At 40.4% G+C, this 122626-nt stretch overlaps 4 protein-coding genes and 1 long non-coding RNA gene across 16 annotated transcripts in view; 2 read left to right on the top strand and 3 right to left on the bottom strand.

The window, feature by feature from the left end:
• Positions 1 to 2935, bottom strand: part of LOC121397017 — a 5653-nt gene extending 2718 nt beyond the window's left edge. Inside the window, exon 1 of one of the 4 annotated variants that reach the window (XR_005963345.1) lies at positions 2800 to 2935. This is a non-coding gene — a long non-coding RNA (uncharacterized LOC121397017). Of the gene's footprint in view, positions 1 to 2236; positions 2343 to 2541; positions 2650 to 2799 lie in introns of those variants that run through there. The other 3 variants (XR_005963347.1, XR_005963344.1, XR_005963346.1) reach the window with 3 other exon arrangements.
• On the top strand, positions 2663 to 8820 carry zbtb33.L (zinc finger and BTB domain containing 33 L homeolog). Of its 4 annotated transcripts, XM_041572701.1 has the most exons (3): positions 2978 to 3089; positions 3185 to 3268; positions 6643 to 8820. In XM_041572701.1, exon 3 carries the CDS (start codon positions 6645 to 6647, stop codon positions 8703 to 8705), a length of 2061 nt encoding a protein of 686 aa, XP_041428635.1. In that variant the 5' UTR covers positions 2978 to 3089; positions 3185 to 3268; positions 6643 to 6644; the 3' UTR covers positions 8706 to 8820. The 4 variants fall into 4 exon arrangements, with proteins under 4 accessions (XP_018085270.1, XP_018085271.1, XP_018085269.1 ...); XM_018229781.2 differs by lacking the exons at positions 2978 to 3089; positions 3185 to 3268 and adding an exon at positions 2663 to 2763; XM_018229782.2 differs by lacking the exons at positions 2978 to 3089; positions 3185 to 3268 and adding an exon at positions 2803 to 2940.
• An 8590-nt stretch (positions 8821 to 17410) lies between these two features.
• On the bottom strand, positions 17411 to 45690 carry tmem255a.L (transmembrane protein 255A L homeolog). 2 transcript variants are annotated; one of them, NM_001094337.1, is given in 10 exon segments: positions 17411 to 17860; positions 17893 to 18861; positions 22900 to 23043; positions 24225 to 24384; positions 25530 to 25618; positions 27224 to 27292; positions 28856 to 28945; positions 31611 to 31673; positions 34144 to 34286; positions 45399 to 45631. In NM_001094337.1, coding segments are annotated over 9 exon segments (966 nt in total). In that variant the 5' UTR covers positions 45454 to 45631; the 3' UTR covers positions 17411 to 17860; positions 17893 to 18708.
• A 9250-nt stretch (positions 45691 to 54940) lies between these two features.
• Positions 54941 to 71501, top strand: atp1b4.L (ATPase, Na+/K+ transporting, beta 4 polypeptide L homeolog). Its single transcript, NM_001096501.1, has 9 exons — positions 54941 to 55147; positions 56378 to 56423; positions 61046 to 61205; positions 62614 to 62742; positions 65577 to 65681; positions 66519 to 66715; positions 67936 to 67992; positions 69642 to 69734; positions 70924 to 71501. Exons 2-9 carry the CDS (start codon positions 56379 to 56381, stop codon positions 71080 to 71082), a joined length of 945 nt encoding a protein of 314 aa, NP_001089970.1. The 5' UTR covers positions 54941 to 55147; position 56378; the 3' UTR covers positions 71083 to 71501.
• A 6929-nt stretch (positions 71502 to 78430) lies between these two features.
• lamp2.L (lysosomal-associated membrane protein 2 L homeolog) lies at positions 78431 to 119745 on the bottom strand. 5 transcript variants are annotated; one of them, XM_041572703.1, is made up of 9 exons: positions 119145 to 119745; positions 110577 to 110695; positions 107386 to 107599; positions 107050 to 107205; positions 103640 to 103845; positions 103360 to 103482; positions 101853 to 101910; positions 99325 to 99492; positions 78431 to 78714 (listed from the first exon to the last, which is right to left on the bottom strand). In XM_041572703.1, exons 1-9 carry the CDS (start codon positions 119206 to 119208, stop codon positions 78572 to 78574), a joined length of 1251 nt encoding a protein of 416 aa, XP_041428637.1. In that variant the 5' UTR covers positions 119209 to 119745; the 3' UTR covers positions 78431 to 78571. The 5 variants fall into 5 exon arrangements, with proteins under 5 accessions (XP_041428637.1, XP_041428636.1, XP_018085276.1 ...); XM_041572702.1 differs by having other exon boundaries at positions 110577 to 110698; positions 119145 to 119744; XM_018229787.2 differs by lacking the exon at positions 78431 to 78714 and adding an exon at positions 80315 to 80728.
• Positions 119746 to 122626: the final 2881 nt, after the last annotated feature.

A 122626-nucleotide genomic window follows, 5' to 3' on the forward strand; every position in this document is an offset into this window, starting at 1 on the left:
TCATATGGACCCAGGAGATGGCAGTGTTACAGTAGCTTACTGCAAGCTAAAGGGACACTAATGCCTAGAAGCACATGACAATACAGCAGCTACTAACCTTACTATGTCAGGCCTGCCAGTGTGGTAGAAGTAGGTGTGTCCCCTTGTATACCTTCATGTGGTAATGGATTAGTCGCTGTCATGTTCTCCAGCCACTTCTTCATACACATCCCCACCCAATTCTAAATCCAATAATCTCAAACCACAGTCACCCTGCCGTCCTCCTCTGTATTAGCATGCTTTTCATATTTATGTGATATGACAACAAATGTAAACTTTCCAGATGTGTTTTATCTTTAGGGTCAGTCATGTAGGGCATCTGATCTGGAACCTGCACAATGTGGAGCAACAGTTGTATAGTATAGTAGGGAAAGATGGTGCCTATAGTAGCAGTGGATAATAGTCTTTGGGAAAGGAATGTGGGATAGCAGGTATAGTAGGGAGAGATGGTGCCTATAGTAGCAGTGGATAATAGTCTCTGGGAAGGGACTGTGACTGTGGGATGGCAGGTATAGTAGGGAGAGATGGTGCCTATAGTAACAGTGGGATAATAGTCTCTGGGAAGGGAGTGTGATTGTGGGATAGCAGGTATAGTAGGGAGAGATGGTGCCTATACGAACAGTGGGATAATAATCCCTCGAAAGGGGCTCTGGGATAACATGTATAGTAGGGAGTGATGGTGCCTATAGAAGCAGTGGGATAATAGTCTCTAGACTCTATGGGAAGGGAGTGTGACTGTGGAATAACAGGTATAGCAGAGAAATTGTGCCTATAGTAGCAGTGGGATAATAGTCTCTGGGAAAGGGCTGTGGGATAGCAGGTATAGTAGGGAGAGATGGTCTCTATAGTAACAGTGGGATAATAGTCTCCGGGAAGAGACTGTGACTGTGGGATAGCAGGTATAGTAGGGAGAGATGTTTCCTATAGTAACAGTGGGATAATAGTCTCCGGGAAGGGAGTGTGACTGTGGGATAGCAGGTATAGTAGGGAGAGATGGTCTCTATAGTAACAGTGGGATAATAGTCTCTGGGAAGAGACTGTGACTGTGGGATAGCAGTATCAAAACAGGGGGGTTGTGGGAGCACTCTATAGGCTTTAAAGTATATATATAAGTATAATAAATGCTATTGCATATGTACAAAAAACAGGGGTTGTTTTGTTACAAAGTTATGATCATAAAATTGATAAGCCACCATACCACGTCAAGGTAAACCCCGAATGGCGGTCCCTAACTTGTTTTATTTTTTATGTGCATTCTAGCATTACCTGTAATCAATGTCCGTTGAACGCTGTTTTTTCACTGAGGGCTAAATCCTCCCCAGCCAGCAATCAGGCTTTTAAAGGAGAGATATTTCCCCAGGCTTTTAAAGGAGAGATATTCCCCAGGCTTTTAAAGGAGAGATATTGTTTTAGGAATATCTCTCCTTTAAAAGCCTGATTGCTGGCTGGGGAGTATTTAGCCCTCAGTGAAAAAACAGCGTTCAATGGACATTGATTACAGGTAATGCTAAAATGCACATAAAATATAAAACAAGTTAGGGACCGCCATTCTGGGTTTACCTTGACGTGGTATGGTGGCTTATCAATATTATGATCATAACTTTGTAACAAAATAACCCCTATTTGGGTACATATGCAATAGCATTTATTATACTTATATATGCAGTCATGATGGGGGCGCACTTTTAAGGGGATTTTGTTTTCTTTTTTTTAACCCTAGTTTGCTTGGCCTTTAATAGTTTAACAATTTTATAAACCACCTATTCCATCCCCCTCTTGCCCATGATTTGTACTGCGGGCACTCCCCACCTCCCTCTTGGCAGCTGCTGGCACAGATACATATTTGGGGGCAATATGATAGATTTCTGGCTCCTGCTGGCACAGGTACAAATTAGGGGCAATATGATGGATTTTTTTGGCTGCTGCTGGCATAATTACAGACTGGGTTAACACTATGATGGATGTTTTGTCTTATGCTGGCACAGGTACAGATTGGGGGCAATCTGAGGGATTGACTGCCCTACAGGTACAGGCACAAATGGGGGTAATATTATAGGTGTTGGCACAGGTACATGAGGCAACACAATGGCTACTGGCACAGGCACAGGGGGCAATATGAATGGTAATGTGGCAAATGGTAATGTAGGAGCAGGTGGGGGGGCACTGATTGAAGCCCTTGCCTAGGGTGCCAAAATACCTTGGCCCGGCCCTGGTCTGAGTGAATAATGCTGCCGCTGAGTGGATGAGACCAAGACATCATGGATTGAGAGGCTGGAAGGAAGCACCCCTCTTACTGATCAGTAGTACAGGCCGAACTGCGCACTGCCCAGCAGCAACCTGATCCAGTCTGAGCAATGAACACAGTGACGGGGGGGGTATAGTAATCATCCTTCTCCTAATGTGTAATGACGCAGAACTAAAGAGTTTTGAACGCTATTCTGCTTCCTAAACTTGCCACTATAACGGAGCTGCAGAGAGAGGGTTTCACCTCAGAGATCAAACCTTGCGCTTCCGGAAATCAACGAGCTATTCCGAAGTCGCTCTCCTGCCAAGCCGAGAGTTCGGCGTGTTTGTATTTCCTTTGGCTGCCACCTGTCGGCAGAATAGTGGGATTGCAGCCCTACAGTCGGTGGCTGCGGGAGGAGCTTGTGCGTTCGCCGCTTTACTCGTTGTCTGCGGAAGCCGAGGCACCGGGGAGGAGGGGGGCCCGGGGGGACAACAAAGGTAAATAAAGCTCTGCCCAGACCTGTCCCCACTAACCTTATCCAGACCGACCGTCACCCGCCTCTCTAGTGCCCGTGCGTGAGACACTGCTGCTCTTCTATAGATAATGAGGAAGGTCGGCTCTGTCTTCCTTTGTGGTGCCGCCGCCATCTTTACATCTATCCTCGCTTTACGCCGGTGTGTGTGTCCCGCTACAGCTGAGCTGCTCACATTGCTCTTACTGCTGCTGCTGCTTGGTTGTCCCTCACGCAAACCTCAGGCTCGGCTGTAGCTCACAGGCCTCTGTGTTTACTTCATTGAAGGAATGAATGGGCTGTACCACTAGTGTAAGAGGAAGAGGGGATGAGTGTAACGTGTGGCTTAATCCATGGCATCCAGGGCTCTGGGAAACAATGTGTTAACTTGGCCTCTCATCCCACAGCAAATAATAGAAGAACGGGGAGCTGCCAGAGTGTACAGCTCAATTGTATTCATTATAAATAACATTTGTACTGTCTGCTTGAAGGTAAGCTTATGTGGCGCCCTGTGTGTACATTTCATAAAGCCAACGCGTTTCCACACTGTATCCCTGCATTCCATGCATCCCTGTAACAACGCGTTGGCTTTATGAGCCGCTGCCTTCAGAGAAGCATCAAGTCACAAGACACGTTTGGCTTTACAAACTTCCAATATTGACCCTTGTGCCATTCCCATTTGTACTAAATCTAATTCAGTTTGGGAGCACCCGCCCCTCTTACTTTATTTGCCATTAGATGATTTGGATCAGACCAGACAATCCATCATCCGTTTCATCTAACTCTTCTTTTATACAGCTTCAATTGTTTCATACGTTGAACGTGGGGAAACCTTTCTGTTAGTAGCTTCTTTTCTCTTCATGTGGATGATGTTGTGCCCTTTAACTCTTTATTACTATTAACTTGCCATTTGCTTGGGGCAAATAATCCTCTATTTAACAAAAAGTAGCCAGTGTTAAAATTAAATTTAATCCAGTGTTGCCACAAAGTCTCTCTTATCTTTTGGGAAGCTGTCCCACGTAATCTTCTAGGGGAATATCTGCACAGAATATAAGTGAGAAGTTGTTTAGATTGGCGCTGCTTTATTGCACACATTCTTAACCTCTGGGTTCGGACCCAAAAATTCTGTTAAGGATAAGCCACCAATCCCTGCGCTTCTCTAGCGGCTGTTGAACTAGAGCTCCCAAGATACTGACAGCTAAAGGGGGGGCAGGAGCTGTAGATCAGCATATACATCCGGCCTCAGGTTGGGTAAGTTTGGTACGAGACAATTATATTTCCATCCATTTACCGGGCCACATGATAAGAATTGGTGGGACCGACGTGAATGGTTCAAAGCAGAATTCACTGTCAAACACAGTGAGCGTTAGAAAGAGGAGCTAATACCATGCGATACGCTTGGCCAAGCCTAATGATTGCAGAAAGAAAACCCCTGCATTGCTGCTCCCCAGGCGGTTGAGGTGGGGGGAGGTTAAATGGTGATAGAAAAAGGCATGTGGCAAGGAAAACGTTGCACAAAGAAATCGCACTCCTATAATAACTGCGAGATGATTGGCCTGCTACTGATTCTGCCTTGGGACGAGCTTGTCTGCTCACACCTTCCATAACACCTTATCCTAATTTATTTCTCTCTAGCTCTCAACCTAACCAGATCCCAGGCGTTTTTACTTCTGGGCTGATGCGTTGATGTAGGTCCCCAGACCTTATTTTATATATGCCGATGAGTAGTAACATAAAATAGCGCAAAAAAGCATGAAAGGGCAGGGCCTTCTCTAACTCTTGTATGAGTTATTAGTTGTTTTTTGTATGTAATCTGTATGTTACGTCTGTACACCCATTTATTGTACGGCACTACGGAATATGTTGGGGCATTTTTAATACATGTTACTATTAATAAGAGGTTTTATTATATACTGTAAGTTTCAAAATCATCATGAAATATGTGTGTTAGCCCATGTTATTTATTACATCCCCTCTGCTTATTTGGAAATATTATGAAGAAATGTGCCGGAGCTAATTGGCTAACGTCACACAGTTAGGCGACATCTCTACTGCTCAACTTTTTCCCAGAAGATGAATCACAATGTAGGGTTTGTGATTGTTTTATCCCAGTTATGTGGTTTGTTTGCTTTGCACTACAAATAGGGCAGGTACTGTTACTTGTAACATAGCCGCGACTGAAATGGAGAGATGAAAGTGAATTTGGTATAAATCAGACTTTTCATATCAGTCTTGTAAATTGGCTTCTAATGTTAAGTTGTGTGTGCTAATAATATGAATTCAGCAAAATCAAAGCTAATTTAGTGAGAACAAGGCTACTTAACTAATGGCCTTGTTTTGATTTGCTTTTTCACGATCATTTAATAAAAATAAAACCTAGGTTGTGTTTCATTGGATCACGTTGTCAAGTGTCTGTTTTCATGTTAAAATCTGTCCACAGTGACAGGCAGATATCATTGATGTTGCTGCCCACAGACACAGGGCAGTATCAGCGCCCAATATGTGACATTAGCCTCAAGCTGGTTGGGCACTAAAATTCTACTCATTTGACACATTCACCAAATGAGCAGAACTTTACTCAATTAGGCCATCATCAGACTGGGCAGAATTAGGTGGATCCAGTTGTTTGGCCGTCCGGAAAGGAACACATCAATGCGCCAATATGGTTTTGTAACTTTTCCAACAGTTTTCTGGCAAATTTCCACACACGAGCCAATAAACTGGCAGCTTGGTATATAGAGGCAGAGCCATCAGCTTTTATCTGCCTTTGTATGGCCAACTTTAGTGTATCGGAAGTGAATTACGATTTTTCCACCGACAAACTCTTATCAAAGCGCTGAATGCTTTGATAGAAGCACTTTTCTATATTTTTGTTGAAATGCTTTTTATGCTATATCCAAAGTTCATTTACATAGATTTTTTTTACTACCCTGGAGGGTTTTTAGTTGGCTTGCTAAACTGTGCTCACTGCTTTTGGGTGTGGGTGTTCTGTGTGCGACACAAATTTCCAAGTTTCTTTTCAGAGCTTGCTGGATAATTCCCCTCTGTCACACACTGAATGCTGGCAAATGCCTGTGGGTAGAGCAGGAGGCACTGCCTACCCAGTAACTTCACAGAAGGGGACTTTATTGCTCATTAATATTTTTTATTTGCTAAGTTAAGGTTTATTTTATATATATATTTTTTAACTTTAGTGTTTTTTCCCCTAGTAAGTAACTTTGCATCAACCTAACTCTTGCTTCTGTGATAGTTTTCCTACACCGGGTTCATATATCAAGAAATCTATTATCCAGAAAGATCTTTGTTTGTCACTGAATATTTTTCTCTGCTGCAATAAGACCGTAAAATCCTCTACTAATATTGGTGAATAATTGGCTGATAAGCACATTTTTATGTAATCAAATAATACTTCTAGAGCCCCACTATGGGCAGTTTTATGAGACACACCACATATTTTACTGTACTAAATATATAAGGCAAACATGAGAATTGCCTGTGCAAGCACAGATTTTTGTCAGACAATTCTTAGACGAGAAACCATGGTTGTTTGAAGCTTCAATGCATTCTCCAAGGGTGCCAAGAAAGGTCGACTTTGGCATTTTGACACAGCACATTAAAGCAAGTAAAATTTTGGTTGATTTCAGACATTGTTCTCCAAAACCTTCTTCGAACTTAAAATAAATCTTTTGGAATTGTAAAGTGTTCAGAGGGAATATCTAATAAATAATTGTAGACACAATATTCTTGTATTACTTTTCCATTAAGGCATAGACACTAGCAAATATTGTATTTTAGCATGTGAAGAGACTGCTGGAAACCCGTTTGCTATTACGTACACTGACCCAGGTGTTTTGTTATCTTGCAGACATGGAGACAAAAAAACTGATCACTGCAACGGATACCCAATATTCTGGAATTCTGCTCAATGCTTTAAATGACCAGCGTATGCAAGGGCTGTACTGCGATGTGACAGTCATTGTTGAAGATCGCAAATTTCGAGCGCACAGAAATATTCTTTCAGCTTGTAGCACTTACTTCCATCAGCTGTTTTCTGTCGCAGGACAAGTTGTGGAGCTAAATTTTATCAAAGCTGACATATTTGCAGAAATTTTAAACTACATTTACAGCTCCAGAATTGTCCGTGTGAGATGTGACATGCTGGAAGAGCTGATAAAGTCAGGAAAGTTACTAGGTGTCCCATTTATAGCAGAACTCGGGATTCCTCTTTCTCAAGTAAAGAGCATATCAGGAGCTGGAGGTAAAGATGGGAGTACTGATGCTCCACCTAACCCTGATCAAAAAGCACCTGAACCACAAAAAAGCACAGATAATCCCTCACCAAGCACAACCAAAATCAAAGCTGACGTGGAAACTGAGATGCCTGTAATCACAGAATCCTTTTCATTGTCCAGTGATGATCAGAAGGACAAAAAGGCTCCTGGTTCCAAAGATCAAGCTTCAGAGAAGGAAGAGGATGATGATGATGATGTAATATTTTGCTCAGAGATTGTGGCATCTAAACAGACACCCGCAGAGAGAAAGGTGCCTGCTCAAAGCCAAACACCGCCTGATAATGAACCTGAAGTAAAAAAAGTTACCCCTGCAGGTCAAGTTCAAGTTAGCCAGAATTATTTACCTTCCAACCAACAAACATCAAAGAACACCTCATCAGCACCACAGAAATTTATTCCGCCTGTTAACACAAATATAAGTCAGAATCCGACTCCACCTGCAAATGGTTTTCTTAGTCCCACTACTCAGAAGCAAGGGACTCCTAATGCAGTTCAGAATCAACATTCCCAAAACATTACCCCTGGTAACACTTTACCACAACAAAAACCTGTGGTCAATTATAACTCGCCAAAGGCTCATCAAATCGGCATTGTACAACCCAAAACAGAAGTAATCTTCCATGGTAATGGCCTCTGTCCTCCAAATTCCTCTGTCGTCACACCAAAACACATTTCTTTTGATGGGGTACAGAAAAAGCAAGTTGTGACTTTTACTCAAGGATCTCCATCGAAACCTGGCGAATTTAAAATCAAGATAGCTGACGTTGTTTCAGGAAGCAAGGATTCAATCAAAGACGCCGAGCCACGGCGCATTATTGATGGGAAAAAAATCATAACATTAGACACTGCCTCTGAAATTGAAGGTCTGTCAACCGGTTGCAAAGTTTATGCAAACATTGGCGAAGATACGTATGATATTGTCATTCCTATCAAGGAAGATCCTGAGGAAGGGGAGGCTAAACTGGATTTAGATGAATTCCCAAACAGAAAGCGCATGAAGCTGAAACACGATGATCACTACGAGCTCATAGTGGACGGTAGAGTATATTATATTTGTATTGTATGCAAACGATCTTACGTATGTCTGACCAGCTTACGAAGACATTTTAACGTCCATTCCTGGGAAAAAAAGTACCCGTGTCGCTACTGTGAGAGAGTTTTCCCTCTTGCAGAATATCGTACAAAGCACGAGATTCACCATACCGGCGAACGAAGATACCAGTGCTTGACTTGTGGAAGTTCTTTTATCAATTATCAGGTTATGGCTTCACATATAAGGTCGGTTCACAGTCTGGATCCATCTGGAGATTCAAAGCTTTACCGACTAAACCCCTGCAAAACGCTGCAAATCAGACAATATGCATATGTTAATAATTCAGTTGATGGCGCAATTAATGTTCCTGTTATTATGGATGGTGGAATTAATGTTCCTGTTATTAACGATGGTGGGATTGTGTATGATATTGACCAGGATAAACCACAGCAGCCTGCGTCTGAAGGAAACCACGCTAACTCTGCTCAAAAGCCAGTCAACTGGGACGATATTTTCCTCCAGCAGAGTAATCAGAATATGTTTAAACCCAATACATCTGAGGGTGGTACAGAGTTTGAGTTTGTAATACCAGAATCGTACTAGATCTGCAGTTTGGGATCGCGTAAAAATAGAAACATAGATGACATAAAGGCAACTCGCCATCAGGATTTTTAAAGCTAATCTTATGGTATTCTAATAAATAATAGTCCTTTTTGTAGTTGCTTTATCTGTAGTTTTGACTGTCATGGGTGGGGGTGGAGGAGCCATTTTATAAACATTTACTTGAAGAACCAGCGGAGCTGGATATCCAGGAGTCTTGGGTTGCATCTGATCTTTGTTCCATTTGTACTTGTCATTTCAGAGTCTCTATCTTTTGTGACATTGGAGACTTCCCGCTGTGTTTAAATTGGAGACCCTTGCTTACTATTTAGTTATTAAGCTTGCACTTTAATGCTAGCTCTGGTTTCTGATTGGACGTCTGTTCACTGCCAATGATATGTCAGATTTTGTGCTAATATCACATACAAGCTGCAAAGGTTGTACTGCTAGAAGGGTCCACAATCAGCAGTCCTTTAGTATTTGATGGTTTGTGTGCAGCAACATACTTGTAATCCCAAGGTAAAGTTAAATTAATTTATACAATTAGGTGAAGTATGGGTATATGGCTGCAATTATGGGAAGTGTACCAGATTCTTTTAAATATTAGGGACATTCAACTAAATGCTAGTTGCTGGTCTGCCTTGGTTGCAAAGCTGGCACAATGACCCTGATGTTTCATAAGACATGCCCAGCTGTAGCTACCCTTTTTATTACATAAGATGCCTCTCCTGGTGTAAGCCCCAAATCCCCACCTGGTTAGGGGAAATGGGATATACATTGTGGATATCAAAACATGTGGCTAATGAATTGTAATATTTTAAGACTTTTTCCTTAACCTTGTAAGTTTCCTTTTAATCTGCTGCCTGATTATTTTTAACTTATTAGTACAGGTGTGGGGCCTGCTATCCAGAATGCTTGGGACCTGGGGTTTCCGCATAATGGATCTTTCTGTAATTTGGGTCTTCATACCTTAAGTCTACTAGAAAACTTGAAATAAACCCAATAGGCTGGTGTTGCTTCCAATAAGGATTAATTATATACTAGTTTGGATCAAGTACAAGATACTGTTTATTACTACTTTTTTCAAAATTTGGATAAAACTGAGTCTATGGGAGATGGGCTTTCCATAATGCGGAGCTTTCTTGATAACAGGTTTCCGGATAACAGATACCTGTTCTTGAAAGTTGGCCATAGTAGTTTGTCAGCCTGTGCACAGGACATCACTAATGCCTTTGTGGAAGTCCATTTTAAGGGTGTATTGATTGGGACCAGAAAGTCCCAAGTGCTGGAATAGATGCTTGTATTTCAATTCCAACGCTTCAGTGTGTTTGGTTCCAATGAACTGCAGCACATGGGAATATCACCCCGAAATATGGTCTTCTGCTTTTTTGTTTCCTTTATTTTCTTAAGTCTTGTGAGTTCTTCTTTAGAAATAGCTCAAGCCCAGTCAGAAAGCACTGCTACTAGGAAATGCACTTCTCCTAGCAAGTTAGAAAAGTGACTACTATTCCCTTAAATATTCTAGTACAGATATAGGATCCGTTATACAGAAACCTGATAACCATAAAGCTCCGAATTATGAGAAGGCCATTTCCCACAGACTCCATTTTAAGCAGATAATTCTAATTTTTGAAAAATGATTTCCTTTTTCTTTGTAATAATACGGAGGGTTGATCCCAACTAAGATACAATTAATCCTTATTGGAGGCAAAGCAATTCTATTGGGTTTATTTAATATAAGGTCCTGAGCATTCTGGGTAACAGGTCCCATACCTGTATCCGTAAACAGCTTCGGACTGGGTCGGCGGGATAAAGAGAAAAACCCCGGTGGGCTCGGGCCCAGACCCTCTCTCCTGATCTCCGGGACCTCCAAATAAAGTTAATTGCGGCGCTGATAGCCGGTACTCGCATATGCACGCCGGCACTCACGTTCGCTCGCTGGCGTCCATGCTGACGTTTGCGCATGTCCAGTCCGTCACTGGAGCTAAATGTTACTGATCTGAGCACTACCACCCAATGAATTAGAAAGATAAATCAGCCCCTAAATGGATTTTTTTTCGTTTTTCAATTACGATTAGGCAGATTCTTTTGGCTCCATTCTGATAGGAGTTAAACAGTGCAGTATTTTGTGTGGCAGTCACCCAAGTCTTTATAACTATAAAATATTTAATGTTTAGTTATTTTAACAAAAATTAAGTGTAAACTCAAATTATATCGCTCTGTATTGCAGTGTTTTCAGTATCCCATGGAAAAAGGTTTTTAGTTTATTGGAAAAAGTATTTTTTTAAAACAATTCCAAAAAAGTTTCGATTTCCGAAGTCGCCCGAAGTTTCTTCGTGAGGCAACTTCGGGTGACTTTGGAAATCGAAACTTTTTTGGAATTGTTTTAAAAAAATACTTTTTCCAATAAACTAAAAACCTTGGTGCTGGTGTTTGGGCAGTTTGGGGAGATTGTCGCCCCGCAGAAGAGGTGATTAGTCGCCAGGCAACTAAAACTCCCCGAATCTGCCCGTGTGCTAGCTCCCTTAAATTCATTGATTACAATGGTTTTGCAGTAGTTTATCTTTTTCAATAACTCGCTGCCACACTGCATTTATCAGTTGCTGCTTTGCCACTGCGATAAAGTCGTAAATAATTGGATATTTAGAAATAAACTTCAGCAGTAACAAAGTCCATGTTTAAGGGACACACAAATGACAAAATGTATTGCTGCTTCAGTCAGTAATGACTCTGTTTCGGACCGTGTGTGGAGTGTCCTGACATTTTGTACCATGGCGATTGGTCAGATGATATCAATGGGAGACGGTCACTACTATTCGTCGGACATTGTCAGGCCATTAATTGACATGTCTGTCAATTAATGGCCTGAGCATCGTGTGATTTGTTCTCTCTACTTTATATTAATCCAAATGGTTAGTTTCAGGTCGGAAGATTGCTACGGGTGATCGTTAGTCCGACGCAGTCTATAATCTGCGCGTCTATGGCATTGCTAGTTCTTATTAACGTAAATGATTGGAAAGGTAAACTGTTTCAATAGATAACAGGGATCGTTGTGCTTAGTCTAGTAGTGTAGGTTTATTGAGGAACCAGTTTCTTGCGTTATGAGAGACTTGTTATTAAGGTATTTTTCTGTGTGCGGGTTATACCATTCGGTATACTGGTCATTGTACAGAGGCAAAGCATTCTAATCAATAGAAATAACCCCGGGCTCAACCAAACTCATACCTTTACACATGTCCCTTACTGTATATAACACAACCAGGGCCGCCATCAGGGGGGAGAGTTGTAGGGGGCCCCAAGGGTAAGGGGGCCGGGCCACTCCACACTTACTTATTTAGCCGGGCCCCTCATCTTTCTGAGAGCTGCTGACTTCAGGAAGGCATGGACGTTTAAGGGGCCCTGGCCACCAATTTAGGCCATCAATTTTTTTCTCTCATGTGGGGTCCTAGCCACCAATATTTTTTAATGGGGGGGGGGGCCCTGGCCACAAATGTTTTTTATGGGGGGCCCTGACCATCAATATCTTTTTATTTTTTAACATGTGGGAACCATAGCCACCAATATTTTTTTTGTTTTTTTACTGTGGGGTGGGGAGGGCGGACCTGTAGGTGGGGCTTGCGGTGGGCGCAGCCCAGGGGGCCCAGGAAATTTTGTCGTATGGGGCCCTGCGATTTCTGATGGCGGTCCTGAACACCACAAAGTATTTTGGCAAATTCATCATTCCCTTTTGGTCGGAATTCTGCCAACATTCAATTCAGTATGCACCCAAACCAAATCTTTTGTGCGTCCCGATTCAGGGTAAGAGAATCCATGGCCCAAGGTAGAGGACAAGAAAATGCAGTAGAAGAGTAAAAGTAAAGCAGTATGGGAATATGTGTATGTCCAATGGGTCACGTGTGATTGGAGTATAAGGCAAGTTGGCTGAAGCTCTCTTATTTGTGTAGTTACTGGCTGGTTATTCTTGGTCATCTTTAAACAATGTCCAAATGAAATCCATTACAGTAACATACAGATACATTCCTTAATCCATAAGACTTTTAGGAAATATATGAAAGTTAAAATAGTGGCATGCAATATACTGTATGTCCTAGGTACCATGTCTTAATGGTATCTTTAAATATACTGTATGAGCCGGACAGTAGTGTTAGCTGGGGGGAAATCTGGAAAACAGAACGGTCTTTTTTTATTATTCTCACTGGGGATTTGATGGCGAGACAAAAACTGTTCTAGTGGCATTGAATCAGTTAAAGGTCTAAGCAGCTTGCACTTGACTTGTGTGTTGGTGGGGGGACCAGAAAGGGACAGCTGCTTTGCCACAACTGAGCTTTTCATTTATACATCCCTCCCCTGCAGTATCTCCATTCAGAGTGGTTGCACTTAAAGGAGAAGAAAAGCTACCAAAGCAGTTTATTGCCAATAGATTAGCCACAATAGTACAAGCTATAAAAATGTATTTATTCTGTAGAATGCTTTACCATACCTGAGTAAACCGCTCTAGAAGCTCTCTGTTTGTTTAGGATAGCAGCTGCCATATTAGCTTGGCATGACATCACTTCCTGCCTCAGTTTCTCCCTGCTCTGGGCTCAGATTACAGGAGGGAGGGGCAAAAGGGAAGGGAGAGGAGCAAACTGAGCATGCCCAAACCCAAGTCCTAGAGGTTTAAGCTGAAAACAGGAAGTCTGATACAGAAGCCCATGTGTACACAATAGAAAGAAAGAATTGCTGTGTTTCTTTTGACAGAGGACTCAGAGCAGCATTACTTTGAGGGTTTACTGGTGTATTTATATAGACCTTTCTGATAAAGCTTACTTAGTTTTTACCTTTTCTTCTCCTTTAATGAGTTGTATGTAACATGGTGACCGACTATACAAGAAAAGGGATGGAGATGCAGCTGTGACTCCGTTATCTATTGCTCGACTGCCAGATATCCCCTTGCTGGCAGAGGGGGCAACTGGAATCCAGCAGTAATTAGAATCATTTGCCCGTTAGAAATGGTGTTCGATCACTATAGTGTTTCATTGTGCTAGACATAATACATGTTTTGTGTTCTTTATTGCAGTTTTTGTTTTTAACGAGGAAGTGTACACATACGTTATACATAAGCGCAATTATTGGCAATTTGGATGGCAACGTGGGCTCTGCACATGTTTAATTCTGTATATTAGTGCACGTCATGGGGCAGGACCCCTTTGTACAACAGCAAATGGTGCAGTCCATGTCCCTTTATCTGCACCTCTGACTGAAGCACAAGCAAAGAGGAGGTACAGTTGCGATGGCAGACCCAGAGGCTTCTTATGCAGATACCCACTGCTGTATATAATCTTTCCCAGGGCTTAAGGGGCAACAGCAAATTAGTTCCATCACTACACTACACTTTATATTGCTTGCAGATTCCAAGAGACAGGGGGTGTCCATCCCCTACATTTTACTTACAGCAACTAGCAGAGCTATTTTTTCCGTGCATTGAGCTTATTTACAGTACAGCTGTATACTGCCCCTTTACTTATTTGTCTTAGCTTGTATGACAACTGCAGTATATGTAAAGTAAATTGGGCTGCACAAATATAAATGTCTAATGCTCTGTAGGCACCAGTGATACTGGGTGTGTTTGCCATGCTGTGCTCTCTTCGATATCTCACTGACTGGCACTGCAACAGTTAACTGAGTTCATTTCGGTGGAATTGTACCCCCGCTGAGCCCTATGAAAAGTGACCAAGACCTGTTTTGTTTCTCCATTCAGTGTTGGTTCCCCTCCTGCAGGTACAGAGCTGCCTGGAAGAATCACATCAGTTAACACTCGCATTGCGGTGTGGCAATAAAACTGCGGTGTGTGGCAAATGCACTTTGAAATATCCCTGGCTATGGAGCTGCAATGGTCCTCTTCTGGTTTTTGTATGAATAATGTTCTGTATATATTCCTGTACAGCTCTTCTTTAACTCTTTTTTTTGTTTTTTCTTACATTTCTTTATATTTGTTTCTTTTCTACATGGTGTGCTACTTTTCATTAAGCCTTTAGACTTTGGAGCTTTCTATGATAATCCAATAAACAGTTTTTAAAAAAACTCTGGACAAAAACGTGTGAAATGACATTCCTCCATGCATCAGCTCTCTAACTTTGAGTTAGTCAGCGACTTGAAGGGGGGCCACATGGGACATATCTGTTCAGTGAGTTTGTGAGATCCTAAGTGTGCATTTATAAACTTTTAAAACAGTTGTATGCACATGGAACTTAAAGGGGCAGTTCACCTTCACTGATAAGACTTATTGTGGCTCCTGCAGGCCTGAGTGTGATCACACTGCACCCTCCGTAGTTACGCCACTGCAACCTTGCTTTGAGGCAGTAAAACCACTGCAGATGATGGCGTTATCAGGTGGGTATTGCCCAGGAGCCTCACTTCACCTGCATCCCCTGACATGACCCCAGACATTTGCCTTACTATACACACTTTCTGCAGTGACCCCACAGTGGCCTTACCTTCCCAGAAAATCTGATGTGTAGTCTATATGGAGTTTTTATTAGGGATGCACCGTATCCACTATTTTGGATTCGGCCGAACCTCCGAATCCTTTCGCGAAAGATTCGGCCGAATACCGAACCGAATCCTAATTTGCATATGCAAATTAGTGGTGGACGGGGGAAAACATTTTTCACATGTGATTTCCCTCCCTGCCCCTAATTTGCATATGCAAATTAGGATTTGGTTCGACCGGACAGAAGGATTCGGCCGAATCTGATTCCTGCTGGAAAAGGCCGAAGCCTGGCCAAATCCTGGATTCGGTTCATCCCTAGTTTTTATAGATTGCCATCACATCTCAGTGCTGCTCGGTGGGACCCCAAAAACAATCCTGTATATGACTGGACATTTCACATGGGAAATCTTAAAAGGTGAGCAATAATCTTATCACACTATATTTTCTGTGCTCACCAGATACTGATTTCTTTGTTGTTGTCTCTGTTTTATTTGAAATAAAATACAAGCCTTCGTCTGTTTATGACTGTGTATGGCTGAGGAGAATTAAAATATTGAAAGTTGTTTTTTCACATCAATAAGCTGTCAAGTCACCAAAAATCTATACTTTTTTTTCTGTAGCTACCACGTGTACAACTCTCTGCTATTTGCACTTTATTTTCTAATTACAGGTTATCCGGAAAGCCTGCCATATAATACCATATAGACTCCATTTTATTGAAATAATCAACATTTTTGGGACAAGTAGCTTGTACTTGACCCAAACTAAGATATAATTAATCCTTATTGGAAGCAAAACCCGCCTATTGGGTTTGTTTAATGTTCACCTGATTTTCTAGTAGATCTATTGATTTTGGAGCTACCTATATTGTTATCCAGAATGCTCGGGACCTGGGGCTTTCCGGATAACGTATCTTTCTGTAATTTGGATCTTAAGCCTACTAGAAAATCAGGAATGCATTATATAAGCCCGATGGGCTGGTCCTGTTATTAATAAGGATTAATTATATCTTAGTTGGAATCAAATACAAGGTACTGTTTTATTATTACAGAGAAAAAGCAAATTGGTTTTAAAAATTTGGATAAAAGGAGTCTATGGGAGATGGCCTTTCCTTAATTCGGAACTTTCTGGATAGCGGGTATCCGGATAACGGATCCCATGCCTGTACTTATATATGCCGCCAGTGGCATATATAAGCCCCAGAGTGTTCTTAAGAAATGTTTGACACCCCTATCCCCGACGCACGCACTTTCTCATTAATCAAGTCCAAACAGCACGTTTACTGTTGGCTTCTTCTTACAGTAGAGTTCCAGTAGAGTTGCACCATTTTTGAGTCCTGAAGCCAGACATATGCCATGAGTTGGGGCTTGGTCCCATTGCTATGGAGCATCCTACATATTTGGCAACTGTAGTAAGGTAAATATAGCTGCTGTCAGAGGAGCCGAAAAGGTGATTTTGAATTGAAATGTCTTAATCAGCTTGGCAGGGCCACATATAATTCATGATCCATCACCCAGATCCTTGGCAATTTGTTCATTTCTTGCTCTCCATCGTGCTTTGAAACTTTACTGTACCTTTCTTGTATATAGAGGCGCATTTATTAAAGGTCTAATTTCGCATTCATGTGGGTTTTTTTAAATTCCCATAAATTCGAAATTCGACTAGTCGATATTTATTAATAAATCAAATTCGGACGAATTGAAACGACCCGAAAACTTGAATCGAATTTGATCGAACTCTATTCGAGTTTATTCTCCGAAAAAAACTCGAAAGTCAGGAAGGCTGCAAACATCTCCAAATTGATGCCTGGATCTCTCTCATTGGGGCTCATTTATCAACACTGGGCAATTTTGCCCATGGGCAGTTACCTATAGCAACCAATCATTGATTAGCTTTTTAAAGATGGCTGCAAGTAGAACAATGAATACAGCAATCTGATTGGTTGCCATGGGTTACTGCCCATGGGCAAATTTGCCCAGTGTTGATAAATGACCCCCATTGTCTTTAACAGCAATTTGGCAGGTTTTAGGCGTCGAATAGTCAAATTTGAATTCTTAAAGGGCCAGAAAATGATCTCAAAAATCGAATTTGATTTAAAAAAAAAAACAAAACAACTCAAATCGAGTTTGGATAACTCCCTAGTTGAATGACATACAAAAAAATTGAGAATTCGAATTTTCAATTTGACCCTTGATAAATCTGCCACATAATGTATAACGACCTTGTGAAACCAATATAAGAAAAAGTCATTTTTAATTTTTGTTCACAGTTTGGTAAATCTATTCCTATATACGGTTGCAGAATGCACTGTGTTGTTCTTTTATTTAATTTTTTTCTACACCCCCCCCACCCCGTTGCAGTACAATAAATATTATTTTAAATAAATAACATTCAGTACAATATACCACGATGGATGTAGATGTTGAGTCACAGTGCTAATGTACAGAAGCCATATCGTTTTTTTACGACGAGTCAAAGTCGTAGCACAGTTGGGAAGCACCAATGTTTCATAAAGGGATTGGAAACCTGAAATTTGCTTGTTATTAAAGCAGATTCGTCTGAAAGTCTCCTCAATTCCATCCCCAAAAAGACACCCACAAATGTTTTTACTCTTTACACTAATTGGTGACTGGCATTGCTAAAGCCTGTGTGACGTGTTTATATATATATATATATATATATATATATATATATATATATATATATATATATATATATGTTTGTGTGTGTGTGTGTGGGTACATCATATAGTACATGTATGTTTATAGGTTCTCCTCGCAAGCTCTTCCTTCACTACTATTTCACTTCCTACTGTGCTGGTGTCAAAGGGAAGAATAGGCACAGCTGACTGGGCGCCATTTTGGAAGCGGACAAGGAACCACGGCCTGAAAACAGGTGAGTCACAAAACACACAACTAATAAAATGTGTAGCCTACAGTGGCTGGTAACTATACTAACAGTGCATGTTTATTCACATATAAAGGAAGAGTTTCTTACACTTTCAAGGCAAAGCTGCACGGGTGATTCCGTAGTTGCAAGTACCTGCCACGAGACGCGGTATTTATTTGAACGGGGTTTGTCGTTGCAGCTTTCATTTCTACCGCTCTGTCGTTTCTAATTCCAAATTAAAAGGCGCAACCACAAAGAAACATTTGAATATTTTACAAAGAAGCATTTCCATTGGAAATAATTAGAACTTTTTTTTTTCTTTTTGTCTCCGTCTCGGCCACAAACGACAAAGATGCATCTGTGCAGGTAATCTTGCCGGAACGGATGGTACTAAAATGCTGCAAAACAAAGTCACCCATGTGGCTTTAGCCCTCGCCATTGAATACGTCAGAATAAAATGACAATATGACCTAACTTAGGTTTGGCAAAGGTGATCATTTTAGTGTTGGTACCTGCCTATATATACTGTATATATTTTAGTACGGATGAGAGATTTCCAAATATGTATCATACAAAAATGTACACTATTTGGCGGGTGTACGCCTAAACCTCTGCTGAGATGAGAAGGGTCTTTATCCGTAAGGGTCATGGAGTGTATGGTGGTGGCTTTTCATCCGGTGGGAAGTACGGTGGAGAATAGCGAGGGGGGGCGTTGGATGGCCACATGAAGCTTGAAGCCTGTCCATTGGGATCATCTGACAAGCCAGAAGGTGTTGAGGCTGGAAACACACTGGAATGCTACAAGGAAGAGAAAGAGACCATTTGTGAGCTTCTTATTTGTAACTTAAAGGAACAGATCAGTGTAAAAATAAAAACTGGGTAAATAGACTGTGCAAAATAAAACATTTTTCTAATATAGTTAATTAGGCAAAAATTTAATTTATAAAGGCTGGAGTGACTGGATGTCTAACATAATAGCCAGAACACTACTTCCTGCTTTGCAGCTCTTTAACTCTGCTCACTAACTTTGCTCTTTAGCTCTCTAAGTCAGGACTCCTATCAGCAGAAACTGCACTGGCCTGGGGTTCTTCCATCGAGCACCACGGATTGCTCCTCTTCCTGCTTCTTCCTTCAGCCCGTGACTGCGCCCCGGGAAATTTGTAAATCGAAGAAGATTGCTCGCTGGAATAACCCTGGGCCGGTGCAGTTTTCTCCTGATAGGAACACCAGCCTGGGGTGTCAGGTAAGTAAATACAATCACTTGGGGGTGCCTAACTTTTGGCACCCCAAGCATAAAAGCTTTCCCTCTCCTTTAAACTGTAGTTTTTCTTCTTTAATTCAGTTTTCCCCTGTGCCAATTGCAATATATTAGTGAATAAAGTACCCCCTCTTGTAAAATATAAGGATATTATAAGTTACTAAGGAGTTCCATGACCAAATAAAAACATGAGACTGAAGGTTTTTCTTATGGATGCACCAAATCCACTATTTGGGATTCATCTGAATCCTTCGTGAAAGATATGGCCGAATACCGAACCAAATCTCAATCCTAATTTGCAAATTAGAGGTGTGAAAGGAAAAAGAATGCTTTACTTTCTTGTTTTGAGACGAAAAGTCACATGATGTCCTTTCCCACACCTAATATACATATGCAAATTGGGATTCAGTTAGGCCACACACAAGGATTTGGCCGAATCCTACTGGAAAAGGCCGAATCCTGGATTCGGTGCATCCCTAGTTTTTATACAGGTCATGGAACTCCGAGGTGACTTATAAAATTCTCATATTTTGTAACAGGGGTACTTTATTTATTATAATACACAAGTTTCAGTGAGTCACGTGACAGAAATGATTTAATTAAGCTCTGTTAAGTATGATTAGGTTCTGCAGTCCATTATTATTCTCCAAGATAAGTGAAGAATTATAGTCTAATTAGTAATTGCAAAACTGTAGGACTGGTTGGCACATGATCTGTGGTCTCCACGCCCAAGCAGCCTGGCATTTTAGAGCGTTGTTTTCACTCTTCATCTCAATCACTCACTGAACTAATGTGGTTTTGTAACAATCCTGATTTCCTGTGTTTATTTTATAGAGGAAGGATACTAAATGCCTAAATGAAGCATTGCAAGGATCGGCACTTTGTTGTTAGGGTTGGTTAATTATCTTAAAGAAGAAGCAAAGGTAAATTCACTTTGCGGTGCCAAAATGTTAGGTATCCCCTCCCTCCCTCCGCGATTTACATTGCTTACCTGATACCCCTGGGTGATCACTTACTGCACTGCCCATGGGTGTTTCTGTAGAAGCGATTTGTCACCATATTCTTTGGCTTCTTCCATCTTTTCTTCATTCCAGCCAGGCAAATGCACAGTAGAGTGACAGCCAAATTTATTCACTCTCCTGAGCATGTTCCTGCCTGGGAATGGAGCAGAGAAGACAGAAGACTGTGGCAAATGAGCTTTTACACAAATACCCAGGCCGGTGTAGTTTTTTGGGGTATCCGGTAATATTTTGGCACCCCCAGCAATTATACCTTTCGTTTCTCTGATAATTAGAATTCAGATACATTTAGCACATAACTAGTAATGAACTCGCTGTGTTGGTTTATTATTTTGGGTTCACTTTTTTTTAGTTCTTTTTCAGAATTAACATTATTATTACAAGGTACTGGAGTCTCAAACTGGTGTGCTCGGTAGTTTTCTGTTTTTGTGATGGGAAACGCACCATTACAAACTGCTACAAATAGAAAACATGGTCCTGCCTTAAAGGGTTATAACCTGTAATTATTCCTGAAGACTGTGAATGTCACTCTTGGTAGATGAAGATGAAAGAGTACAATTCACGCTGATAAGTGTTAAAGAGCTCACCACAAACAGCTTACACACCCAGCCAAGCCAGGGACTCTATGGTATAGTTATAATGCATCATTTACTGTGTACACTGAGAAAACCACACCACTCAGAGGAAATACATATGTGAAAAGATGCAAGTCAAAAGCAGTGTTTGAGGCTTTGTATCAGTATATAAGAGCCGTGTGTGTGTAGCAATTCTGTATATATACATATATGTCGCTGCGGTACGTGCAGAGAACGTGGTGGCCCTGTGGTTGGTTAACAGTGGGGTTATGTGGATACAGGATGAAAATGACCCAGGAAGGGTTAATGGTTGGTGCTGCGGTATGTGGTAAAGACGTGTCGGCCCTAAGGTTAGCGCAGAATCTTGGAAGCGCCAGGATGGCACACAGGGACACGATGTGCCAGCAGACGCGAGGAGCAGCGATCGGTGACAGGTCTGCTCGCTAATATACATCATACCGTACCTGCTTGTGGGGCGACATAGAAGTAAGTAAATGTGAGCCGGATTAACTGAACAGTAGGAGTAATGTCCGTGACGGCTTTACTTACCCGCTACAGGAGTGAGTGGCATACACAGGGTTTTAGTGATTGAGGCTTACACACTGTTTTTTCACACAGTATTTTTGGGGCGCTACTCTATGTCACATGAATGCACTAATATGTTCATTTTTATTCTTGATGATGGTTATATTCACTAATTATGTGATAAGGGAAGTAGAATGACGTCACCACAGGGGGTCACGCAGCTTCCACCCTATTGTTGCACGTCACAGATTGTTTGGCGGGTGTTTAGGGTATTTAAATGTTGTATGTTTGTATGCACAGTTTATCCTGAAGATGGCTCAAGAAGCAGAGCCGAAACGTTTGACAATAAAACTTATATATATATATTTCGGTCGAAACTTTGGATGTACAAGTGATGTACGAATAAAAACCTTTTTTCACATGAATTTGGAGTGTGGGTCCATCTATAAGAATTATACATTTGAATTTGACCCAGCACCCACAAACAGAAGTTGGAGTTCGAGTGCAGGTACCATCTGAACATTTATTTATATATAGATAGATAGATAGAGATATATATATATATATATATATAGTGAATAAAGTACCCCCTATTGTAAAATATAAGGATATTATAAGTCACAGAGGAGTTACAGGACCATATCAAATTTATACAGGTCATGGAACCAGGCTTGGATTTGTTGCGAGGCCACAAAGGCCCGGGCCTAGGGCAGCAGATTATCAGGCAGATGGTTAATATAAAGGCAGTCATCAGAGCTTTAACATCCCCGGGGCATCTTCATTTTGGGGGACTAGCACATCTGAATCCTACAGTATTTACAGCCTGTCTTGTCATGTGTGCAATTTCATTAATACAGGTATGGGTTTTGTTATGTGCAACTTCAATATCCAAACTCTAAAGCACTGCAATGCAGTCTGGTTGCTAGGGACCACATAACACTAGCAACCATGCACTGATATGAATAAGAGACTGGAATATGAATAGGAGTGGTCTGAATAGAAAGATGAGTAACAAAAAGTAGCAATAACAGCAGTAACCTTACAGAACATTCGTTTTTAGTTGAGGTCAGTGACCCCCATTTGAAAGCTGGAAAGAGTTGGAAGAAGGCGGCAAATAATTTAACAACTATAAAAAAGAAAAAGTGAAGGCCAATTGAAAAGTTGCTTAGAATTAACCATTCTGTAACATACTAAAGATGAATCACCCCTTTAAAACCTACTAATATCTTGAAAGCTAGAAAAAACATGAGCGTCATTCAGAGAAAAGCCGCACAAGCACAGGGAAACCAGTGCACCGCCATAAACTCCTATTAGTACAGACTAGAGTCAGTTAACTACTGTGTTTCCATAGGGTAGAATGCAGTTACAAATTTCCTTATGCACAATAAAAGAGAGTTAGCCAGTGAGTATGTGGAAAGTAAGTCTGATTTGAAAGCAATGAGGCTGCAGATTCACTTACCTGTAAGTCATAGGCAGTGTAAGGTGGCAGGTGAGGAGTGCTGTGATAGTAAGTATTGTACGAGGGCACGGCTGGTCTTGTGTTGTACTGTACTGTAGGGCGCGGGGTCTCTGCAATACAACTTATAGCAGGAAGTGCAGGATTCTGTGAAAGCACAATTATAGCAGCATTACAGTGTAAAAGAGTAATCACGTTTAATATACATATACATACTGTCCTAATATTTCAGCATCTCCTTTCATTCTATAAATATTCATGCATGGCTCGTCTGTTAAACAACGGCACTGACCAATTATTTGCATTGACTCATCCTCCACTTACTTAATTAGTTACATAGTTAAATTGGATTGAAAAAAGACAAAGTCCATCAAGTTCAACCCCTCCAAATGAAAACCCAGCATCCATACACACACCCCTCCCTACTTTTAATTAAATTCTATATACCCATACCTATACTAACTATAGAGTTTAGTATCACAATAGCCTTTGATATTATGTCTGTCCAAGAAATCCTCCAAGCCATTCTTAAAGGAGAATTCAACCCCTAGGCGTAAAAATCCCTCCCCTACATAGGCCCTCCCTGGCCTACCTCCCCCCCCCCCGGTCAAATGCCCCTAACTTAATACTTACCCCTCCTACTAGGTCCTCTCCAGCGAAGTTCACAGCAGCCATCTTCTCCCGAGTGTTCATCTTCCTGTATTCAGCGGCGTTTGGTGGCGCATGCGCAGTAGGAGGCATTTACCAGTAAGGATCTACTGCACATGCCCCGAAAGTCACAAAGAAATCTGAAACTTTGTGACTTTCGAGCGCATGCGCAGTAGCTCCGTACCGGCAAATGCCTCCTACTGCGCATGTGCCCGAAAGTCACAAAGTTTCCGATTTGTTTTTTTGGAATCTTTGTAACTTTCGGCGCATGCGCAGTGCCTCCTACTGCGCATGCACCACCAAACGCTGCTGAATACAGGAAGAAGAGCGCTCGGGAGAAGATGGCTGCAGTGAACTCCGCTGGAGAGGACCTAGAAGAAGAAGTAAGTACCAAGTGAGGGGCATTTGCCCGGGGGGGGAGTTAGGGGGGCCTACGCAGGGGAGAGGGATTTTTGCGCCTAGGGGTTGTATTCTCCTTTAAAGGGATTAACTGAATCAGACATCACAACATCACTTGCCTCTCTTCAATGCTATCAAACCACACCTTTCGCTTTATTTCATATATATATAAATATATATAAATAAATACATTGCTTCAGCCTACCAATCAGTAATTTAGGGGGGGAATCATGATATTTGTATCTATAATGAATGACATATGTGTACAGATTCTGGCTCACCATATCCTTGAATCCTCCGAGTACTGCGGCGGTGATGATCCCGAGGAACAGGCCCACTATATTCAGAATGGTTACTGACCACAGCAAGTGATAGAGATGCACAACATCTTGGCAGCTTTTTACATCAGTGTATTCATAGTAGAGGCCAGAGTTTCCAATTCTAACATTAGAAAAGCACAAAGAAAAAATTAGTATTATTTTAATGGAACCATGATTTGCTGCAGCGCTTTAAAGAGTACCAGTGCTGGATTTTAACCTGGTGCACCCCTGAGCCAGTAACACAACCCACACACACACACACACACATACTAACCCCCCTTCGTGCCCTAGGCCTGGGCCTTTGTGACCTGCCCACAAATCCGGACCTGCAGAGTACATCTTATTTTTAGATATGTTTTTATAGATAATGTCACAAAGGTATTGGAAGGTGCCCAGTATAAGGCCATGTAATAAAGCCTACCCTAAAAGAATGAGTTGATGTTAAAAACAAGAGACTATAGTATCCTCTATACATATTAATAAAGACGACAAGAAATTGCCCTGAAATCTGTAAGGGGCACAGATTCGTGTAGGAAATGCTCAATGGTGGGAACGTAACAAGAAATTGAAAGTTTGCTCCAATAGTGTTACACTCTATGGTGATTATTTATGCCAAAACCCGAAAAACGTGTTTGTTTTTTTTACTATAAAATTATATCAATTGCTTTTTACTATAAAATTATATAAATTACTTTTTCGGGATTTATTATACCCCGAGGATTGAAAAAGTCAGAATCTGAATGCAAAAATCTGAGTTTTGTGGTGGCAAATCTGAAAAATTCGTACAATAGGTTTTTTTGGGGGGGGGGGGGGTTTCCCAGCACACAAAATTTTTGGGAAAATGTATTGATAAATAAGGGGAAGAAACCCGTGCGGATTTGGTCAGAGTAATTTTCAGAAAATAATGAGATAAATTCAGACTTTGATAAATGGGTCTCCCTGTGTCAACTTGTATTTAATCTTGACTCTATGTAATGCATATGGGTTGTTTTGTAGTGTTTTGTTTAGTTTTACATGTTGAAAACAATAAAACTTACCTTCAAAAAAAAAAAAAAAAAGTTTGCTCCAGGCCTAGTAACCCATAGCAACAAGAAGAACAGTATGCCGTTTGGAAGGAATCATTTGATTGGATGTTGTTGCTTCCTGCTGTAAACTCAGCACAGGCATTGCCCATGTAGGTATATTCCATGGAGGTATATATTCTAGTCTGCCTCTAGAACAAGTTTGTCTTTCATTGTGTAAGTGGTGCAGCCAATGAACACTTACCTCCCACAATTATACAAATCACAGCAGTAACATGTATTGCTTCTTATTTTAAGGACACAAGGATTGCGCATAGGCTGCTGGCATGTCACCTGCAGAAAGCCAATAAAAGAACAGCGTAAAGCAAGGGCTCGATGCAGTGGAAACAATTCCAGAGCAAACCTATGAGCAGACTTGACATTTGAGTCTGTCGTGAGTTTTTTTACTCAAACTGAGAGATAAAATGACCATCTGAAGCCAAGAAGGCCAGATTAGCTTCATAGGTTTCAACTTAAAGGGATACTGTCATGGGAAAAAAAAAATTTTTCAAAATGAATCAGTTAATAGTGCTGCGCCAGCAGAATTCTGCACTGAATCCATTTCTCAAAAGAGCAAACAGATTTTTTTATATTCAATCTTGAAATCTGACATGGGGCTAGACATATTGTCAATTTCCCAGCTGCCCCAAGTCATGTGACTTGTGCTCTGATAAACATCAATCACTCTTTACTGCTGTACTGCAAGTTGGAGTGATATCACCCCCTCCCTTTCCCCCCCCCAGCAGCCAAACAAAAGAACAATGGGAAGGTAACCAGATAACAGCTCCCTAACACAAGATAACAGCTGCCTGGTAGGTCTAAGAACAATACTCAATACTAAAAACCCATGTCCCACTGAGACACATTCAGTTACATTGAGAAGGAAAAACAGCAGCCTGCCAGAAATTTCTCTCCTAAATTGCAGGCACAAGTCACATGACCAGGGGCAGCTGGGAAATTGACAATATGTCTAGCCCCATGTCAGATTTCAAAATTGAATATAAAAAAATCTGTTTGCTCTTTTGAAAAATGGATTTCAGTGCAGAATTCTGCTGGAGTAGAACTATTAACTGATGCGTTTTGAAAAAAAAACATGTTTTCCGATGACAGGATCCCTTTAAAGAGGCAGTTTAGCTTAATAGAGAATGAAAATGCAAAATCACCCAGGGGTACCAATATGTAAGCCCCCCCGGGGACTAAGATCACATTGCTACCCTGGTCTGGAACTCCTTTTTTTTTAAAAAAAATATGGTATTTTCGAACAACACCGTCTTAATCCATTCAGATGTTCATGTGCAGTACAGTAAAGTAATAAAAGTTACTACAATTCACATGCCCGTCTAGGGTGCCAGAAAGGCTGCTATGGAGGGAGAATTTCTTCTCCTTTAAAAAAACAACTTTTATTGCAATGTACACCTGTCTGTTTATTTTTAATGTTCTAAAATGTTATATTTTGTTGTTCTGCCACTCTCTGGTTTGAAACTGCTATTTGGTTTCTATGGTTGGATTACCCTAGCAACCAGGCAGCAGATTGGAAATCAATACGTAAGATCGTTAGCAGGGGGCCTGAAAAGAAAGATAAGAAGTGAAAAATAGAAATTCACAAAAGAGGAGGAAATGGACATTGTGGTAAGAATATTATCAAAGAAATCATAAGAGCCTAGCTCTATGTCATGAATATGGCAGTTGTATAAGCTTTGGCATTAGTCTGATGTTTCAGGTACAGAAATTGACAGGTTTGGCAGCTGTTATTCGCACATGTTTGGGGCCCGACCAAAAAATCAGATCAGCCCGATATAACCCACCTCGACAAAATTTCAACCATAATACTTTCCTGTATTCTATAGCTCTATATTCCAAGGTACATATGAACTATACATACTATCATGCTATTCTCACCTCTGTAGTATGATCATTATGTGTAGTGGAGTGATAACGACATTTCCCAGCATACAGTGGTCTGAGATCCTTAGGGAAAAAAAAACATGAATCCATGGTTAGAATTGCATTTGTTTTTGTAATTACGGATTTCAGTTTTAATCAATCACAATTGAATTATGCCCTTGGGAAATTAGCAGATAATACCAATTATTTGCTCACAGTCAGTGGGAATAAAGTCCAGAGATCATTTGGCGGGTAGCAACAGTATATCATATTAAGTGGCATATTAAAGAATCTTACCAAACTGGAATATATATTTAAGTAAATATTGCCCTTTTATATCTCTTGCCTTGAACCCCCATTGCATGATGGTCTGTGTGCTGCCTCAGAGATCACCTGACCAGAAATACTACAACTTTAAGGGGCAGATTTATCAAGGGTCGAAGTGAATTCGAGGGAATTTTCGAAGTAAACAAATTCGAAGTAATTTATTTGGATACTTTGACCATCAAATAGGATACTACGACTTTGAATTTACTTCGACTTTGATTCGACGTAAAATTAGTTCGACCATTCAATAATCGAAGTACTGTCTCTTTAAAAAAACTTTGACTTCAATACATCGGCAACTTAAACCTGCCGAATTTCTGTTTAGCCTATGGGGGACCTCCTGTGTGTTTTTTATAAGTTGAAGGATTTTTTGGGAAAATTCGTACGATAAAATCGTTCGATCGTCCGATTCGAAGTAGGATCGTACGATGTATAAAATCATTCGAATTTGAATGTCGGAGGATTCTATTCGATGGTCGAATCTCGAAGTTTTTTCTACTAAAAAAAGTATATTATTTTGAAAATGGTTTATTTACATGAAGCAGGGTTTTACATATGAGCTATTTTATGCCATATCTTTTTATAGAGACCTACTGTACAGTGTTTAAGCAGATATATATTTTTGGGATTGGCTTTCCATGGGAAAATAGCAATGCACGGCTTCAATTTGGCTCTTTTTTGAAAACGTGCATAAACATAATTGACCCATTAGCCCCCCCCGTGGGCATTTCAGCTTCATAGTTTTCCTGCAATTCCCCTTCACTATTATGGAGAGCGGTTCCATGCAATTTGCGCCATTGTTACCCGGTTATCCCACGGAAAACATGCTGCACGTGGAACGCATGCTGAGCCACATGTTATACCTCAGTGCAAATGCTCTCTGCTGACGAGCCAGAGAATTCTCCCGGGGAACTGTGCAGACCAGTTGCATGGGATATACACATACATGTGTGTCACTGCTGTGAGTAGCTACAGGTATGTGATGCTTTATCCAGAAACCCCTCTTTTTTGTTATCTCCACATACCCAGACTATACTGCATATGGGCTGATTGGAGAGGGAAAGGTCAGGTGAAGCTTTGGTGTCTAGGGCATAAATCCAGCTCTGATTGAATGACTGGTAATTATTTTCCATTCTGTATATGAGTGTAGGTACAGTATATCTGCTTCACTGTAACATCAGGTGAGAGTTCATACTAATGACATCCCGTGTGTGACTATGTATGCCATATCTCAGTGCCATGGTCCCAGGTTGGGATGCTGTTGGCATATGAATGCAGCACCTCTGTGGGTCGTTGAGCAGTTTTGCTTTCCATACTTACTAGATGCCTGGCAGCAAAAACACCATCCACAATCGCACAACAAAAGGCCGCAATCACCCCAAAACTGATAAAAACTATGGACGCAACAAGCTGTGGAAAGAAGGGGGGAAAAAAAGAATAACTGGTTTACAAACAAACCATGCAAATGTAACTAAAATAAGCATTCATTTCATTCTGTTGGAATAAAACAATAGAAGTAGGACTGAGATAAACAAGAGGATCCCTACAAGTATGCAATGATGGCATTGCTGCACCTACTAATAAAGTAGCCAAAATGACTCCATAACTGCTTACCAGATTACTTATAAAGTGATTAACACTTAAGGGCTGAATTATCACCTAGGAATAACCTGATACAAATAATAGCAAAGCATAAAGAGCTAAGCTGTACAGTGCACTCTCCTTACCAACCAATCAGTTCTGATCAGCCAAAAGAAGCTAGACAATCTCATTGGTTGGTTTGCTCTGCACTGGTGTCATTTGGGACCTATGGCAGTAAACTAGCCCTGGAGTGCTAAGAAAGGTGAAGAATAATGGAAAAAACAGGTTCATTAAATGGGGAAAGATGGATAAAATGGTTGGTGAATAACACTAATCGGCCACCCATGGCCTTACAGATGGATACCTAACTCATAGTCCAGCAGGATGATTATCTGGATATTAAAGGGGTGGTTCACCTTCAGGTTAACTCTTAGTATGTTATAGAATGGCTAATTCTAAGCAACTTTTCAATTGGCCTTAATTTTTTCTTTTTTTATAGTTTTTCAATTATTTGCCTTCTTCTTCTGACTCTTTCCAGCTTTCAAATGGGGGTCACTGACCCCATCGAAAAAAAACGAATGCTCTATAATGCTACAAATGTATTGTTTATTGCTACTTTTCATTACTTGTCTTTCTATTCTGACCCTTTACTATTCAAATGTCAGTCTCTTATTTAAATCAATGCATGGTTGCTAGGGTAATTTGGACCCTAGCAACCAGATTGCCGAAATTGCAAACTGGGGAGCTGCTGAATAAAAAGCTAAATAACTCAAAAACCACAAATAATAAAAAATGAAAACCAATTGCAAATTGCCTCAGAATGTCGCTCTCTACATCATACTAAAAGTTAATGCAATGTGGCCAGTCACTTGGATGGCCAGGTCCATCAGATAGTCAGTGAGGTATGAGCACAATATGACTTTGGGTATATTTGGGTGATCAACCATTATAGTTGTTGGCTAACTTCTATGAGGGTGTTAATGGCTCATCTTACAGTTTAGCATTGCCTTAGCTGCCACCGGCCACAATGTTCCTTATCATACTGCATAGCCCTCCTATTGTGTTATCACTCCCTCCTAAGCAGTGTGAGGGGGGTAGCAGTGCAGTAACATGACAAGGAAAGCAGAGGGGAGGCATCAAGGTCTGGGGGCTAAGAATAATGACCAATGAAAGCCCATTGGTATCGGGGGCAGCATATGGCTAAAGAGAACCACGTGTTATGAGAGAGATGCAGATGATACCATGAAAATAATGAAATAATAATTAAGCTGCAGTAGGTTTCTAGTGTTATAGGTGATGCACTACTGCTGCCAGTCTGATTGCCCTGAAACCCCACTCCTATTTCCCCTTGCAATGTTACCATCAAGAATATTATCATGTAGTATTTGCTGCAACTAAAGGATAGGTGTTATTAATAGGAAACAGCATAGTATGCAGTTATACAGCTGGGAGGCACCACTGTGCAACTGTCAAATACAAAATGTGGGGTGACTGGCACAAAGGATATACAGTACATCGCTGTATTTAGGCCTAGCACCCTGCCTCTATCCCAGCACAACTGACACAGACATTCAGGCTCTTTTTATTACTTTACCAGTAGCCTTTCTATGGGTAGAACTTATTTAAAATTAAACCTTTGCCAAAGGAGTATGATCCCCTTTAAATGATAAGAAAGGTACACATTGAGGTTTCTGTAAACCTGCGTGACCTAGAAGACGTCATAAACAGCAAATTCTCAGAATTCTGTAATTCTATATGCTTTATGGCAATGGTCAGTTTCCCAGGCACTTCACAAACCACAAAGGGATAAGCGGGATCAATCTGGATTTCAGTAAATGAACAACATTCTTTAGCTGGAAATAACAATAGTGGGGGCACTGATAATCACAGAAGCCAATGGCACCCAGGGACATGTTTTTCTTAAATCCAGCATCAAATCTGCCTCTTCCATTGGATGAAATGGAAAAGCTCGACCACACACCAGCTGGTGCTTTTACACAATTCCAATTAAACAGATAAGGAGGCAGCAGGGGTCAGTTTGGAGCATTTTGATGCCACGTTTTTAAATTGTGGAATTAGTGATCTCACTGGTCTATAGGTATATAATGGTATATAGTGATATCACTGGTCTATAGGTATATACTGGTATATAGTCCCTACCCTCATGTAAAAACACTCAGCCTGTGGCCATTTCTCCTATATCCTTAGCTTTGACAGTAGGGGGACATTGAGCTGTATATACATGGCACTGAAAGCAGGCAGTCTCAAGGCAGTAACATTGCGCAGGCAGGGTTAAATACGTAACATGAGCACGGTAGTAAAAGGAAACGATAGCTAAAATCAAAGTTGCTATTTTAAGGCACGTATCTGGTGCGTCTCTAAAGAATAAGGCCATGTGAATGAACACAGGCACAAATATATCAGCATGAAATGCTGACATGACCTTTCATTAGTACTTAATTATCAGGAGGTGCAATTAACGTTTCGGGCTTACCATTTGTCTCTTGTTTTCTATCAGATTGGATCCAATAATCCCAAGTATGGACCCAAACCCGAGCTGAAGGAAACACAGAATGTCTTTGAGAATACATGCACAGATAAAGGTTAGCACCTCATCCATATTTTAGTGGGTTTCACTAAGGACAATGACTGTATGCTATTTTATACAATCTCAATGACTGAGTTCCATACATCTAGTAGAGGTGATTACATGCATTATACAGTATCTGCTCCATACAGGCATACAAACTAGAGGCTTGCTGTCCTTTAGAGCATGGACACAATTCCTAGTGATGTCAGCCCTATATCACATACATGATTTTGCATGGTTCTATGTCAGTAGGTCAGTCAGGCCAGATTTGTGGAAAGGCAACAAAAGCATTGTCCTAGGGCAGCAGAATTTTAGGGGAGACGTATCACCCAGACACATCGCAATGGATTCAAAAGTACTGGGGACATGTGGACATCGATTTTCCTGTGCACCAATCCCTATGCTCTGGACCCAACAAAATAAGACTTTTCTCGTGCATATGATGGGGGAGGTGGAAGGGGGAAAGGGCGACGACAAATGGTCCTGGCCTAGCGGTGCCCTATGTATAAATCCAGCCCTGAGGTCAGTAGGCCTTGAATTTACAACACTTCAAGAGCCTTACTACGAAATGACTCCAAGATTCTAGGCCGCATTCATTGACCATATTCCTTGCTGGAGTGTAGGGGTAAGCCAGTTGGGAAAGAGCTTGTTACTGTTCAGCCACCTTCCCCAGCTTAGGGCCAATAAATAGCACAGTTGGGTTTAGTTTTTCTAACTGGAATAGGGTTTGAATCCTGGGCACAGATGCAACTGAGTCTTGTAGAACCAGGGCCAGAATATCACTGTTACAGAGTGTTATACTACCACTGGCCAATGCCAAGTATGTCTGGGCGACTGAAGAGACATTTGCATCACTGGCAGTCACTATATTCAATCACAGACATCCCAGTATGTTTTTTAAAGGGATACTGTCATGGGAAAAAAAAAGTTTTCAAAATTAATCAGTTAATAGTGCTGCTCCAGCAGAATTCTGCACTGAAATCCATTTCTCAAAAGAGCAAACAGATTTTTTTTATATTCAATTTTGAAATCTGACATGGGGCTAGACATATTGTCAATTTCCCAGCTGCCCCAAGTCATGTGACTTGTGCTCTGATAAACTTCAATCACTCTTTACTGCTGTACTGCAAGTTGGAGTGATATCACCCCCCTCCCTTTCCCCTCCCCCAACAGCCAAACAAAAGAACAATGGGAAGGTAACCAGATAGCAGCTCCCTAACACAAGATAACAGCTGCCTGGTAGATCTAAGAACAGCACTCAATAGTAAAAACCCATGTCCCACTGAGACTCCTTCAGTTACATTGAGAAGGAAAAACAGCAGCCTGCCAGAAAGCATTTCTCTCCTAAAGTGTAGGCATAAGTCACATGACCTGGGGCAGCTGGGAAATTGACAAAATGTCTAGCCCCATGTCAAATTTCAAAATTGAATATTAAAAAATCTGTTTGCTCTTTTGAGAAATGGATTTCAGTGCAGAATTCTGCTGGAGCAGCACTATTAACTGATTCATTTTGAAAAAAAACATGTTTTCCCATGACAGCATCCCTTTAAGTAGGGTGCACACATCAGGGATGCCCACACTTCCCAGTTCAGCATACAGTATATTTTTTTTAAATGACAGCGCTCCAAAAGCTCTTTTTAAACACCTTTCTTTATGGTATACTAAGGCAGTCTCACGCAATGTTTTAAAGGACGTTCCCTGTTTGAGTGCTGCTGCCCTTGCATGTGATAAATAACTGCTTTTTTCAAGGGAGTGCTGTAGTTTACAGGAAATATAGACCCTAAGAACACCACAGAAGGCCAGGTAAACGGCCCTTCCCAAGCATAGCTACATAGAAAGAAGGGATTTATTCCCCAACCTCCAGAAACTGCTGCTCAGGCAAAGTATTCAGAATACCTAAAGAAATGACAACTTGTTCTAAATATTGAGTGAAAGAAGAGCTGTCAGCCCAGAGGTAGGCTGTGCCAGGGGGGAGAACTGAAAATTTCAGTGCTGATGATGTCACTGAAAGTTGCGTCACTGCGGGGCACTTACGCCTGGAAATGACATCACTGCGCATTTGTTTGCTTGAAGCTGTTGGTTGTTCGCCTCACATACACAGACTCTAATTTGCAGCGTAACACCAAAATCTCAGGAGAATGCCACAAAATGACTGTAAACTGGGGGGGGGGAGGCAGTCAAAAAGACTAGAGTGCTAGCCTAAACGTTAGCCGGATTTTGCTCAATAAACACATTGATTTTTTTTCATAAGACCTGTGAGATCGAGCCTTTTTTTCAGTCTTTTTTTTGTGCCAAAATCTGGAAACAACTGCTTTAAAGTGAGAGGAAGGAAACATGAAACAATATGTGCCCTTGATCTGGATGACATTATTCATGCACAACTCTGTTTAAAGAAGCTTCAGAATGGATTAAAGGGTATGAGAAGAGTCCAACTTACAATAACCCCTGGATAGTAGCCTCCCACGGTCACATTTTCTGTTCTCGTTGTTGCAGCCATGCCAAGCGTAAAAATTAATGAGGATACAATGAGGAGCGTCACAGTTACAAAAACTGAATTTCGTCTTCTTTTATTAAATGAACCTGAAAATAAGGCATAAGTATAAAAAGGAGAAAACTGTATTTGCTTGAAACATAGTCATGCAGTGTGTGGTCTGGTCATTTCAAAATGCAAGAAACATTGAGACAAGACATCTGTGACCTCCCCAACGGAGTCCAAAAAATAACTTTCTCCCCCTGCTGGTTGAAACATGCATTGGCATATGCTGTATCAAGACCACCACTTGTTTGGCTCTGTACAAATTTAAAAAAACAAATAAAACTTGTGAAAATCCAACAGACTCAGTACAAGGGCAGCGAAGTAGAAATACAATAAAAAGTTCCAAGAAATACAATATTTTGCTTTGAACTGTATGTAGATTAATTATGCACCCAGACCACAGCCTGCTCGCTCCCATTAACTACATAATCACCGAGTAATTAAATGCAGCAAAGTAAATGCACCACTTGCACAGAACTGCATTAGAGAGTACAGCAGAAGTTTAGACTAAATGACGATCTTTTAATATATATCCAGCATGAAAGTAACTATAAATATTCCATCTCTGGAGGCTTCCCCCTGCACTGGCAGCTCTATAAAATAGGGCTTTTCTTTATTAGAAAATTAGAAAATACAAATGATGTCATGTTCTGAACGCACAAGCAAACAGCATCGCTCTTTAAAGGCAAAGCATACAGTAAATTGGCAGAGGCAGAATTATCTGCATTTCCTTAATTATTGAGTCATCACATATTTCTGCTCAGCACACAGTTTTTTTTTTGGTTTATTGGGCTTATATTAAAGATGTGCATAAAACCTCTCCAAAACTATTGGTCTGTATTTTTATATATATTGATATCAATAAATGGGAGGGGGTAGTTCAGTTCTTAATTGGCCAAACCATTTCCCCACCCCAAAGAAGGCTGCTAAAACTATTAGGTCCCTTCCAAACCTTCTGCCACTATAAAGGAATGGCTTATGGCATTTGCCTTGACCCCCCCCCCCTTGTGTGCCCCCCACAGGAAAGTCTGCCTGCTGTGACTGGCCCCTGCACCTAAAATTCAGACTGTAAAATCCTGCATTGTTCACACCTGTAACCCCCCCCCCCTGCATTGTTCATACATGTAACACTTCTATTATTCACATTCCTTAAGCCCTGTACTGTGCACACCTCAGACCCAGACTGAAACTGCCCACACTGTTCACTGTTCAAACCTCATACAAACTGCTGAAGGGGCATCGTCACTGTATGTAGCAAAGTATGAACATCTTAGAGTGGTCCTGATAGGTTTCCCTATCTCCTGCTCTATTCTCCCTGTGTGTGCCATACTCTACCTGTCCTATGTTCCCTGTGTGCCATACCCTGCCTTCCCTATGCTCCCTGTGTGTGTCATATTCTGCCTGTCCTATGCTCCCTCTGTGTGCCATACTCTGCTTGCCCTATGCTCCCTGTGTGTGAGCCTTCCATATGCTCCCTGTGTGTGCCATACTCTGCCTGTCATATGCTCCTGTGTGCCATATTCTGCCTTCCCTATGCTCCCTGTCTGTCCTATGCTCCCTGTGTGTGCCATACTCTGCCTGCCCTATGCTCCCTCTGTGTGCCATACTCTGCCTGCCCTATGTCTTTTGCTTTATTGTATTCAGCTTTGGATGGAAGCAGGGGCTTAAGATACCTTCAAGAAAAAACAACAAGGGTGATTTATACCAGTTTATTACTTGACTGCCTGCCCTATGCTCCCTCTGTGTGCCATACTCTGCCTGCCCTATGCTCCCTCTGTGTGCCATACTCTGCCTGATCTATGCTCCCTGTGTGTGCCATACTCTGCCTGCCCTATGCTCCCTCTGTGTGCCATACCCTGCCTTCCCTATGCTCCCTGTGTGTGTCATACTCTGTCTGCCCTATGCTCCCTGTGTGTGCCATACTCTGCTTGCCCTATGCTCCCTGTGTGTGCCATTTGCCCTATGCTCCCTGTGTGTGCCATACTCTGCCTGCCCTATGTTTCCTGTGTATGTGTCATGCTCTGTCTGCCCTATGCTCCCTGTGTGTGCCATACTCTGCCTGCCCCATGCTCCATGTGTGCCATACTCTGCCTTCCCTATGCTTCCTGAGTGTGCCATACTCTGCCTGCCCTATGCTCCTTGTGTGAGTGTGATACTCTGCCTTCCCTATACGTCCTGCCATACTCTGCCTGCCCTATGCTCCCTGTGTGTGCTATACTCTGCCTTCCCTATGCTCCTTCTGTGTTCCATACTCTGCTTGCCCTATGCTCCCTGTGTGTGCCATACTCTGCCTGTCCTATGCTCCTGTGTGCCATTCTCTGCCTGCTCTATGCTCCCTGTGTGTGCCATACTCTGCCTGCCCTATGCTCCATGTGTGTATGACATACTCTGCCTACCCTATCTTCCCTGTGTGTGTCATACTCTGCCTGCCCTATGCTCCCTGTGTGTGCCATACTCTGCATTCCATATGCTTCTTGTGTGTGCCATACTCTGCCTGCCCTATGCTCCCTGTGTGTGCCATACTCTGCCTGCCCTATGCTCCTTGTGTGTGTCATACTCTGCCTGCCCTATGCTCCCTGAGTGTGCCATACACTGCCTTCCCCATGCTCCCTGTGTTTGCCATACCCTGTCTGCCCTATTCTACTTGTGTGTGCCATACTCTGCCTGCCCTATGCTCCCTGTGAGTGTGCCATACTCTGTCTGTGTGAACCATACTGTGCCTGTAGAAGGTGAACATGGTGGGGGGTTGTTAACATTTGGAAATACTTGTTAGAGGGGTCCCCAAGGTGTTTAATCATGTGAAGGGGATTGTTGTGGGAGGAGGAGGCATATGCATGTTAAAGAATATCTTAATATGACTTAATAAACATGTTTATCAGTGATATCTCTGCAGTGAGCAGGTTTTTTTGGTGTGCTACCACCATTAATGGACATGGTCTTAAAAGTTCTTGTAGTAACGGGTATAGTTAAAAGTGGGTGTGGTTTAAAAACAGGAAATAGGTCAACACAGGCTTCCATTATTGGCCTTCCACTACGTAGACCAGAAAATTTCGTCCCTCGGTACCACAGAAGGACAGCAATGGCTTATGGGACTGGCAGTTTCTCAACTCACTGGACATGTACCTACAGCAGTGGTTTCAAATCACCTGCACTGGATGCCTGACTTAAAATTACCTTTTGTATGAGAGGTTTCTCGGTTGCCCAGAGTGTCAGGGGGTCGGGCTCAGTCTTCCACTTGGTCATGCAGTGATAATATGTCACAAGCCACCTGTACTATCTGTTCTTGTCCCCATGAGCTCACACACTACACTGGTAATATAGCCAAACTACAACATACATCAGAAACGGCCATACTGAATGACTTGTGTGGCCCTGGCTCTGAGATGCCACTGAGAGAAGATGCTCTTATTTAGGACATTTCAGCATACCTTCCCCCTTGTAAGTGGATTCCCATTACATACATGCAAAGCAGTAAGAAGGGCAACATAGAATGTTGGAAATTAGGGGTTATGTAATAAAAGGCCCTAAGTTTTCCCAGGAGCAGTAAACCATAGCAACCAATCAACAGGAAGCATTTACTGGTCACCTGTTTAAAAGCAAGCATCTTATTGGTTGCTATGTGTTACTGCTCCTGGGCAAACATAGTGCTTTTTATTACATATGGGGGGTCAGAGTTCTAACAGTGTTTGCATATATCTGTCCCACAATGCAGTGTGCAACAGACACATCCAGTATTAATCACTAAATTCCCTTGAATGTACACAAAACCTATATTAAATGAAAGGTAATATACACAAGGAAAAAACTATTTGCACTATGGAACTTTCTATATTAAAATTTGTGATACATTTATTGTTAGGACAGGTCACCTTTAAAGCAATGTTTGTATCTGTGCAGAGATGGTAATCTCAGTGAATGGCACCCTAGCTAGTTCCAGAATCCATAAACTGCTTTTACCTGAATTTGGAAAGTGTCATGGAAACCCCAGTGGCAACGTGGGGGTGCCAGTGATTTGATGATGTGTACAATTAGTGCACAAACATATCATTTTGACATTTCCAGCTGCCTTGAAAGCCTCACGGTGCTGCAGCCAGTAAGACATATTAAATTGCAGCAGGTGCCGGATACATCAGGCACCCCTCAGACACATCACTAATGAGTCCCCTAGCACGCACACCCTCTGCTGCACATACACACTGGCTCTACAACAAGGGAACTGTGTCATTATGCAGAACAGAAGTGTTTTTTTTTTAATTCATTTATATGAAGAAATAAGAATTTCCTGATGTCCAGCCTAAGCATGTCCAGTTCAGAGAAAGCACACCCAACATTTACCTAACTGCTCACACCTGCAGCCTACCCAGTGTCGGACTAGAATACCAGGGACCCTCCAGAAAGCCTTAGGCCCTCATCCTGCTGTCCTCACTCAACCACTTTACTCTTCTAGTTTCTTCTTTTTACATACTAGAATCTATTCTGCCATCTATTTCTTGCCACAAGTTACATTTCGATTCAACTTGTAGGCTGGCACAAAAACTGGACTTCACTCCAAAATATGATGCAAATAAAAAATGTTTTAATAAGCAAAAAGGAGGGTGGCCTTATGCGTTTCGTGCCTTGTGGGCACTTAGTCATAGGCTAGAAATAACCATGAAGTTGGCCAAACGGTTTGGACCGCTGGACCCACTAGGAGTTTGCCTGGTATTAAAATTGTGGTGTATAGCCCAATTTCTAAAGTAAAGTGAAAAATCATAATCTTAAAGGACATGTAAAGTCTAAAATAGAATAAGGCTAGAAATGCTGTATTTTGTATACTAAATATAAACCTGAACTTACTGCACCACAAGCCTAATCAAACAAAAAATGTATGCTTTCAAAGTTGGCTACAGGGGGTCACCATATTGTAACTTTGTTAAACATCTTTGCAAGACTAAGACTGTGCACATGCTCAGTGTGGTCTGGGCTGCTTAGGGATCGTCATAAACAAAGCTGCTTGAGTTCTGCATGGCTGAGAAGTAAGACGTGGACTCCCCCTGCTGTTCATAAGTATGATTGTTTCCCTGCCCAGCAGTTAGGGATAGGGATGCACCGAATACACTATTTTGGATTCGGCCAACCCCCGAATCCTTCGTAAAAGATTGGCCGAATACCGAACCAAACCCTAATTTGCATATGCAAATTAGGGGTGGAAAGGGGAAAACATTTTTATCATCCTTGTTTTCTGACACAAAAGTCACGCAATTTCCCTCCCCGCCCCTTATTTGCATATGCAAATCAGGATTTGGATTCGGTTCAGCTGGGCAGATGGATTCGGCCGAATCTGAATCCTGCTGAAAAAGGCCAAATCCCGAACCGAATCCTGGATTCGGTGCATCTCTAGTTAGGGACTCTGACAATTCCTATCCACAGCAGTAAATGAAGGGAGAATTTCACTGCAAACAGTCAGGTTTCTTATAAAAAACAGTACACATTTTTTAATTAAAGTATATTGGAGATAGGTTTCTTTTTCATTAAAGAAATTAAAAATGGGATTGTATTTTTTTGCCTTTACATGCCCTTTTAAGGAATGAAAATAGTAATAATACTGTGGTCTCCTCAAAAAACCCCAAGTCCAAGTGCAGGCAAGTTCAAATATTAGATGAGAGAAGACCCAATAACAGTAATGCAGGCGCAAAAATGGTTACAAAAATAAAAAAAAATCTTTAATAGGACATGTACAGCCTAGCGCGTTTCGTACCAAATACGCACTTACTCATAGGCTCCTATGTGTATGAGCCCATGAGAAGTTCTCCTCTCATTTATATTGTAATTTTTGAGTTTGCCTGGTATCCTGGTGAGCCAGTCTGACACTGAGCCCAACCCACTTTCCAGCAGGAACCATGTCTGAGACGGCTTTTGAAATTTGAAAGAGACGTCTGGAGATCACAAATGGAAACAGGGAGTATGGAACTACATGTTCTGAATAAAAACAGAACATTTATATCCTGATAAGAAACAATCTTAGCCAATTGACATTTATATTAGCGATGATTGTGTGATGTCATTCACTGATCACATGACAGGGAATAATGCAGTAATAGAAGGAAGTGCGGGAATAAAATATGTCCATTCATTGGCTGAGGTAACCTAACATGTATGTGTGTGCCTCATAGGAGCCCAGGGGAAGGTATCCCTGTAACAGGGGGAAACTGTAAACCAAATGGATTACAATGTAGCTATTTACAATTCTGTTGGGGAGGGCTGCCTCTCACCACAGACACATGTAGTAAACTGTGCTATGGAAGGTGGTCTCCCGTATACCATTTGCCACACGTTATTGTACCACCCTGTACGAGATAGGAGCCCTGTTTCCCCAAATTTGTAGCAACCAAAAATGTGCAATGCTTTTGTACCTCAGAGATGCAAATCAGAAGGGCACTACATGATGCAGAAAAGAGTCACGGGCAATTACAGGCCTACTATAGTCATGCTCTATGAAGGCGCCTCAGTACATGTACTTGAAGATTGACCTTGAGCTCCAAAGTAAATGGAATGGAAGCATCTCATTTACATGTGCAGCAGGGACAATTCCCTTGTTTCAGTAACCTGTGTATTACAGCCTTTAATGAAAGCGGTGTCGTTTTCTGTTACGTTTGTGCTTACTATTCTTATATCTGTCCCCACTGAGCAAAGAGTCTACAGAATCTATTTCACTTTGCTGCTATAAATACTAGTCCCACGTCAGTGCCAAGTCCCCAAGTGAGCAATGTGGGGCTAATGGTGATCCTACAGTATCACTACACTCCATCAGCAACAGTGGTGAGGGCTCATTTACAAACATCATTTGCATCAAAGTGCAAAGCTGTAAAACACAGGAAAATAAGTGAGCACCTACTCTACAGCTTAAGCTTACCAGAGGGGACAAATTGGCAAATGGTGCAAAAAGATTTGCAGCACGTTGCGCAGTGATTTTTTTTACCACGCCCATTTTATGGCCACACCCTCTAAATACCACATCCATTTTCCAAAATTTGGCAGGCTATGGAAAGTTTTCTTATCTTAAATTGTTACAAAAGTGAAGCTTCCAGGTGTTCTGGGCTCTCTGCCAATAGCCTCTTATTTAATTAAGTTTTAACTTTTTTCTGGCTGTTCAGTGCAGGTGATCAAAGAGAAATTTGGGAGATTTCAGTAAAAATCCTGGACTGCGGGTTGAGCTGTCAAAATCGGGACTGTCCTGCGAAAAACGGGACAATTGGGAGGTATGACATTGGTGTGCCAATCTCACGAAGGCCTGAATCTCTGCCTGTTATGATCCCATTTTTGGCCCCATGCCAAACGACTGGATCAGCCCAATCTGGCCCAGAATGTGGGTGGCCAGATCAAAGATTCACTCATTTGGTGACCATACCAAATGAGAGGACCTTTATGTTTATGGTGAGCTTTAAATAATTTAAAAGAATTGTCACCATTAACAATTAAACATTTTAAAACAATATAATATGCCCTTTGCTAATTTTTCCCCTTCAAGTGGCCCTTGTGATGCTTGGAGCCAAGAACAAAGGCCTCTCTGCAGAGGCAGGAAGGTGTTTATCTGCAGGAATGTGAAAGGTATATGTAGGGCACGGAGAAGCAGCTCACACATTCTACAGAGAACTAAGTAGGCTGAGCATGCACACAGAAAGCATAATGAGCTTGTGCCTGCCTGGAAATGCCTTTAATCACATCAGACAGGCACCCCACAGCCACAGCTGCAAAAGCATCCATACAAGCAAGCAAACCTGTAACCAGCTCTTTATCTGTCTCTATCTAGAGCCTCTATGTATTATTATACTGCTTGCACATAATAGAAATGCTCACAATATGAGCAGTCATTTGTAGCAATGAACATACCTTTATTATACAGGATGCTAAATATCTGAGTGGCCAATGAGCCCCCTTACTACGTATCAGTGAGCAAGCTTACTGCTCTAGTGAATAAAACAGGCATCATATTCCCGAGTGTAATGGACTGGTGATATAATAACCACTGACTGAATTAGGCCTCTTCCATCCAAAAGTCTTACATTCTGGTTAAACTGTTTGTAAGCATGGTGTATTTACCATAGTATTCTGCATCTGAGACCTTTATAGCATCAACAAACATATAGAAATTTCATCATAAGGATTATGACTAGGAGTCAAACCTATAAGGCCATCGGCCAAAAATCCAATTTTTACGGTATTTATTCACTGACCGAGATCTAGTTTGCATGGCACTATATAATGTAAATAGGCTGGCTATACCTGCTCACATAACTAATTTTGGATGAGTCTCCATTCTGGGCACTAATTTAACCCCTAGGGGGGTTGCCAGGAAGTGGCAGGAGATTAAATCTTGGATTAATACGATTTGGAGGGGCCCCTAGTTTGCAGAAGCAATGCCTTTTAGCTGCTTATTTATAGAATACAGTAGGCTCACTCTCCAATTCTAAAAACGGCCTGTGTCCAGTTGGAATTTGCATTTATTTACACAGGAATTCCACTTCATAAATCACTGGAGGAATGTTGAGCAAATAGCTACAATGTGCTGTAAATAAGAACGTCCCATACAGCATGCACAAGCCAGTAAGTCAAACATTCAGTACAAACAAGTCAGGCATGTGCATAGGAGGCAGAACTCCCTATAGATATTTAACCATCACCATGGAATTGTTTGCTTCAGAAGCATGACTGGCTACAGGGTTGTACACAGTAGTTGCATGGCAAATGACACTATTTCTAGTATTCCCAATCCAACCTATAGCTAAAGAATTCAGCTTGGGCACCGATGTATAAATAAATTCTAACACTTTACTATATATACCGAGCCTGATTTATGAACAAGTAGACTGAAATCCCTGCAATATAATGGGGATGATTTTACGACACAGGTGTAAAATGCACCAGTGCAGTTACCTATAGCAACCAATGAGATGTTGCTTTCATTTTCTAACATGTAGCAGCCTCTTCAAATGTACCTTCTGACTGAGTGCTATTGCCAACTGCACTTGTGCAATTTAGCATCTGTTTTTCTAAATCAGCCCTACAGTCCCTGGATATATTATTATATATAAATATATTATATTATAATACACTTCATCTCACAATTACTGATACCATCCTGCCTTATAATACACATCATCTCACAGTTACTGATACCATCCTGCCTTATAATACACTTCATCTCACAATTACTGATACCATCCTGCCTTATAATACACTTCATCTCACAATTACTGATACCATCCTGCCTTATAATACACTTCATCTCACAATTACTGATACCATCCTGCCTTATAATACACTTCATCTCACAATTACTGATACCATCCTGCCTTATAATACACTTCATCCCACAATTACAGACAGTGAAACTGCCTTATTATAGACTCTGTCCCACAGTAACTGAGATAAACTTGCCTTGCTACAAAAAAAAATGATACCATCATAGACATATTTATTTTGGTAGACACTATTTTCCTAGGATGTCATTGCCTCATCATTGCATAAACAATTGAACAGGCTGTAATCCCAAAAATAACATTTTTGCGTAATGAAAGATAATGTGATTCCAAGCAATATTCCAATACACATCCATTACACATTTTAAACAGTTTTAGTTGTCTCCAGAAACAATGTAGCAGAAGCAAGATCGAACCGAATCCGAACTTGCATATGCAAATTAGGGGTTGGAAGGGGAAAACATTTTTACTTCCTTGTTTTGTGACAAAAAGTCACGCGTTTTCCGTCCCCACCCCTAATTTGCATATGCAAATCAGGATTCGGATTCCGTTCGACCGGGCAGAAGGATTCGGCCGAATCCGAATCCTGCTGAAAAAGCCTGAATCCTGGCCGAATCCCGAACCGAATCCTGGATTCGGTGCATCCCTAGTTTGCCCTCTGGTTCTGATGGCTTTATCCTGTTCTCTTTTGGCTTTTAACCAGCCACCTTTACTCCTGACTAATAGAATTTTTTTAGCCTATTTCTGTCCTGTCCTAATTCTCACCTTCAATATAAATTAAGATTTGTTATTTTGTGCAAACTAAAGTGCAAATGACTGAAAACAACAGTGAGGACTATAGCACTGGGCCTGTTTGTAAGTGCAATCAAGAACAAGAGATCTAGTCAGTAACGTAACTAGCGGGCCCGGGGGCAGGACATGCAGCCAGGCCCCACCCCCCTCCGTATGTGATTTTCTGTCCGGCTTCAGCGGTGCTCGAGCTGCCGGGGGGCCCTGTGGGGGTGCAGTCCCTGGTCCAACCGCACCCTTTGCTCCCCCGGTAGTTCGTCCACTGGATCTAGTACTGATAACAGCAAGTGGAGGAGTGGATGCAGAGAACTAGTGACCAGCGGAGATGGTCAGACAAAGAAAATAACTCATTAATGTATCAAAGCAGAGGCATACAATGATCATGATCATGAAATCCAAACAGATTCATTACTATTATTATTATTATTATGACTGATCCTCAAACCATTACACAAGCCCGAAATGCCGTCTCAAGACAAATAAAGAGTATCACTGTACAACAGAGGCAGAAATGTGATTGTAAGTGCCACAATAGGGTGTGGAGAGCATATTTATATCCCACACACTGCAGAGTGCTTACATGTATTTGGGATTGGCACGGAAGGAGAACTCCCAACATCCTCCCTGGGAGTTGTATGTTAAAAAAACAACAACTGATTTACTAACAAGGATGCAAAATGCAGTAACCCCTAGCAACCAGCCAGTAAGCGGCTTTTAGTCTGGGAGCTGTCATTAGCAGGAGGCTATTTGCCCCAAATATCAGTGCGTGTTTGTATGTAGTCTTCATGTTTGTCTTTTTCTTGCTCTTCATAAATCCATGATGGGTAACAAGACGTGCACCTCTCCTAGTGATATATATATACCTCCGCATCTTTCCACATATCTTATCCTAAATGTCCCCTGAGCGCAGTCAAATGAATCCCCCCTTCATAAAGCAGCGCAGGTAGCGCAGATACGTCACACGCCGATAGTAGGGGAAGCCGATGACGTCACCAGGCACCTAATTACAACAGTGCAAGCAAAACACAACCCGTGACCTATTAACCCTTGCGCCTGTCACGCAGCATTGCAAAGGTCTCCCCCGCACTGTGACCCCCCCCCTCCCTCCCCACGCAAAGCCGCACTCACCCGTGGAGTCTGCAGCCTGGATGTCAGTGCGCTGAGATGGCTGCTGAGTCAGCATACTGCAAGGGGGGTCAGTGTCCAGCTACTTGGCAGCAAAATATAAAAGCAAAAATCTAAAGGAACCTCTCGAGAAGGCGACGGTGCAGTGGGGATTCCTGGAGCGTGGAGCATCCATACGGACTGCCTTACTGCCACCACCTTCTCCTCATGCCTAGTCCAACGTTAGAGCTGGCCATCATGACAGCAGCAGCATTGTGTCCCAAGCAGGACGCCTGGCGCATGCGCACTGCCCAATCTCTGACTGAGGTGCAGTGAGGGGCATCTATGTGCGAGTCACCTTGTTTATTTACACCTCATGCTGCATGTCTGGGATGCCTACTAACATTTGTTTTCCCACAAACAAGCTGATGTGGCGTCTAGTTATTTCCCCACAATGTTTTTCAACTGCGTAGAAATCACCTCACGGTTTGCGTCCGAGGATGCAACATGTATAATCAGAACAGCGTGACAGTGCTTATTTATTAGCCGGCTAATGTTTTCTACACAGGCTCTTCCATAAAATACAAATACTGCTTCTTTAACCTCTATGTCTCTTCACTGCAGCTAAACAAAAGGAATAAATGTATAGGTTATGGAACTTGCTACACAGAATGCTCGGTCCTGGGGTTTTCCGAATAATGGATCTTTCCCTAAATTGGAACTGCATACCTTTAGGGTCAGGGCACGCGCTTAGATTTGGGGAGATTAGTCGCCCCATTGACAAACTTCAGTCGCTTCAGTAATCTTCAGAATGAGACCGCGCTTGGACGTTTTTCTTGAGTTTTGGCGCAAGCGCAGTTGTTGCAAAGCAGAAAATTGCTCCAACTGCGCATGTGCCGCTTCGCCGGCCTCATTCCGAAGCTTACCGAAGAGAAGAAGATGGCGTCCGTGAACTCAGCTGGACAGAATCTGCACAGAGGGGTAAATAAGGAGTTGCCGGGGGGGTGCTCAGCTGGGAGAGGGGTCTATGTAGGGTAGGGGGGGTAGGGTTTTTTTTATTAAGGGTTTGTTTCTGCTTTAAGGGCAAGGTCACACGTGGCATGTTTACATTGCGTTTTTTTTATAACACACAGCCAAGCGTAAATACACACAAAATGAAGCCCTATTGAAAATAATGGAATACGCACTGTAGCAATGCCCATGGGGCTGCTTGTGAGCCAACATCCACCAAAAGACGCCAGTATTTGTGTTTTTTAGCAGAAATGCCAATATACCAAGGAAATGCCATAATATTGAACTCTATGGGATCTGCAGGTTTAGAAATACACTTTGCTGAAATACGCTGCATATTTTCAACATGGCGGCCAATCTCTGGCGAGATGGATTTCACTTATACATATGTACAGCATTGTATGCTGGTAACGTAATTACGTTGCGTCTTGACGAGCAGTATCACTACTACATTCTGCATGTCAATTGTTTTCCACTTGCCTTTTTTTTTCACAAAAGTTTACTAAATTTCTTGTGAGTGGAATTGTTGGGAACGAGACGCAGATGTCAAAGCCCTGCCCACCTCAATTTCATGGGGAGTTACCCAATTTGATCCCCTCCCAGTTGGAGATTGTGTGCCTGCACAGTGATAATACATGTATACTCAGTGACGTCACTTACAGGTGACGTCACAAGACACAGCACATATTATTCGACCAGCACAGAGTGCACATTACATTGAAGGTTCTGATTCGGTTTGCCTGAACACTTTGGATTCCATCAAATCCAAATCTATACAATGCAATGGGCCAATCAATCTGATTCAATCATTAAAGTGGTAGAATACCACCTTGTACAACAAGAGTTCAATTAACTGAGCATGTGCTGAACATACTTTTTGATTATTGGCTTGATTATGAAAAATCTATGTTTTTTTGCTATTTCTTGAGCTAAATGGGCAAAAAAGGAAATTGAACTACTCCCATGTTTGGTTGTTGCAAGATAATTCGATTATATAAACAACGTTCCCCTCTCTTCCCCCTTTTGATGTGACTGTTTTGTTAGCAAGAGCCTATTATCCAGGGGGGTTAGTTGTGTAAGTTAATTACTTAGCCCAAAAACAAGGATAAGTTTCCCAGTCTGACCATAAAGAAATCACGTGTCTTATGTTTTTCATGACACAAAACAGTCCACATCTCACCAGGTGTTCATTAAATAGGACTTGCCAGGAGTCAGACCGAATAGTAATATTTGTTGTACAAACTGCAAAGCTCTCAGGATGAATTAATAAAAAAAAGTTTAAAAGTTTAAAATCAAGTGCCCTAGTCATTGCACTCAAAGTATAACAAGGGGGTATACTATTATACTGCCCCTTTAAACCACCAATTCTATAAATAAAAATGCCTATAGCATTTCAGACCCCAAGTCTGAGATAGAGAGTTCCTAGACATTGTCTATGGAAATGAAATATTGGTACAGACTGAATCCAACTTAATCTTAGTGTGAACCCACGGTAGTTCTGATTTGATAGTTTGTATGATAAATTGCATTCAGAGCCAATTATTTTATAACAATCATTGATCAATCTGCTCTTAATAAGGGTGGCCATACACTGGGAGATCTGCTCATTTGGTGATGTTGCCAAACTAGCAAATCTCTCCCCGATATGCCCACATTGAGGTGGGCGATATCGGGCTGATCCGATTGTGGGCCCCAGGGCCCAACATCGGATCAGAATGAAGCTATTACGGGACCGTTGGATTGCAGGAACACATCAACAAACAGATGTGGCTTTGGTCCAACGGGATTTTTTACCCTGCCCGATCGACATCTGGCTGACTTTTGCCAGATATCGATCGGGGAAGCCCGTCGGAAGGCCACACACACGGGCCAATAAGCTGCTTTTATTGGCCCGTGTATGGGGACCTTTAAGCAAAATAAGTTATAAGTTAAATATATCACAAAAACAGGTACAGGTATAGAATCCATTATCCAGAAACCCATTACGCAGAATGCTCCTTAATTACAGAAAGGCCATCTCCTCTAGACTCCATTATAATGAAATAATTCACATTTTTAGAAATTATTTTTCTCTATAATAATAAAACAGTACGTTGTACTTGATCCAAATAAGATAAAGTTTATCCTTATTGGAAGCAAAACAATCCTATAGGGTTTAATTAATGTTTACAATTTTAGTAGACTTAAAGTATGGAAATCCAAATTACAGAAAGACCCCTTAAAACCCAGGTCCTGAGCATTCTGGAGAACAGGTCACATACCTGTACAATGTTAAAATAACAGCTGTGTTAATATAGAGAGGCACATGTGAAAATGGCAACCGATCACATTTTTTAGATTGGCTGCCATTCCTGTCTGAAAACAAGCTAAGCTACTGCCCAAGTGCAAATTTGCACAGAGATGGCAAATGAGTCCTACTGGTGTGTAATAAATACATATGTCCAAATAAATATATAAATACGGATAGGAGCAATGATAAATAATAAATACAGATGGGTGCAGTGATAACATAAATAGGTATATAAATATTAAGATAATAACATTATTAGTAAATACAGTTATGTGTCCATCATGGATTTCAGTGGATGGCGGCTAGGAGCAAGTGCCCTCTTTAGGTATTATAACTGGGAATACAACAGGCATGCACCTCTCAGCACATAACTGGCTGTTTCTTTTCTGTGGCTCTCTGCAGGGGAACAACGGAAATTTATATAAAACTCACTAACTTTCATGGCTGGCTGAGTGAGAAGGCCATTGTAAGCCGATAAGGCTTGTTTAATTTACCAAGTGAAACGGTCTAATTGACTTGTTTTTTCTTTAATTTCATGAGATAGGGTGAACTTTCTACAGTCTACTGCAAGTACCGTCTATCTAGAGTCTACTGCAATTATAATGTCAAATAGGCTGGGTGAGACTGTGCCAACACAACCCTAGGAAACAGGTCCCCAACTAATGTTGCAGTGGCCTAATATTCATCATCAACATGTTTGGGACCAAATACACTAGGCATATTGTAAAATATGTACACACACATATATATATATATATATATATATATATATATATATATATATATATATATATATATATATATATATACTGTATATATATATAGATAGATAGATAGATAGATATTTGTGTGTGTGTGTGTGTGTGTGTATATATATATATATATATATATATATATATATATGTTCATGGAACTCTTCGGTAACATATAATATTCTTATATTTTACAAGAGGGGGTACTTTTTATGTACTATATATATTTATTCATATAGTGCCTCTGTATACGCAGCACTGTATATGTTATCAAGGCTGGATTTATAAATAGGGCGCCTCCCCCATTTTTATGTGTGCACATGCATGTGCAAGTCTTATCCCGTTGGGTTCGGAACACAGGGCTTGATGTGTTGGAGATTTAAAGACCTAACAAATCTTCTACATGTCCCCAGTGTTTCCATTGTAATACGGCTAGGTGACAGAGTATAACATGAGTTTACTTTTGAAGAGGAATTTTGTCATTGAATACTAGAGGTAAGAAGCAGGAAGATAGAAAGGGTTAAGGTGGTGTGGGGAAAGGGTGGCAGTGGATGTGTGTAATGTGAAAAAATGGCTCAGAGAGACTGTAGGGAGTTTGTGTATATGTTATGTAATATAGGGAATCTTGCTCACATCCAGAAGGAAGGTGACAATAGAAAGGATGAAAGAAGTATAGTAATGCAGATATAGAACTGTACAAGCCTCAGTCCACCCCCCCCCTGGGCTGCCTGGGGGGCTGAAAACTTTTTTTTTGGAATACAAGTCGTGCTGACATCAAAACCACCAAAGATCATTGTTACTGATCTGTACAGCGTGCTTTTCCCAAGATACTGCTGATATAAGAGACTTAATTTCGTAACCCATGTAAAAGTGGCCACACAAGGGCCGATAAAATACCAAGTTGACAGTTTATTGGCTAGTGTATGGGGCCCTCCGACAGGCTTCCCTGACCAATATCTGGCCAAAAACTGGCCAGATGTCGATCGGGAGCAGAGCCACACCAGGCTGGCCAGGCGCCCTAGACAACTCTCTGGTCACAATGCCAGCTAAGCGTACACATGCGTGAATTGCAGCTACTCCATAGCGCATTTCGGCTCCAGCGTGCATTCACGTATTGCCGCTCTAGCGCACACGCGCGGAAGCGCAAATAGATGGGAAAATTCTACAACCAGTTGGGGAGAGAGGGAACCGGACATGGGGTAGGCGACAGAGAAGGTACGCGTGGAGCCCCCCCCCCAGCCTTAGGCACATGCCTACTCTGCCTACTCCTAATTCCAGCCCTGATCGGTAGAGTTTCAAATTATTATATGATTGAGGGCCACATTAGTTTGTGGATGCGGTCTTTGCGCTGACCACCTAAATTCCCGGCGATGTGATTAGGGTTGCCGCCTTTTCTGGAAAAAAATACCGACCTTCCTATATTCTTGCTGTTTTTCCTATTAATAACATTCGCATCAAGTATAATTTTTACCGGCCAGGTGGAAACCCTACTTGCGATACGATCAGCCGAACACGCCCACGTCAAATGAGTGGGTCTTTGTATGTATGACTTTGCCTTAAGACTAATGCCAGTTTTTCTCGATCAATTTTGTTTAACGTCATCATTTGATTTTTATTTTGGATTGATATGTAATAATCCTTTTCTTTTATTTTGTAAACTGACAGGCTTTTAATATGTCAATATTTTGTTGGTTTTGCTCATGCTGTTTATTTTGAAAATACTAATTAACATAATTGAAAAGTAAAGACTAATGCCAGATGTGGTGAATTTTTGGCCTGAGGATAAATGCAGGCCAAAAATCAGCTCCTAGGTCGAGAATCATCCCCTCAATTGCCATGCACAGGGAACCACTTGATTGGCCCAGGACCAGGTGCAGGCATAAGCGTTGGATTTTGGCCCCAAAATGCATACTGCAGCTCCTCTTCACTTCCCGCTGTCCAATCAGATTTGCTTTTTGCTCAGTCAAAACAAATGAAAAGTGACCATACTCCATGTGTAGCCCCATACGTTCTCTGTCCATTCAGTTTACAGGCCAATCAGCTGAAGAAAATAGATTGGCCCGTGTATGGTCCCATGGATGAGCCCATTGCCCATCACTTATAGACGCAAGTTTGCTCTGTACTTCATGCCTGCCTGTTAAGTACAGGTAGGGTTGCCACCTGGCCGGTATAAATTATGGTTGATCCCAATATTATTGATACGGGAAAAAAAGATAAATATATAGGAAGGCCAGTATTTTTTTCCAGAAAAGGTGGCAGGACTTCAGAGCACATTGCATCCCCAGCCATTCCTGCTTATGTGCCTTACTCTCCCCCATGATAACAACAGCCCTTTTGTGACCCAGATGTTAACCCCCCTCCTGCAGACAGGGTGCCGCTTATCTATTACTGTGCTTGTCCAGCAGGCAAGGTGGGGTTATCACTGGGTCTGTCCACATGTTTCAACAAGAAAGCCTATGCAACATGATCTGCAAGAAAAATTCTAATCCATTGCTTCAGTGTCTTGGCAGAGTTTCATTGTCTCCTATCCAAGGGGACCTGGTGAGTACCACTTCTATAAAAACAGTTTCTTCTCCTCACTTGGCATGGTGGCTACTTCTTGAGAATCCTGCCCTAGAAAATGAGATAGTTCCTACTTTTTCTTTACCTACCAGCACATTACATATTTTATACCCTAAGTCTTATGTAGGTACAGGGTAGTAAGTATGCATTTGGCAGGGCTAAGAGAAATTGAGTGTATCTATATCAATATTGAGATACAACATTTTGTTCATTACAAGTGTCAATGTAACTGGTTTGCTTAGTATATATAGAGAAAATGATGGCAGACTGAATGATGGGTGGCTTCAGTACTGTGGTCTCTTGTTCCAGCATTTCTGCAAACAACTATATGCGTATCAAACCTCTCACAATGACATTTGCTAAGTTACAGTTGGCCAGTTATCAAGCATTGAATCAATATTCTTGCCAAGTGGCAAGTCCTAAATCATTAATAATAGCGGACAAATAAAAATATTTATGGGTGTGTCAGAAGCTGACAAAGTAAGTACAGAGCCAGGAGTTCTTTTTAGCACCAGTGGCTCTGTAAATGGCATGCAGCTGTCATCTCCTTTTACCACAAGCTAAGAGGAGTAGTAAGGCAAGTATATTTTGCCCCAGTCAGGAAACCAAAGCATCCAATAAGATAATTGCTTTCAACATTATAACTGAACTACACCAGTCACAACCTATTGGTGACTGGCAGATATTGTTTACTGGTTTATAGTTAACATGTTAGTACATAATGTGTTGAAACATGGACACAGCTATTCTCCCAGAACAGAAACAGTTCCCAATGAGTTGATCTTTATCTTTCTAGGCTCCACCACTTTCTCTCACAATAATAGGGACCAAACATCTTCTGGAAATATCTCTTAAAATGTTTCTAAATGTAAGAACTACATTTAATCATGTTTTCTATTGCTTTCTGGTTTTTAATTTGCCTGTTTGTTTTAAAATCCAAGTTTTAAATATGAATTACTTTTGTCTTCCCACCTCTCACGTTTACAGTTAGATGCATAAGAAGCCAACATATTGCCTTTCTAAACTGTTTTGATACAGTAGTTGATACATTTCTCAGCAGCTGCAGCCCCTCAGTCAGAATGCTCCCTGAGTTTTTCTAAAGTGAGAGCATGGATCGCTTAGTGTAGGACATTGCATTAAGGCTGTATTGCTAGGGGCAACCTATGGCGACATCACAATACTCTCTTAACTTTGTAAAGGGTTCAGGCTTGGCTTATAGTAGCCATTCTCACTGCTGACATTAGAACATTGTGCCCTTCCACAATATTAATACTAAAATTTCTTGTTAAAACTTATCAAAATACCATATTCACACAGTCCCTTCCCAGAAGCTACTTTCATTGTTGCATTCCTACTCCATCTATTCCATCTATAAGCATCAACTCTCTCTACTATCCCAGAGCCGCAATCTTTTCCCAGAGACTATTATCCAACTGTTTCTATAGGCACCATCTCTCTCTACTATACCTGCTATCCCACAGTCACAGTCCCTTGCCAGAGACTATTATCCCACTGTTACTATAGGCACCATCTTTCCCTACTATACCTGCTATCCCACAGTCACAGTCCCTTCCCAGAGACTATTATCCCACTGTTACTATAGGCTCCATCTCTCCCTACTATAACTGTTATCCCACAGCCACAGTCCCTTCCCAGAAACTATTATCCCCACTGCATCATATCTCCCTACAATGGGGCAGATTTACTCGAAGGCGAAGTGGCTAATGCTAGCATCAATTTGCTGGCTTTACCACCCGAGGGGACATCTCCAATGTACTAACAGGCGCAGGCATCACTTCACTAGCGAAAAAGATAAACGCTAGCAGTCTTTCGCACTCTATCACCAGGCCACAATTCGCTCTGGCGAATGGACAGTACTCCGCAAATTCAATGAAATGTGGATTTTACTGAACGTTACCTCTTTTGCCAGACTTGGCTTCACCAGCTCAGACCAGGCGATGTGCACTGGAGTGCATAGGACCTCAATCTTCTGTTACATCATATTTTTTAGTGGAAAAAGCTCCAAATAACGCTGGCGTCTTTTCCTTTATTGATAGCCTGCAAAAGTCCTTAAATTTTTTTTTTTGGTAAACGAGTTCCCCCATACATTTTCTAACATATGGAACATAAACAATACAGTGGGCTCATGTGTAGGACATTATAACAACTTTATTTTCTTTATTAAGTTTCCCTGGACTTGTGTAATGTAATGTATTTGCTGCAACATATAGTCCATTCAACTTTAAATATCCCACCGTATGCAAATTAACCTGTGCAAGACTTCTAGCGAATTTGCACAAGACAGAAATGACCGCTAACGAATCTTCGCTTTCAATTGCTCACATTGCTGAAGTAACGCAAGCAAAATGTCGCCAGTGTTTGGCGCCAAGGATGAAACTCCCTCATTCCAGTGAATTAGCATTGTCTGAGCGAATTTTCAGCCTGGCGAAGTGTAGCGATGGCTGCAAAGCGGTCATTGGCGAATTTTCTCCCTAGAGTAAATCTGCCCCTGAACCCGCTATCTAACAGAAAGCTATTATATGTACTGCTTCTTTAGGCCTATTTGTATTTGGCCTATTATTATTATTATCCTTTACTTACATTGCACCAACATATTCTACAGTGCTTTACATAGATTGTACATCATTGATATTATTCTTCCTGCCATGGGAAGAGCCCAGGGCTATTCCCATGATAGTGTGACATATTCATTACGTCATTACAGTTGCCTGCAACTAGTGTTGTGTTTGTTTAAAATTTAAACCAATCTAGCCTTTAAACAACAATATCCAAGCAGATCAAGTCTCACCAGAGAAGAACTGATACTTCAGCAAAGTAGATTTTTTTTTTTTCAAATGGCCGGAACCAAAGAGATAAAAATAGTGTCAGTCTTGCAAGTGGCTGCCAGCTTGGGACTGAGTGACTGACAGCCACATCTTGCCTGTTTTTCAGATTAGAAGTCTGTTAGGTGAGCTGATCTCTATTCAAGAGAACGCTGGATGAGATTCCTTCTTTCAAGAAACCCTATATTAACTTTTCATAAGTGACTTCTACGTTGAAGCACAGAAGAGCTATGAGATAACCTGTCATACTGGCAATCTTTTTGATTCGGAAATTAGAAATATCAGCTCTTACAGAGTTTCCCAGATACACAGAAGGTAAGCAGCTGTCTCTCCGCGTTTCAGTTCAAATTTCTCTTGGAGCATTATTTTCTATTTTGTACATTCTGCCTGAAGACCATGGGGAGGTCTAAAAGTTTATTATTACAGCTATAGGTTTCTTGTGATAAAAGCAACATGTTGGCTAAATGTATATAGGATTACATTTTTGTAAATGTAGGGCATACTCTAAACCAGAGTGAGATTCTATCTAGTTCCTCATTAATATATAACAGCAATCGAAGAGTCACTGTATTAGACTTTTAAAAGTGAATTCATTTTGACTTTTAATTAAATCTGGATCTTTTTAGGGTGATGATAGTCCAGTTAGAATTAACATATTTATATGGTATTTATATTTATATAGTACAGTAGATTTTAGGTCTGTAGCTTATTGTGCTCACATTTTGTTCCTTCCTTACATAAGGGCACCTATGCAAAAAGAAACTACCATATTACTATCACCAGAACAATAATAATTATTCATATTTCTAGTGGGTATAAATAGATTGTACAGTGCAGTAGATGGTGTAAACCCAAGCAATATGGCAACCTCTATGAATATCTATGAATGGCTTGTTTTGGATGAAAGAAGCATCTAAGAACAGATATGTGTGGGTAAAAAAATATGCCTACAGTTGGCATATAAGTATAAAAGATTTCATGATACGTGGCAAAACAAGCTCAGTGTACAGAGTGTCTCTCAACAGAAGGGTGCCCATATTGCCCACCTGATGTCAGACTCGTAGTTTCATTGGCCATGCCTGTCCTGTAACTAGGGATGCACCGAATCCACTATTTTGGATTCCGAATACCGAAATGAATCTGAATCCTAATTTGCATATGCAAATTAGGGATGGGAAGGGGACAACATTTTTTGTTTCCTTGTTTTGTGACAAAAAGTCATGCGATTTCCCTCCCCGCCCCTAATTTGCTTATGCAAATTAGGATTCTGATTCGGTTTGGCCAGGCAGAAGGATGCGAATCCGAATCCTGATGAAAAAGGCTGAATCCTGGCCGAATCCCGAGCCGAATTGTGGATTCAGTGCATCCCTACCTGTAACCATTACTTCATCTTGCAAACATGCAGAAAACAATGGCTGCCATCCTGTGTACAGTTTGTTTTTCAATATCCACCAAAACGCACTGAACTAGAATTCGATTAGAATTCGATTTTAATAATACATGACTTTGTAATTATTTTGTTTTTTTTACTTTTTCACCCCAAAGCATGGCGACAACTGCTGGTGAACAAGCGAATTATCTTCAGTCAGCTGTAAGTACAAATTTTTTGCTATTGTTTTTATAGTTATAGGTTGATATAGGAGTTAACTTTCTCATTAGCCAAACAATATCTTTAGCACAAATCCTACATGTCTACTACTAGTCACTACTTAATGGCACTGTATTTAGTGATTCCTGAAAGAGGAAGGACAGGGCAAATGCCAGAGGGGCTGCTGTAAGATGCCATCGCAATGACTATTTAGTGGGCTGGCTGAGGACTAGTTGGACCTCTGTGTACTTAAAGGATAAGGAAAGTCTAAAAAAGAATAAGGCTAGAAATGCTGTATTTTGTATACTAAACATAAGCATGAACTTACTGCACCACAAAGCCATTAAATGAGTTATGCTTTCAAAGTTAGCCACAGGGGGCTGTCATCTTGTAACTTTGTTTAACATCTTTGCCTGACCCTGACCCTGCACATGCTCAGTGTGGTCTGGGCTGCTTAGGAATCGTCATAAACAAAGCTGCTTGAATTCTGCATGGCTGGGAAGTAAGGCTCCCCCTGCTGTTCATAAGTATGATTGTTTCCCTGCTCAGCAGTTAGGGACCATCTGACAATTCCTATCCACAGCAGTAAATGAAGGGTGAATTTCACTGCATACAATCAGGTTTCTTATAAAAACGGTACATTAAAGTAATTAAAGTATATTGGAGATAGGTTTCTTTTTCATTTAAGAAAGTAAAAATGGGATTTTATTTTTTTGCCTTTCCTTGTCCTTTAAAATGCTAATGCCTATTTTGAGTCCCAGTCCAGACCTGGCTGAATATCTTTATAGCCCCATCCTCCACAACCTTGGGCCATTTGAAGTAATGCACACATGTACAAATACACTGACAGTGCTCTTTTGACACTATGCCCCTGGGGAAGAATTTGGAAGTTACTGTAGATAATAAGTGTATACAAAACCCAAGTTGCAGTGCATGCTACAGCATGGAATGCTAGGGAGAGTTGCATTGTGGGTAAAACAAATTATGGTCATTTGCAATTGGCAGGATTGGCAAGGGTGAGTTTAACCAGTAAGAGATACTGGTGTTTTTGTGTTTTTTTTGTGCTGAATGCCAGCATCTGAATTGGTGGCATGCAACTTTGGGGTCCCATTAATTACTTTTAATATGAACTACAATGTAAAGTATTTCATAGAAGGTATTCATTATAAATTAGTTGAGATTTCAGCACACAGAATCCCTTGGATTCTTTTCTAGAGATATAAAGGTTCTAGAGATATGGAACCCCCCATGTTGTACCAAAATTCTCTGCATCCATTGCAAGCTGGATACTGAATTCTTTTTCCCAGTCTTTTGAGGCAAATATTTGTATAGTTCATTGTTTGTTTTAGAACTGGCCGTGACATGATTTATGGATTCTATAACATAATATTTTTTCATATTAATGTATATTTCACCCTCCTTGGGGTATCATATCTGGAAAAGAATTAAAGAGTCTTTTATGAAAAACTGTGCTCAGTACAGGGCCATAGCTATTTTAATAGTAGGAACAAACTGCCAGGCTTATTCCTTCTAAAGCTATGGCTAAGAAAAACCATTTCTGGTCACTCTGTAGTTGGACACATCCCATTCTAGTTTATTGTAAGGACAAGTTTCCCAAACTCTGGGGTAGAACATCTGAGGCCCTCATGCTTGCCTTTGTCAGGCGAGCATTTGGTCATGGATTATTATTTGCTGTCTTGGTTACTCACCTTGTGGGTGAAATTTACATTTTTGTCTAAATGCCATTGATACATTATTGCTTCATACCTCCTTATTGTGTTATAATCAATTACAACAGAGTTTTTTTAAGGCTTCTTGGGGTCAGTATCCCCTTGGTTATCACAATATCACAGATATATATTTGTTACCAGGGGCATCTTTTTCCATCCCTGGTAAAGCCCTGTCTAAATCAAAGTTCTCCCCAAGACATAAAACATTGTTTTATGTTCAATTTTCCTTAACAATGATTCCTTATTAATTTACGTGCATGCAACATACCTTATCCATTGAGTGTCATGCAGTAATGCGTTTAAACTCCTGGTCACTTGAGTGTTGTCTCTTCCCTAGTACTGGCAAATTGTATAGGGTGTTTATAGTAAGCCGACAGGCAAGGCATGAGTAGCAATAGTGAGTTCTGGCAGGATATCATCGCTTTCTTGGACACACTCCATCTTTTATCACCTGTGTGGCATTTTGTGATACCAAAATATGTTTATTTGCCTCATTGTTAACTAAGAAAGGTACCTTATCCCACTAGGAGAAAGGGTTGGTTAGTTAGTTAGTTAGTTAGTTAGTAAGTTAGTTAGTTAGTTAGTTGGTTAGTTATTAGGGCTTTCATGAAATGTCTACTATGTATCACAAAGAAAAGTTGTTTGTAAAATGTTACAAGGAATCTTGAAATTGTCCGTAGCCCCTTTTCTAAAACTAGAACACATCTACATTGTAGCTGAGGTCACATTGCTGTTTGTTGAGAAGAGCTGAGAGGGCAGTTGGCACGTTGCCCTATGCTCCAAATATGATAATATTCCAAATGTGTGGAAAACCTGGAAGTATTATGTAGGCCTTGTATGCTATTATTTATCATACATCTGGATGGGTCTCCAGTCTAGAACCATTGTTTAATTTTTTCACTTTGGAGAGATTTCCCACTGTAATATCACCAGTTGTATACATTAGTCAGTCGTACGCTATTTGCAAATATCCACTAAATAGTCTGGGCAATATGTAGTAGTAGGCACAGAGAGCAATAACTGTATCTTGTAGGTCCCACCTGATGAATCTCAGATAGATAGAGGTAGGTAGGCACAAGTTCCAATAATATACAAAAGGGCGGTTGTGGGAGCACTCAAAAGGCTAGGTTAAAGTATATTTAAGTATAATGCAAGTGCAACTTTTCAATGCACGTTCCCTGGTCCCCGGTCTCATAATTAATTCAGAATATATATGCAAGTGCATGTGTTTACAAAACAGGGGTTTTTAGTTACAAAGTTATGATCATAAAGTTGATAAGCCACCATACCATGTCAAGGTAAACCCCATACGGTGGTCCCTAACTTGTTTACCTCTGGTCATAGTATAAAAAGTCTTCTCTGCATAGTAGCATTACTTGTAATCAGTGTCTCTTGAACCTTGGTATCAGTCTGAGAGCTAAATCCACCCCACCAGTATGCGGCTTTTAAGAGGGAGCGATTGCCCGAATCAACGCCCATTTTTAAAAGCATAGGACCACCATTAGTTCAATGGGTTGGGTATGGGGTGCTACAAACCACATGAAGCTAAGCCACAGCTTCTGGCTACAATACAATATACAAAAAGGGGGGTTGTGGGAGCAATCAAAAGGCTAAGTTAAAGTATATTTAAGTATAACGGAAGTGCTACTTTTCATGCACATTCCCTGGACCCCTGTCTCATAAATAATTCAGTACCGTATATGCAAGTGCATGTGTTTACAAAACAGGGGTTTTTAGTTACAAAGTTATGATCATAACGTTTATAAGCCACCATACCACATCAAGGTAAAGCCCACACTGTGGTTCCAATAACCAGCTGGGCCATATGAACAGACAGTAATAACTGTAATCTATCTGCTATGTACAGTAAATATGGTTGAAAGAACAAGCAATTCTGAAAAAAGGCACATAAATAGGAAAGAAAGGGAACATACAGTAATACAAGTAATTTGAAGTAATTTGAGCCACAACATTTTTGCACCTTTCAATGTATTTTACTCACAATTCAACATTTCCCCTAGAATATTGAACATATAGGACCTTGTAAATGACAGGTGCTTGTCACTGAACTGCAATAATAAGGACAGTGGGTGCATTGGAATTAGGTGCAAAAAATACAGGTTTTATGTGTAGTATTTTCACACATGCCAATTTATGCACCATGTTGTGCCTAAAACTGTCCCAACTAATAGTAAATGTTGCCCTATCCTGTAACAGTGAGGATTTCATCCAGCAAAGCTGTGGCACGTGGGCCTGTCTCTTCAGTCTTGGCTTTCACCTGCTTTGCTTTTAATTGCCATGAGAACACTAACTCACTGAGTATGCACAGGTCCTGATTTGTGCAAAAGATGCATGAAGTGATGTTACCCACATAAAATGACCAATGGCTTGACCAATAGTATTGGTAAGAGCTCCATCCACTGTGCCGACTTTACCAGCTATTTCAGCATTTCTATACAAGTAGGTAAGTGCAATGATACATATAGTAATTTCAGGGAGTTTTGGCACAGTGTTTTTGGGCTACTAAAAATATGGTTCTCATACATCATTGCCATAAGAGCCGATTAGTGAACAAGACAACATCACCTGCAAGAGTCTTGTCTGATGTGCACCCACCTGGATGTACATACTGTAGCTGCAGCCATAGATGAACACTGCAAGGAACTTCTAGAGGCTTTCAAGTGATGCCTTCTGGCCATGGCCTGAGATGATTGCAGCAAATGCCCTTAACCAATAAGCCTTAGGATGACAAACATATGCAGTTCATCAATTAAAGAAGTACAAAAGCCAGTAGGCAAACAACACTAGAAACAACAGCTGGTGCCAATAGAGATTATCTAACTCAATAATCAGTCCTACCAGAGATGAAGGCATGGTTTGTGGTTGCTGTTTCAGGACAGTATGAGTGACGGGAGGCAACATCATCCAGAGGAAGCTGGGGAAAAAAAGCAAGAAGAACAGAAGAAGTCTTGGGGGGAATGGCTTCAGGACTTGAAGATCTTCATCTGGAATCCAGAGAAAAAAGAAGTACTAGGAAGAGACAAAAAAAGCTGGGGTAAGTTGTCACGGTAGAGTTCTTTTATAAAGAGAGACTTGTGTCATGTTTCATGTATTGAATCTAATGTGACTGCACTCGATAGCATGTGCACCTAAGTTACAAAAATGGCTTTACTGGGAAAAACTGGACCATTATTAAAATTAGATCATGGTTATTTTGGTTTCATGTCAGCTGATGTTCAGATTTCCACAGCTTTGACAAGCAGGTGAGCTTGCAGCACATTCATATTTATAGGAAATGCTTTATAGATAGTGATATACAATGGGGGTGTTTTGTCTATATATTTAGAGCCGAACACTGTATTTGTCACTTCCCCAACAGTTTTCTGCCATTTGTCTGTAGGAAAGAACTTCCAACATTCCCAGCTCAAATTCTGCCCATGTTTAGCTACAACACTAGTCTGCACAGATCATGTCATGTTTAGTTTAACCCTAATGCTTTCTGGTAAGCCTGCCACTGGTTTTGTGATTGTATGGCTGGAAAGTAACTAATGATTATGGGCGAGTCTAGAAATTGACTCCCAAATTTTGGGGCTGCCCCCCCTTGGGTTGCCTGGAGCAGTGGCAGGAGGGGCTCGGACTGAAGGTTAATTTGGGTCAGAAATGTGGTCTAAAGGAACCTTGCTCTGCTAGATAAACCTGAAAGCCCACTATGAAGGTCAGTAAGGGTGAAATTCATGATGAACATTAATTTTAGGGCAGAGACACACTCGAAAATTCAGGGAGATTAGTCGCCCAGCGACAAATCGCCTCTTAGTTTGACTAATCTCCCCAAAATACCTTCCCGCCAGCTAGAATGTAAATTGCCGGCGGGATGGCACTCTGAGTGCTTCGTTTTCGAAGTTGCCTGAAGTTGCCTCATGAGGAACCTTCGGGCAACTTCAGAAAGCTTAAGCGATCCGAGTGCCATCCCACCGACGATTTACATTGTTGCCAGCAGGAAGGCATTTAGAGGAGATTAGTCACCCGAAGAAGAGCTGATTTGTCCCTGGGCGACTAATCTCCCCAAATCTTCGCATGTGTCTCTGCCCTTACTGTGCAGTGTGCAGGAACTATGGTTGAATGATGGCTACATTAAGGTTTAATTGTATAATTAATGTTTTTATGGACTAAGTGGTCTTAAAATAAAAAAGTTCAGTAACCACTGGTGTAGACAGATGGCATCATGATGGCCGAATGCAGCTTATTACTCAATAGATATCCATAGTATGAGTTCTCATATCTGGGGCATCTACCAACCCAGGTGTGAGTGCAAGAGACAAGAGTTGGGTGGGGAAACAGGACCTGAAACGGCCCGGGAAATTTCAACCTTGTGAATATAAAATACAAGAGACACAAGCTGGATGAACAGCTGTAAGTTTAATAACATTGTATTCTAACCATGTTGTTTCTCTTCTATTTTCCAGCCCTGATTTTACTCTTTTACTTCATTCTGTACTGCTTTCTTGCTGGGCTGTTTGCTCTCTGTATATATGGCTTGCTAGCCACAATTAGCCCATATGTTCCTACTTATAGAGACAGAGTTTTCCCTCCAGGTGAGTATTCCACTGGATTTTAAAATATTGTTATACTAATAATATTCATGTGAAAAATATAATCAAGGCTGGTTTTACATAGTGGGCGCCCCTTGGCCTGCTGCTGCGTGTTGTCCCTGTCCCCTCCCCTTCATTCCTGCACATGAGCAAATATTCATAATTGGGTCCAGAGCACTGGGCATTGGCATGGGAAATGTAAAAAACCATTGTATTCTCCTTCAAGTCCCCAGTGCTTCGCAATCAATGCGGATGTGGCTGGATGGCCTCCCTTAAAATCCTGCTGCTCTAGGCCCGGCCTTTCCACAAATCCGGGCCAGAATATAAGTATATCTTATAAGAGAATCTATCATGTGCTTATTGTGTGTTTTACCACATCCAGTTAGTAAAAATGTTTTTTTTTGTAGCATCAGTGCTGCCTCGTTAAACCTGAATAGTTCCAAATTGTATATATTATAAATATATTTTACGAGTGATCGCATAAGAATATCTCTTCAGCAGAACCATTGATAGTGGTTCACCTTTACCTTAACTTTTTGAATGTTATAAAAAGGCAAATTCCTGGAAACTTTTCAAATGGTCTTATTTAATTTATTTTTTTTATAGTTTTTCAATTATTTGCCTTCTTCTTCAGACTCTTCTCAACCTTCAAATGGGGGTCACTGACCCCATTTAAAAAACAAATGCTCTGCAAGGCTACAAATTGTTATTGCTACTTTCAATAAATAATCGTTCTATTCAGACCCTCTCCTAGTCATATTCCAGACTCTTATTCAAATCAATGCATGGTTGCTAGGGTAATTTGGACCCTAGCAGCCAGATTGCTGAAACTGGAGAGCTGCTGAACAAAAAGATAATTATCCAAAAAAACAAATATTAAAAAATGAAAACCAATTGTGAATTGTCTCAGAATATCACTCTCTACATCATACTAAAAGTTAACTCAAAGGTGAACAACCCCCTTTAACCCTGTGCACACTCCTGATTCAAGATTAGCTTGCCTACGCCATTTGGCTCCTTGCATTTCAGAATTTAAAGCACATTTACAGTGTCTTAAATTAGTGGTTGTTCTCCTAATGTGTTTTACTGAATATATAGTCTATGTTGGCCAGCGGGGCCTTCATTAAAATCTATGCAGAAAGGAGGCAGAACAATCTAAAGTCCACGTTAAAAATATGCTTGTAAAAAGCTTGCTGATCATCACTTTCTATTCACATCCCATAGCCCTTCTATGTTCTATTGTGTTGTAACACACAATTACAAGACGCCTGAAAGGGGACAACCCAAAAAGGGCAGTACATGGAACTTACCATAACAGTTACAACTTACTTTGTACAGAGAGATTTCATAGATCTGTATTAGCACAGGCATTAAGTACTTCTGCAAGAAAATATTAGGATATAGCACCCTTTCAGTAAATGAATTCTGCCTACCACTGATCTGTTATTGAAAGGTTTGGATGATCCGATGTTGTTGGAACTTGCACCTTGTTTTCCACCAGAGAGGCTATTTGATTTGGGAATCAGGATGGTATGTCTGGCACTGGCTTCCTTGGCACGGCACAAGACATTTTGCATTCCCATGGATCAAAATAAATAAGGCATCCCTGAAGCTGGCAGAAGTAACTACTGAACCCAGAGCTCTTAGTCAGTCTTGCAAAGAATCTCCATGCTCTAATTTCTGTATGACCTTCATAGGTCACTCTATATATTTGCAAATTATTCACACCCTTCAGTATTCTACTTCTTTTTCTGAATAAATTAAATTCTGCACTGAGATAATATTTATTGATACTGATTTTAGATTATACAAGAAACCTGTCTGTTGCATAATCTCGCCATTAAAGGGAAAATATACCCCCCTTTTTGGCATGAGCTAATTCAATTGGGTTTTTGTAGTGCCTAAACAGTATTTGACATACCTGGGGGCCAATTCACCAAGCTCGAGTGAAGGATTCGAAGTAAAAAAAAAGTGTTTTTTGGGCTACTTCGACTATCGAATGGGCTACTTCGACCTTCGACTACGACTTCTAATCGAAGGATTCAAACTAAAAATCGGTCGACTATTCGACCATTCGATAGTCGAAGTACTGTCTCTTTAAGAAAAAACTTCGACCCCCTAGTTCGCCATCTAAAACCTACCGAACCCAATGTTAGCCTATGGGGAAGGTCCCCATAGGCTTGCCTAAGTTTTTTTGGTCGAAGGATAATCCTTCGATCGTTGGATTAAAATCCTTCGAATCACAGTTTTTGCGCTAAAAACCTTCGACTTCGATGTCGAAGGATTTTAATTCCCAGTCGAATATCGAGGGTTAATTAACCCTCGATATTCGACCCTTGGTGAATTTGCCCCCTGATGTCACAGATTAAAAGAAATAATAATCTGTCTGTCCACACATTTTACAACCCCCTCTGTGAAGTGATGGATTCTGGGACTTGAATTCCCTCTAATTCCCATAGCAGGTAAAGCAGAGATTATCTGGAAAGCAGAGGGACTTCAAGTCCCAGAATTCATCACTTTACAATGGAACAAGTTGAGGATGGGGTTGTATTATTCTGTAAGTCTAAGGGGGCTGGGACATGTTTTTGGGTAAAAATACATTTATATTTATTTCTAGAAGCTCAGATAGTGTTTATACACCTCTTCTACATAAGCCCAACTGAATGAGCTCATGTAAAAAAAAAAGGGGGGGGTCTTATTTTACCTTTACAATATTGTTACCCCATCATTTTAATTACATGCTAAGACCATGCTGTGTAATTTCTAATAAAAAGGTATGCTGATAAATACAAGCTTTCTGCAATAAATAATATGTGTGTGTGTTCTGTTTTCTCAAGGTTTAACGATAAGGCCACAATTCAATGCTCTTTATTTTTCATTCAATCCATCTGATAGAAGCACGTGGTCATCACATGCGGAAAGTCTAAACACATTTCTGGAAGGTATGCTTTTACCTGGGGTTTTTTTTTTCAAATTAGGACCCTACACATAAATATATATATTAGGAGCAGCGTTGGATGAAGTCTTGGTAAGAACTGTAGCAACATATACCTTTCATGGTTTTCATGTTTTGTCAGAATGCTATTTCTTGAAGAACTGATTGCAGTGATGTTAGATAAAAGTTATAGATTTGTGCAAGAACTGTCAATTCCTGGCATACTTCCTGTAACATCTGGGAAGGGCAAACTCGATAAGTGCAGATAAACCTATACATATAGACATATACATATAGATGTGGTGTAGTGTCAGAATATGAACGATATGGAATCTTAAGAACACCCTGCATTGCTTTAAACTTCTGTCTGCTGGGAACTGTGTATGGAATAAGAGAACACTGTGTCAAAGTATTGAAACTGCAATGGCTTACACCAAAGATGGACATAGACCCACAGATATTATCGTTCAAAATGGTTGCAGGATCCATGTGTAAGCAGCCATATTACACCTAGATGAATACTGTATGTAAATCATTAAGGGCAGTTGGAAAGCCACATATAGTAGTATAAGACTAACTCCCCCCAATTTTTCCAGCCTGTTCTGCTGCTGGTGCAGGTGCTCCCTACAGCTGAGATCAGGAGAATGGTCTGTAGTCCTTGCTGTATAACTGGCAGTATTTTGCTTTCTTTGAAATTCAACCATGTTTTTTGGCAACTGAACACTCCAACACACAGTCAAGCAATCGGTTTTTGGGTGGGCCCCTGGTGTCCCAGTCCGACACTGATAAAATGTATTACCCATAGTGGGTGAATTGCGTAACCTGCGCTGTGTTCTCTCCTTAGACTATAATGATGAGATCCAACAAGAAAAAAACCTTGAATGTACCCCGGGAAAATACTTCTTCCAGCCAGGGGAAGATCATGAAGAAAGGAAAGCTTGCCAGTTCAGACGTTCATTGTTAAAAAACTGTTCAGGAATTGAGGACCCAACCTTTGGTTTTGCACAAGGGAAACCATGTATCTTGCTAAAGATGAACCGGGTAATGCTAAATAACAGTACACTAATGTCCACCGATCTGTCTGGAATTTATTTAGAGTTCTCCTAAGATTAAATGGATTAGATAAGTAAGTAGGACTAGTGATTTTGCACATACAGTCTCTCAAACAGATATTATTAAGGCTAGTGGTCCAATGACCCTCTAATGCTAATTCAAGTTCTCTGCAGAGCCCTCAAGTTAAGCTTTTTGAAGTTTGCCTTGTTGTTCCACTTTCATATCAACCTCTGTCCCCCATGTCCCCTGCTCCCTTCTGAGATGGTATGTGCAACCACACCTCCTGTCATTTTGTACTATAAGGGCAATGGTAAATAGTGAGTATTGATCACTGTGCCCTTTGAGGAAAAATTACAGTCCCATTCCTGGGACACTCAATTTTTTACATTCATTTTACATCCATCTGTGGCATATCATAGTGCCAATAGCCAAGAATCTCTTCTGGACTATGAAATCAGTGGTCTGATCTCCCCAGTTCACCCCAGAAAGGATGCATCCGTTAAACTGTCCCATTAGGTATTTCCATAAATGCCTGGAAATATTTTATGGCAAATCCTAAGAATTCCAAGATACTGTGCACTTTAATGTTCAACATTGTAATTCTGTGGCTTTAGTAAATCTAGTGTACATAAAGGATCCAGAGACTAACAAAGAGGGGAAATAAGTTATTCTTTGTATTTATATTTGAGAACATCGAAAATCAGATACCTACCCCATCTACTTCAACAACTCAAATCATAACTTTAATATCTGGCTAAGCAATTAAATAAATAAATAAATACATAAATTAATAAATATTGTTATATAGGTCTTAAAGGAAAATTAAAGATCTGTACCTCCCAATATAGTCCCAGTAGCTCCCCATCTTTTTTTTTTTTTTTTGCTGATTCACAACACTTGCCCTGGGTTTCTAATAGTTACTTGAGCTAAGGCAATGATTTACAATGTATGGTATTTAGTTAGAATAGAAAAGGCAGGATACAGAGCTAATTACTAATTAATTCATATTACATGGCAGCTCATAAACTGGTACATTCTGCGTTGAAATTTACTAATCAGCAGTGCAGCGTCAGCTTTGAAGCTTGAATGCTAAAGGCTGCCTAATTCTGAGATACGGCAAATACACATTCAGAAGCCAATATGAGAAATTAAATGAATACTGTAGTAAACTGGATTTGTGCTGAACTGATACAATTTATCTTTCCTAGATTGTCGGGTATCAGGCTGGTTCTGGAATCCCTATTTATGTCACCTGTGAGATTTTGGTAAGAACTGTTTAATAACACAATGTTGGTCTGGCCCACGGGGATACCAAATGCTCCTAAACATTTGGGGGCAAATTCCCTAATCGTCGAAAATTCGCCAGCGACAGATTCACAGCCATCGCAACACTTTGCCAGGTGTAAATTCACTAGGACAACGCTAATTCACTAAAGTGCGAAGTTGCATCCAGGGCCCGAACGCTGGGAAATTTCCGCTAGCTTACTTTGGCAATCAAAGCGAGGATTCGCTAGCGTTGCCTAATTGGCTTACAACGGGAAATGATAAAGTTACATGGACGTATATGTTGCAGCAAATACATTATACAAGTCCAGGGAACCTTGATAAATAAAATAGAGTTGTTATAATGCCCTACGCATGAGCCCACTGTATAGTTAATGTTCCATATGTTAGAAAATGGAGGGGGGTACCCGGTTACCCAAAAAAATGTTTACGGACCTTTGCAGGCTATCACTCTGAAAAAAGGAAAAGACGCCAGCCTGTTTTGGGACTTTTTCCACTAAAAATTGAGGAAGTCCTATGCACTCCATTGCACTTCGCCAGGTCTGAGCTAGCGAAGGCACGTCTGGCGAAAATTCACCTGGCGTTAAGAGTGCGAAGCAGCGCTAGCATCTATCTCCTTCGCTAGTGAATTGACGCCTGCGCCCATTAGGGAATCGGCGGCGTCCCTGCGGGCGGTAACGCTAGTGAATTGACGCCTGCGCCCATTAGGGAATCGGCGGCGTCCCTGCGGGCGGTAACACTAGTGAATTGACGCTAGCGTTAGCCACTTCGCCCTTTAGGGAATCTGCCCCTTGGCCTTTTTAATGGTTTTCCCTATTTCTTTATGGCAACAAAGAAGTTAAATAATGGAAGAACACAGTATAGTATGTAGTAAAAAGAAACTAGGAGAATAAGAGGTTAAGTGAGGAGAGGAGGTATAATAGGTTGAAAAATGGGCCCTCAGCCAAAGATTTTCTGGTGGGTCCCTGGCATCCCAATCCTACACTGTAATAATGGCACATACCAAAATAATCTGTACTGTATGGATGAGTTAAGGCTGTCCAGTCTTCAACTTTTAGCCTTAGTTGAGGACAGATGGACCAGTCAAAATGATTGAAGCTCTCTTGTCAAGCAGGGAGAAATTTCAATCTTGGCCTCTTGCAGCACAGCAGACATAGATGACTCTATACCTGTAGTACAATAATACAATTGCCTATATGTTACATAAGGAGGGAAACTCTGGTTTAGGTGTGTCATACCAGATATTGGGGTAGGAAATACCCTCATGTAGGGGGGTTTGGGCAACTTACTAATTTTGGCTACTTGCTATTCAAAAGAGCCAATATATACAGTGTTGCAGCTATAGACTGGGACATTGAGGATGCAGTTTGAATATTGTGTCTAGTCATTGGAGTGTCTGTACAAGACCATTTATTTTCTTTTGTACCCTCTCACTTCTCAATATGGACATGAGACACTAAGCAATAACTATGGTATTGGTCAGTGAATATTTTGCTTACACTGATCACAATTAACTGAGGTGGGTGTATTGCAGGATCTGATGGATCATCTATCTTCTAGCTGTGGCCTCCTGGAACTTTTCCACCATTTATTGTGCTGATTTCAATAACATTTGATCTTGTTTCCATAGAAAGCTGATGCGAGTTACCTTGGCCCAGTCAACTTCTATCCATCAGACAAGTTTGATCTCATGTATTATCCTTACTATGGTAAACTCACCCATGTAAGTAACTAAAGCAATTATAGCAATATTCACCGTTGCTTAACTAGAAGAGACTTCTTTCTGGGGTACCTTTAGAAAAGTGATCCCCAACCAAAGGATTGCAAGCCCTCACCAACCCCTTGAATGTTGCTCGCAGTGGTCTCAAAGCAGGTGCTTATTTTTGATTGGTTGGGGGCAAGTTTTTCTTGTATAAAAAATAGGTGTACTGCCAAACAGATCCTCCTATAGGTTGCCAGTCCACATTGGGGCTACTAAATAGCCAATCACAACACTTATTTTGTGCTATCCAGAAACGTTTTTCATGCTTGTGTTGTTCTCCAAATCTTTTTACATCTGTATGCTGCTTACAGTTTAGTGATTTACATAAAAAAAAACTTTTAAAAGTTTCAGTCTTTTTCTGCCTTCGTTCTCTCTATTGCAAGTCTGGGTAACTGTACTTGGAAGTTAAATTAATTGATAGCTCATATTACTATAGGACATTTCCTTAATTAAGTGAAGTACAATAATTTGTCCTAGAGTGACATTTGATCTGATTTCATTTGGTCTTAATCGAGGCAGCTTCTGCCAAAGATACCCTTTCTCATTGTGTACCTGTTGTCCTTATCCAGCCATAGCAACCATGGTTTTGTGCAACTGGACCTGCCCTAGACGCTAAATTAAATGATGAGCTCCCTAATGATGGAATGGAAATTCAAGCACTAGACCTACAAGCAGCCAACTGCCTTCAGAATATTTTTATCCCTCTTGTTTATCAAGTGTTTCCTTCCTATTTCCCTGCTTATTCAAATGTTTTTTGAAGGCAAACTCCATTTAAAACTATAATTTCCTAAATAATTCATCTACAGAGTATTAAAATAATTTGCAGGAAACAACTTCACATAACATCTAGTGATTCAGGGTGGCAAGATCAAGATGTTAGATAAAAAGAGTATTGGTGGTCGCTAGAAAGAGATTTGGAGAATGTGCTCAGCATCTGTATCTACTGTAGCCAAGAACAGCAGGTGGTGAAACCATTGACTGTGGAGCATTTGTAACATACACAAAGTGGTTGGCCTGGGAAGTCCATATACAAAAATCGGTATATTGTCATTTAAACCAGAAAGCCAGTATTTTCGACCCACTGACTATTTCCTATTAATTCGTTTGCAAAGTAAAATTTGCTGTGTAATTCTCCCGCTTTCTCTTCTAGGTAAACTATACATCCCCTTTAATAGCCATGCAATTTACAGAAGTGAAAAACAATCAGGACATTAACATCCAGTGCAAGATCAATGGCAAAGATATTATCAGCGACCATGACAAAGACCGGTTCCTTGGAAGAGTGGCCTTCACGTTGCACATTGGATGATTTATGTGATCCCCTAGGGTTTCATTGGGAAACTTGGCATTGGCCCCTGACCAATCCTACTGTAGCTAATTAACAAGAGTCATTTTGATTGGTTTGGCTGGAGGAGTACAACAGAGGTATTTGTTGGAGGCCCCATGGCTGAATCTTTCCACTGACGCTGCTATTACATGGTTCTGTATAATTTTTTTTTTTACTTTTGCTCATACTGGGGGCCCCTTCTTCCATTCTCTTCTTAGCCTTATCACCCGCCCCTAACCCTCTGCGTGTCCGGGATCTCTACCATGCAAGATGTATTGGACATTCATGACACTTAGTGAAACCCCAGACCTCCCAAAGAGTTTTTTTCTGTTTTAAATGTAATTTTACCTTAATTTACCTTTTTGTGAAATTCTCGGCCAGTGATATAAAAATTGATCATGAAAACACAGAACATCCAGTGGTTTGCTTCTCTTTTATTAAGTGCATGTCTCCATGCCATGAATGAAGAGAAACCGTGTTTGTTTTTCAATTTAAATAGGCAGATAACTGAATGTAGGCAATGGTAGAATTGCACCTTGTTTGATACTATAATGCCTGTAATGCAATATTCAAAACTATTTCACCCAGTTGTGTATGTGAAGATGGTGTCTGAGACAGGTCTGGACTGGGATTCAAAATAGAATCTGGCATTTGAAGTAAACAGAGACCAAAACATCCCCCACAGGTAGGGTTGCCACCCGGCCGGTATTTTACCGGCCTAGCCGTGGCAATGTAGCTGCCAGTAAATTTGTAATACAATCAAAAGGAGCCCTTGGCCTGCCCCCAATCCCCTGCAACTTACCTTTTCTTTTGCCTCTTCTAGCGTCTGCAGGTCTCCGTTGCGTGGCCCCGCCCCTTTGACATCACGCCCCACCCCTTTTGACGTCACATCCCGCCCATTTGAGGCCCCACCCCCAGCAGCCGGTAAAATTTTTTATAAAAGGTGGCAACCCTACCCACAGGCCAAATAAATAGTGATTGTCTATGACATCTTACAGCAGCCCCTCTGGCATTTGCCAGAACCAACAGGGCCTGGTCTGAGAATTGTTTGAGAGTCTGGATCCTTTGACCCACAACAAACTTCCGACCCATTTATCTGGTACCCTCTACCCTGTGTTGCTGGAGCCGGCACTTAGTGAGAGTTGAGCAACTGTCACTTTCAGAACAGTGAGGGTAGTGCATAGTAACATGCACATGTGGGTGGGGAGAATAAACTGCAGGTTTCTAAATATTTTTCCTACCGCTCCTCCATGATGTGACAGTTGCACATACACTTTTGCATGTAGTGGGTCCTAGCAGGTGAAAATATGTTACAGGTGCAACACCAGTTAATCAGTGTATCAGAGAAATGAAATAAAACGAAATGGAGAGAGAATGGTGTGTTATTCTGGAGACAGTAATTAGAGAGAGAAGGTTTACTTCTTTTTTCAGTTTTAGATTATCACCAAGCTTGCTGCTGGGCTCCAGTAAGTGCTCCTTGTGCCGCTGCAGTGAAATAGTAGGTTCAACAATAATATAACTAATATAACTGTAGCAAGGTCCCGGGCATTGAGTGATCCCTATCAATCACCTTCACCCTCATTATCACTTGAATTCACTGACTTCCGGGACACTTTGTTTTCCAAAGATGTGTTTATTGATTCACATATCCATCACATTCATAATTCAGACAGAAATGATGTATAAGAGTTTTTCTGCAAGGACCATAAATGGAACCTAATTAATATGAGAGAACAGAGTTCTGTTAATGTCCTTCCCAGACCCCTCGTGCAGTACATCAGCGGCTCAGCACTCACAGATTCCACTTTCTTTTGTGTTTTAAGATTGAATTTAGAATCAAAACAGAAAAATGTAACTATTTGAGCACATTAAAAAAAACACGACTTTAATGATTAGGTAAATGGGAAAATGCAATTAATGATAAACAAAGAAGTAAAGGTTCCATTAAAGGAGAAACAAACCCTTAATAAAAAAAAAAACCCTCCTCCCCCTAGCCTACCTGCCCCCCCCCCCAGGCCCCTAACTCTTTACTTACCCCTCCGTGCAGATTCTGTCCAGCGGAGTTCATGGGTGCCATCTTCTTTTCTTCGATAATCTCCGGAAACCGGCGAAGCGGCGCATGCGCAGTTGAAGCAATTTTCTGTTTTTGCGACAACTGCACATGCGCCGAAACTCACGAAGCGCTGGTCTCATTCCAAAGATAACCGAAGTGGCTGAAGATGGTGCCCGTGAACTCCCCTGGACAGAATCTTCACGGAGGGGTAAGTGAAGAGTTAGGGGCATTTGCCCAGAGTAGCAGCTAGGCTGGGGGCTCTATGTAGGGTAGGGTTTTTTCTTTATTAAGGGTTTGTTTCTCCTTTAAGGACTGTTCCATATACATAGGAGTTTTGGAGGCACCATTTATAGTATGTGGTCTCTATGGCTGCCTGTTTCTGACAGATATATTCAAGCTGTGACCAGTAGGTGGCGGCACAAAGGAAAATAGAGATTCTTCTTACTTTCTCTATACAGTGTCCTGCATGACAGCAGATGCGGGCGATCAAAGTGCAATTGCACAACATTATGGTATTTATAATTTGCTGTAATGACCCCCAGTTCAGCATGTGTGGCTTTGAGCTCCCAGCACAGAAATCCAACAGCCGGGGCAATAACAAAAAAAGCTGAGAAATCTAGGCATTCGGTGGCATATTTGCAGGTACAGAGATTATTCTTACAGTCAATGGGGATCATTTAGAAACACGGGCGAATTTACACCTGGGCAGTAACCCATGGAAACCATGAAAAAAGCTAATCACTGACGGTGATATAGGTTGCTATAGGCTACTGCCCAGGAAACAAAAATGTCAATGATTATTTCAGGGCTATAAATCACTTCCCCTTATAGGACATTTTATTCAGAGCCCCACTCCACTATTCAGTGGGAATGTTCAGAAACAGTTAACAGGGATTCCGCTGACAGGCAGTTCTGTATGGATCACTGAAGCTGGAGGACATTGTTTAATGTACATGCCAAGGTAAGGCAGTTTGGCCGACTCCAACTGTACTGCCCTGCCCTCTGGGAATGTATTCCAGCTCAGGGGGCATTTCAACAGACCAACTTATTTTCCTTTCCAAACAAAACATACAATGGAAGGTGGCGATACCCATGTATGTACAGTACTGGGCAATTGCAATCATAAGCTCGTGACTCTCATCATGACTCTAGATCTTTTTTATGGAGGTTTAAAGAAAGATTTGAAGCTGTTTCAATCTTGACTGCGACTCTTTGAGCTCCAGTGTGCGCTCCCGAACGATGACCGATTTCAATCTTAGGGGCATATTTATCAAAGTGCAGCGTGCCAGTTTGTCAGAAAGTGTTAACATTTAGCTAAGGCCAGAACCTCAGCACACCACGTAGAAACTGCAATATACACTATAAATAATTACTGCACAAACCAGGGGCGTAACTACAGAGATAGCAGACCCTGCGGCTGCAGTGGGGCCCAGGAGGTATAGAGGCCCCATGAGACCCTGATTTTTTATACTATTTCAATAAATATTGGTAAAACAGGTCAACCCCTTGACATTTTTGGGGCCAGAAAAATAATTTGCTGTGGGGCCCATTAATATGTAGTTACGCCACTGGCGCAAACTAAGAACTGTCTGGTTAAGGGGAAATTAATGGAAGACAGACCTAATCGATGGGATACATTTTCCCATCCACTATTCCTGCGATCACACAAAAGACTGAACCCCAAGGATTGGAATCATTTACCGGATACCAAAGAACAGTTCTTCTATTAGCAAAATACAGCGAGTGAGTGATCCTCTTCCTTCCTTCTACTTTCTTCAAAATCCAGCGGCATGTGTAGTAGAACATAACAGCCAGCTTTTTAACTCTATTGTGCATTTGCACCTGCATAAAGAAAGGAGGGAAGAGGATTGCTCGCAAGTACCCCGGGTTGGTGCAGTTTTCTGCTAACATTAGCACTGGCCTGGGGTATCACATAAGTGAGTAAATTCCGTGGGGAGCAGCCTCCATCAATTAGACCTGTCCTCCTTTCTATCGGTCTCTAGATATCCCTATGTGCAGCAGGCTAGTTCCCCGGGGAGTTGTTTTTGGCAGTTGCCCCTGTGCAGTTTTTTTTCATAACCTTTATTTATCAGGCCTCTTAGGGGCAGATTTACTAAGTTCGAGTGAATTTTCGAAGTACAAAAAGTTCGAATTTCGAAGTAATTTTTTGGATACTTCGACCATCGAATAGGATACTACGACTTCGAATTTACTTCCATTCAAAGTAAAAATCGTTCGACTATTCGATAATCGACGTACTGTCTCTTTAAAAAACTTCGAATTCAATACTTTGCCAGCTTAAACCTGCCTAAGTGCTATGTTAGCCTATGGGGACCTTCCAGAGCATTTTTCTACGTTTTTTATATTCAAAGGAAAATCGTACGATCGTACTACGATCGGAATACGATCGTACGATGAATGAAATCCTCCGACTTGGAATGTCGGAGGATTCTATTCGATGGTCGAATTTCGAAGTATTTTCCACTTCGAAATTCGACCCTTGATAAATCTGCCCCTAAATGTACTGGTACAGCAGTATATTACAAATATTACAGTGTATATCAAAGGCACTGTGTAAATAACATAATGAGTATCAATGAGAAAAAAAAAATAAGTCAACAGAAGTTCCATGTTGTGTGTCTGGTTACAGAAGGAATATGTATTATTATTAAACAGTACAAATAAAAAAAGTTATGTTCAATTTGAAAATGGGTGTGTACTCTCTATCTCTTACCTGTATTGTAGGGGCTGTTCTGTAGTACAGGCATGGGACCTGTTATCCACTATGCTTGGGGGTTTTCTTTATAACGGATCTTTCCGTAATTTGGATCTTCATGCCTTAAAGAGATACTGACGCCAGAAATTAAACTCTACAATCGGAATACGAACGTACGATTAATAAAATCCTCCTATAAGGGTTAATCTTATAGGGTATATCTTCGTTTGGATCAAGTATAAGCTACTGTTTTATTATTACAGAGGAAAAGGAAATGATTTTTTAAAATTTTGATTATTTGGATAAAATGGTGTCTATGGGAGACAACCTTCCCGTAATTCGGAGCTTTTTGGATAATGGTTTCCGGATAACGGATCCCATACCTGTAGTGTAAAGGGGAGGTTAACATTCACCTTTTCGTGTTTTAGTATTAGGCGGAGGGCCATGAACCCCACACCTTTTTAAACTACTCTGGGGCAGATCTCTTGGTATACCAGCATTCCATTCGAGTTATATTATGCACCTACGGGCTTGAACAAGACATTGGGGGATAACTGTCAGTTGAACCGAGAGTCATCACATGCACTCAGAATGGCTGATTCTGGAGAAGGTTTCAGGAGCGTTTCAGGAGCCTCTGAGAAAGTGGAGCCCTTGTGCAGTTTAGGACCCTTGTTAACCAGTGAGCCTTAATGACTCCTCAGCATGTAAAAGAAAAACAAGAGGAGATGCTTGCATGAGAAATTAACTTCCAAAGGGCATGAAGTTATTAGTGCTGCACATCATAAATGAATAAAGCAAGCAGAATTCAGAAAAATCACATTTTATACAATTTTCTTTTTTTTCTACTGAACTATACCATATGCAGTGCGGGCTGATATGCCCCCCCCCCAACAAGTGTCGCTGGATTTTTCCCATAATTGCATCATCATTTCTGTTTTTTGATTGGCACAATGACAACTTCTATCAGTGTTCTACAGTCTATTGCTTCTGGACTCCATGGGATGTGATAGTAATCACTTAGGGGCACATTTACTAAGGGTCCAATATCGAGGGTTAATTAACCCCCCGATATTCGACCATTGAAGTAAAATCGTTCGACTTCGAATATCGAAGTCGAAGGATTTACCGTAAATACTTTGATCGACGATCAAAGGAAAAAAAACGATTAAATCCTTCAAATCGAACGATTCGAAGGATTTTAATCCATCGATCGAAGGATTTTAATCCATCGATCGAAGGATTTTCCTTCAATCAAAAAAAGCATAGAAAGCATAGAAAGGTCCCCATAGGCTAACATTGTAGCTTGGTGGGTTTAAAGTGCCGAAGTAGGTAGTCGAAGTTTTTTTTAAAGAGACAGTACTATTGAATGGTCGAATGATTTTTAGTTCGAATCGTTCTATTCAAAGTCGTAGTTGAAGGTCAAAGTAGCCTATTCGATGGTCAAAGTACCCAAAAAAAAAAAAATCTAAATTCAAAGTTTTATTACTTCGAATCCTTCACTCGAGCTTAGTAAATGTGCACCGTCAAGTACCTGAATAATGTCTCACTGACCTGCAAAGATACTGTGGCCCACGTGGACTGGGAAACTCCATTTGAAGCGGTAACAGCCAATGGGTCTTTAGATGCCACTAGAGCTGTTAAGTGACCCAATCGTTTTCACTTGACCTGGCTCAGGATTTATTGGCAGGGAATATCTGTCCCACTCATTAGGGCTCATTTATCACAACATGATACTGGACCCCGGAAGCCATCAGACTGGCATTGAGGTTTTTACTATTTATGGGTAAAGTTCCCAGCATGATGGTTCTGGTTATTAAACCCACAACCACCCTGTGATGGGTGACAAATATGGGTGACAAATATGTGGCATATGGAAACCTCACTGGAGGAGAAAGCTGAGGACAGACATCACTGGGGAAAGTGGGGTACAAGTGATGATGCCACCTTGCGATGGGGAATGGGAAGGCGCTATTACAGTGAGAACTGGATCCCTTAATCAGCCTGAATCTGTCCAACCCATGAGGCTGATAAGCACATCTCTACTGTGAAGGTTTTGTTGAGGAAATCACAATGTTTGCCTTAGGTCTAGTAACCCATAGCAACCAGCTATCAGCAGGTAGAATTTACTGGGTAACCTATTGAAAAGCAAACACCACATTAGTTGCTAAACTCCATAAATATTTTGGAGTTACGCCCAACCACTTTTAGTTCAGGGTAATGAAGCCAAATAAATAGGTGTTATCACCTAAATATATTATGAGTTATATTCATTTTATCCAAGCGAGACCCTCCCTATGGGAAAATGGATACACTGGGGGTAAAATAACAAAAGGACTAGCAACCGTTAGCAACCAGATGTAGAGCAACTACTGACTGGCTGTTATGGGCTACTAGAACCAGTGCACAATACTAAAAGCAATTAGTGCTAAGATCTAGAGCTCTTGCAAAGTCTGGACAATGCTCTCCCGTTACCGACATCCAGTCACTGCTTGATTGCGACTCCCCAGTGTAGATTTAGCCACATGACAAATAAATGCAGCAGAAAGAAAGTTTAGATCAGAAAAGGTTAAGAGCTTATATTCGGGGCCTGTTGTGCCGGCTGGTTTTGGCCCAGTTCTTAGGAGTTTATACACAGCTATGCATATAGCTTGCAGCATCGTACAAGAATAAATTGACTTAGGAAGGATGAAAGAAAATAAACATTATACAGACTGATAGCCTGTGCGACTTTTTCTCCTTCCAATTAAATAGGAGACAAGGACGAGGATTATAAGAAAGACAAGCAAAGCCCCAACTGCGATGGGAATGAGAAAGCTCAGGTCAGAGTCAGCAAAGCATTCTTCAGCTGTGGGGAAAGAGAGAAAGGAGCAGAATCAGTGCATTTGTTTCCTACCTTCTATAAGTCAAACTGAAAAGCCTACAGTCAGTCAATTCACCAAGCTGGGCAAACCACATATAGGCTCCAGCTACAGAGGATTGGACATATCCAATGGAAAGGGGCGGATTACTGGCAACCATGTCAAAGATCAAGTATCCAACATAATTCATAGAACGTCACTAAAAATGCATTAAAATGCATATTTCTATTACTATTAAAAACATATAACAGATCATTACTTTGTTTTGAATCATCTACCCCCCTCCCTGTAAGTAGTTGGATTCGTTTAACTACTAGTAGATCACGGACCTCTGTTGCAACTGGTTTGTCTTACAATGAAGCAGATGTCCATTATCCGTGCACTGGAAAGCTACCTCATCAGCACCAGGTAAGTAAAGCATTAAGTTATTTGAGTTGCCCTTTTTAACTCAATAATAACAAATACAGGTACAGGATCTATTATCCAGAATGCTCGGGACCTGGGGTTTTGGGGATACTGGATCTGTCTGTAATTTGGATCTTCATACCTTAAGTCTACTAGAAAATCATGTAAACATTAAATAAACCCAATAGGCTGGTTTTGCTTCCAATAAGGATTAATTATATCTTAGTTGGGATCAAGTAAAAACTACTGTTTTATCATCAGGGCAAGGACAGACGTGGCGTTTTTGCAGCGTTTTTATGTTGCATTTTTTAAAAAAGAACAGCCAGGCGTAAATACGCCACTGAAACCACATGCGACCGTCAACATGCGTTTTTCATCACGTAGGATTCTTTTCCGAACATGCACTTCTCATTGTTCTCATTGAGAATTTGGAGGCCATATTTAAAATACGCTGTGTATTTACGTAAAGTGTGGTTTTAAACGTGCAGATCCCATAGAGTCTAATGATTTGGTAGTTTCTTGATGTATTGGCGTTTCTGCTAAAAAACTCCAATACTGGCGTCCTGTGGCGGATTTCAGCTTGCGAGCGCCCTGTGTGAATTGCCATAGTGCGTTTTCCATTAGTTTTAGTGGTAGTGCAGTTTATGTGTATTTACGCCTGGCTGTTGTTTTTTAAAAACGCAACGCAAAAATGGCCCGTCTGGCCTTGCCCTTACAGAGAAAAAGGGAATCAAAGGGAATAAAATGGAGTCAAGTCTGTAATTCAGAGCTTTCTGGATAACGGGTCCCATGCCTATACCAGGATTTTTTCACCTCAGATGTACCGCTGAACCTATTCTAATAGTCAAGCAGCTGCATAGAGACAGGGCAAAACTCAGATGCAGAGAACAAAAATAAAGAGTTTTTTTTTTAAGATGCGTAATAAACAGTAGCAATAACAATACATTGGGTAGCCTTACAGAGCTTTTGTTTTTTTAGATGGGGTCAGTGACCCCCATATGAAAGCTGTAAAGAGTCAGTGGAAGACGGCAAATAATTGAAAAACTATTAAAAAAAAAAAAAAAATGAAGGCCGATGAAAAAACTGCTTAGAGTTAGCCATTCTATAACATACTCAAAGTGAACTTAAAGGTGAACCAACCAAGTGAAAGAAAAAACACACACACAGTATGACACATAGAAATGAATTCCTTCAATTTAATTTGTGCATTACAAACTGGCTAGATCATATCAAAAAACAATTATGGAATCACATAAAAAAATCACATTCTCCATAGCTCAGGGGTAGAACGACCAAAGTCAATGCACTTTTAAGTACCCCATGCGAAAAGGAATGCTAAAACCTATGTCCAGTAGAGTTATATATTGTTTTTGGGCAAGTCCTTCCCGGCACTGTCCATTTGATTTCATGTAGAGATCAAAAAAAAAAATTTCTGTGCCCCTCCCCCACAGCACTTTTACATTTGTTCATATCCAGCTGAATATTGCCTCCTGCGCCCAATGAAATAAGCGACCGTCACTAGGACGACTAAGGCTCCCAATGCGGCTCCCACAACTATAGGGACAATGAAGTTCTGATCTGCAAAGCAATCTTCAGCTACATGGGAAATAAAAAGAAATGGAAAAGAAAAACAAAAAAACAAAACACAATGTAAATAAAAGGGGAGGAGAAGCCTTTAAGCCTCAGCGTAATTAAATGAAATCCTGCAGTAAATGAATGGCAAAGGGCGACAGGTTGTAAACATAAAGTAAGTGATGGGTATAGGCTTTAAAGGATCAGTAACATCAATTTTTTTTAAAAAAAAATTCATTAGTATAGAACGAAAAAAAAACACAAAGACATATTAAACTTTTAAATCGCTAAGTCTTTATTAAGAAATAACTTACCGAAACTGCGCTTGCACTCCTCTTCAGAAAAGGCGACGATCCATCATGTGGCCCTCGATTTCTCCTCCCTGGCTATCTCTTATAAAAGGAAGGCAGGGAGGAGAAATCGAGGGCCGCACGATGGATCGCCTTTTCTGAAGAGGAGCGCAAGCGGAGTTTCGGTAAGTTATTTCCCAATAAAGACTTAGTGATTTAAAAGATTAATTTGTCCTTGTGGTTTTCTTTTTCGTTCTGTACTAACAAATTTTTTTTTTTTTTTTTTTAAAAATTGATGTTACTGGTCCTTTAATGTACAGTTATTTCACTATTCCTGCTGGTACAGCTATATAAATATCCCCAGCTTGCCCAGAGCAGGGGAACTGACAGCCTGGAATTGACAGCGTTGTTGCCATGTCTGCAGCAGGGAAATATGTCTGTATAATGAAACACAAATAATAATAGACAATGTGTGAAATAGAAACCCAGTTAATGATGGTAGACCTATTATCCGGAATGCGTTGGAAGTGGGTTTTTTTATTTTGCATTATTTGGATCACCATGCCTTAAAGGAACAATAACATTTTAAAGTAATGAAAATATAATGTGCTGTTGCCCTGCACTGGTAAAACTGATGTGTTTGCTCCAGAAACACTACTATAGTTCATATAAACAAGTTGCTGTGTAGCAATGGTGGAAATTGAAAAAAGGCTACAGTATACAGCACAGGTTAAATAGTGTATAACAGAAAAAAACATTATGTTCTACAGAGCTTATCTGTTATCTGCTGTGTAACCTGAGCCTTTTCTCCTTTGAATGGCTGCCCCCATTGCTACACAGCAGCTTATTTGTATAAACAATAGTAGTGTTTCTGAAGCAAACACAGCAGTTTTACCAGTGCAGGGCAACACTGCATTATATATTCATCACTTAAAACACTTTCATTTTTTGGTGTTACTGTTCCTTTAAAGGAGAAAGAAACCCACAGCAAATTCTCAGTCTTTTTAGCAAGATTTGAATTTGCCGGAATTCAGGCGCCTAGCTGAGCCAAACCGTAAATATCACGTGACTTTTCGTCATTAATTTAGAGAAATCACAAAATGTTTTTCCAGTCCGGGTGCTAAATTGAATGTTCAGTTCAGGATTTAGCCAAATCTGGAAATAAAGATTTAGGGGTATATTTATCAAAGTTAATAGTGAAATTCCGCCACTCTCCATTCATTTCTATGGGATTTTTATAGGCGTATTTATCAAAGGGTGAACTTTCACTTCACCCATTGATAAATACGCCTTTCAAAATCCCATAGAAATGAATTGAGAGCTGCGGAATTTCACTCTAGTGGCGGAACTTCACTCTTTGATAAATTTACCCCTCAGAATTCAGCCAAAACCCAACAATAAGGATTTGCTAGACCCATAGTAGAAACCTACCTCTGTCAATTAATCTTGGGGTAAGATTTCCTAGGAGAGATTGTGTCTCTTTCTAATGAAATACAGAGCAAGTTGCCTCTCTCTCATGTAGATTTATATTAACACCAAAAATCTTTTTCTCTTACCCAAAGCTTGGGAACACATACTTGGCCTTGCCAGTGACAATGTCTGCTCTCCAGCTGCTCTAAAAACTCTTTAAGAAAAGGGATTCTATTTTTATTTAGAAACTTTTACAGGTATGGGACCTGTTATCCAGAATGCTCGGGACATGGGGTTTTCCAGATAATGGATCTTCATACCTTAAGTCTACTAGAAAGTCATGTAAAGATTAAATAAACCCAATAGGCTGGTTTTGCTTCCAATAAGGATTAATTATATCTTAGTTGGGATCAAGTACAGGCTACTGTTTTATTATTACAGAGAAAAAGAAAATTATTTTCTTAAAAAACTGGATTATTTGGATAAAGAAGAGTCTATAGGAAACAGCCTTTCCGTAATTATGAGCTTTCTAGATAACGGATACATACCGTATTTCAAAATAGTAATCGTAATTTTGATTTTACTCCTTTTTCGCCAGTTATGCAGTTTGGGAAAACTTCTTTGGATAAAGATTCTCCACTACTTTTCTTTTAATTCTGGGCAACTAAAGCAAATAAAAGAAACGATTGACCCTGACACTGGTAACCTTGCCTCTTGGCATTCACTTCATCAGAAATTTCGTTTAATAAAAAGAGATCTAGTGATATTTGTTCAATTAAAATAGGGCATATTGTTTACTAGTCCAGATATGAATAGAAATGTTTCTTTAAGCCCCGTTTCAGAAAAATGACTGGAATTGATTGAAAACCCTGGTTTAATTAGAATGAATCATTTTATTAGTCGTTCTCTCTGGGGCAATTTTGGGGTGAATGAGTTGGTTTTAGAACCTTTTTAAAGGGTGAGGTTCTTATAACCGACTCACGTCTTTATCTTCATTTAATCGTCGTCTCCATTCGGAAGATGATTCATTACATTAAAAAAAGAGATGAATTTCATAAGTCACTTTCTTATTGTCCAAAGTGTTATGAAAGCAAGATTCGAATTTTCCACTCTCTATGATCTTGCCCCTAATATATCTACGGTTTGGAAAACGGTTGAAAATGATTTGGCTAGGACTTTAATAACTTTAAGAAGTTTAAAATACACACTTCTTTAATTTGCATTATTAGGTCTTAGAAAGGACATTTGCTTTCAGGATCTAGACAAATCGTTGGGTATTAGGATGGTTATGAACTTTTTACAGGTTTTAATGGCTTCTACAAGAAAACCAATGTTTTGTCAATTGGTTATCTAATGATTCTCTGACTTTAAAACTTATTTTGAGTTATCTGAAAAGTCTACAAGAAACTCTATACTCTAAAGGTGGCCATACACGGATAGATCCGCTCGTTTGGCGATGTCGCCAAACGAGCGTATCTCCCTCCGATATGCCCACCTTGAGGTGGGCAATATCGGGCTGATCCGATCGTGGGCCCTAGGGCCCAACGATCGGATCCTAGCGTTCGCCAAACGGGCGGTCGGATCGCGGGACCGCATCAACGAACTTTTGCGGCCGCGATCCGACGGGATTTTTAATCCCATCCGATCGAGATCTGGCCGACTTTCAGCCAGATCTCGATCGGGGAAGCCCGTCGGGGGCCCCCATACACGGGCCAATAAGCTGCCGACTCGGTCTGTCGGCAGCTTTTATCGGCCCGTGTATGGCCACCTTAAAGGAGGTACATAATGGGGGGAATTCACTAAAGTGGAGAGAGTCCATTTCTGGAGTAAAAGTGGTGGTAACTTTCTCCATATTCACAAACAGAAATTTGCCTAAATTCCGACTCAACCACCACTTTTCATATTTTAGTGAAAGAAAGACCGTTTAGAGACACTTTTATGAATTTGTCTTTCAAACAACATTATGGGGCAGATTTATCAACCATCGAATTGAAATACTTCGAATTTGAATATCGAATTAGAACTATTTTTCACCGAATTTGGCCAACGAACATTCGAAGCAAAATCGTTTGATCGATTCAAACGATTTTAGCGTACGATCGAACGATTTTATTTAGATGTGTGAAGACTTAGAAAATGGTTGTAGAAGGTCCCCATAGGCTAACATAGCACTTCGGCAGGTTTCATTTGGCAAAGTATTGAAGTCGAAGTTTTTTTTAAAGAGACAGTACTTCGATTATGGAATGGTCGAATATTTGAAAGATTTTTACTTTGAATCGAAGTCGAAGTAAATTTGAAGTCGTAGTATCCTATTCGATGGTCGAAGTATCCAAAAAATTACTTCCACTTTCGACCCTTGATAAATCTGCCCCTAAAACGGTGCAAAGGCGACTTTTAAACGACATTTTCTCCCAACATTTTAAAAATGGAATAAAGATCTTCTTCCTGTATCAGATCAATTCTAAAATAACTTGCTCTGCTTTGGTTCACCCAATCTTTATTTCACACTTCTTTACCTCCTGTAGGTGCCCCATTGGGGAATTATTATCATATTAATAGGGATTAGCATTTTATAGTCAGGGCACAAGTTTCTGTCTAACCCTACAGGTGTAAAAGCCTCATTAACAAAACAAGTAAAACACTGATTAAACAAAAAAAAGTGTATTTTATACAATTTTATATTAAAAAATGTTTACACTTAAACTCACACTTGCATTATTTTACTAGTTTTATCTTAATGAATGAGGCAATATTAGCAATTTGAGTGAATATATGATCTAAAGGAAAAGTAAAGCTTCACAGCCATTTTTTTTAGTTTTATCAGCAATTAAGACACTTGACCTAAGATAATAAAACATATTTCTGATACAAATCCTTATATTATGCAAAATAGTATTTCCTGTATTTAGACACTTATATCTTGTTACAGAATTGGAATTACACAAACATGTAGGCAGATTCAGAATGCCCATGTTATCCTGAAAACAATCAGGTATAATTTTCCTAGGTAAAATAAAACCCCTCCCCCAAAAAAGCCAATTTGATGTCTGACTGACAGTTGTGGTAAGAGCAAAAGACAAAATCTGAAAACTGTTTAAACGACAAATTCACAAAAGTGGAGATAGAGGTTTGTGAATTTAGTGGGAAATCAGACATTTTTATCTCGGTTTTTATTTTGTCTCAATATCACCACTTTTGTGAATTCGCCCCAATGTCTTTCAAGATTGTTGGGGGGATATTTTTGAACATTGTAGAGTCAAAAAATAAAAGAATTCATTAAGAAGGTTTAAAAAGGGTCTACAATTTTTTTCTCGGAGGCATAAAAACAGTGATTCTTGAGGTCTATTTTCAACCGGTTTCTGTTTCTATTTCTATGCTTGAAAACTCAATAAAAAGAAAGTAAAACTACAACTCCCAGTAGCACATCTGCAACAATGACTACTTTTCATTCAGTTAAGACAGGAGTGCCCATACTTGCGGGATCTACTTTTAGTGATCTTGTCCCATTATGATCTACGTCCATAATATCACTGTTAGCATTCTGTTCCATGGAAAATATTACTTACATATTATATTGATTTATAAGAGAATTTATATTCCTATATCTCAAAACAACTATTTCTTATGTAATCTTAACAGAATAAATATCTGAATGAAAAGAATAAAACAGAAGGGTAATTTAGTCAAGCTGTTTGTTGACAGTGTCTTGAGATCTACTGATCACCAACTAAAGGTCAACTGGATCCCAATCTACCTTTTAGAGTTAAGAGTTGGAAGTTTATCAGCATAAAGACTTTGAAAGCAATCCATGTCAGTGGTTCCTAAGGGCAGAGACAGACGAGAAGATTCAGGGAGATTTAGTCACCCAGTGACAAATCGGCTCTTCTTCAGGTGACTAATCTCCCCCAACTGCCTCCCCGCCGGCTAAAATCTAAATCGCCAGCGCAAGGCCCTCAGAGCGATTCGTTGCCCGAAGTTGACTAACCAGAAAACTTCAGGCGACTTTGGAAAATGAAGCTCCATCCCGCCGGTGATTTCGATTCTAGCCGGCAGGACACATGTGGAGATTCAGGGAGATCAGTCGACCGAAGAAGAGGCGATTTGTCGCTGGGCGACTAATCTCCACGTGTCTCTGCTCTAAACTGTGGGGCTGATCCTCCATCAAGGAAAACCTTCACAGTGGCTGGGGGACAGGGTGTGTCCAGCCTAAAGAGATAAAGGATGTCACTTTTTGGCATCTACATTACCATACAGGTGGGGCATGTTCATGAGGGGAATTTCATGAGTAGGGCAGGGAAAGGGGGAGCTTGGAGCAAGGCCTTGGCCAAGTGAGAATCCTAGGTGAGATTGGGGGGAAAACTCTATTACTTTTCTGAAAGCAAAGGTGTATAGGTATATTAGGTTGAGATGTGGGAACAGACCTACTTGCTGCCCTATAGATTTGTGGCTCCGTTGTTAAACAGCTAACACAGCAATGTCTTCAGTTGTCTGTATGAGTAAGAGGGCCCTTAACCAAATGGTGGATCTCAAAAAGAAAACTATCTGTTACAGGCTAATATAGAACAACTTTCTCATTGTGCTTTTATCTATTTTTGGAATACGTGCTTCTATTCCCCTTTTGGCTTATGGCACAAGTGGCGTTCTTCAAAAATTCCCTCGGCAGCATAATTACGCCAGTAATTTATTTACATTGGAATGAATTGTATGTATCACTGTCTGTGTCATATTACGTGGAGCATGCTGCCTTATCATTAGTGGTGCCCTGCTTTATTACATTTGCATAATACATTGTGGGGATAGAGAAATAACTATAATTGTAACGGAGTATGGGAAAGTAAAAAAACATCTGAATCTGCTCGTGTTTATGCAATGATATACACACCTGCCACGTGTCACGTTAGCTTTAAACGAGACAAGAATGTACCAAAGCATTATAGTCTTTTGAAAATAGAAGGAATGTTTTTGGCTGATTTATTGTAAATTTTCCCACAGACCCCACTAATTGCTGTTCCACTTACTGCTGCCTCCTTTTCCAGGCTGTGCAGGGGAGCCGGTGGCATTAGCTCACTGTACTGTAGGAGAGGAACCAATCAGCAGCTAGGCTGACTTGATAGGGGACTGACGTCTGTCTCTGATTTTGTGACTGCAGGGCTTTGATCGCCCTCCTACTGTGCTTCTAGCAGGGACTGCTAGGATATGCTCACCCCTTATTTCAAACAGAGACAGGGGCTGTTAAATACTGTATAAATGTAAAGTGCTTGTAGATATAAATGTATATAAAAAGAAATATAAATGTAGAGTGCTTGTAGATATAAATGTATATATAAAGAAATATAAATGTAAAGTGCTTGTAGATATAAATTATATATAAAGAAATATAAAAGGATAGTGCTAGTAAATATAAATGTAAAGTGTTTGTAGATATAAGGGTAAGGCCAGACGAGGAGATTCGGGGAGATTTTGTCGCCTGGCGACTTATCGCCATGTCTTTTGCGCGACTATCTCCCCGAACTGCCTCAGCGTCTTTTCCCCATAGGCTACAGCGCAAAATCGCCAGCGCTAATGCACACGCAGCGATGCGTTTTCAATAGTCGCCTAAAGTTGCCTCAGTGTAAATTATACATAAAAGAAATATAAAAGGATAGTGCTAGTAGATATAAAAAAATATAAATGTAAAGTGCTTGTAGATATAAATGTATATTTAAAAAAATTTAAATATAAAGTGTTTGTAGATATAAATGTATATATAAAAAAATATAAATGTAAAGTGTTTGTAGATATAAATGTATATATAAAAAATATAAATGTAAAGTGCTTGTAGATATAAATGTATATATAAAAAATATAAATGTAAAGTGTTTGTTGAAACAGTATGGAGTGTTTAAACACTTCATACTTTTTCTACACGCACTTAACATTTATTTTTAACTTATAAGTATTTTTATATAAATATATTTCTTACTAATTTTAAACATTTTTTATATTATATTTTTTTTACATATCTTTTCTACACTATTGGACTTTGGGTGTACAAATATGGCACTGTGTCACTTTAAATTCAGTTAAGGTCAGGCCCGGACTGGCAATCTGTGGGTTCTGGCAAATGCCAGAGGGGCTGCTATAAGGTGCCATAGAAAGTCAGTATTTAGTGGGCTGTTTGGGCCTCTATGTGGGCTGACTGGGCCTCTGTGTACCTGAAATGCCAAGGCCTTTTTTAATTCTCAATCCGGACCTAGTTAATGTGCACCAATATGGCACCTTAAGGGTAAGGGTACACCTGGCGATTCGGGGAGATTACCTCTTCTTTGGGGCGACTAACCTCCCCGAACGCCTTCCCCATATTCCGAACTCGCTCCGAAGTTTCCTCTTGAGGCAACTTCGGAATACGAAGCGCCGCGTGTGCCATGCAGCAGGCGACTTTACATTATAGCCGGCGCAAGACAGGGGGAAGGTGTTTGGGGAGATTAGTCACCAGGCAACTAAATCTCCCCGAATCGCCCTTACCCTAAAAGAGACAAGGGTGTAACCTTGAGCCACACCCACTAAAACTGTATATAGTGATTGTTGCATTTGGATACGTCATAATTGATTTGCTAATTGATGTATTGTTCTGATTGGTGCACTCGTTTAAATATCTGAGGCATGGCTCTGTAAAGATAGCCTAACATGAAACGAGTAAGGCTGTGGACACAAACTACTTTTTTTTAGCCCAGAGTCAACCCAGCACCATATATTTATTTAATAATGCCAACAAGATCGGGGGGATTTCACACTTCATGCTATGTCTCCATTAAAGGGATAGAGACAGTCTTACAAGAAGTATCAGCCCTATTTACAGGAAATGGTACATGTCTAGTTTAGGGGACCCTCCCCTCTATATGCTCTACTTTCTCAGGTATATTTTAGATTATTGTAGTCTGTGTAGCTCACAGGCTGACTGATGAGCCTTTGGGCCACATGGATGAATAGTATATGAAGGTTCATACACAATATGGGTACCTTTTTATTGTTAGATCAGCAGGAAGTGAAGAAGATCCTTCACTCTGCCCAAAATCGTGCATTGGCCAAATCTTCCCAGTCCTTGAACGGACAGTATCCTTGATCCTTTTTTTTTCCATTCAGCTTTATATGCTATATCTTTAATTGCCCAGTATGAACAAATAAAATATCTAGACAGTAACAATTCTATTTCAGAACTAGAGGTATGGAATTTGTTCTCAGGAATGTTTGGGACCTTCTGGATAATCTGGATCACCATACCTATGTCCTCCATCACCTGATGTGTGGGCTAGAAGGTGGAAAAAATAACAGAAAAGCCTAAATAGTGCTGGGCCTCCATCCTCCACTCCGCAGTTTAGGCAGGGCTGCCACCTTCTACACTAGTGAAGTCTGGGCAGGGGGCAGACTGTGCTTGTGCTTTAGGTGATCTTGATATAAACCCTATACAGTAGCTTGTTTAATAACTTGTTTAAACAGACCCTATGAAAAGTGGCATTCCTGCAATACATATCTGTCTGGATAATAGAACCTGGACTGAAAATCCTGCTCAAGCTCACAAGTCTCTTCTGTTAGGGAGGCCATTGTGCAGCTAATCCTTAAATCAGGGGGAATTCTGCAACAAGCCTTAGAATCATTAATGAACCAATTACACACACATAACCCTTTTCTAAAATCCTTGAAGGCTGGCATTGCTGCAAAGGCTCCAGACAGAACTGAAACCAGTATTCTCAGCACTTGTATCAAGCCCTTGTTATAAATACACCAAAGCAGATTGTCTCCATAAATTCTTTAAAGGGGACCCGTCACCCAAAAAAATTATTCAAAATCCTATTTTATCACATTAGTCAAGCAAAATGAACTTTAATTACACTGTTTAAATTATTTGAATCTTGTTTCCTTCAGTCTGGGAATTCAAAATGGTAGCAAGCAGGCAGCAGCCATTTTGTGGACACTGTTTTTAAGGAAAGCCTTGTATCATCTCAGAATCTTGTTTGTGCACCAGAATGGGGGACCTGATGTCCATCCCCATGCCCTGGCTACACAATTAAATGGTAAAGAGAACGGGGGGATGTGTGGAGAGCAGTGACATCTAGGAAGTGCTGAATGGAAAGTGAAAGTAATTGTCTGCCCCGCCTCTATGCCCAGGGCATAGAGGAGGGGCAGACAATATTTGATTGATAGCTGAGATTTTTAAATGAGCTTACAGAAGCTATGAATGCTTTAATAAAAAATAGAAATTGGATTTCATGTTTAATTTGAAAAGAACTTTTATTATACAGATTTTTGTGTCTGGGTGACAGGTCCACTTTAAGATGGCCATACCCAGGCAAACTGAAGAGGTGGCCCATTTTGATCAAGTTGTCAGCTTATCTGTCCCTGTACATAAATATATATGAACATTGTGCAGTCAGGTCTTCTGTTTGGCAGCCTAGAGACCCTTTATGTGCAGGTCATTGGATCCAGGACTAAACAGATTCTGGCAAAAGCATATAAGATATTTATCTGGGCCTCGGTGTACTTGGAATGCCAGGGCCTGTTTTGAATCTTAGTTCAGAACTAGGGTTGTAACCTATCTGGTCTTGGCCTGGACAGTCCAGCTTTTGGAAGGGATGTCTGGGTCAAAACTGCCTCCTCACTTTTCCAAATTAGTAAATCCGGACAGGACTCCCTTGATTGAGGAGGCAGTTAGCCAATTGCCACTTGATAGTCATGGCCCCTGACAGAACAATCCCACCCCTGATATCACCATCCTCCCCCCTACCAGTAGTACCACCAGCCCAGAGACCTGATCTGACTTTATTCTTGATCTAGATCTGCCAGAAATTGTCAGATTTCTTCCCCATTTCCTGAGCTGACAGTTATGACCAGAGAGAGTGTCTTAGTGTTTAGACACACGGGCAGATTTTGTCGCCTGGCAACTAATCTTCTCTTCGTCTGGGCGACAATCTCCCCGAACTGCCTTTGCGTGTCTTTCCAGCTGCTATAATGAAAAGCTTTCTGTGCTAAAGCACACGTGGAACTTAGTTTTCCGAAGTCGCCCGAAGTTTCCTCGTGATGCAACTTCAGCCGACTTCGGAAAACGAAGCACCGCGTCTGCTTTAGCGCAGGCGACTTTTCATTATAGCGGACGGGAAGAAGACACACAAAGGCAGTTCGGGGAGATTGTCGCCCAGACGAAGAGGCGATTAGTCGCCAGGCAACTAAATCTGCCCGTGTCTCAACCCTTAGAGAGAGTCACAAGAACCTAAATCTTTGGACCTGTAAACTGGCAAACTACTGTCTGCCAGTCTAGCTGCTGTGTTTCCAGATAAGCAGGTGCCTAGGCAAGCCCATCCACCTCACACAGCTAAAATACTCTTCTTTTCATCAAAAAACTATGTTTTTTTGGTTTTGCATAACTTTTGATGATAGTACATACAATACAAATCTTACAGCAGTTCAAATTTGCAAACCATGGTCTGAACTACTACTTGAATTCTAGAAAAAAAATAAGCAAACAGCACACCAAACATAAATCTTACAGTATTTTCCATTCTTTATTAACTTTCAGAACATATAATAAAACACTTATAACATGTTGCCCCCCCACTAAGGAAAAAACAACAACATATATACAATATGAAACTCAAAAGAAACACACAGAGAAGTGCTAAAATGCTGTTCCATGACTAACTAAGCATATGTCTAAAATGAATGCCTCTATGCAAAGTTGAAACGAGCAATTCCATATAAATAGGGATCATTTATCAACACTGGGCAAAATTTGCCCATGGGCAGTAACCCATAGTAACCAGTGATTAACTTTTTTCAGGCAGCTGCAGGTAGAACAATGAATGCAACAATCAGATTGGTTGCTATGGGTAATTGCCAATGGGCAAATTTGCCCAGTGTTGATAAATGACCCCCAATATCTGTTATTAAACTGAAGAGGCAGCTGAGCAAGCTTGCTGACTAGCAATATGGATGCACTTAACAGACCAATCATTAAACAAAATTATAGAAACGCTGTTGGACACGGCTGGGAAGGACAACTATGGAGACAACTGTAAAATCAAAAGGCTGGGAAATTACAATTCAGACATGGATTAACACACACAAACAAAAAATCTATAGCCATAATGTTTAGTCGCCCCTATAATCAAACAGGTACAACTATAAAAAAAATTAAAAATTATTTTTCTTTTTACCTTGAATGAACTGGAAACTCGAATGGTATCTTATTTAAGAAAAAACTGGAACCTGAAACCCGAATGTGCGAGTTCGAGTCCCACAACCCAAATTGATCCGGTTTTCAGCAAAGAATTTGAATCTCTTGAATCTTGTGTTTTGGGGCAAAACCCTCCAAAAAAATCTCTATCATCTAATGGTTCGAAGGACCTCTGCCATGGACTAGCTGATCTCAACAGGTTTTAGATGGTGTATTATCAGATTCAAGCTATTTCCAGGGTCGGGGTATAATTAATGTCAAATATTCGAGTTTTTTGTCTGTTTTTTTTTTTTTTAACAGGAAAATGTGCGTTTTGACAAAAAAAAAAAAAAAAAAAAAAAAAAAAAAACCTTGAAAACTCAAATTTTTGTGGAAAAAAAAAAACAGCTCAAACCTTAATAAATCTGCCCCTATATGTTTACCCCTCAGCATCCTAAATTTTCTGATAGCAGTTTCTTGCATAATAAAATGTAACAGTTCTAGAGAAGAAAGAACTGGTCCACTATAAATTAGAATACTTGGGGCTATGACACATTATGCTGCTACACAGCAGAGGCAGACAAAAACCCCAAGTGCCGTTCGCCTTAAAGTGCCTATTAGGGATGCGCCAAATCCACTATTTTGGATTCGGCCAAACCCCCGAATCTTTCGCGAGAGAATACCGAACCGAATCTTAATTTGCATATGCAAATTAGGGGTGGGACGGGGAAAACATTTTTAACTTCCTTGTTTTGTTACCAAAAAGTCACACGATTTCCCTCCTCGCCCCTAATTTGCATGTGTAAATTAGGAATTCGGTTCAGCCGGGCAGAAGGATTCGGCTGAATCCGAATCCCGAACCAAATCCTGGATTCGGTGCATCCCTAGTGCCCATACATGTTACAACGGTCACAGGAAAGATCCTTCGTTTTTATTACTGATATTTACAGCTGAATCTTGAGATACAATAGAATTCTATCTGTATCGGACGATTCAGCAGTAAACAGCAGTATGGCTGCTTTAAGGCTAATGTCAAATGGGGCTAAAAGTCGGCCTACTTAAAAAATGAGACTAAAGATTCAGCCCCTATGCTGGAATCAGCATTGTCTGCACCCAGATTTGCGGAGTCAGTGATACAATGAATCTGGGTGCAGGTAAGGGGCTGATTTTCATCTGTGGTTTTCAGCAGCTCTGTGTGACATTAGCCTTAGTATGAGGGAGCAAGGAATGAATACGCTACAAGGCAAAACAAGACCAAAAGCAATGTATGCAGTGACAAAAAAAAAAGTCTTAATGGAAAATCCTTAGTTTAATTAAGCAGCTTATTGTCCCTTTTAAAGCACATTTGAAGTGCAGAACTTAATTGCATCCTGGGATATCCTGTGGATATGAGGTCTATAGCATAGGTAGAAATTATAGGGGTTTGCATCGCCCTTACAAAAATCAGCTGCATCTGACGGCTATTCATGGGTGCCGTTTTGGGAGCTTTGATACTATATTAGAAAAAATGCACATAGGCCCAGAAATAGCCAGGCTAGATTTTGCAATGTAAATCCACCTAGGGGCAGTGATAACTGGTGTATTATTTAGAATTAAATAGAAAGAGAACAAATGAGATATGAAGAGATAGAAAAAGAGCGAATCATTTACAGAAGGCTAGGTATTTATTTTGTGTTCTTACCCCCACATGTAATAAAAGGCACTAAGTTTGCCTAGGAGCATTAACCCACAGCAACCAATAAGATGTTTGCATTTTAAACAGGTGACCAGTAAATGCTTCCTGCTGATTGGTTGCTACGGGTTACTGCTCCTGGGCAAACTTAACGCCTTTTATTACTATAACTCTTGGAATGCTACCTGAAATAAGTGCCAATGATGAACATGAAAAGAAGTAAGGAAAGGCCAAAATTCAAAGGACGTCTTCCCTTCTAGAATACATCGGTTTAGCAGCTTAATCGGATTATTTTTGAGAAAATGGGGGAGGGGGGGAATACAATTCTGAGAGAGCATCGTAATTGAAGAGCTGAGAGTTGGACACTGGATTCCAGTATAGAAATGTACTTTTGCTTTAATTTAAAAAAAAAAAAAAAAAAAAGTGATGAGTGATAAGTGCAGATGAGACATTTACAGGGTTTGGTATCCGGCATAGCCTCTTCTTCTACCAATTAAGTAAGCAACCACAATAATGACAATTAGGCCTGTGAGGGCAGCACCAACTACGATTGGGATTACAATGGAGTCATCATCAAGCGAACATTGCTGAGCTGTTAATGGGGAATAAAACAAAAAGTGAATGAAAATTGGTCGATGAGAATGGAAAGGCAACAGAAATATTGATGACATGAAAAGTCTGAAATGAAGTAAAGCTAAACAAACTAAACAAAAAAAAAAAAACTTAAAAAGGGAAAAAGGCCGAAAGCAATAGGAGGGTGGCCATTTCTAGAAGTCGGTGTCTAAACAGAAGGTTAAAGGGGTGGTTGACCTTAAAGTTAACTTTTAGTTATGTTACAGAATGTCCAACTCTAAGCAACTTTTCAATTGGTCTTCATTATTTTTTTTTTTTTTACACTTTCTAAATTATTTGCCTTCCTGACTCTTTCCAGCTTTCAAATGGAGGTCACTGACCCCATCTAAAAAGAAATGCTCTGTAAGGCTACTAATTTATTGTTTGTTTGATACTTTTTATTACTGTTCTTTCTATGTAGGACCTCTCCTACTCATATTCCAGTCTCTTATTCAAATCAAGTGCATGGTTGCTAGGGCACCCCTAGCAACCAGACTGCAGAAATGCTAAATAACTAAAAAAAGACTACAAATAATAAAAAAAAATGAAAACCAATTGCAAATTGTCTCAGAATATCACTCTCTACATCATAATAAAAGTTAACTCAAAGGTGAACAACCCCTTTAAGTGATCAAATTAATAATTGTCCGATAAATTCACCAACTGTATAAAAAAACTTTAATGGTAGAAAAAAAGACAGATGTATAAAAACACAATAGTTACGGATGGTCTTCGTCATATTAAATGTGAAATACTTTTGCACAGGGCACATTGACCCCCGTCCCACGGGCTGGCTAAAGTCAGATACAAGATGTCCTAAACTGCGAGGCTCTGCACCTAGGCTTAAAGCATGGAATGGTGGGGCAAATCTCAAACTGAACAATCTACTTATTTACAGTCCTAGATATTCTTGAAGCTATGGCTGACTGGTAGATACAGCAATGTTCTTCTTCTTGTATCTGTAATATAACCTACAGCTTGTTATGGGATATGGGAAACCAAATCTTGGACCGCAAAGTAGGGCTTAAATTGAAATAGAAAACCACTAGTGTATAATTTGGGGTAAGTGCTATTTGCTGTCCTACACTGGGCTAGGAAGGAATCCAATTTAAAGGCCAGTTAGGGAATGAGAACTGGGGTGAACACGTATTGGCTGCCCAAACAGATACATTATACAGTCTTTCCACACATTTTTAACCTTGGCACTAGGTAAGCACAGCACAGACCAACTACTGCACTACAGACAGGGGCTTAAACAGAAATAAACAGCACCAATTAAATGTATGAAGCCCATTAAAAAGGAGGACAGACAGAGGAGATGGTAGCTCATTAAAGGAGAAGGAAAGGTTAAAACTAAGTAAGCCACATCAGAAAGGTCCACATAAATACACCAGTAAACCCTCAAAGTAGGGTTTTGCGCCAAAAGGGTTTCCTTCTCCTTTAAACTTCCAGGGCAGGGCTTGAGCATGCTCAGTTTGCTCCCTTCCCCTGCCTTGTGCCCCCTCCCTCCTCCCATCCATACTGCAATCTGAGCCCAGAGCTATGAGTGAGCAGGGAGAGACTCAGGCAGGAAGTGATGTCACACTAAGCCAATATGGCAGCTGCTATACTAAATAAACGGAGAGCTTCTGAAGCGGTTTGCTCAGGAATGGTAAAGCATTCTGCAGAATAAATATAGTGTTATAGCTTGCACTATTGTGACTAATCTATTGGCAATAAACTGCTTTTGTAACTTTCCTTCTCCTTTAAACCCAATTCTAGTATTCAAGTCAGTCAGGTTGTGTGTACAGTTGTACAGTCAGGAAGACCATCAGTTCTAGTTACTTAATCAAAGTGTTGACCACAAACCCTACAATACAAAGAACTAGCATTTTTACACTTTGTTCCCCTAGTACGGCATGTAGACAGTACAGGTATGGGATCTGTCAGATGGAAATCTGTTATCAAGAAAGCGCAGAATTACAGGACAACAGTCTCCCATAGACTCCATTTTAATCAAATAATTCACATTTTGAAAAATGATTTGCATTTTTCTCTGGAATAAAACAGTACCTTTTACTTCATCCACACGAATATATAATTAGTCTTTATGGAATGCAGAACAATCTTAAGGTGGCCATACACGGGCCGATAAAAGCGGCCGACAGACCAAGTCGGCAGTTTACTGGCCCTTGTATGGGGCCCCCCCCCCGACAGGCTCCCCCGATCGAGATCTGGCCGAAAGTCGGCCAGATCTTGATCGGATGGGATGAAAAATCCTGTCGGATCGCGGCCGCATCTGTTCGTTGATGCGGTCCCACGATCCGACTGCCCGTTCCCATTCGTTAGGATCCGATTGTTGGGCCCTAGGGTCCACGATCGGATCAGCCCGATATTGCTCACCTCAAGGTGGGCATATCGGAGAGAGATCCACTCGTTTGGCGACATCGCCAAACGAGCAGATCTCTCCGTGTACAGCCACCTTTACTGGGTTAATTTAATGTTTAAATAATTTTTCAGTAGATTTAAAGGTATGGAGATTCAAAGTATGAAAAGATCCATTATCAGGAAAACCCCAGGTCCCAAGTATTCTGGATAACAGGTCCCATACCTGGAGTGCACTGCAGAGGCCAACCTATGTTTCAACCATCAACTATAAAATCTTTAGTAACGTTAAGCAATCCCTCTTAAAAAAAAAAACCAAACTATACATGGTGCATTGGCAGACAGAACAGGACAGATCAAATGTAAGGATGGTCTATCAAAACCCAACCCCAACCTGGCATAAATGTGTAGATGTGAGGGCAGTATGGTCAAGATCAGCTAAACTGCCTTACTAATTCTGGGCATTTTGTAGTCACTCGCGTAGTCTCACACAGTATCTAGATGTAATCAGAGCAAGATACAGCTGACAAGTACAGGGCTGTTCCTGTGCTCCATCCTCTACGCACCGCTACAATCAGAAAGGAAATTGGGATAACATTCCCAATATCGGACTGTGGGCAGAACAGACTAATATTTGGGTCCTATGCAAAAAAACAAAACTTTCACCTCAGGCCATTGGTAGCTCCTGCATGCCCATCACAGGTCTACTACATTTAACCGTGTAATCAGAGTTTTATGGTCTACACAGCACAGTTACATTTCCTTCAGTGTGAAAATGCTATGTGACCATATACTTTTATTACTCCTGTTCCATTTCAACATGGAAATCATTAACCTTAAGCCAACGAAACATGTAAAGTCATAGTGTTAAAGAACAAGGTAAGTTAAACTAAAGAAGTAGGCTATAAATGTTTTAGGCTTCTGTACCAGCCCAGGGCAACCACAACCCTTTAGCAGTAAAGATCTGTGTCTCCAAAGATGCCCCAGTAGCTCCCCATCTTCATTTCTGCTGATTCACTGCACAATCTCTGTGCTGCCGTCACTTACTGAGCTTAGGGACCCACTCACAATATACAGTACATATAGAATAGAAGTGTCACAATATAAGGCTGATTAGTAATTAATACAGATAATTACTACATGGCAGCACATAAACCAGTGTAGTTAGCATCAGAATTTAATAATCAGCCCTGTAGCATCAGGTCAACCTCATTTTCTGCTGGATAATCTGCGACAACCCCAAAGTTTAGCTTCTCAACAGCTGCTCAGAGCCCACTGAGCATGTGAGTGTCACAGACACTTTCCAAGATGGTGAACCCCGTGACAGGTTTGAACTCCAGGATCATTGCTGCTATTGACAAGCTGAAACTTTAGGCTGGTGCTATAAGTTCAGTATATAAAACATGGCATTTTTAGCCCTATTAATTTTTAGGGTTTAGTTCTCCTTTAAGGTCACCAATCATCCATGAAATGCCTCCTCCACAAGCTGTAGAGACACAGCCCAATCTTTAGGCAGGGGAAATTAAGACTGAATATCCCATGATTGCACCAGTTCTATGGACTTATAGGATATGTGTATGTGCAAGCTCCACAGCACTTGCCCGTGTGGTACCCTCATATAATAACTATCACATCCACTACTTTCAAGTACAGAAGGTGAGTTTCAGAATTAACCGTACCCCTAACATCCCGCTAGACTCACACAATAGCAGAAAGATGGGCACAAAACGCTCACTATGCTACCAATTACCAATCTATTTAACTGATGAGTTAGTTGCAAAAATGGAAAGTTTTTGGAACAGGCACAGTTATTCAGTCATTGAGTAATGAGTTTCTTTGTGTGGAGTTCATTTCATGCTACAGATACAAGGTATCAAAAGGATTATAATGCCCCAGTCTTGGAATAAAAAGTAGAATTTAAAACAGTGAAGCCAGAGACTTGGCCAAATGCAATTTGCCCTATAATAGAAGGTTTGCACTGAAGCATCCAAGTGTTGTAGGACTTTGAGTAAAGCATGTAAATATACTGTGCTTCAAAATATGTTGTTAAATAAGAAGCTGCATGAATGCAGGAGCATAGGATTACCTGTATCAAAAGTTCCATTATGTACGCCGAAAGGCTGGACTCTTACGTCAAAAGCACTAATGAACAGATCTTCTGAAACTTTAATTTGCTGCTCCTTGTGGCACATGTAGGAACTTCCTACAGAAGCTTCCCAATCACTCAGATTTTGATTTTGTCTGTAAGAAAATGCTGTTAGAAAAAAAAAAAAAAAGTTAGACTGTTTCATGAATACAGATTTTTTTTTTTATTCATCCATACAGCACCCACACAGATAGAAATATACACACACGAGAGAGAGAACCGGCACTAATGATAATATGCTCGCTCGTGCCTGGGTGCTGACCACAGATGAGAATTAGCAGCATTCAATGAAAAGAAGCCGCACTCGCAGGGCTTATATTTATAAAAAGTGTAATTTATTTATAGGCACAAACGGACGTTTTCAGCTGAAGCAACAGCCTTTTTCACTTTGAGCCAAAACGTCCGTATGTGCCTATAAATGAATTATACTTTTTTATAAATATAAGACCTGCGAGTGCGGTTACTTTTCATCGAATGCTGCTAGACAGAGAGATGATAGAGAGATTATATCTGAATAGCTATTTGCATCTTATCATAAGGACAGACACAATACATACATAGGGCATATTTATAAAATATTATGTTTATTTAAACAAAAAAAAAAAACAAAAAAAGTTGTTGTCCTTAGGGGTGGTTCAACAGCATGCATCACAACCTTTAACAAAGACCTATTGTGTTACTACAGGAACTTTTTTTTGGCAACATCTAAATGACTCCATTATCTTATACCACTCAATGGCACCTTGGGCCATTCCACTGCCCCTTCATTTGCTGATCCTCTTTCCAAGACCTGCATGTGTGGAGATGAGAGTGCTAGTGTAAAGTACACTATTAGGCTCTGCCACAAGAAGAGTCAAAAAACAGAAGAGTCAGCTCTTAGGGCCAATGACAAATGAGTTCTGGAAACAAGGTAGCATTTCCATTAATTACATAGGTAGGAGCAAAGCAAATACAGGTATGGGATCAATTATCCTGAAACCTGTTATCCAGAAAGCTCAGAATTAAGGAAAAGCCTTCTCACATAGAGATTTTATCCAAATAATACTAAATTTTTTTTCTCTGTAATAATAAAACAGTAGCCTGTACTTGATCCCAACTAAGATATAATTAATCCTTATTGAAGCTAAAACCAGCCTATTGGGTTTATTTAATTTTACCTCCTTTTCTAGTAGACTTAAGGTATGAAAATTCAAATTACAGAACGATCCCTTATCCAGAATGCTCAGGGGTTTTCTGGCTAACAGGTCTGTATTTGTTATTATGGATTCAAACAGGGCAACTCAAATAACTTAATTTAGCCATTGGTGGTGGGTTATTTATCAACAATTTTCTGCCAAGCAAGACATTGCACAAGCAACAAAAACACTATGTGCCACCCATTAATAGCAGACAGCTGGTAAAGATGAAAGACTTGGAGAAGGGTAGAAGCAAGCTCATGGAAGCAAGGTGGATTAGAATATTGGATATCAAGATATGCAGTGTTGAGTAGGTAGGGATCGGAGACTCCTAGTTGAGGCCCTTATATCTGTTTACACTAAGTATAATACATAATGTGAAATTCAGAGACACGTCTATAAAATCTATCCAGAAGGGCTTTAGGTATAAAAAAAAAAAAAGCAGAGTTAGTCATTCATTTTCTAGTACAGGGATCCATTATTTCCCAGCATGCATGGTGGTTTACCTATGCAAGCTCAATGGATCTCTCCCTGCAAACAATAACATTATTGACACTGCACTTGATGGAATCAAGATTTTATGGATTTTAGGCACCTGACCAATTCATACAGCATACAGAAAAATACTATAGGTGTGCACATGTGTATTTATCTTTTAAATTACAGAGCCGTCATTAAATATAAAATGGAAAAGCCCTAAGCTCTGGTGTCACTGAAGTGTTAATGGAGTGCAAGCTACCAGTTAATACAAGGAATAAAATCCTGCATGAAATCCAAAATAGGCTGAAAAAACTACAATTTGTTTGGCGTTGTCTTTTAGAGATAGTAAGAGACTGTTGTAAAAGCAGGCAAAGACTGGGACAATAAACGATGGACAGCTGAGCTAATACAGGTAGGGGGATCTGTTATCCGGAAACCCATTATCCAGAAAGCTCCGATTTACAGGAAGACCAACTCCCATAGACTCCATTTTAATCAAATAATTCAGATTTTTGCAATGTATTTTCTTTTTTGCTGTAATAATTAAACAGTACATCGTACTTGATCCAACAAAGATATAATTAATCCTTATTAGATGCAAAACAGTGTTATTGGGTTTGTTTAATGTTTAAATACATTTTAAATGTAATCAATGTATGGAGATCTAAATTACAGAAAGATCCCTTTGCTAGAAAACCCCAGGTCCTGAGCATTCTGGATAATAGATCCCTTACCTGTACCGGGGTTATTGTGAATACCAAAGCCCGGTACCTGTATAGGCAATAAGTTGGCAAAGGAATGTTAGTGTGTTACCTGAGCCATTTATTAGGGTGACATTCACTCCCTCTAAGTAGAAATGGTTCTTGTTCTTCTGTATTTGAAAGGAAAAAAAATTCAATTAAAGCATAGAATTATAACAATAAAACACATAAGGTAAACACTACGTTGGGAGGGTTTCCTGTTCAGGGTGCAGGACACTCATTTATCACTCATAGATGTTGAGATGGTATCTAACACAGTGGGCAGAAAAGTATCAAAGGAACATCATGAAGCGTAGTTACACAGCAATGGCTCCACAAACATCCTTCACCCCCCTCGGAAAAACAATATTCAGAGGGGGCCGGTGCATACAGCAACCCCTACGCAGCTTCCCCTGCCCACCTGTTCTCAGGTAAGACTGTGACGGGAGGTTTATACAACTACAGAGGAAATGGCTTATAGTTATGCCCGTGAGAACAGCAAATATCCTCATAAATAAATGTTAAGAACAATTTGCAAATTACTTACGAAAGGGCTTGTACAGGTATAGGACCTATTATCTGGAATGCTTGGGACCTGGGGCTTTCCAGATAAGGAACCTTTCAGTACTTCAGATCACCAGACCTTAAGCCTGCTAAAAATCATTTCATTAAATAAACCCAACAGGATTGTTTTGCCACCAATATGGACTCATGAAGATTAGTTAGCATCAAGTATAAGCTTCTGTATTACAGAGAAAAGGGTAGGGATGCACCGAATCCAGGATTCGGCCTTTTCCAGCAAGATTTGGATTCGGCTGAATCCTTCTGCCTGGCCAAACCAAATCCTAATTTGCATATCCAAATTAGGGACAGGGAGGGAAATTGCGTGACTTTTTGTCACAAAACAAGGAAGTAAAAAGGGTTCCCCCTTCTCACCCCTAATTTGCAAATTAGGATTCGGATCGGTATTCGGCCCAATATTTCGCGAAGGATTCGGGGGTTCCAAATAATAGATCCCATACCTGTACTCATCATAACCCCTGCAATTAAAAAGACCCTACACCCAAAAACGTAACTGAAGAATATGTAGTTCTAAGCAGCTTTAATATATACACTGCAATTTAAACATTGCAAAAAGCAGCTTTGTATATAGATTTATGTGGTTGAAAGCAATATTTATTCATCCCTTTCTGTTCTCTGGTTCTACTTGTGTGCTTCAGCTACAATAAACACTGTTTCAGGTGTCAGGACACAGAGCAGGATATTGCAATTCCAGACAATGAACTTTAAAACCATTTTATAATTTGAAATTATGTATTTTGGAGAGTTAATTAGAATTGCATGATTTCAATATGAATACAGGTTTTTGGATGGAGGACCCCTTTAACCATGTGATGTGCATCTTATACAAAGTATTAAGGACAGCTCTTTGGGGTGCCTAGCAAACATCAGAGTGCAAGTATTGTAAGCATATGAATGTCAGTCCCGAAGCATTTTTTTTTTTTCATGCTCAGAGCACAGAAGATATTGACATTATGAACCTGGTTGCCTTCATTAAGCACAGCAATAGCTATACTTACAAGAGCAAAGGTAAATTCTATTATAGTGCTGTTTTCTGTAAGAATCAAAGTGCCAGTCTGATTGGTGCAGGTTCCGTTACTCTTTATAACCCAGGGGTCTATGTTGAATGGTGTCCAGATGTTCTATGAGAGCAGAGATGTAGAACATAAAAAACAAAATAATGAAATTGATGCGAACAATAGAAATGACATCAGCATCCACTACTTTTTTTTTTTTTATAAAAGATTCTAAAAATTGCTGAACTGACTTAAATCACACACATGCTTAGTAGACACTTACTTCGCCTTCAGAAAGCAAAGATGTATTAATCTGGAGCCCCATGGAAGCAAGCAAGCATGTCCCATTAACATCCGATACTGTATAGTTGCCTGTGGTGGGATTATCTAGAGGTTTGGAGGTGGGAGCTGGTGTAGTAGTGCTGGCTGTTGTAGAGGGTTGTGTGGGAGATGGTGACGGATATGGTTTATCAGCATCGCAAGTGACCTCTGGAAAAATTTAAATTTTTTTATGTAAAACCGTTTGTAGTGATATATTAATTATTATAGTTACAGTATTTCATGATTTTTGTTGCTAAGCGTTAATATACAAGTTCCACCATATCTTATTCGGTACATTCTCTGCTCATTACATCGCACAGACAATATAAACAAGTACAGTAGAATGCCAAAGTGTTCGAAAAAACCCCTTTGCTATCTTTTACGAGAGCTCAGTCATTGAGGGATAGACTAGTGAGGGCTGATGTTGGACCAGGGAAAACACCTCGACAGGGCACATTATGTAATATCAAGAATGGCACCTTCCCCTGTCTGTCATGTAGGCACTGCAATAGTTGTGTAAAAGGGGATATAATCCTTCATCCCCAAAAGGGCACTGTAAATAAATAAAATGTTACCATACACGTTTGTCACCTCATGTTGTATATGCTATAAAATGCCCGTGTGGGTTCATATCTGTAGGCCAGACAATGAGGCAGGTAAAGGATAGAATTGGGGAACACAAGTCTGATATTAAAAGGAATGTGAGGCAAAATCCTGTAGCAGGTCATTTTGTAGATACAGGTCATACAGTAGTGCAACAGATCCCTAGATTAAAAAGAGGGGGTGCTAGAGTCAAACAGCTGCTTAAATGTGAAGCAGGATGGATTAGAAGGTTGGGAACCCTGACAGCTGGAGCTTTAAATAAAGAGTATGAAATAAATTCTTTGATATAGTTATGGCATCTTTTTAATAGTTTTTAATGATTGCATTTGTTTGTCTTTTATTTCCCGGTGGTCACCAAGAATCAACAAATACAAGTTAGCTCCCTTTCTATATAAAGGAGACTTATTATGATGTATGCAATACTCTGCTGTAACCCTGGTGTATGCATTTTTAATATACTTGTGGGCTATAACCACTAAGGAGTATAGTAATTTGGTGTATACAAGGAAGCTGTGGATAACTTGATGTATATTTTGTCAGCTTGAAAAGGGACCAACAAGGTCTGAAATGTTGCTGTGCCATATGTGAAATAAAGGTGGTTTTACACTACTACTAATTTGTGCTGCAAATTCAACGGATTCAAAATGCAAAAGTGAACACATGGGGGAAGATTTATCAAGGGTCGAATTTCGAATTGAAATATACTTTGAAAGACCAACCGAAAGTCAAAGGTTTTTTTTGGGTCTAATAGGTACGTTTTCGATCGAATAGGTCCATATTTGGCCGAATAGTGCATCCGAGCGAATTTGATTTGAAGTTTTTCCCCCCCAAAAAAAACAAACTTAGATTTTTCCAAGTCCACCAATTGACTCCAAATAGGTTCTAGGAGGTCCCCCATAGGCTAAAATAGCAATTAGCTGCAATTAGCACCAATTAGATGGTGAAGTTGAATTTTTAAATAGACAGTACAGGTATGGGACCTGTTATCCAGAATGCTCGGGACCTGGGGGTTTCCGGATAACAGATCTTTCTGTAATTTGGGTCTTCATGCCTTATGTCTACTAGAAATTAATTTAAACATTAAATAAACCCAATAGGCTGGTTTTGCTTCCAATAAGGATTAATTATTCCTTAGTTGGGATCAAGTACAAGCTACAGTTTTAGTATTACAGAGAAAAAGGAAATCATTTTTAAAAATTTGGATTATTTGGATAAAAATGGAATCTATGGGAGACAGCCATTCCGTAATTCGGATCTTTCTGGATATCGGGTTTGCGGATAAGGGATCCTATACCTGTACATGATAAATTTCGATATTCGAATTTTCAACCTGTTTGCAAATTCAAATCGAATTTGGACTATTCCCTAGTCGAAGTAAACAAAAATAGCTTGAAATTCAAATTTTTCTCAATTCGAAAATTCACCACGACCTTTGATAAATCTGCCCCATGATGATGCGTGCACCCCTCTAAAGAAAAAGATATTTTTACAACTAAGGTGCTGGGCTAAAAACTTTAATATAAACAAGTTCACCCTGCACCCAGCTACAATGAGCATGTGTACCAATACAGCTATACTGGCTGTTTATTCGGGGATAAGAAGAAAAAAAATTACCATGACAGCAATTTCCTCTTCTCGTGACCCAGAGAACAAAAGAGAAAAATACAAAATGTACATGTCCCTGCCAGTGACGGGAGAGACAATTGCATGGGTCATACATAATCATCAGCTGGGAGATTTAGCTTTTCCTCTGCAGAACAGTTGCTACAATTTTTCTAATGTGCTGGAAAAGGATTTCATTCTAAAACTTTTTCAGCAATCTGTTCTGGAGAAGCAGCCTGCCAAAGCCAATGAAAAATGCAGGACTAGACAAAGATTATCATCTCTAAATTAGTGTGTGCACCTAAAGCTAGCTGGGTCAGTCCACCAATGTTTTGCACTACCTTGGATTACCGTAACAGTGGCCAAATTACCTTGTGCCCTAAAGAATGTATAAAAACAAAACTACAAAGGGACTATGTAACCAACAGGGAATTGCGGGTAGATAAGACTTTTTTTATATGCCCATTATCTAACTGTCACCATACGGGTTAACAGAACACATACAGACAGCTTTGCGTGCTTAGATGCTGGATTTGGCCCACAGCACTTTATAGGAGGATCATTTGCTTAAAGGGATTCTGTCATAATTATTATGGTGTAGTTTTTATTTCTAAATTACACTGTTTACACTACAAATATATTTCACTCTACAATATAAAATTTAATTCCTGAACCAACAAGTGTCTTTTTATATTAGTTGTAATATTGGTGTGTAGGCAGCCATCTAGTCAGAAAGAGCCAGCACTATAGGATGGAACTGCTTTCTGGCAGGCTGTTGATTCTCCTACTCAATGTTACTGAATGTGTCGCAGTGGGACTTGGATTTTACTATTGAGTTCTGTTCTAATCTTTCAGGCAGCTGTTATCTTGTGTTAGGGAGCAGTTATCTGGTTTCCTTCCCATATTCTGTTGTTAGGCTGCTGGGGGGGGGGGGTGCAGCAGTAAAGAGTGAAGTTTATCAGAGCACAAGTCACATTAATTAATGCACCTGGTAAACAGACAATATGTCTAGCCCCATGGCAGATTCAAAATTAAATATAAAAAAAAAATCTGTTTGCTCTTTTGAGAAACGGATTTCAGTGCAGAATTCTGCTGGAGCAGCACTATTAATGGATGCGTTTTGAAGAAAAAAAAAATAATATAGGTATCACATGGAACAGGACTCACCTTTACCAAGTGTACCATTTGGCACGAACGCTTCAAGTTTGACATCATAGATAATCTGCGTGACGTTCTTGCCGACTACAACTTCACTGCTAATACATTTATAGGTTGAGTTCAGAGGGACAGGACCCAGGAATGTGGCAGGAGAGCTAAGCAACCCTGGCAGGAAAAAAAAAGGGGAGACTGCAATGATGATGATTTGATTTTCTTTCTTCAACTGTACATGGGAGTTAGGGAGAGAGAAAAATCAGCCAAGTGATTAAAGAGTAACCCCACGCCTCCTTCAGACTGGAGAAGGGTGCAAAATAACAGCATAATATTATATCTTCATATCAATACCTTTCCTCAGAGCATCCGGAAATAAAGTGGTGTCATTTGTGTTGTAAGTAAAGATGAGGGCGCTCCCACTGTACGTGCTTTCGTTTTTGGTGAAGTTTAAGCTCCACGAGTGACTGTTCCCAAAGTGAGTGACTAGTATAGGAGCCTCGCTATCTGAGCCGCAACTGCTTCCATTTGTGGTCACTTTGCTGGGCACTGGAAAGGTTACGTTTTTCTAAAGAATAAAGCAAAGAAATGATTAATGACTTGGGGTGCAAAATGTGCCATCTACTGGGAGATTATACAGACATCACACACACACAATGTGTTCCTGAGAAGACCTCTAAAAAAGTTAAAGTAACACCAAAAAAATGAAAGTTTATCAAAGTGATGAAAATATCATGTACTGTTGCTCTGTACTGGTAAACCTGGTGTGTTTGCTTCCGAAACACTACTATAGTTCATATAAACAAGCTGCTGTGTAGCAATGGGGGAAATTTAATAAAAAAAATAAAAAAAAGCGCTATATGGTTAAACAGGTTAAATAGTGGATAACAGATAACACCATTATGTTCTACAGAGCTTTTCTGCTGTGTAACCTGAGCCTTTTCTCCTTTGAATGGCTGCCCCCATTGCTACACAGCAGCTTATTTATATAAACAATAGTAGAGTTTCTGAAGCAAACACACAAGTTTTACCAGTGCAGGGTAACACTGCATTATATTTATATTACTTTAAAACACTCATTTTTTTGATGTTTATGTTCCAAGCTAGTTAGCTGCCTGTTTTTGTATGTGGCTCCATTGTGATTTCTAAAGTTACTAATGGAGGATCTGCACACAAAGAAGACAAAGCTCTGGTAGAATGTATGGAAACCCCTAAATTAATCTGGCAGTTCCCAGTTATGGGACAAGCACTTAAAGGAACAGTGGCAGCATATAATGTATGGTTATGCTGCAATGGTAAAACTCAGTGGCGTAACTAGATGTTGTTGGGCCCCACAGCAAATTAATTTTAGGGCCCCCAACATATCCAGTGTTTGTCCTGTTTTACCAATATATGTTCAAATTGCTCATCAATGAGAGCCTCATGGGGCCCCCTGTACCTCCCTGCAGCCGCAGGGTCTGCTTCCTCTGTAGTTACGCCCCTGGTAAAACTGCTGTGTTTGCTTCAGAAAGACTACTATAGTTTATATAAACAATCTGCCGTGTAGCAATGGGGGCAGCCATTCAAGCTAAAAAAGGAGAAAAGGCGCAAGCTAATTAATAGGGAACATATACACTCTGTAATAGAATACAATGGGATTCTACAGAGTGCATCTGTTATCTTCTATGTAACCTGTGCCTTTAATGGCTGCCCCCATGGCTACACAGCAGCTTATATGAACTACAGTAGTGTTTCTAAAGCAAATACACCAACAATACATTATATTGTCATTCTTTTAAAATTAGTTTCATTTTTTTGGCGTTCCTGTTGCTGCTGACTTGAACGTCAAAAAGCCCTTTCCTGAAACAAGTATTATTTTAGGTGCAAAAAAAAAAAAAATTAAAAAAATCATTGGCCAACTTTGTCCTGTATAGAATTTGAAGGTGGTCCAAAACAGATCGTCCATATGTGACCATCTTTAACACCTTTCTGCGGTTTAAACAAAAGAACCTGCAGAAAATCTCTGACAGAACTATTCTTAGGCCTGAAGTCTTCCGGACACAAAATCCTTGTTCCCAAAGCTTATTGACCTGTGTTTTGTCATGTCTACAAAACGCCACAAAATAGCACCATGTGTTATTGCTCTAAGAACTGGAGACACCATAGGTTAATGGTCATTGAATAAAGAGGTTGCTCAAATTTGAATTAGATTTTAGTATGATGTAGAGTTCTATTTTGCGATTGGTTTTCATTTCTTTCTGTCTATGCCTTTGAAATGATTTAGCTTGTTATTCAGCAGTTCGCCAGGTTGCAATTGCAACCATCTGGTTGCTAGAGTCCAAATTACTCTAGCAACAATGCATTGATTTGAACAAGAGACTGGAATATGAATAGGAGAGGGTCTGAATAAAAAGCAGTAATACCAATCAATATGTAGCCTTACAGATCATTTGATTTTTGGATGAGTTCAGTGACCCTCATTTGAAAGATGGAAAAAGTCAGAACACAAACCATTTAAAAACTATAAAAAATAAAACAACATACTAAAATGTTAACTAAAACGTAAACCACCCCTTTAATAACACTGTGTCAAAGCACACCATGCAAACTCTGCGGCTGGTAAAGGAATATATTATTTTAAAAAATTTGATTAAATAGTAAATGTATAAACATTATTTTTATTAGGAAAACAAAGACTGGAGGACTCAGATCGACTAATGAGTCAGGTCTATAAGAGCTCTTTCTGCAGAGTAACTGGTCCCCTGAAGGGCCAAGAGGTGTATTTTTATTACTAATATAAGAATTATTAACATGTATTCATATAACGCCAACATATTCTGCAGGGTAGTACCATAATACTTAAATCGCTGAACAAAATCCTTTGAGCTTTTTGTTCCATATGGGATGAGCAGCTTTTGTATTAATTTCTCGGTATTACATAATTATTTGGTATTTCGTTAACTAGAATGTGTGCTAATATATATTGTTGGTTCTTTAGTTCTTGTTTTCTATCTAGCATTCAAATTGGAGTCTTATGCTGAATGATTGCTGCTGGTAACTTTTTTATTTATTTTTTTTATTTTTTACTACAAATTCTAGAATATATAATCAACCTCAAATGGGTTTTTTTTTAATGGAGAGCACATTTCCCAGATTTTAAGGGTTTTTTTCTCCACATTTTCCACAAAACTTTTTGGCCCAATTTCCTAAAAACGCCTGTTTATTTTACTTTTCATTCAGTATTTGAATTACATTTTTCAGAGTTTACACCAATTTCTACAATATTTTTTTTTTTGTTGGCCCCCTGGAAACCATAAACTTGGGCGTTTCCCTAGAGGAGGTTTTCAGAACCCATGCACCCCTTATACCTATAACATAAGTGCTAAATTGTAGCAGAGCAGCAAAACATTGCAACCAATTAGGCATTAGTTTTATTTAGCCTATCGCAAGTTAGGCTGCTTTACATTACCTATAGTAGCAAATCTACCCAAATGACATTCCCAAAAATCAAACAAATAAAAATCATATTAGGAGTAGAAAAAGGGTTTGGGGTACACTGCACTTACCGAGCTGCTGGTATTCGTTTCATACTGTACTGTTATATTCACCGAGAGCTTTGCATATATACATGTTGCATTTTTGTCATCTTTTATTTCCACTTCAAAAGCCGTGGCTCCCAAAAGCACTGCTAAAGAGAAGAGATATTTAGTAGCATCTTCTAGAATTTGCTCTGGCATGAGTTATTACAACTTTACAAAGTTATACACTTGTAGTACCTGGCCGTGCTCACCGATTTTATTCACTTTAGTTCAATGTATTTAATACTTTTAGCTATACCCTTTAATTTTGCAACCATTTCATAGACAGATCAGTTTGATACAACTCTGTGCCATAATAGCTTAATGGGTTTACTTCCATGACTTCAGCTAAACCTTCAAAAAGTGATGGCAGACATGGTGCAAGAAAGGGTCTCTCCCCAGTGGTCAACAAAGACCACAAAAATACCTTTCTTTCCAGATCAAAGGAATTCAACATGTGTAAAAAAAACCTAAACAAAACTTTGCTTACAGTGCACCAGGGTATTTGTGTAAAAAAGGTTTTCTTCCATATTTTTGTGTAATTAATGTAATTGTGTCACTTGCAAAGCCCTATACAGAGGTATTTTGGCTTCCCATGACAAAATCTCCACCTAATGATTCATACATGGGCACCAAAACAATCACCAACCCTGATCGATATAATTTGAGTATAGCATCAGCAACCAAATATCTACTTGTCTGTTGACCTGGCCAAATAAGTAGACTTTTCAATATAAGGTCCGGTTTACCTACACAGGAAGGTTTACCTACGGCCTTCATCCATGTGTAAACCTACAGGTGCTATGGACATTTGGTCACATATGTCTTCATTACAAAAGGAAAAGCCATGACACCAACAAAAATATCTTTCGTGCTTTGTTATGTTTCTTAAGGAAAAGACTGCAGTGAAAAAACTGTCCAAATTCACTATGATGTTGATGTGGCCATCATTCTTCAAAGGGTCTCCAAGTGTAGGTTGTTCCTATGAGTTCCAGTAAAAGTTAAACACTTGTTGCTGAGTAGTAAGGACTGTTACACAACAGCTTCTTTGTGCTATAGATGAAAAAGCTCCTTCACAAGCTCCTCAAGTGGGTTTCAGTTGTGAAATGTGTCAATACATTCTATAGGGAACGGTCATAGAGCAGTCTACCATGTTTTCACATATAATGTAGTATAACAGGGGATACCGCCCTATTCTTTTAGGCTTTCAGTAAGGAAGTGATATAAAGTACATGATTTGTTCTCTCTCGCCCTTGTAATTTTATTCCAGATGCACAGCTACTTATGAACAATGCCCTATTCACTCTGTAGCCAAAAAAAGCAGATGTTGGGCCCCATTAGATTGATGTCATGGCTTGGCCCTATGGGATAACGATCATTAGAGGGACGTACTTAGACCCATCAAGAAAGAATAGCATCAATTGCCCAATGCAGTCCTCACTGGATAGGAGTTTCAAATCGGTTTGGGCCCATAAGCTGCCAAATCTGTCTAGAGTGTCTGTCTGGATATCCAATATTGGCCCAAGTATGAGCGCCTTTATTTTTAGGTTTAAAAATAAAAAAATTAAAATAACATTTTTAAAAAAAGTATGCAAGCAAATCCATCTTAAAGGAAAGAAGCCATAATTGAATCTATACAAAATATAATAATAATTGCGACCCAAGAGCCTACCCCCACATTACCTGCCATAAGATAATTAGAGAAGCCAGTAGCACTGTGCACTTCTGCAAGTATAGCACACAGTCCTTCTGGCTTCTGTAAAAAGAGTTTTATTAAAACATGTCAGGTGGGAGCAAGGCTTTGAGGCAGAGCACCACCAAACTACTAAAATAATAAGAAAAAAGTGGTAACAGTGCCCTTGATTGTTTATAATTACACTCCCTCAGTTATAGCAGAGGTCTGACAAAGGTCAGTATAAGACAATTTGAGAAAAGTTTTTCTATAGAGAGAAAAGAAAAAAGTACCCCACATGAACTAATTACAAAATAGTTGGTCACTCTTTTATTTCTCCCCACCTACTATAAAGATATAAGAAATAAATAGGTAGTTAGTCTTTTCTTCCTTTTCCTACTTGTTTCATATGATTTGAGCAGATGGTTTTATACTCTATTATACTTAACTTATTGCTGGTCACACAATACCGTAATTTTGGATTGGGATTCTAATATTATTCATAGCACTGCACTTATAAACTTATAAATTTGGATAGATAAATATGCGATTCCTTCACCCTAATTTGTTCATTAAGGAATTACTGTAATTAACTGGGAATTGGTTTATTTATAAATGTTACACTGCACTTTAGCTCTGAACTGGGAGATAACTGATTGTAAATAGGAGCCATTCAGTATACTACAGGTTATTTTTAATCTATGCACTGCACTTTCGTTTTATAAATTTTGTAGCCAATGGCTGGCTATAGAAGGCAATAATTCTTGGCACCCTTTCTCACATTCAATTGAGTTATTCTGATAAGCAATTAAGTATTTATTTCACGGATTAACTAATTATTGTTTATTTATGGTCTAATAACGGCAAGGAGTAGACCTGTTATCCTGGTGGGGTACTAATTATCAGTTGCCAATCACACAAATTTGAATTTATAGCAGATGGGGAGAAATAAAAGAGTTTGGAGTGACTAACTATTTTGTAATTAGTTCATGCAGGGTACTTTTTCCTTTTCTCTCTATAGAAAAACTTTTCTCATACTAACAAAAAATTGGCAGGTGATTACCAAACTTGAAAGGCCCGGGAGAAGACGGCTGGAGTTATGGATTTATTTATGTTACTTTGTATTTCTTTTCTATTCAGTCCCTCTCCTATTTGTCTTCTAGTCTCTTATTCACACCGCTGCCTGGTTTCAGCAGTATTAAAATGGCAGTGCAATGGAAAGCAGTATTTATTCATTCCTTCCTGTCCTGACCCTTGAGAGATTGTAGCAGAATTCAGTTACCTTCTACATCATTTAATCCGCTGCACTGTGTCAGGAGTCAGAGCCAGGAACACAGGGCATGATAAAAAGCCAGGTAAATACAGTTTCAATAGCAAATCAATTTACAAATGTAAATTATGTTTAGAAAGTCTAATGGCTAAACGGATCGACAAAAAACAGGAGACGAGTCCAATTTACCCTAGCAACCATGCATTGATTTGAATAAGAGACTGGAATATGAATAGGAAAGGCCTGAATAGAAAGATGAGTAATATAAAGTAGCAACAACAATACATTTGTAGCCTTACAGAGCATTGTTTTTTTAGATGGGGTCAGTGACCCCAATTATTTGATTTGAATGAAGACCAATTGAAAAGTTGCTTAGACTTAGCCTTTCTATAACATACTAAAAATTAACTTAAGCTCCCCATAAACGCAAGGATTTCTCTTGCCGAATGACCGATTTTTGGCGAAGTCCGACCAATCCGTCAAATTATCGTGCGGTTAGTGGGATTCGAACGATCGTACACCTTATGATTTTTCGTCCGACATCTGTCTGAAAATTGATCGGCCAGGTTAAAAAAAATCTTTGTCGGTCCCAGTGCAATCGATCTATGTTTGCAGGGCCCAGCAGGCAGCTAACCTTTGTTCTCCTGGAAAATGGTCAATTCGTACGATTGTTTCGAGATAATCGTGGTCTCACGATGATCGGATCTTTTAAAAATCTTTATCTATGGCCAGCTTTAAAGACAAAGCACAAATTGCATTTATGGAGGGGAGGGGGGAAATCAGACAGCAACTGTCTGAGGGCAAAATTATACTGTTGGGGTCTAGTGGTCACTTGCTCAATAAGTATTTTGGGCACCAAACCCCTGTTTTTTTTCCCTTTTTTTTTTTTTTTTTTTTTTTTTAATAAATTTCACCAATCAACAGTGACACAGCTTGACAATATAATCTTATTTATATGGCTGAGCTGTATAATACAGACCATAAAATAAGGACTTTGCCCTATTTTAATACCACCTACAGCTGTCATAAGAGGCCATATCAGAGCATAATTGATCCACGAGTAACGAGGAGTTAACGAGTGAGTACATTTAGGGCGGAGATACACGTGGACATTCGGGGAGATTAGTCGCCCAATGACAAATCGCCTCACAACTAATCTCCCCGCAAAGCCATCCCGCCGGCTAGAATCTAAATAGACGATGGGATGGCACTCACAGCGCTTCATTTTCTGAAGTCGCCCGAAACTCGACTGAATCTCCACGTGTGTCTCTGCCCTTCTAACAGCACACTGGAGTACTTCGATAGTCAGAACACAGGCATCTTTGAAAACTCAGCAGGTTAGACTCACAAACAAGCTGGCTAAGCCAAATAGCGAAAGTTTCCTGATGAGTCAAGCCAAATGGAAAGCAGAGAAGGGAACAAGGGAAATGGATCAGGGAGCTGCCTTGTGATAATGAATAACAAAACCAAAACACGCACTCACTCAGTCCCAAAAACACAATAAGGCTTACGTAATACCAGGAGGATTGCAGCCGAAAATGGACACTGGAGAAGGGTAGAAGCAAACTGGCATTTTATTCACTGTCTCATGTGACACTAGCCTAAAACAACTGCACATTTTATATCTGTGCTTGTGTCTTTATTGGAAGCATTTCTTCAAGGATATTACATGAAAACAGTCTTCCCAAAACACCTACAAAACAATACCATGGGCAAGACCCAGAAGTCACAATGCAGCAAGGTGCTGTGGTTCACAGTTTTTTAGTATGTCATAGAAAGGCCAATTCTAAGGAACTTTTCAATTGGTCTTCATTATTTACTTTTTATAGTTTTTAATTATTTGCTTTTTTCTTCTAACTCTTTCCACTGACCCCATATAAAAAAAATAAAGGCTCTGTAAGGCTACAAATGTATTGTATTATGTCTAGCAGAGTGGGCTTTCCCAAAAGAAAACTGGGTGTCTTTGCAAACTCAGGAAAACGTCAATACAAGTCCACTTTAAAAGGCACACAAAGGCAGTATGTCAGCATTTGCTTAACAGCCTGCATCTGAAAGTAATGTTCTCTGTGCATATCATATGATCGCTATCAAGAGTTCACCCCTATGCATCAGATTACTCCGAGACAAGCATAGGTTACATCCAAATAGGATATTATTAGCCCACCTTTGGATGGAATATCCTTACAGTGACCTTGGCAGCTGACTATTTCTCTGAAGAGGTCATTGCTGGTGGGTGGACTTACTAATAGTGTGCCATTTATCTACATTTAAGCCAAATTAAGATTTTATTTTTCTCCATTTATTCTGTACAACAGTACTGCATGGTGTGATCTCAGAAGCGTCCCTGGGATGCATATAAAGCATGCTAAAAATGCTCTGGATTAAAGTGCCCAGCAGAGCCAATATTCCAACCTTGAGTTAAGTGGCTGCTGTCCCATTAGCTGCTATGGGTCAAGAAAAGTGAAAGCATTGAATTGTAGCTCCATATTGTTGAACAGCACAGTATCAAGCCCAGGCAAATGATGCTTGAAAAAGGTGGGAGAAAGAAAGGTAAAATCACCCAGGCATGTGCACAAGAATACAAAAAATGGTCTGCATTCCTTATGTATGCTTGACAAAGGGGTATAGCCCTGAAACGTTGCATTCCTATAAATAAACACACATGGTGTACTTTTCTATGAGATTAATTGGGAGGGTGCCGATCCCTCCAACACCGAGCACCAGGCATCCAGAATTGAAGGCCAGGGTGTGCGAGCAGGCCTACAATCCAATACTGCATTCCTCATGGCAATATTCCCTTTGTCTAGGGTGCCTGGATGTTGCTACACCATCAAACATTCTCATCATATATCCCTGGTTTAAAGCATGCTGGGAACTAAAGTTATAGGGGTTGTTTGCCTTTAAATTAATGTTGAATGCTTTGAGTGTGCTATTCTGAGACCATTTGCAATTGGTCTACATTTTTTCTCACTGGTGTCTCAATTGTGTTTAGCAACTCTCCAGTTTGGATTTTCAGCAGCGATCAGGTTGCTAGGGTACAATTTGCCCTAGCAACCAGCATTGGTTTAAATGCGAGAGTGCAATTTGACTATGGGCTGAATAAAAAGATAAGTAATAAAAAGTAACAATAAAATTGTAGCTTCACAGAGCAAAAGTAAGCTAGTGATGTGCAGGTTTAGCAACAGTTAGGTAGGTCTGGGTTGAAGTTGGCCAACCATTGTGGGTTAGAGTCGGTTACAAGTTGGGTTTTAACCGACCCGTAAATGACTACAGTACAATGCAATGCAAGATAAAAAATAAAAAAAAATTAATATGGTATTACTAATGTTATTTAAGGTTTTGCAGATTTCCCTCACTTGTATAGCATTAGCTATGTTTTTACAGAACCTTAAAACACATATTATAAATAATTAGATATATATATATATAGAAAAGCCCAGAAATCTGTAGATGGGATCCTGGGGGTACCCCTCCAAGTCCTATTTAATCGAGAAGGAAAGGTTAAAACTAAGTAAGCCTTATCAGAAAGGTCCACAAAAATACACCAGTAAACCCTCAAAGTAATGCTGCTCTGAGTCCTCTGTCAAAAGCAACACTGCATTTCTTTCCTTCTATTGTGTTACACATGGGCTTCTGTATCAGACTTCCTGTTTTCAGCGAGCAGGGAGAGACTCAGGCAGGAAGTGATGCCACACCAAGCCAATACTGCAGCTGCTATCCTAAACATACAGAGGGCTTTTTACTTTTATTGTAAAACATTCTACAGAATAAATAAAGCATTCTAGCTTGCACTATTGCAGCTAATCTATTGGCAATAAAATGCCTCTGTAGCTTTTCTTCTCCTTTAAAGCCAAACGTTACATCATATTCACCCCATGCCAGAGCTGCTTACAGAAAGATTGGGATCTCCAGAGTGTGATCTTCAGCTGATGATTAGTAAATGAGAGCATGGCCAGCACTTGTCACAGACGCTGCCATTAGATCATCCTTTGGGGCTACTTCCAGTATTCAGATTAGCCAAGTACCCCTGCAGCCACTGGACTTACACTACCCTTGTCTCATTTACTATACAGTGGATGTTTTAAATGGGTAATTGGATACAGAATGTAGTAGTAGCTTGAGCCAGTGCAATTATTATGGGAGAGTCGGACTGGCTGACCAGGATACCAGAAAAACTCCCAGTGGGCCCAGGGGACAGTGGGCATTTTGCTTCTAACCATTTGGCCTATTTCATGGTCATTCCCTATTTATTTATGGCAACGAAGAGGCTTAATAATGGAAGAACAGTGTATAGTATGTAGAGAAGAGACTAGAGGTTGAGTAAAGAGAGGAGGTATATTAGGTTGGAAAGTGATCCCTCAGCCTAAGATTTTCTGCTGGGTCCCTGGCATCCCAGTCCAATACCAGCAGGGCCACAGGGTTACTAACATACTGACAGTGTGTAACATATACTTCTCCTTTCAAGCCACTGGGGAAAAAAAAAAAAAAAAGACTATATGAGTGATGGTTCCTTTTCATGGTGTATGAGGCTGCTGTACTTGTGTTTGCTGCACTTGGCAGGCCAGGTGTTTGTAGACTAGAGTTGCCACCAATTCGGTTTTGATCCGAGCATTTCGGTTTTTCTTAGGCCTGTTCAGGTCTCAACCTTCTGTTCTGTTTTCAGCTGTGTGAAACCTGAACAATAATCTGGCCAATATATGAAAAACAATTAAATACAAAGATACTCACCTTGACGTGGCTTAGTTATTATCAAGTGCAGGTCATTTCTTGTTATCAAAGAAACAGAGATAAGCAAAATAGTTGTCTAAACCAGCATTGCTGGATTTCAAAGCTTTCTGGATAACCGATTTCGGTAGAATAGATCCCATACCTGTAGGTAAAGGATTTGGACTTACTTATGGGGCAGAATAGATTAGGGTTGTCCACCTGGCCAGTTTTTTTACTGGCCTGGCCGGTAAAAATGATGGCAGATCCCGATGTTATTAATTATGGAAAAAAGATAAATATATAGGAAGGCCGGTATTTTTTTTCCAGAAAATGTGGCAACCACTAGGATAGAAGTAGGGTTTCCAGTGGTGTGGGTTTCAACTGGACATCTCAGTGTGCGTTTAAAACTTTCTGTCCCATTTAAAACATTGCAACAACTGGACAGAAATCCAACCAGTTGCATATGTGATGCAATAAGCATCATAACACCTTGACATCCTCTCTGATGTCATCACGCCCACCTGAACCTCACTGCTCCGCCCCCAATGATATCTGCCCCGCCCCCTTTGTTCGGGCAGGCACAGGTGGTGACCCTATTGTAGGCTGTGCTCAGACAGCAGATAAGAAAAGCTGTGAGTGGAACCTCGGCCTCTCCAGCTGTTCTGGGAGCGACCCCCCCCCCCCACCATTGGATGTGGAAGAGCAGGAAGCACCTCTCATACATAAAACAAGTCGCGCTGTGCCGTTGCGTCTAGTTGCACAGTAACTACTCACACTAGTATCAATAAAAATAATTTTACGTTGTTCCCTGAGCCACTCCTTGTCCACCTCCGCAATTATCCCCCTTAAACATCAAACCGCTCACTTTATAGCCCAAACCTGTCCCCGGCCCCGGCCCCCCACTCACCTGCACTCAGCAGCAAAAACAAGGCGGCAGGACACGCGCAAGGCTCCATGACGAAGCGCAACATCCGCACTCGGTGCTAGCAGCAGCAATACTGACTGCAGAAAGAACACACCACAGTCACATGACAGATCATCACCTCGTTAGCCAATCAGAATCCAGAAAACGCTTTCATCGTCCTTGTGGTTGACGTTGCGGAAGACTGTAAATCTAGTGCGGGCGGGCGGATTTAGCTGTTAATGTTTTGCCCTCAGCTGTCTGTCATTGCCCTCAGCTGTCTGTCAGCCTGTCACTGACTGTATATGAAAACGTACTGAAATGTTGTCCATTAGTACGCATGAGTGGGACACGAGGGAAATGAGGCAGAATATGAGGCAGAATATGGGGCAGCTTGTGGAAATAAATAAATAAAAATCGCGTAGGGTAGGGAAGAGGGGTGCATTTGCCTTCACATAATGTGTAGTAAAGGCAGGGCCGGGTCAGGTGGGCGCCCTAGGCAACCCGGCCTGGCAACCCCCCCAGGGAGGGAGCAGGCCGACCTGACTCCAAGGGGAGGGAACTGAGAGCAGAGAGGGAGGGAGCCGGCCGGCACGACTCCGAGATGAGGGGAGGGAACAACTGAGAGCAGAGAGGGAGCCGGCTGACAGAAGAGAAAGAGAACTAAGAGGAGGGAGCCAGCGCGACTCAGAGATGAGGGGAGGGAACAGAGAAGAGGGAGGGAGTCGGCCAGCGTGACTGACAGAGGAGAGAGCGAACAGAGATCAGGGAGGGAGCCGGCCAGCGTGACTCAGAGATGAGGGGAGGGAACAGAAAGCAGGGAGGGAGCCGGCCTGTCTGAGAGAGAAGAGAGAGGAGGGGTGAGCGAGGGAACAGCAAAGGAGAAGAGGTTCACAGGAGGGAAGGAAGACAGAGGAGTGCGGACTGGGGGTAGGCAAAGGACAATTTATAGAGGTAGCTACCCAGCGCCCCCCTATCACTGCGCCCTAGGCAGCTACCTCTTCTGCCTACCCCTAGTTCCGGCCCTGAGTAAAGGGTTGTCACCTTTCAGTTAACTTTTAGTATGACGTAGAGACTAATATTTAGAGACAATTAGCCATTTCCTTTCACTTCTTATTTGATTTTTTTTTTGGTTTATTTAGCTTTTTATTCAGCAGCTCTGTCATTTTCAATTTTAGCTGTCTGGTTGCTAGGGTCCAAGTTAGCCTAGCAACCACAAATTGATTTGAATAAGAGACTGGAATAAGAATAGGAGATGGACTGAAGAGAAAGAGGAGTACTAAAAAGTAGCAATAACAACACATTTGTAGCCTTACCGAGCATTTGTTTTTTAGATAGGGTCAGTGACCCCCCCATTTGAAAGCTGGAAAGAGTCAGAAGAAGAAGGCAAATCATTTAAAAACTATAAAAACAATAAATAATGAAGGCCAATTGAAAAGTTGGTTAGAACTGGCCACATACTAAAAATTCCTTTAAAGGTGGATCACCCCTTTAATTGTGTCAAGGCTATTAGATACCAATATTTAGTTGGGAATCCACACCTGATTTCTATGTATCCCAAACCAGGGACTTGCCCCAGTTTACAGGCAATCAGCATAAACAAAGTTAAATCTAAAGATATGTGTCCCCAGGCTTTTCATTGTTAAAAAATATAAATTTATTTAAAGTTGCATTAAAAAGTTTTGATACATACTGACCCCTTACGCGAAATGTGTAAGGTGGACCGTGTGGGGTCAGTATGTATCAAAACTTTTTAATACAACTTTAAAAAAATTTATATTTTTTTGCCAATGAAAAGCCTTTATCTAATGAGAGGAGTTGGGGGTGGAAGACTACACATCACATGTGGCAATTTTTAAGCAGTTTCTGCTGTTGCTCATAAACAACTCCCAGTGCTGGACCCAGGGGCGATCCTGGCCCCTCCGCCGCCTGAGTCTGCTGCCTCCCCTCCCTGGAAATTCGCTCTTAAAGTACCAGGAGCAGCATTTTTGCTGCCCCTGGTACCTAGTGGGGCGCTGCCGCCTGAGGCGACAGCCTCAACTCGCCTCATTGGCGAAGCACCCCTGGTTGGACCCAGTGTGCACATCCATGATGTATATAATACTGCAAGAGAATAACTTAATTTTATTTACATACCCCGTGCGGCTATTATTCTGGAGACCTAGACAAGTGTGCCCTTCATTAAAACTTCATCAGTCATCTTTATTGTCCTGCCTGTCTCCCAATTAAGGGTTAGTTCACACGAGGAGATTCGGGGAGATTTTGTCGCCTGACGAGATTGTCGCTCAGAAGACGAGGCGATTAGTCGCCAGGCGACAAAATCTCCCCCCGAATCTCCTCGTGTGAACTAACCCTAATGCCCATGCAAGCCTTATTCTCTTTATTGCACGGAGAAGCATATCTGCTTCCAGATTGAGCCAACCCTGGTTTCGAGAAGGATGTAAAGGCTAAAGATATCCTTTGTATTAGTATTATTGTATTATCAGTATTTGTCTTTCACCGTCATAGTTAAGTAGGGTTGAAAAAATACCAAGTTTAACTCCTCCAAATGAAACCCAGTGCAAAAATATAAAGACCCACACATAAACTATATATTCTATATTGTAGATTTTACTATCACAATAGCCTTGGATATTATGTTTGTCCAAGAAATCATCCAACCCCCTCTTAAAGGCACCAATAGCACCAGCCATCACAAGATCTTCCAGCAGGGCATTCTACTGCCTCACTGTCCTCACTGTGAAGAACCACCTATGCTGCTTCAAATTAAAGTTCTTTACCTCTAGTCTTCCATCCCTGTAACCAGTTTAGTTGCCTGCCTCTGCACTTTGTCCAGCTCTTTAATATCCTTATTAAGGATTGGAGGCCAACACTTCACTACATACTCAAGGTGAGGCCTTAGAACAGTGATCCCCAACCAATAGCTCGTGAGCAACATGTTGCTCTCATTGTCCTCAAAGCTGGTGATTATTTTTGAATTCCTGGCTTGGAAGCAAGTTTTAATTGTATAAAAACTTAGTATAGTGCCAAGTAGTGCCTCCTATAGGCTGCCAGTCCACATAGAGGCTACCAAATAGGCAATCATACCCCTTATTTGGCACCCCAATGGATTTTTTCATGCTTGTGTTGCTCCCCAACTCTTTTTACATTTACATGTGGCTCATGGGTAAAAAAGGTTGGGGAACCCTGCCTTAGAAGGAACCTATAAAGTAAGTACGAAATCTAACTATAGCCCTGTTGTGTCCCCTTATGTTGCTTGTGTCAACTCCCAGAATTCTTCAACATGATGGGATTGTAATTCAGCCAACTGGGAACCCTATAACTTAAGAAACACATAACCCCCCTGCATTTGTGTTTGAATTCCTGTTGTCTTCTACAAGGTGCCTATGACAGAAAGATGATTTTGTACTTTTCACAACAATTTCACCATATGATATATAGAATTTTGGAATTTATTGCAATGGTAAAAGTTTGCATTAGTCTTGTGT

Source organism: Xenopus laevis, chromosome 8L (assembly GCF_017654675.1).
Source record: "Xenopus laevis strain J_2021 chromosome 8L, Xenopus_laevis_v10.1, whole genome shotgun sequence".
NCBI classification, from domain to species: domain Eukaryota; kingdom Metazoa; phylum Chordata; class Amphibia; order Anura; family Pipidae; genus Xenopus; species Xenopus laevis.

Coding starts and splice junctions, on each gene's coding strand:
- tmem255a.L (XM_041572089.1), bottom strand. CDS start 45,453: ATGCTGACTCAGCAGCCATCTCAGCGCACTGACATCCAGGCTGCAGAC. Junction 34,287..45,398: donor CCAGGCTGCAGACTCCACGG/GTGAGTGCGGCT, acceptor CCTTATTTTCAG/GTTCATTTAATAAAAGAAGA. Junction 31,674..34,143: donor GCTACTATCCAGGGGTTATT/GTAAGTTGGACT, acceptor TGTTTCCTTCAG/CTCGGGTTTGGGTCCATACT.
- lamp2.L (XM_041572702.1), bottom strand. CDS start 119,208: ATGTTGCGCTTCGTCATGGAGCCTTGCGCGTGTCCTGCCGCCTTGTTT. Junction 103,483..103,639: donor CTTTGCTTTCTGAAGGCGAA/GTAAGTGTCTAC, acceptor CTGCTCTCATAG/AACATCTGGACACCATTCAA. Junction 99,493..101,852: donor CACCCTAATAAATGGCTCAG/GTAACACACTAA, acceptor TTTTTCTAACAG/CATTTTCTTACAGACAAAAT.
- atp1b4.L (NM_001096501.1), top strand. CDS start 56,379: ATGGCGACAACTGCTGGTGAACAAGCGAATTATCTTCAGTCAGCT. Junction 61,206..62,613: donor AAGAGACAAAAAAAGCTGGG/GTAAGTTGTCAC, acceptor TCTATTTTCCAG/CCCTGATTTTACTCTTTTAC. Junction 69,735..70,923: donor ACTATGGTAAACTCACCCAT/GTAAGTAACTAA, acceptor TTTCTCTTCTAG/GTAAACTATACATCCCCTTT.
- zbtb33.L (XM_018229781.2), top strand. CDS start 6,645: ATGGAGACAAAAAAACTGATCACTGCAACGGATACCCAATATTCTGGA.